Source organism: Perna viridis, chromosome 15 (genome assembly GCF_037379345.1).
Source record: "Perna viridis isolate PV_CMFRI_1.1 ecotype Kerala chromosome 15, ASM3737934v1, whole genome shotgun sequence".
Classification (NCBI taxonomy): domain Eukaryota; kingdom Metazoa; phylum Mollusca; class Bivalvia; order Mytilida; family Mytilidae; genus Perna; species Perna viridis.
The window spans coordinates 17,683,737-17,823,897 of record NC_142459.1 but is presented as its reverse complement, the minus strand read 5'-3'; the positions used below and the strand labels follow the sequence as shown (position 1 = coordinate 17,823,897).

Below are 140,161 nucleotides of genomic sequence, written 5' to 3'. Positions count from 1 at the left end.
TGCAAACATACATAAATGTATGTCATGTGTGTATCGATGTCCCGACTCACTTTAAAAACAGTTCTATGATTAAAACAGCAAAACACAATTCAAAATTTGGCATGTTGATAGGTACACAATTCCTGTTTTTGATATCAGTTTCCGCTAAATAGATGACGTATTATCTTTAAAAACTATTAATTTCAGGGATTTGATACATCGCATCTATCCCAAAGAACTTGAGATAAAGAATACTACAGACACTGTGAGGTCAGCCTCCTATCTTGACCTACACTTAGAAATCGATCGTATAGGAATACTACTGACCAAGCCTTAACGACAAACGTGATGACTTTTCATTCAAAATTGTCAACTTTCCTCTCATCTGTGGCAACATCCCGTCAGCACCTGCGTATGGGGTGTTCATATCCCAAATCATACGTTATGCCAGAGCTTGCCGAGACTACGCAGACTTTTTGTATCGCGCTAGAATTCTAACAAGTAGGCTTCTGGAGCAGGGTTATGTTGAAGTCATCACTACAAAAGTTTTCTGGTCGTCATCATTAACTCCTGGATCATTACGGTGTATCCATCTGCGCAATGAAAACTGATTTGTTCAACGTGTTATAGTTTTCCTGTTCTCCTTCGTCTACCACGGATTTGACTTTTTAATAAGCAACTCGTTGGATGTTTCTAGAAAAGCAGAGGACGCTTACCCTACTGGTGTACTTGTTCCACGCTCCCAGTTTTTGGTCGAGTCCGAGTTGCCCATTTGCTTCTGTTGCTTTGTATGTATTATTTCGGTTGCTTTATGATCTTTGTTGTGTGTGTCGATTTTCTATGTCTGGTCTTGGTTCCCATGATTACACTTTTAGCAAACACAAGGCGTAATGCATGTTGCACTCAACGTATCCACATTTGTGTTTGTAATATATTGTTTACAGATAGATAATTTAAATAAGGTATATTAGCAACGCCATAAACTGCATGACTCACTTTTAAACATTAACTAAACGATTGCTCAATTTTATATTTTTCTTGTCGCGGTAGGGTATTGACCTCTTTGTTGAAATTATATCGCCATATCGGTCGTTTCTGACATTCATGTTTATCATTGTTCACATTTCGTCGGATTTTTCACGTCAAATTTACAATTACACAATCAAACATGTATTACCATTATCTTTTGAAATTACAAAGGAAACATTTTATTATTCTAGAGTGATGGTCCTTGCTTTCCAAATCCTTGTAAAACACTGCCAAGAAAGACGAAATGTGCCGTAATCAATCTCCAAGAACACATGTGTATCAACATAGGTAAACTATAGATGGCTAAATTATTATTTTAATACATGTCATTTGTTCCAAGATGAACCAGTAATATGTCCAAAAAATGTAAAAATATTGTATTGTTATTTCCATGGTTTAATTAATAATATCACAGTGAAGCCTGCTTTTTAACTTGCTGATCCCATAGTTGTGATTGGAGTGTAGTTACATTTGCACATACATAAATCTCTTGATCTTATTATCAAGTGTGAGATTTAAAGCTTGCATTTCTGAGTTATATTCGAATCATTTACCATTTTACTGTGTTACGTTTATGATCGTCTAAGACTAGCGAACATTATCATTTTTATGATATAGAAAAATAAAAATAAAATAAAAAAACAAGCAAATAAAAATCGTGCCCTTTTTTTGAGATGTGGAATTGACAAGAGTGCTACACATCTTATCGTTTGTATATGCTTTGATGTACAATATAAAAATGGAAAGATCACGTCTAACAACTTAAAATATAGCTGTCTCTATCTAAAAGAAACGATGAGTAATGATTTTTTGGAGTAAATTGTTCTTTGTGCTGGTATGACCGCTGAAGTACATATTATGGCAATAGCATGCAATTTGTTTTTCTTCACCACCGGTATATTCACGTCGCAAAAGATAAGGAAGGTTTAATTAGGATGAATTAGTTAAGTGTTCGGTATTTTTGTTGTTACCCTTATTTATAACAAACTGTATATGCTATAATGTAATTTAGACGAAGGACCGTACTTATGCGACTTTGAAAGTAATCTGCCATGTTTTCTTGTTGAGGACAAAACTGACGATTTTGACTGGACAGTAAGGGTAAGTACGCATTTGGCCTCAACAATAGAGATTGATAGTTTTACCTGTCATTTGTTATCACAGTTTTGCTTTATAAGATCAATTTATGGGACAAAGATACAGGAAATTATAGTTTGCGACTTTTTCATGATTTACCTTCTGGACTTTGGGCTCGAAATGGTGGACATTTATATCAGAAACTGCCATACTGATTAAACACAAACAATGATAGTTATGCTCATGTCCATTGGCACAGATAACAATAAAAAACTTCCTTAAATATCATGTAGGAAGATCACATCGTCAATAATTGTCAGTTTTATTTTATAACGCCAAATATATTTCTACTTAACACAATACCTATTTTAAACGCCACCCTTATCATATTATTCAGGCTGGCCCAACTCCTTCCGCAAATACCGGTCCCCTGGCTGCATATACTGGGAAGAGGTACAAATATATTGAAGATTCATCCAGGAACAACCAAGTGGCTCGATTAGTTTCTTCTATAAACTTCACTTGTGAGTTTTATTTTACGTATATATTTGACAATGATATTTATACTCTCGTATCTCTTTTTAAAGTGCATCATTCATTTTCTATTTTATATAATGATGGTGTATCTACTCATTTTCAGCTCGCCTTGTGAGGTTTTGCTATCACTTGGCGTCTGTCTCCTTGTCGTCTGCTAACATTTGTGTCAAAATTAATCTTCTCTGAATATTTGGAAATAAAATGAAAGTTTGCATCATAGTGAAATATTGTGTTTCAAAATTTCCGTTAACTACATGGCCTCTGTTACTTTAAATACGCTTTTGTTGATATTTTGTTTATTGCAGCATCACTATTTGTATTGAAACCTTCCTTTTCTTTTATCATTGCAGTTCCTTATTATTGTCTGACATTTGCCTACCACATGCATGGTAATTCGATACAAAGCTTAGAAATTCTAACGGGAAATACCAGTCCACAATATAGTCTATTCAAGAAATCCCGTAGCCAAGGAAAGTATTGGAAAAGTGCTACTGTTAATATCAGTACCACAGGAGTGACTAAGGTACTTCATACTAATAAACTGTAAATTAAATGATTTTAAAGTTAATCGTTTAAAATTAAACATATCAACAGTTTCAAATTTGCTAGCTCTTCTAAAAAGTAATATAGCAGCATACTTAAAATATGAGTACTTGCTCTGATTCATATTGGAACCGAGTTTAAGACAGCAAAAACAAACAAGGGTGTGAATCATTTATTGAGCAAATATTGAGCAAATACAGAAGAAAAGTTTGATCTGAACCTCTAAAATCAGCAGAACGAAGGCAACTAATCATCTGTGAGCTGAGCTATGTTATGAGCATGTATGTTTTATGATTTTTTAAACAGATCTTCATATCAGCTACCAGCAGCAGATCCTTTACTGGAGATATTGCCATTGATTATGTCAGGCTTGTAGACAAACCATGTATTTAATGTAAGTTGATGTGAATTCAATATTGAATACTATAGTATTAGGTTTCAAAATTTGGCTTAGTTATTTAAGTCGAAGGTGAACTCCAATATTGCTTACCGACGACCAATTACTAACAAATTAGGAAAACCTTGCACAATTATACCTCTATTGACTAAGTAATCTAACATGTCATACTGTTGAAGGCCAATAAGGATTCAACCAGGACAATATGGTGTATTGAACGGATGAAAGCCATACTAAAAATTTCCACCAATTTAATGGAACTCGCCGTAATCAAAAGTCGACCATATTGAATATTGTATATGACAATAGTAGAACCAGTCATATTGCAAATATGTTTATGTATCATATATGTACAATAATCTCGATTGGCAGATAAATACAACAGCAGGGATGGATTTAAAGGTTAAAAAAGAAGCGGTGCACTGAAAAAAAAAACAACAAAAATTGCTCGTTTTTGTATAAAATTAGCCAATTTTTTCGATAAAAAGGGGTTCCAAACCCCGGACCTCTCTCAGGCTCGTCACTGCTATAGTATATTATTTCTATATTTTAAGTCACAACTATTTAGATATAATCTAGAGCGCTCGATTTATCATCCCAAATGTCATACAGGCTTGCGTGCGTTAAATATTCATATACGCTTTTAAAAAAATTAAAGTATTTTAACATCTTGAAATAATTTGTAATTAATTGGTTTATGTTATAGCATGAACGTTTTTATAAAACACGAGATATTTTGTCACTTTCACTAACCATGTGCAGAATCTTAAATGCCACTTAAAGTCAATTAACTTGTTATGTCACTTTTTTAACGTGCGATGGTAGGGCGATTGCACCAAATTATATTAGAGTTCAATCAATATTAATTGTATTGAAAATAAAGGTGTGTCTAAAGTTCACATTTCAATGATAAGACTGAAATTGAATCTCACTATTGATTATGTCCCTGTATGCACAAGCTGATATACGACCAAGTAAAGAATCAACTAGCTAGATCTCCCTAACACTGAATGAATATTAATTTATGTTTTCAAAGGTAAAAAAAATATATGTTTTGTCATTTGATTTGACGACGCTTTCTGTAACAGTTTTTTTTTTTCTGTTTAAAATTCGTTTCATTTACAATTTCTACTTTCTTTAAAGTATTACATGTACGAATTTGTTTGTCTAAATCCCTAGCTTTAAAGTGTGTCAACAAATATTCAAAATTCTTGTTTTCGAACCTCTTTCTGAATGCAAAGTCTCCACATACATGTTACTAAATAAAAATTAAGGTTAATTTTAGTACGCTAATCTCGTTTAAAATACATAAGTGTAAAATAAAGTTATCAGTATTTTTTTCGGAATATACATAAGCATGCGGATTATTGAGTCTAAATAATGCGAGTGAAGTAGTGTTTTCTGGCGCGGGAGCAGGGACATAAATACCAGACAAGGCTCCGTCCTATAAAGTTGGGACAAATAATTTTATTTGCATGACATCTTGACTTTTCACGAATTTGTTTTGTTTCTCTTCTCTTGGCATTTAATTCAATTAGCATCCACTAACTTGCAACCCTACATCCTCTTCTCGGATTGATATTTTTAATTGGTTTAAGTAATGGGTTGTTCACGGAGGTAACATACAAAAAACATGCATCGAAGAAGGGCTCCTTCGTTATGTTGATGTATTTTTGTTCATTGTTGGTCAGGAAATTCAAGCTCATCACTGCTGAAAATTCTACTTGTTTTTTGTTCATTGTTACTGTTTTAAAATGATTAACTTTTAGAAAACTCTATCGTGATTTGAAATTTCCGCTCATTACCGCTCCACTAAAAATCCATGTAGGTGCGTATTTTATATATTTCGCCCGAAATGTAACGCATGTTATTAGTGGAGCGGTAATGGGCGGTAATTTTCAATTTTCAACTCTCTCGTAGACTGTAGTAAAGCATGAAAGAGGCAGAAGTGAAGTCCAATTATAAATATTTTTATCTTAAACGGCAAAGTACAGAAAGAAAACATTGAGTGAACAAAATACGCTGCATAAAAACATTATAGGCGGTGTTTAAAATAAAGCTTCCAATTCCACAATATTTCTTAAAGACAGATTTTTATTTCAGAAAGAACTGTAGATTGGTGATTTAATGATAGATAGTATTTATGGATGGGAATTTAAAACTATTTTTCTTCATGAGGACTAAAACAATTTAAGCTCGAATTTGATATATGACTACGCAACCTTACCTCTTTGACTATAAATCGCATTTTCGATCAGTACAACGCCATTTCTGTTCACTCATTGTGAAAACCGAAAAGTGTTTCCAATAAGAAAACGTTTAAAAGTTTATCATAAAATGAAAAAAAGGTTTAAGAGGCATTAGAAATTGAAATTTCATATATTTATAAAAAAAAACATTCATGACCTTGGGCTAAATGCGGATCTGATTTCAGCCTAAAATGAAATTATTTCTGGACAAGTATAGAAGTTTAGAATATTGGACGATTCAATTAGCAAACGATATTAACATCCATTGTTTTCGACATATGTTGATGCAACATAACAGAAAATGAACAGAAAATAAGATAAAAGGGGTATATCGAAACAAAAATTATTCACTTCTGGGCAGAAGTAAAGTAATCATGGAAAAAAAGTCTCGGAAATGATTTAAATGTTCAATAAAGCAGCATTATATACATAAATAGAACACATTTGATAGGTCATTAGAGTGGAGCAATCGCGATATGACAAATATTACAAACATTATAATAATGCACAATTTGGCAGCCACCTGAAGTTATGCAAGCTGATTGCTGTTCAATTGGTTTCCCTCATCTGAATTCAACAAAACTACTCAAAGATAAGCAAATAGCCGTTACAAATTCTGCAAACATAAAGAAGCTTAAGTACTATCCTGTCTAAGAACCGGGCAAAAAGTGTATAAGGTGTGGCAACTGAAGGGAAAAAGCACAAAATTGTATAAACGAAATATTTATACCTGATAACCTTCTGAAGTAACCATCAAAGTGCATGTACAATTTGCCTTTTTAAGATATTAATAGGTCAAATTTAGTTGAAAAGCACTACGGAATAATTGCAGGAAATTTTTCCCTCATTTTGTCTTTATATAACCAGTCAAAAAGTTGCATCGTCACAGATGCTTCAAGATAATTTAAATAGATTTTTAGTTGTTTTCTAGATGTATTGAATATATTCGAGGCAAAAAAGACCAAATCGAGAATTATGATGAGCCACTCATCACATGATTCTTACACAAATTGTCAAATTTTCACCCGTTTAAAGCATGCACAAAAATTACGCATAGACGTGTATGGCTATATTTTTTTTCCATCCTATACTTGCGTAAGTGTACTTGTTTTGACATATCGTTTTATACTATCACTTGCATCACATGTATTCATTGTATGCCTGTCAATGTCTAACAATTCACTCCGTAAGTTTTGCAATCATTCTCTGAATTAATCTGACAATAAGTATAAGTATCATCATTTGTTAAAGGCAAAATGGTAAATGGGAATCTTGACATTTCAATGTCACGTATCGCAGACCATTTGAAATATCGACTGATTAGGAGGCAAAGGTTGGGAAGTTATTTCTGCGTAACAATCAGTATTTTTTGTGAACTGGATTTTCTTTTCAAAAGTGCATTGTACGTTAGTTTTCAATAGAAAAGTGTATAAGATCCGTAGTCCGTAAGATACTTCACAATACTCTTAAATGTAAACAAGTACTATCTTTAAAAAAAAAGATAGCCGACGTAGTGAAATGTGTTGTTTTTTTTTCTTTACTTATAATTTTCACCGGGAAATACCACATGGCACGCAAGCAATATTTCCATTTTCGAACCCCACTAAGTATTTTGCCAATCAGGAAACAGAATTTTGATCAGGTGACTTGCGATTTGAGTGAAGAATGTCTTTAAGGACAAAGGGTAAGAGCGAAACTATATCATCTGCATCGGAACAATGCATGTACTTCAAATATGGATCAGCATACTTGGAAACTTTATTTTATGTACCTGGCTATGCAATTAGATTGTAGTGAGCTTTTTTCTGGTCTGTTGGAGATGTTGTAAGCTCGTGTTCTCATATAGGTCATGGAACTGCCGGTAGAACCATACTCTGCCGGCAGCCCCTAATTGTGGCTGAAATCTCTATCAAAACACCACATTAACTTGCCGGTCGACCAAAATACCACTTGTAATAAACAAATACTTACTTATACTTTAAATTTCCCGGCACAAAACATTAAAAACAGGACTGAGCCATTGAGTATGCGTGAATCGTATAACATCATTTAAATGGAATGTACATGAATACATACGCATAAAAATAGTTCCGTAGAAAGAGGTTAACGGCGCGATCAAATATGAACGAAATGAAAACCTGAATAAATTTTGGAAGACCAATTGGTGTCAGGAAGATTCGATAATAATAATATAGCCTGTTGTACGAATAATTCTGCCAAAGCCGAGATATAATGTAAACGAAATTGTCCAAAATATCAGTCGCACATGTTTTCCCTGAAACTAACGTACATAAGGCATAAGAACTTTGGGTAGCCTGAACCCCTTAATGCTTAAAATGCTGTACGAACTGAGAAATAACTAACATTAAATGTCCGAATCCCAAAGTTTTGCAAAAAGATAAGATGACAAAGATAAATGAATAATAAAAAATAGAATAAAATCCTTTCCAAATTCAGCGGGGACAGAGTAGGCTTCACAAAAATGGAAGAGAATTCCGACGCTTTGGTATATTGGCCTTAAAACTAAAAGTAGTTTCTTTTAATATACCTAAGGGATATTACAATTTAAAATTATGATGATATTAAAAATGAATAGGACACAAACATACATTTGAAATAGGGTTGACGAATAACGATTACCGTAAAAAATAGTGAGAGGTAGGTGGGGTTGGCAATTTTGCCTTCAGAATAATGTTGTATTTTACATGTTTTACGCATTAGTAAAATGAATTTTGGAAATTGAATAGCATGGTTTTGAATGTTATAAGAGTTCACCTTTTTTTCTTTTTTTCACAAATGATTTTTTTTTTCTGATAGCACCAGTCGTCATCCCAATTAAAAATAACCGACTTCCACAACTGTACACAATTTTGTGGACCTCTGGATCCACCGTTACTTGGTTGGCCTGTATTCCAGTTACTGAAATTAGTCGTTGTATTGTCTGATACCCAAGAAAAGGTTCCTTCATTTTCGATGTCGTTAAGACAGATCCAGTAGTTTCTATGGTTATATATAACTAGTATACAAGGAAAAAATGCATTTCCATTATTTAAACAATTGATAAATCATTCATAAATTCATTTCAGATCCTGATTCCTACATAAACAAATGATAAATAAAGAACTTTTAAAATTCGTTATGGATTAAAACATCAAGATGGTGTAATATAAATGAAGAGTCCTGATGTTTATGCAGTGTCATTGGTAATTATGGAAAACGTCCATTTTTGGAATAAAAAATCTCATCTAAAAAGAAATATTGATTTATTCACAAAAAGATATTATTATTTTTGTAATTAGTTTAACTCTATATTCTTACCACTTTTTCTGATTGCATTAACAAGAATATTGTTTTCTCTACTGGAACCTATCTTCACAAGGTTCCCCGAAAAATGTTGACATCTTTTCTATAATAAACGTTACAGGAAGTAATATAAGTAAAACGTGAGTAGTATAATCTACAAAAAGAATAATATTGTATATTTACACTATGTGTTACTATTGTTGGATGTTATTCATACCCTTTTGTCTGACAGATGACAAACCTTTGGTACTGCTTACAGTTGATTAGAAGTAAAGCGTTATATTCACATAAAAAATACATGAAATATTTAGCGAATAAATGGATTAGTTTTTAACCAAACATATTTGTTTAGAATTTTTCTATGTTGTAAATATATATCAAATGTAAAATTGTTGTTTTTTTTTCACAATTAAAAATATGTACATCCGTTTCATTTCCTTCGTAAAAACGTTGCATTACATTTGTTAAGCTACAAGTATGTAATATTTGTGTAAATGGACAATATGTATGCTTTGTCTATCGAAAAAGATATTTTGACTTAGGGCTGTTCAACATTAACAAGGATGTCAAAGGGTTGTGATATCTTTTAAAATATAAAAAGGTATAATGATTTGGGTATAAAGAACTCATAGGTCAATATTCTGGTTTTTTTTTTAAATATTAGCATTTAAAATTTTAGTGGAAAATATTTCTCTGGATTCCCCACATATTTTTATTTTAGTCGGTTATCTTTAAGAATAACCAAAAAAAAATTATAAAACAAAATTCAATGAAATTTAAACGTGGGTTTAATTGAAATTATCAAAGAAAACTGGGGGTCACTGAACAAAAACAATTGTGCTATGAAATGTATAAAACAAGAGGAATGAGGAATTCTGACAAAAACTTCTACATGGCAGCAATCATCCTTCAGCCTAGCTCAACTCAATAGCCAAATATTTGTATCAGCAGAACAATTATAATTAGAATTATACAACTGAATATAGCCTAGCTGGCCGAGTGGTCTAGGCACTGAACTAAGTGCAGGCGGTGTTGCCATAGATGTCACAGCGGTACGAGTTCGAGTCCCACGGAGGGAACGACCAAATATTTACATCACAAATTTGACAGTTCTAACATCGTTGGGAATTTTTCACACCTCTCCCTTGGTTCCCTTGATTACTCTTCCATACTTTTATATATCTTCCCTGTATCAATTTGATCCGATGGATCAGTGTAGCGAATAGACTCGTCACATTCTGAGATATATATATATGTGTGTGTGTGTGTGTGTGTGTGTGTGTTCTAATATACTACGCTTATGTGTTTAAATTCTTCCCAATGAATACAAATAATTTACACTTTCTATTTTTTGTTTGGGGGAAAAATGCAGTACTGCTGAGGAAAAAAGTATCATTATTCTGCTGATAAAAATATGTGGCTATTTCAAACTACGTTTAAAAGAGCTTTGCTGTATTAGCTCACGAACCTTGGCATCAGTCCAATTCAACCTATCCGTTGCAATGAAGTAGCAATTGGAGAGGAAAGGCGTCCAACCAGTTTAACATCTGAATTCTTAAAATAAAAGTTGAACCATTAAAAGAGTAATCAAGGAAACCAAGGTTATAGCGGAAAGCAAGAGAAAGTAATCCATGAACAAACACGAAAAAAACAGACGAACACAACAAAGAAAAATAAAGTAACTAAAATAATACATACAAAGTAACAAAAGTGAATGAGCAACACACTAAAATTTGAACAATTGATCAAAAGAGAAGTAAACAACAATGTAATTCGTTATCATCCAATATTCAAAGCATTCAAATTTCAAACAAATGCATCAAGACAAGGATGATATTTTATTTGACAAACGGGAAAAAGAAATCTAGCATTTTTGTATATTTAGATGCTTATGATTCTACTAAATGTATAGTATTGATGTTGATAATCGCACTTTTAAAGAAAATGGTGATTGTACCTGCAAAACGAATTATTAATTAAAATTAATAAACTCATATAAAGGTTGAAAACAACAAATAATTTTAAAAATTAAAAATTGTGTTTGGTTTCGTTTTAACACGTGTAATGTATAACGACATGCATATTTTATCATACATGTATTTTAAAGATCATACAGGTAATCAATATACACAATTATCAATTTGAATATGATTTTCATTACATCTGCAAATCGAAGTGCACCATTGAGAATTCGATAGTAACCTCATTGTAGGAAATTTACGTATTATACACACGACCCGAAATTTGCATTGGAAAGGCAGTCGAGATTAAACAGTCAAGTAGAAATGTAAAAAGAAAATGATAATGTTATGCACACATAAAGATTGCTTCTGAAGATTACCTCAAACACATCATGCAATATTAAAATTAGGCCAAACGAATGGAGATAGAAACATAGAAACATAGAAACAGAGCATAATATACTTTGAAATTTAAAAGATGATATGCAATTAAATTAGAAACCTTCGTATTTTCAATCTCGTAGTTTTGTGTTATACCTGGAATTGATTTCTGTGTTTCTTCTATTGTTTTCTTCTGGTGTTCAAATTTGGCATTAAGAGTAATATTGTCCTGATCGTAGTTGTCTAGTTTCTTTTTCAAAGAAGTCATTTCTGGAAAAAAAACAACACACCAAATGTGATATCTTTGATGTACTTTCTCTCCGCAACACTAAATTCTTAACGACTGACAAAGCTGGTATCTTGCAAGTTTTTTTTTCCTGACAAACCAGAGTTCAACCCCGGTTTGTTTTGAAATCCTAACGTTTGTATTTTTTTTATTTTTTTCATGAATAGTTACGTTGTTAGTTTTGTTGCAAATTCATTTATTTCTTTAACACCAATTTTTCGACTCAAAACGTTTCATTCGTTTGCCCCATGGGAATAACAATTCATAGAGAAGCTTTTCTGTACATTTGGTTGACTTTAAATCACTTCCACAATGCATAACGTTCCAATTTCGGAGATCTTATATTGGAGGTTATTCAAATATTTGCAATTAGTACAAAATAAATATTCATATCAAAAGTGGCTTTCAGTCCTGTTATTTTTATAACAAGAAACACCCATTTTTGTGTCATGATTCCTGATGTCGCCATTGCACGTAGTTCGATGTCGCTTCTATGTTAAAGTGTAATCAAGGGAACCAAAGTTATGGCGATAATCAAAAGAATGTAATCTAGGGACAAAGACCAGACATGGAAAACAGATATACACAACAAAGAACATAAAGTAACTAAAATCATACATACGAAGTAACAAAAGCAAATGAGCAACTCGGACTCAACTAAAAACTGGGAGCATGGACCAGGTGCACCGGTAGGGTAAGCTTCCGCTGCTTTTCTAGAAACAGCCGCCGACTTGGTCATAAAAAGTCAAGTCCGAGGTAGACAAACAAAGGAAAGAAAACCATGACCCGTTGAATATATCAGTTTTAATGCTGCAAAAATATGGTTTAGATAATGCAAAAGTACAGGCATGGTACTTTTACATCGATTTACTTGATTAATATATCATTTCATTGAGCATATACCATTTTATGTTAAACTTATTACGGGAAGTAATTAATCAATAGAAGTATTGTGTTTGATTTCAAAATCGTCATATTACAAAAATATCTCATCTAAGACAATCGAAAGACTCTATCTCTATCGAAACTTTAAATAAAGTAATAATTTGAGCTGATGGTAATTAACGCCAAGAATGCACATACATTACCCGAAATTATCGTCGTCAAATTGTCGTGTTTTCTTTTATTTGCATTCAATTTCTTCATATTTTGGATCATATATATATAAAAAATTAAATTCGTTAATTTCAATAATACAGATGAAATTCAATGATATTTTAGTAAAAAATATAAATGATTCTTGAGTATACTTTGATATGTTGTTCCTAGTAATAGAAATATCATTTATTGCTATTTTGTCATGGGAGACGGTAATATAATCCCAATTTCGGTTTGCAATTAAAAACAAGTTCTCTGTGAACATTGAACGAACGTAATGGGGCAAGTATATTGTATGTCTAATAGACCTTTCTGAGGTAAGTTAATGAGAATGCTAAATTAGGGCATGAATTTTTTCCACTAAATTCATTCGATCGATTTTGAAATATGGAGGCAATATCCCTTTTTCATTAATACAGAAAATATCTACGAAGAATGTTAATTGGATATATAAATATTTTATGATGTTCTGCCAGCTGTTAATATTCAAAATTCAACCTTGATTATACATTGTTACATTGTTATAGATATAATTAGATACATATTGTGTACATCATTCTAAGTCATTTGTTTAAAAATATGTAGGTATTTTCATTATTATTTTTAATTATTTCAAATATGTCAAATAAGATACTAATCAATTTATTCAATTAGAAACTTTATATAGAGAAACAAGGCAGATAATGTAAAATTGTAGAAGGGTCTGAAAAATTCCAAACGATGTTAGAACTATCAGATTTGCTATTGTGTACTAAATTACAGCCCTGGATTAATCCTAATGGAGGAATGACCCAGCAAGCGAAAGCTATATTTTTCTATAGCCTAGCTGGCCGAGCGGTCTAGGCAGTGTTGCCATAAATGTTACAGCGGTACGACCAAAAATTTGCATCGCAAATATGACAGTTTTATATATAATGTACCTTGTTCTGCCATGATGTATAACGCCACTGTATCACATAATAGTACCAGGAAAATCGCATTCGTTACCGTCAAACATCGAATTTTCACTTTTGAAACGGGTATGGTTTGTGTTCCATTGTCATTCACTGACCTTGATAATCGGCATGTGTTTAATGCAGCATAATGATGAATTTGCAGGTCTGTTACAGTAATAATTTCTTCATAGACGTGGTCCACGTCGTGAACTTTCATCCTAATTTCTATATATTTTATAAAATAATATTTAAATATGTATCATTTGTCGAAAATTCAAATTGGATCCTTGAGTGTAATCTTCCAATGAAATGTTAGTGTTTACATAACTGTTGTTAATCTTACAACCAGAATGTTGGTGAAATGTTTAATTCAAATTCATTATAAATATCACCCAAGAGGGAAGTTTAAAATAAAACTTCTTTGGATCTCTAAAAGGACGGAAATTGTGATGTCAACGATAAATGTTCTGCTTTTTATAATATATATGTAATTTCCGATTTTAAGGAAACAAGTTCAACAAAAATTGCTTTGTTCAATTGCATTTTTGGTAAAGTTTAGCTGACAATAAACTTTTAAATTTTTAAGTTTTTAGTTTTAAATTCGAAAGAGTTTTAAATACAAAATACAAATGTATATACATATAAATACACTACGAACAATTTTTTATCATTGTTTACCTTCAATTTGACCCCGTCACGACCAGCGTTTGAGAAAATTTTCAAATTATTTTAGGGACAATGTTGGTATTCCCGATAAATTTGTAAAGGGTACAAAATACCAATAATCTGCTCGCTGGAAAAAAAAGTGCCTTTGTGGAATTGTTTTTTTTAATTCGTCATATATCAACAGTTAGATACTAAAACTGATGAGACGAAAAAACAAAAACAAAATCAATTAATGTTAAAAGTAATTTTAACAGTGAATGGGGAATAGATGTATACATAGCTGAAAAATCATAGGTTTTCATGATATTGTATCGTTATAATTATCTTGAATTTAGGGTTTCCAGAAGATCTTCCGAATTTGTCAGCATCCATCATGAATTAATAGAATCCAGTACATAGCTGGTTAACGATAATCATTGTCTCTCGTCAGCAGACCAACAGAGGAAAGCACAGATTTATGGAACCAATATTCTGGTGGACATTAAACAATTAAACATTAAACAGGGACAAAGATCAGACACACAACAAAGAATATGAAATAACCAAAATAATGTATTTAAAGGAACATAAGTGAGTGAGCAACTCGTAGAGGACGCTTACCCTACCGGTGCACCTGGTCCATGCTCTCATTTTTTTATGGAGTCCGAGTTGCTCATTAGCTATTGTTACTTTGTATGTATGATTTTAGTTACTTTATGTTCTTTGTTGTGTATGGCTGTTTTCTATGTCTGGTCTTTGTCCCTGGATTACATTCTGTTGATTACCCTATAACCTTGGTTCCCTTGATTACTCTTTAAGGAAAAATTACACAAAATCTGCAAAATTAATGAATGCGATCATTTTAAATTTTCCATAATGATCTACACCTATTGATTAAAATGCTTATGCTTATTTTTTTCAATATAACAATCATGTTGGTGACTGTGACACATATATTTCTATAAAAATTCTTAAAAAAATGTCATATTCAAGCATATGTGTGAGTGCCCACACTTTTAATTTGATTGAGGATATCAAATTATAGACTGAGTAATCAAGGGAACCAAGGTTATAGCGGTAATCAAAAGAATGTAATCCAGGGACAAAGACCAGACATGGAAAACAGACATACACAACAAAGAACATAAAGTAACTAAAATCATACATGCAAAGCAACAAAAGTAAATGAGCAACTCGGACTCCACTAAAAACTGTTAGCATGGACCAGGTGCACCGGTAGGGTAAGCGTCCTCTGCTTTTCTAGAAACAGCCGCCGAGTTGCTCATAAAAAGTTAAGTCCGGGGTAGACAAACGAGGAAAGGAAAACTATGACCCGTTGAATAAAAATTGTCATGGTGCTGATGGATACACCATAACGATCCACGAGTTCACGATGACGACCATAAAACTTCTGTAGTGATGACTTCAATCTTGTAGCAACATACCTCTGTCTGTTCCAGAAGCCTATTTGTTAGAGTTCTAGTGCGATACAAAAAAAAGTCTGCGTAGTTTCGGCAAGGTCTAGCACTCCATACGCAGGAGCCGAAGGGATGTTGCCACAGATGAAAGGAAAGTTGACAATTCTGAATGAAAAGTCATCACGTTTGTCGTAAAGTTTGGTCAATAGTTTTCCTTTACCATCGATTTCTAAGTGTATGTCAAGATAGGACGCCGACTTCACAATGTATGTAGTATCTTTTATCTCCCGTCCTTTTGGGTACATGCTATGTATGAAATCCCCGAAATTAGGATTGTTTAAAGATAATACGTCATATATATAGCGGAAACTGAGATTGAAGGATCTAGCCAAACGATATTATTTCTTTCTGATCAGATCAGCTATAAAGTCAGCCTCATAAGACTGAAGGAATAGGTCAGCAAGTAAAGGAGCACAATTTGTTCCCATTGGAATTCCGACCGTTTGTTGAAAAACACGTCCAACACACTGGACAAAATTGTTGTCAATTAAAATTTCCAGCATTTTCTAAACATCTTCCTCTGTATATTTGGAAGATGATTTGGAATTATTTCTTACAAAGTATGAGGAATCTCTACCAAGATCTATATATTTGTATCTAGGTGTACCATCTTGTTTGAAAAAAACAACGATGTATAATGTTTTTTAAATCATGATTTTAACTGTTTTAACTGAGTATGAGGAATAGAAGTATGCAGTGTTGAAAAATTATTGGTTTTAATGCTATTATATTCAGATAATAGTCTTGAACTGATTGTCTCCAAAAGATCTTTTGAATTTTTCAGGATCCACGTTGAATTAATACCACTACGGGAGTAACAAGTGTTGTGGTAAGACTGCAGACCCTCCTAAAGAGTTGTGAGTATAGAAGTTTTGAAAGAGGTTTGGTGGTACATTTTGCAGATCCAGCTATGAAAAGTTGTTTGTATGGATTCTTGTGAAGTTTAGGAATCCAGTACATAGACGGTAAATCACAATCATCGTCCTTGGTAGAGAAACCAAAAGAGGATAGCACACATTAATGGTTTTCCACAATCTCTTCTTTGAAAAGAGTGGTAGCAGTGAAGGTCTTATCACTGCTATTATTTCCTAAGTCTACCTCTGATAATAAACATTGGATATAAAACGTTTTGCAGAGAAAACAATGTTGTTTTGGACTTTGTCTGCTTTGTCTACTGACTAAAATGCTAATATTTCAATATAGTAATGTGAATAATTATTTTCAGTCAAAATTCTTTATAAAATGTCATATTCTTGCACAATGTATGTGTGCGCACACTTTTAATGTCCATGAGGGTCTAAAATTAATGACTAATATGCTAAATTTTTCGACTTAAGAGGGAAAAAGCCCTAAGGTCCAAAGCGTCTCAACTTCATGTTTTAGCGTGAAATTTTTTGAACTAACATGTAATGTTTTGGAGCCAGATATAAACAGTTTCAAATAACCATAAAAAAATGATGGATGATTCAAGATGTGTTGTTTAATTTGACATCTCGATAAAAAAACGCAAAGATGTATCCGTGGAGAAAATAGCTTCCGTAAGACATGGTAGTTTTAAATATATGTCAACATTTATATGTCTAAAACAATTTATTGTCAGTTTACTATTCTATATCACTGTAATCCGTGTCACTATTGTCAATGGAATCCGGTAAACACCAGCCTCATCGAGTTGTAGAGTCCAGTTGGTCACTTCTATGTAAGACAGATCGTTCGTTCTCAGTTTCTGCTATATAGGTACAGAGTATAGCTATTGTTCTTAAGTAAATTAAAAGGGACTTCGGGTATATACATGTATATGTGTAATGAAATGTCAACGTAACGCTGGTGCACATCTTTATTAAACTGTGTTTCTATATATTAGTCTTTATCATATTACACGCATGTTTTATTTCTAAATTTAAGGCGATCATTTAAAGATTTTGTAAATTTATTATTATCAAAATACTCATGTATTGAGTCAATTTATATCGATCGTTTGAATTTTTACGTATCAAATAATCTTCAATTGCAAAAATATTGGATAAAAGCAGAGAAAAAAGGAAAGTTCAGGAATCGAATCTAAACGTTTAATTAAACACAAGCCTACTTTGTAAATGGTTAATATTGAACTCTGTGACTTATTTTTCAATTCACAATTCTGATTATATGTACTAAGGACATTTAATGAATAAACAAGAATATTCGTGATGCATCGTAGCAGGACGCCAGTTTGCGAAACATTTAGGTTTGATGATGGTTTACATGGAACACCTATATGAATACACACAACACATTCAACATACTACTCAATTGAACTACAAACTACTAGGTGCCCTTTCCGTATTTATAAATGTTCAAGTCGAAATTCAACATAAAGACCTCCAGGTCGAAACTATTTGTCAAATCATTCAAACTTCTGCCACAATCATAGAAATAAAGCATGCCCTTAGATACATGTCTTTCTCAACTAGCTAAATGTCTCAGTTGATAAGCAATATGCAAACGTAAGGAAAGTATATCCAATCACGATCAACGGTCGACCTACTCTCAGACCGATGAAGTGTAGGACACGTGGGATCTGGGATTACGTCAACGGCAATATTACAGGAATCATATTCCGGTACATATACACACATGCACTACATACAAACCCCAGCGCGCTAATTAATTATGCATGTGAACGATACATGTGATGTACATCCGTAGCCAGTTGTTTCAAAAGCTGGGTTCCGCCACAAACTACTAACATCCTGATATACCCCCTAACCCGGTTAAGGGGCTAATGTGAGAGATCCGAAAAGTCGTTCAAAACTAACAGGTTCTTACATGAGTATTTATCAAAGATCTTAGATCTCTTCCGCGACTATGAACAATTCTAAAATGACGTCATGAACAGGATTTGAGATCATAACTGTGATTGATTTTTTTATTGCCAAATGAGCAGCACGCCACTTATTAGGCCTACCTTTGGGCGTGGCTTGTGTCTTTTTTAAATTACTATCCAATTTAATCATGTAAACAAAACACACGTTTCATTCTGATGTGTATCAGCTGCTTTCATTCCTTTCAGTTGTGTAAATGAACATCAAATTTATATGTAATATTCAATATAGATATTAAATATTATGTTTTAGAAAAACTATAATAAAAAATTGTTAATGAATGGAACAGTGTACCTGTCCATGTGTGAATACTGTGACATTATAATGCAAACGACCATTGCTATATATAACAACGTTCTACTTAATTCGCCCTTTCCTTTATTAAAAAAAATACAAAGCGAATTTTCACTAAAGACCAATTCAACTGACATAGCTAGCGTAAAGTGTATAATGATAAAATGGAATTTCCGTGATTTATTTCTTAATTCTGCCTTTTGACGTGTGAACCACATCAGAACAAGTGATAAAACAGAAACAATTCTCACACGTGTATAGGTTATATACCCTACATAGTAAGCATGGATTTATAGGAAGAACGGTACTATTTTTAATCCATAGGCGACAATAGTGAAACTATTGAAAAATTCACACCGTTAAAACAATGACGGGGCTATAAGCTGACCTTTTTTCCAGTAATATCTACATTTCTCTAACTACAATTGCTATCAAAGTCATAGCAAACCAGTCTCGATTCTTTGGTATTTTAAGCAGATGGTGTTTGAGGTCAAAGTTCCCCCCTTTTTTTTGCGAATGGCACATACATTTAAAAAATTTGTAGGATTTATATAAAATGGTTTTCAAAAAATAAAATGCATTTTTTTTATAGTACTGTTAGAGCCTGAAATTAATAAAATATTTTGGGTATCAGCACTATTTGTCCAATCGCAGTGTCGGGAAGTATTTACCTGAGTAAGGTCAACGGAAGGCCAACCTACAATAATGGGAAATAATTGATTATTTCATTGTAAGGGTTTAACGACCGAGCAGCAATATTTCAGCAATACTCAGTCGATGAACATGGAATGAATGATAAAATGAACATGAAATGATGATGATGAAATAAAAAAAGAATGGAACACAAGGATAATGGTGTAAGCAAATTTTGACCGCCACAAGAAAAAGGGAGGGATTGGTAGGGTCGGGCAATTTAGCCTCATGTGGCGGAGCGCAAAGGTTCCAACTCCTATCGAATACTACAGCAGGGTTTTTTATCGTACGAGGAACGTAGCATCTTCCCAACATGGTGCACTACTATGGTTTTGCGGTCAGGTTTTCCGTATTATAGTCTGATAACTCCAGCATGTAACACTCCAGGGGTATCCCATTCCACCACCTGGGGCACACATCCCAGTTACTCTGAGGGCAGAGCGCCTTTTACGGCAAGTTTAGCGCTATGAGAAATAGTACCGTTCTACCTATAAGTATGCAAGAATTAAAACCACATTTCATGTGTGTGGAAATGCAGGATAAATTCAAATAGGTTTCACATCTATTCTAATTGCAATTAGAAATAACATGCAGTTCAAAGTCTAATATAGATCAAGAACAAGAAGTGATTTTAAAATCAATCAATAAATAAAAGTAAGGTTTTAAGGGTGCGTCTAAACACTGCCAAGGAGTCCTAAAGACTAGATGGGGTGCTGCTAGATGTAATTTCTTTTCATATTATGGTAAATATTGATATTTAATGCATTAATTTTAAAATAATCACAAATAAATGAGTTATTGAACTTTGTTTACATGCGTTCCTGTTTTTCTTTGATAAGCCGAAAAACAATGAACCGTTGGACACGTGCCAAATTGCATAACTATTTACACGGGAATTTTGCTCTCTGTTGTGTATATATTATAAGAATTTTATCCCTCAACTTGAGGAGATGTTGTTTCATAAGGCATGTATAAAATGGAATTTTATGCAATGCTATTGTTGAAAAGTTATAACTTGTAAACTTTTTTAAAATTACTTTTGAAACAGAATGATATCTAAGTAAAACTATAACTCACAGGTGCAGAAGAGCATTTGCAAAATTTAGGGGTGGCATAGCCTCCCTCCTACATATTGAAACAGGTGTTTATTTATGAAAATAAAGAGGTCAATGAACGAGTATGTTTTTTTATGTAATGATCAGACTGGGAATGAGAAACATGTGTTATTACCTTGCCCTCTATAGAAAAACCGGCACGTGCCTGAACAAACCTTAATAACTCGTTTATGTGTGTTTATTTTCTATAAAATTTTAAATTTATGCATTGAATATGCAATCTCTAATACATGTAACAGCACCCCTTCAAGTCCTTAGTGGCATATTGTACATCCTTAGAGCACTAAAGAATCCTTAGCAGTGTTTAGACGTACCGAATTTTTTAACGATTATTACATACTTACTTATTGAGTATGGTAATTGTGTGCAAGAATTAAAACCATATTTGAAGCATGGCAATGTGCATTTCTAGATCCAAGATCTCTATTTTGGTGTTATACATGTATGACAACGTTAAATCTTAAATCTTTTCAAAATTAAACATGAAATAATTGTGTAGTATATTTTTATAACACAGGTGAGCGACGGGACATGAAATTTAAATCATGTGACACGCGTGTTAATTCGGGAATGTATTAGGCTGTTTTTTCGATAGTGACATTACCCGACATGATTTTGAGGGGTTCATACATTAGGAAACCCAGATTGGCAGCTCGTTTATATTTTGTTCGATATTGAAATATGATTCAATCCCGATAGATCAGCACTGATTTATGGATTTATGTAAAAGTCGAAATATTCCAGTCGAGCAAAGAACTTTTAAGACGTGCGACACACGATGAGTTGAGGACGAGATTTATTTCCTTATTCATTGTTCAATACTCAGACAAGAAACAAACTTTTTGATGATATTCGAGTGACTTTCCGCGATATATCTGACACTGAGAAATTGTGTGTGTTTCTATCCAACCATAACTTATATAAGCAGTGCAGACTTGTGGCAAACTTCATCACATACAGTTATTGCATAAGAACTGTAATCTCTTGGTAATTTAACTATTTTCTATTTTGTAATTTAAAGTTGAAAACGTAACACTCTTACAAAACATGTATTCAAGTTCGAATTTAAAGTCTCAATTTTAAAATGTATTTATAATTTTTGACCTGAAAGTGCTCCTGCACTTTTTGCTTCGTTAAAAGTTCGAAACCCTCCATCCGTTTTATGACTTACGCCTTTTAGTTTCGCTAATTCTAATTTTATATCAACAATGGAGACAGCTTTGTTTTCATTAAAGAAAAAAGTGTGATTGTACAAATGTATATATTATAACATGTACTTTAAATTGAATTTCTTTTCGTATATGAAAATCGTTTTAAATCCTACTTAATATGCAAATGCGATCTTGTAACGACCGCACAACCCTATTTCGGCTTTGTTTTTCACTTTCATATTAGCAAAGAAAAGATTTATTTTTGGACGAGTGTAACGAGGGAAAAATAAGACTTGATATTTAAATACAACCACAATAAGAAATTTAATTACAGTAATGGAAATATCACAATATACCATATAGACTTAAAATATGTATGTATATCAGGGACGGATACAGGATCTAAGGTTAGAGGGTGGGGTGGGGTTTGGGCTAAATAGAATGAAAGAAAATTTAGTGGCTAACATTTGTGAAAAATCTAAATTTTACGCACAAAAATGGGTTTTTTCAATTCTGGGTGGGGGGGGTATGTCCGGCACGCCCGTCTTTGGATCCGTGGCTGTGAAGAAACCAACAGATAAATGTATGTGTAGTAAATATTGAAAATATGAGCAATAGACGATTATCTTGGGATATTAAATAGTGATCTCGACATACTGCAATCAGCTAATTTTACAAAAAACATTCCTATCATTAAATTGATTACCTAAGGCAAATTGTCTGATTAAATTCCTATTGAATAAGATTGAGCTCAATGAGTATTATGTACAATAGGATTTTATTGAATGTATATCATTTCAATTAAAATATATATGAGAATTGTTTTATGTTGATTTAATTGAATTAATATTTATAAACTCAAGTGATATAAACAGTAATCGACCAAACCTATGTGCGCCACTGATATTTATGTATTAGTAAAGTTGAGGAATTAATGCATGTAGAATTATATTTAATGTAGTAGCCTAATTTAAGTAATGAGAATGCATATTTTTTATTTCGTTATCATTATTAGTGTAAACATAAATGTATAGAAGCTTTAGTTCTATGTACTTATCTGCTTAATATAGTTACTAAACTGTATTGTGTTCCTGAAAACTATACCATTTTAAGTTCAACAAACTCAGTTATATTGTTTTAAGACTATATTACTACTGAAAAAGACAAATTGAATGGTAACTATACACGAATTGTGTATTGGAATTATCAATTGTTCATTTCTACAAATATTTCATTTAATAAATTGAAACAAAATGTCAATTACCGAAAGAATATCTTTAAATCACCGATGTTTAATACTTTACAATGAAACCAAATAAATTTATACAAATAGAAGTTAATAAAGGGTAACAAATAGTTCCTTGTACTATTACATAGTAAAGTTCTTCGCGGGGCACAGCATGATACGACTGCAGTGGCCAAATCCTGAACAGTTGGGCCAAAATCCAGAATAGTTTTGGTAAGTGTAAACACAATATCTGTTTTTGACACACTTAACCTTCAGGACTTACAATTCATAATGGATATCAAAAAAGGTTTGGACACTATATTGCACATTTAATTTTCAATTCTATTTTCAAAATGAGACCAATGTGTTAAAGTGTCTTACCTTCGATCCTTTATAACTCAAAAAGCCATATGAGATTTCTAAAATCTGATTGAAAATCGCAAACAGGGAGATTTATGAGGACTCCAATATTACAAAATCAGACCAAACATGTACAGACTGGTCTTTTGTTTGGTGTGGTCCTTTTGACCCCTTATAACAAAAATCTTTATATTTGTTTTTTTTTAAAGTGAAAGGCTTTTAAATATAGCACAGAATACATTGATTAATACATTGAACTATCTATTGTAAATATATTTTCAACAGAACATTTTGTCCATAAGCTATTCTGAATTACAAAATCAAATACAATGCAACATCACAATTTTCTAAGAAGTCATTTTTTCCAGACACAGAAATTGATCGAAGGTTGACATTATGAAACTGCAATCTAATTCTAATTTATGAGGATAGAAAACAGTGTCTATATTTATTTGTAAACAAACTATAAAACTGTCCAAACTACATTGTGAAGTCTTCATTAGTTTCTTGTTATAAGTGTTTTCAAATCTGTGTAGAACACTTTTCAAAAACTATGAAATGAATGTATGGTTGTCCAAAATGAAGACCTGTATGCAGAATTGACTATTGCAATGAAAATACAGCATACATAGATAAAAAATGTATTTACTTGGTAATTGTCTTTACATCTTGTGTCACCTTTACTAATAGCAGAGCGGTTATATAATATGGATAAGTATTTAAATATAATATTTCACAAAGAGGACATTGCAAAAATAATTTTGAATTTAGAATCATTTCAAGTAAATTTTCAAAATAAATTATGAATTTTCATTTAGCAATATATCAAGGAACATTTCTTAAAGACATATAATGTGTACAACTATCGCATACATGTAGTAAATAAACATTCAGTTGACAAGTACCAGAATGTTAGAATCAAACATGATACATGATTATAGTTTTTGACGTCTGCTATTGATATGTTTTGAACTTATAGTAACAACGTGCTTCATGTTTTGTACATATTATAGAATGACAAATGTATTGTCACGACCCTTAATGATAATTGTATTGTATTATTAGATGTGGTATGTTGTTGATTGTTTTGCTTTTTATTTTTAAATGTGTAATTGATTCTATAGGTGAATGTCCTAAATTCTCACCTGTAATTATTAATAGTTAAATACTGCCATGTTTAAAGCATGCTGACTTAATACTTGACTGATTCCAGTACTATATAAGCTAGGGGTTTTCATTGTAAGTCGTTCAGTCTCTAGAAATACACAGAGAAGAGTGAACCCCTGCCAGAAGTACACGGTAATTATCACTTAATTAAATATGACAAGTGAAACTGTTCTAATTACTAATTAAGGGCTGAACCATTTACCACATACACCACAGAACAACATCTAACCATGGTTTCGTGGTAAACATTTCACCATAGTTCGTGGTAAACATTACACAATCAATTGTGGTTAACATTTCACCATAGTTCGTGGTTGACATTTTATTATAGTTTTGTGGTACACATTCCACTATCATTTGTGGTAACCATAAACCATTATCGTGGTAAACATTTAACCAACACCAGTGGTAAAATCATTTCATAACCACTATCTCCACCAAGACTTCTGATTCACATTAAAACTACTAAGATGTCGACTTTACCCACAAACATGGTAATACTGACCACGACCAAAGGTTAATTGAATCACTCTTTCATTATAGAATCACCATCAGTCAAGTCTATTCAACATTCCTTGGTTAGTTATTGCGTATCAGTTTGAATTAAATCTCATTGTAAATCGTATATTTCACCATCAAATAAACGTTCTGTTCTTAAAACTCTTCATTTTACCAAAGGATGCCATACTGAAAGCTCGTAAAGACACTTATCAGATCACAAATAATTGTAGTGTAAGCGAGCGCGTTACAGTGGTACCTCCGACAGGACACTTAAGCTTGAGTGTTCTTTAAAATAGTAAAATTAATATTTAGATAACCATGGCATCATTTGATGATGGAACTAAGCTCGAGTCCAGTAATGAACAAATTTTGAAAATTGTTTATGAAATGGTTGAAAGGCAATTGCAATCAAACCAGAGAATGTTGACTGATGTATGTAAAAATATTTCTGAAAAGATTTATGTTTTGTGTAATGCAATCAGTGCAACTAGTGACACTGTAGATACTCTACAATATTCACGAAAATGTTTTATTGAAACCCAAGAACAAATTAAAGATAGACAAAATGAAATAATTTGTGTACAGGAACGAATTCGTTGTAGACAAGAACAAATCATTGAAAAGCAGTATAAAATGAATGAACAGTTTTGAAAGTTAGCCAAAGACTTCTTTGCTTTTAAGCAAGATACTATAGATAAATTGGCAAACATAGAACAATCTGAAATCAGTGGTATGCAAAGCAAAGCTAGATATTCTAGAAAAGAAAAATGACAAACTTTCTAAGGTTTTAAACACTCTCTCCGACAGTGAATGATCAAAAGAACAAGATAAATCAAATTTGTCATTACCATCAAATGTTAAATGGGGAAGCATAAATTTCATTCCCGAAACTCCCGATTTCGCACTTACTGGACAAAATGAGTCGATTGAACTCCAAAATACCAAAGTTGATGTTGTTTACAAAAATGATCTTCCAATTCACAGTACACCGAAAGCAATGACAAATATACCAAAGACACCAAGTGTGGATCATATAATGAATGAAGAAACTAATCTTAACAATAACGATACAACACAACAAGGTTTATCGACTTCTCATATCAAAATGCGCCCTGTTCATTATGATCGGACTGACGACTGGGATGAATACATTTCCCAGTTTGAGATTATGTCAGACATTAATAAATGGGAACGTCATGACAAAGGTTTATACCTGGCCAGTAATAGGAAAGGCTAAGCCAGAAGTATTTTAAGTGAACTTAGTCAAGATGAAAGACGAGGCTTTATGAAACTAAAGTTAGCTTTAGGTCGCAATTTTGGTAGTGAATATAAAGCAGAGATGTATCGTGCTAAATTACAAAGTCAAATGTCGGAATCAATTTCTGAGTTGGCTTCTTCTATAATGAAATTAACTAGACAAGCTTATCCAAAGGCAGATATACAACTTCTTGAAACTTTGGCCATTGATTACTTTAAAGATGCATTAGATGACCCTGATATACGAATGTAATTGAGGCAATCTCAGCCTGATACTCTTACTCAGGCTGAAACACTTGCTATCAGACTTGATACATTTAAGACGGCTGAGAAAGTGAAACACAGGACAGTCTGTCGAAAATAGACTTTTGCCTGTCCTTGAAAACTTTAAGAGTAAAATCAATGACTTCGTAAACCTAATAAAATCCAAATTAAATGAAAAACCAGCAAACAACAAAAAGTGGGGAAACAAACAGAAGGTTGGAGATAAGTCTACACAAAACAATAAAGGAAATGGTAAATTTGCTGCAAAACCCAAGGAAGAGTTTAGCAAAGGTGGGGTTGCCAATGGTTAAAATTCTAAGAGTAAGGGAAACCAAAATTTGTCGTGTCCATGGGTCAGGGCTCGACTAACAATAAAGGACCCGATATATATTTATGACAAGAATGGCTATGTCAAAAAAACGAAGGACTTTTTATAAATACTAAAATTAGTGGAATACCTGTTACAATGCTTGTAGATACTGGAGCTAGTATTACAATTCTAAAAACAGAGTACCTTCGTTGTTTGCCTATAACTGTTTCTGAGAAAGTGGAAGTGGTTACATCATCTCTTGTTTCAGCAACGGGTGATAGAATCCCGTTTAATGGCAAGTGTATTGTTAGTTTTTATATTGATTACCGGCATATTGAACATGAAATTTGGTTTGCAGACATTCAAAATGAGGGGATTATTGGCTTTGTCTTTTTAGCTAAGCATAGATGCAATATTTCCCTTGAAACTTTTGAATTGATATTAGTCGGTAAACATACCATTCCATTACAAAGTTCAGGTAGTGGTTCTAATTGTTGTCGTGTGTTAATACACAACAATTCCACCGAATACTGAAACTGTTATAAATGGTAAACCATCAGTTTGCATACACCAGGATGAAACGGTGATTATTGAACCAATTTCAAACTTCATACAAGTTAAGAGTCTCTTGTTAGTCAAATCAATATCAAATGGAAACAGTACAACTTCTCCTTTGCAAATAATGAATTCCACTGATATCGATGTTAAGTTGGAAAAGGGTGATACAGTAGCTGTATGCAAAACTGTTGCTAATATAGAATCCAACATTCATAACATTTCCACATGCCATGTCAAGAATGACATAGGGTCTTCTAGTCTCCCTCCTCATCTCGCTAAACTATTTGAAACTTCCTGTCTTGAATTGAATCCAAATCAGCAACAAAAATGAAAAGAATTACTTTGTAATTACGCAAATATTTTCTCTAAATCTCCAACTGATATTGGAAGAACTAACCTTGTGAAGCACAAAATAGATACTGGTAATAATAAACCGGTCCGTCAACCGCCTAGATGAACCCCTTTCTCAAAACGAAAGGAGGTCCAACAAGAGATTGAGGATATGAAATCCAAGGGTGTCATCGAACCCAGTGAAAGTCCATGGTGTAATCCAATCGTTTTGGTTCGTAAGAAAGATGGGAATTTAAGATTCTGCATTGATTTTAGGAAAACAAACGATCTCACTGTAAAAGATTCCCATCCTTTGACACGTATCGATGACACCTTGGAAACTTTATCAAACTCATCTTGGTTCTCCACATTAGATATGAGAAAGAGATATTGGCAGGTCGAAGTTGATGAAAATGATAGACCTAAAACAGCATTTGCCACGAGGAATCTGGGTCTATTCCAATGTGTTGTCCTACCATTTGGATTATGCAAGGCCCCATCAACTTTTGAGCGCTTAATGGAAAAAGTTCTTTCTGGTTTGACATATCAATTATGTTTGGTATACTTGGATGACATTATAATTCTCGGAAATTCTTTTGATCACGAATCGGAAAATTTGCGTTTAGTATTTGATCGAATCAAAAATGCAAATTTGAAATTGAATCCTGACAAATGCAAACTTTTTAAAACTCGAGTTAAATTTCTAGGACACATCGTTTCCAAAGAAGGGATTACAACAGATCCTGAAAAAGTTCAGTCAGTTCAAGATTGGCCAATTCCCTCTAATTTTGAAGAAATTCGCACTTTCCTTGGCTTATGCTCCTACCGTCATACGTTTATTAGAATTTTTTCCCATTTAGCAAGACCATTAAATGAATGGACAAAAGAAAGAAATCGATCCTTTAACTATTTGAAAACAAAATTGACAGAAGCCCCAATTTTGGCATACCCTTCAGAAGATACAAAGGATCGATTCATACTGGATACTAATGCGAGTATGTCTGTTTTCCAAGTCTGGTCTTTGTCCCTGGATTACATTTTTTATAACCGCTATAACCTTGGTTGCCTTGATTACTATTCAAGAAGTATGACCATACCGTCTGGATAAAATGTAACGACCATGTATGTTTTGGAAACGGAAGGAATGTGCTATTCGGAGTAGTATGGCAATTTTGAAAGTACCGTTCGCTAGAAATGTGATGGGAATGTATATTTAGATATTAAAAATACTAATTTAAGTATATGTAATGAATCAGATTAGTATCAATGCTTTTGGTAGAAAAATGCTATTTCAAGAAGTATGGCTATATTAGGAGTAGAGTACAAATAAAATATTTTGAAACGTGTTATTTAGAGTGGTATAACCATATCAAAAATGCATTCCGCATATGCTGTGAGGAACAAGCGCGATTTATTTCTGGTTTTAAAGTGCTATTCCACTATAACCTTGGTTCCCTTGATTACTGTTTCAGTTCTATTTCCAGTAAGTTAGTTTGTAGCTTGCTTTTATATTTTGGTGATACAGGGTAACCAATTTTTATCCGTTATATTATATAGACTTTTTCCCTTTGGCGAACTATTTTGAACATTAGTTTCAAATTTTGTTAACGGATGATAAACATGTGGGAGTAAGTCGGGGAATGAATTTACTAAAACAAATTTCATAATATGAGTAAGCGAAAAATTTAACAAAGGGGACATTTGCTAAATCGCTGCTATTTATGTTGTTAAGTATATATATTTATTATGATAATACATCTCGACAGACAACGACTCTGATACTTGTCGACATTTTACAATCCAGAAAAGAAAAATGCCGTCTATTTATATCATTTTACATAGATTTGAAATGTAATAATATACGATAAAAGGTGTCTCATCATACATCTTCATACAAACCGCATCGGTGAAACTATGAACAGTTTTGAGCAGTGTGAAAACATCATTAAATAATTTATACATAATTAAAATTTAACCATAGTTACATTCATAATAAGTCATAACCCGGAAAAAATCCCAACCTTTTTGTTATATGTCACTATTTGATTTTATCGGAAAAAGCGCTCACCAAACGCACGATAGACGAACGAAGGAAAAAAATAATATTGACATATAATGAAGACAGAAAATAGCAAAAAGAAATAATAAAATTATATAAATTAATGATAGCAAAAACATAAAAATAAAAGTCAAGGAAATTATCAAAGTACAAAAATTCAGAATGCTTCTATCGTGCATTTAAACAAACGCTCGTATCATACGTTGATCGTGCGTTTCACCGAAAGCAAAACAATGTGTAAACGCACGATAAACGACACACGAACGCTAAAATTGGAAACGTGAACGTCTCAAGGAGTGTACCACACTGGCCATAGAAGAGATAGCGGAAAACAATAAATATGTGCTATCCGCTTTTGTTCTCTCATTGAAGACAATGTTTATTATCTACCGTCTATGTTCTGGATTTCTAAACTCCATAAGAATCCATACAAACAATGCTGCATAGCCGTATCTGTAAAATATACCATTAGACTTCTTTCAAAACTGTTATACTGTATATACCCAGACCTGTCAAAAAGGGTCTTCAATCCTTCCACGACACTTGCGTATTCTGTAGATGTATTAACTCGATATGGACCCTGAAAAAACTTGAAAAATATTCTAAAAGCCCTAAATTCAATTTAGGATCAGAATATACTATCAGTAAAACCTATAATTTACCAACCCTTTATTCATCTGCTCCCCATACTCAGTTAAAATCCCGACTCAAAAACATTATACATTATTGACACTCCGGAAAAGAAGGCACATCTTGATACAGGTTAGAAGAATTTAGCAGAGATTTCTCATACTTTGTAAAAAAAAAAAAAAACGATTTAAAACAATCTTCAAATTATCCCGACGAAGATGTTTTCAAAACGTTTCGAATTTTGAACGACAACATACTCGAACATAGTGGTGGACGCTTCGTTTTTAAATAAAAGGTCGGCATTTCAATTGAAACAAATTGTGCTCTACTCGCTGACCTTCTTCGTCACCATTTATAAGGGTAACTCATCTGATCTGATCCAAAGGAAGGAATATCTGTTAACCAGATCTTTTGATCTCAATGTCCGCTGTGTCTATGATGTTTCATTGTCAACAATCCTAGATGTGGGGATCTTATATATCGCGTCTACCCAAAAAGAATTAAGATGAAGGACACTACATACAATGGAAAGTCAGTCTCATATCTACACTAAGATATCGATGGAAAAGAAAATGTATCGACCAAACTATGTACAAAGTCGAAGAATTATCATTCAATATTGTTTACTTTCCTCTTATCTGTGCCAACATGTCCCTTCACCACATGCTTGTGGAATGTTAGTATCAAAACTCATACTTATGCTAAAATTTGTCGTTACTAAGCAGACTGTTTGTACCGCGATGTACATCGTACGATTGGGCTTCTAAAACTGGGTTATATTGCTACAAGATTGAAGTCAAGACTACAGAAGGTCTATGGTTGCCATCATGAAGTCGTGGATCATTACGGTGTTTTCATCTGCACCATGTTCAAAGATTTGTTCAATACGTCAAAGTTTAATTTCGTTCTTATTTCGTCTACCCCAGACGACGTTTTATTAGCAACTCGACGGGTGTTTCTAGATAACAGAGGATGCATAACCTACCGGTGCACCTTGTCCGTTTTCATTGGAGTCAGAGGTGCTCATTTACTTTTTAACTTCTTTTTACGTAAAATGTTGGTTATGTTATCTTCTTTGTTATGTGAGTATGTTTTTCTATCTGGTGTTTGTTCCTGGATTGCAGTCTTTCGATTTCTGTTAGAATCTTGGGTCCCTTTGGTATTATCGCAATGTATTGTCTGTACATAATGAAAATATTTATTTCTGGTCATTTATTCTTAAAGAGAATAAGTCATAGACCCAGATATTTATTCCAACCTTCCCTTTTCATGCTTTTGTGTATGGCATTTTCTGGTAAAGTTAGATAAATATATATACCTGAACACTTACAAACTTTTCTCCACACACTAAATTTCCACATGTGAAAACGACGCATTATTTTGCGCTCGTAATACAAAATATTCAAAATTGTCAGGTTAAACAACCAATATTGTCGTCTCTTTCAAACATTAATGGTGGAAGAAAATGAAATTGAAGGACAAAGAGTCTGCGGTGTTGACTGACGAATAAAATGCAAATTTCATAGACTACTTAATCAAGCGTATCAAACGGCGAGGATCAATAGCCCAAATCAGGTAGTATATCAATAAGATAAAATACGATGGGAGTTTTGTTCCTGACCAGAAAGTTACCGAAACAGTACCAAGTTACCACATTTTCTTCAAAACTATTAAAAAAAGAAGTACAAGTTCCAAGTCTACCTGATGAAGGGGTAATCAAGGGAACCAATGTTATAGCGGTAATCAAAAGAATATAATCCAGGAACAAAGACCAGACATGGAAAACAGACACATACAACAAAGAACATAAAGTAACTAAAATCATACATACAAAGCAAAAAAAGCAAATGAGCAACTCGGACTCCACTAAAAACTGGGAGCAGGGACCAGGTGCACCGATAGGGTAAGCGTCCTCTGCTTTTCTAGAAACACCCGCCGAGTTGCTAATAAAAAGTCAAGTCCGGGGTAGACAAACGAGGAAAGGAAAACTATGACCCGTTGAATACATCAGTTTTCATGGTGCTGGTGGATACATCATAACGATCCACGAGTTCATGATGACGACCATAAAACTTCTGTAGTGATGACTTCAGTCTTGTAGCAACATGACCCTGTTCCAGAAGCCTATTTGTTAGAGTTCTAGCGCGATACAAAAAGTCTGCGAAGTTTCGGAAAGCTCTGGCATAACGTATGAGTTGTGATATAAACACTCCATACGCAGGGACCGAAAGGATGTTGACACAGATGAAAGGAAAGTTAACAATTCTGAATGAAAAGGCATCACGTTTGTCGTAAAGTTTGGTCAATAGTTTTCCTTTACCATCGATTTCTAAGTGTATGTCAAGATATGAGGCTGATTGTACAGTGTCTGTAGTATGCTTTATCTCAAGTTCTTTTGGGTAGATGCAATGTTTCAAATCCCCGAAATTAGGATTGTTTAAAGATAATACGTCATCTATATAGCGGAAACTGAGATTGAAGGATCTAGCCAAACGATATTCTTTCTTTCTGATCAGATCAGCTATAAAGTCAGCCTCATAAGACTGAAGGAATAGGTCAGCAAGTAAAGGAGCACAATTTGTTCCCATTGGAATGCCGACCGTTTGTTGAAAAACGTGTCCGCCACACTGGACAAATATGTTGTCGATTAAAAATTCCAGCATTTTGTAAACATCTTCCCCTGTATATTTGGAAGATGATTTGGAATTATTTCTTACAATTATGAGGAATCTCTAACAAGAACTATATATTTTTATCTAGGTGTACCATCTTTTTTGGAAAAAAACAACGATGTATAATGTTTTTAAGTCGAGATTTCGCAGGATAGTTAAGGCATTTTCTGCCTACAGTATGAAATATGACAATAATGACATTGTCTTCCCCCTCAACTCATTAGTATTCACAATATGGCATCGATACACTGAACGGCGGGAACAGTATAAAATAGTAACACAATTTTACCGTTGAAGGAAAATTAATAAAAATTAGCCTATATTGTAAAATTTGAGCGCTGAAATTTATTCTCTTTGAAAAAACATGACGAAAATGTCATGTTTATTCATGATTTAGAATAATTCGTCTGCTGACATAACTCCGCCCAACCGCGAAGTTTGACCAATGAAAAGAAAATCATTGTCAACTCGAAGCTTTGCAGCGGCCATGTTTCGGAGAGCACCTGCTTATCAATTGCTCTAAAGTCTGCGTGAAATTTTGATTTATTGAGAGACTGTTTGTTATTGAAATGTCGCGATTTATTGCCAGATTTTTATTTGAATGAACTGCATCTAAGACATTGAGCGTACTTCATCAAATTCAACGACTATTCTGCATTTTCCTAGGCGTCACCGGATCGTAAGTATTACAGCACATGGTGATTACTTGACAGAAATTTTGTCTTTCATTGAGGTCCTCCACACACATAATTTTCTTCTAAAATTGATGAAAGGCTGGCAATTGACTGGTATGAAATATTTGATCAACTGTACTGGTCTGTAACGCCCTCCCCTCCCCCTTTACACAAATTGGATTTGATGGAAGTTAACCTAAACAACTTCGCCCTATTTTTGGTCGTAAGCTAATGATTTTTCCTGCAAGATGTCTTTTAATAAAGATCTCCACTATGAATCTGGCACTGTTCCTGTTTAGAACGTGTTCTATACTAATGCTCTATTAGTTCCGGTTGTTTAGATTGTGTTGCAGGACCGCCTACATGTACCTGTGTTGTAGAAGGTAGTTATATTAAAATAATAAGTTAATTGACTTGAATAAAGGATTAATTCTGCCAAATTGGGTTGCCACTGAGCAGTTTAGGGTTTGATCCTCAGTTTTGTGAGTCAAATAATGTTCCCGATCCAGTTACAGATTGTGCTGTCTCAAATTAAATCAAAAGTTTGTTGAGATGTATGTGATGCTGGCAACATCAGTAGTAGCATCAATTATGACAACACTACCAACAGCTTCACAGTAAATTCTTGGAAAATGTCTCAACAAATGCCTTGATGAATGTCATGATTATCTGTACTTCCGAATATAGTGATTATTATAATACATGTATCCTAATCCTAGTAACTTGATTTTTTTAAGTGTCATGTCTTCAACTCAAGATATTATCTTACTGACCACTGCATATTTCTTCTATGTGTTCTATTTTCAAGACAACAACAGTGCACTTACTTGATAAAATGATGTTTGAATTTGGTCAGAACCCTTGAAAAATCAATGAACTGTTATCTGATTCTGAATGAACAGTGTCACTTAAAAAAAATCAATAAACTCGGCTTCATTATTTCAATAATTATTTCCTGTTTACCAAACTAAGTGTCTCGGGTGGCTGGAACGTTGTATTTGAAAAAAATAGTGTTCAAAGCAGGCAAAATAGTCTGAATAATGGGGCGTGGAATACGACCTCGGTTCTGTTTTGCTGTTTTTCAGAGTATGGGAACGTTGTAACACCTTAAACACTAGTTGAAATTGACCAGTTCTGATTTCAATACAAATTTAGATATGTTAATGAGTAATTAAAATAGCTCTTGAGGGAAAATCTGCCCCACATTATACCAATGTTTCCTACATAACTACCATAGAACACCTGGTGATCTTTTGCAGTGTGGGAAACCATTTTTTTTCACAACTTGCCATACTGGCTAGTGGAATATTGATCTTGCTAGCCAAATAGAAATTCAACTAGCCAAATTCGTTTTGGTTTTTTGTCTTTACTATCATCTATTTTCTCTTTTATTTGACAATTTTCTGCCTTTCTTTTTCTTTTTTCAACTATCTTTTCATTTATTTCTAAATTTATCAAAATCTTTTCCATTTTCGAATATTCCCTCCCGTTGAAGTTTTTCAAGTACTTAAAGTACTCCATTTCTGAACTCATATTTTAAAAATAAAATTATATTTCAACAGATGCATCATTATGAAACAAGCAAATATTTATCATTTGCTTGTTGTTTAATTTTATTTTGACAATAAACATTTAATTTGCAAGGTAACATTTCATAAATTACCAAGATAATTTCGTTTGACTACTAATACGAGATCAGGATGACATCCTGTTTACTGGAGATTAAAATGGCAGATCGTAACAATGATTTACAAGTCAATAAAATTGTGGAAAATTTACTTGACATATTCAAGCTAAACTTCTTAATATGTATGGAACATATATTTAATGTATGATATTAAGGAATGTTTAACTAAATAAGCCGTTGTCTGGTTAACTTTCCTTGGAACTCGCCAATCAAATGACGGTTGCCAAATTGATGAGTGTAAGCTTATGAGAACTCGCCAAATTACACATCTACTTGTATTTGGAAAGCTGGCGAGCGATGGTTTCCCACACAGTTTTGGACAGTTATGGATTGCATAAATGATACTGCATTTTGTATGATACTATCTTTTTGATGTGAAGGTCTGGCTTTGGCAAAAAGATGTCACTGTTTTATTTTGGCCTTGGTTTGTTTATTAAATGATGAGTTCAGAAAATCGGGAACATTATTTAATTGTGTTCCTATTGTAGGCTAACTGGGAACACTACTCAGTAGTATATTCTATTGCTGTAAGTCTACATGTACATGTATATTCAATAGGATTTCAAATTCAAGTATAATTTGTTTAACTGCCCTCAGAGACTTATTTGAAATAATGTAAAGAAAAATGTTTCATTTTTTTCTACTAGTGAACATGCTCTAAAACCTATGTGTATGATCAGTGGTTATGCAAACCTTTTAATTTTTCCTAATTTCTTTACTGTTTTTTTTTTCTTTTAAGACAATGACATTTAAATGTCGATGCTTGCAAAAGGGGAAAGACTTTTGATTGTCAGCATTAATACCATTATATTTGAAAGCTCACACATTTTCCTGTTCTCCATGTAGCTTGGTTTTATTTAATGGTTGATGGACCTTAATGCTTATAAAAATATATTTGTAGCTAAATGTTTCGGTCAGGCAGGCAGTAAATGTCCAGGGGCACCGGTAGGGTTAGCATCCTCTGCTTTTCTAGAAACACCCGCTGAGTTGCTCATAAAAAGTCAGGTCCGGGGTAAGCTTGTTTATAATGTAGTTAGTGTATTTGAGTATACATTCTTAATTACAATTAATGTCTTTTGCAATGCATGCACATGATAATAATATAGATAGTTATAAAACCATGTATTTATCTCATGACTGTAAACAAGTCAATATTTGATTTATATTTCAGTCAAGAAGTTACCTGTTTTGTCAAGAGAGTAACTTGTACTTCTGTTTCTTGTCTTTTGTAGATTGGACTGAACATCCTGACTACTACTGGGAATATTAGTTGGTCCTGCCTTACAATTACATCAAGATTTAGCACATGTGAAGTGTAGGTATAAGTTGAATCACATCTGTAGCATAATTGTTGATTAATATTGTAATTTTTTGTTTAGTACTTTTGGTATGTGAAAAGTGAAGATTATGCAATGAGAGTGATCATTATGACCACGTTTTGAAAAATCCATATGATTCAGGCTCATAAAGCCTCTGTTTTCGTTGAGGCTGTTTTCCTATATTATTAAGTACTAGTCCATATGAAGTTCAGACACTGCCTTTGATAAGGTGATTCATGGTGTAAAACAATTCAAGTATTAGACGACAATTTTCTTCTTCTAAATACATGTATGCTATTACATGTATTTCATGTGACAACAGTCCTTTCTGTATCCAGATTTGTACTTTTGAGAAAACTACACTGTAACTTCAACCTGAAATCAACCGTATCAAGGACAATAACTCTTGCAAAGTGCTAATTTTATGTACATATAAATTTTATCTGAAAAGTGCAACCCCCAAATGAAAAACAAAGCCTGATTATGTGATCAATGATGGTTTCTGAACAAGACATAAAACTGAGTTTACTGGGTTTTTGACATGCATGAATCATGTCCTTTCTGCTTTTGGTAAAGACTACTACTTAAAATAAAAAAAAGTACTCAAATTGTCTTGCACACCTTGTTTGAACCTTAAAAATATTTTAATCTTATGGTCTGTGTATGGCAAGGTACAAGTTATATTATGAAAGCATGTATATGTAGTAGTCTTCTAAAAGGTAACTGTACCATGTGCTTCTTCAATACTGTCTATTTTAGATCCTGTTCCAGCTGTGTCAATTACACCATTGATCAATGGTTTAGAGGGTAAACATCCTGTCATGCAAAGAATGTTTATAAGGTATTAAGTTCAGTGTATACTGGTGAAATAAAAATTGTGCAAGCCCTAATTGCAGCATAGTATATTAGATTTTTTCTAAAAGTTACATATCTCAGTTCATTGTGCTTGTTTTAAGTACATCATTTACATGCATTTGATACATGGTGTTGTATTTTTAATACCTTTATGCTGATACAATTTTAGGTCTTAATGAAGTGCAGAATCTTAATTTGTGAGTACAGTACCTGAACTGATCAGTTTCCGGTCAGTCATCTATCCATCAAACCGATCCACCCAACTGGTGATCGCATCACTTGACCATAGAGCGGTCAATGTATTTTTAAAGTTTTTGTTGTTTTCTTTCGCAATTTGAAGCATATTTATATAATGTAATAGATTTAAACATCAATTGATACTTTCATTTTACATTTCTTTTATTTAAAACAGATCTTACGTCATTTTATATAATAAAACTGTGATCAGATTGGTCAACAGTCATCGATCCGTTAAATCGTTTCATGGATCGGTTCAAAGACTGTTCAGGTTGAACTAACATTTCTAGCCTCAATACTACCTTCTGGTTTTCCAGTACTAAATGTTGCATGTTCCATTTCCTCCTCCTTGCAATCAGTGCCTTGTGCTCCTGAAAGTAACATTGACATTTTTATACCCTGCCAAACGTAGTGGTGTGGTATTAAAAGATACCCTCAGAAAATGTTTGCATATGCATGTCCATTAAAGTTGAGTTTGAGACAAAGCCATGATGTAAACAAATGTGCATCATGGGCATATCAAAATATTTGGACAAAACCTTGTTAAATTTATTGCCCTTGAAAGACAAAATTTAACAGGGTAAGCAATTCAGGCTCCTTGGAGCCTCTTATTAACTGTTTTCCTAGACAGAACATATTATGTTATACTTTACAAGAGATTTAATGTTTATAATTTAATGACCATTTGACTTGGAATTTGTTTTATTTTGTAGTAATGTATACCTGCTACTGAGATAAACGAGTCCTCCTTGTTTGATACTAGTACTTGGTTGTCATTACTAAAGATCATGTTGTGAGTTCTTTCGCCTAAAGTAAAAGGTAAATTTTGTAAAATTTATTACAAGATAGTAAACTTCACATTTCTCGAAAACAAAAGACACTATACCTCTTTGTTAAATAAGATGATCAGATGGACAGAGTAATAACAAACATTGTAGGTTTCCGACAGTTAACGTCTACTTTTTGGTTTTAAAATAGTCTGATAAGAAATTCAATTTTCTACTTGCAACAGGAAATCAGAACATCATAAATACATTTTTTGTGATGTAGAGTGGAATTCTAGAACACTAGTAATTAAAGATTTTTAGATATTACTGTATACCGGGTACATGCAAGTACTTGGCATTCTGTGATAGTCATTAAGCCATTTTCTTACCTTACTTCAAATTAGTTTGTAGATAAGTTATTTTTTCATGCTCTTTTGTTTTGATTTGATGTAAAGGTAGAGAAAAACTGTTGTCATCTTTCACCTTTCTAAGACATGTTTGCCATACAAATTCCATTAATTTTTGTTCTTTTGGAAAAGATGTTCGAACAAACTTTGCCAGAGGAGGACCTTCTGGCCTCGAAGACAGTTCCTCAGTACAGCCATGGAAAATTATGTCCTTTCCATTGTAATGCCACCACACATTTTGTCCTGGAAGGAGGAAATCTGAGATTCTTCGAAAATGAGACTGGAACAGAAATCCTCTGCTGGCAACAAGGGTTTTGGGGAATGAAGTGTTTGGTTTCTTGGAAAGAAGCTGTGCATCTTGACTTATGGCTGAGTCCTGTTTATTGAAATGATTTTTAAAGTTTTTTGTTGAATTTTGTTGTTTGTTAAATCTGAGGACAGTATTATCAACAAAACCAGGTTTTCTGTTTTTTGTACCAAGAGCGATTTTCCTAAGTGAGCCGAAGGATCTTTCTTCTTGTTCTGCGAGGATGGATCTTAAGCTTATTATACGAAATATTTCTGGAAGATGCACTACAAGACTATGGAAATGGCTGCCGTAAAATTTCTTCTCAGTGAGTTTCTCTGGTATGCCTATAGCAGTTTTTGCCAACATTCCAAAAGAAAAGGTAAGGTTGTAAAGCCTTAGAACTGTCCTTGGTGACCTTTTGTCTGCTGGACTATAAGCGATGTTCTGAATTTCTACGAGAGAGTTGATCATGTTTTTTATGTCCTCTGATATTTTGCCATCAACATGGAGGTCATCAACTTTTTTGCCAAACGTACCAGATAAATTCTGGCATCTGACCCTTTGACTTGTGTTTTGTCACCTATAGTAGTGGTGTAGAATCTTTCAAGTTCTGTTTTTGTCGATTTGTCAGTAACGTGATTAGACAACTCAACAATCAGGTCTTGGATGACATTTGTAAAGTCATGCAATGGCTCACAACTCATAACTTCATAATAGTTTATATTGTGCTCTTCAGTTGTTTTTTTGTGGTTGATTTAAAAGTAAGGCAGGTGGACGACAAATGCCATGCAGAACTTCATCAAGTTTAGTTTGAAGGTCTTGCTTACTCTTTAGGTTGTATATATCAATGCCCCTCTTGTCCAACTCGCACTCGATCTCATCTTTTTTTAAGTTGTTAAAAGGATTTATACAGTTGTTGGATATGATTTTTTCCCACAGTACCCCTTTGACTACATGCTCCCTCCTTTCTTCTAAAGTCATGTAACTGATATCAAAGCAACGGATCAAGTCCATGTGCTGATTAGAGTTTACCCCACATAGACAACTATAGTGACCACCACTTTTTTGGCCAGCTTCGAATTGTCTGGCAGGACCATCACCACTAAACAAGCGACGTTTAAAATCATGTTGTGTCCCATCAATGTTGATGCCATTCAACAAATCATAAATGTCCTCACACCTTGGTGTGGTATACAAGGCCTGTTCAACATCCTTTGATGCTTTAAAGGTTTCAAAGTTTCATGATGAATATTACTTATTATTTTCCAAGGACTCACTACATAGTTCCTTATTTTTTAAAATTTTCTGTACTCTAATAAAAAAAAGTGACAGATTTTGTTCAAATTTTGTAGGATTTTTCATCACCATTTCTAGTTGATTCGATTAATTTAAAAGTTATGGGACTAATTACTACATGTACATTGTATGTTGAATTTGTACATACTACCCTATAGGAAAATATAATGGACCAAAATACTTGAAAACGGCTGGATGGATTTTGTTCAAATGTCCGACAGATTGAAAATGATTTTGCCAGGTCTGAAATAGATATAGTATTCTTTTTTGTTTCGAAATTAAATGGTTCAGATACATGTTTGTGACACATATATGTAGTATAATTTAAAGTTGATATAACATATGTACATGTTGTTAAAATAACAGTGTGTGGCATAGGTCCTTTCACCTGCTCTTACTTGATTTTGTATATACTTAGCTTAAGTACTAGTATATCTATTACATGTATGTAAAGGTTAGAGTGTATTAAGCGACTTTTTAATGAATAAAGAGTGGGCAGTGGCTGCCTCCCCCTTTATTCATTAAGAATTAACTTAATGTACTCTAACCGGCTTTGATTATAACCAATTAAGAAATTTATACAAATGTTGGGGACAGGTTTTGCAAATTTAATGTGAATCTCTTTCTAAACAAAGGGGGATGGATCCTTGGAATGTGAGGTATGTACTGTGTCATAATTTTGATGTTCAGGCAGAAAATTTCTTAATGCTACTTAAGGGTTCACTTATCAAACTGAGTGTATGGTTGAAAAACTAGGTTGTATAATCTAGTTAATGACTGTAAAAATAGTTTTCTTTCTAGCACATTGTAGATATGTGTTCTTTTTTGTTCATTGTATACTTAGCTTACTACTTTTTTATACATTAGTTTGATGTGTTTAGCTTACTTACTTGAACATTATACCTATAATTGGATGTACATTTTTATGTACATGTGCTTATTTAATGATTTTATACTTATCTTACTTGCTGGCATTTAATGACTTATACTTGACTTGCTTACTAGCACATTGTAGTTAGATATAGTCGACTTACTTACTAGCACATTATAGTAATACATACTTTACTCACTCATTAGCGCATTGTAGTTAGATATACTTGTACTTAGCTTACTTTAACTTGTACAATATATTTGGATGTACATGTTTAATGAATGTATACTTACTTACTAGCACATTGTGTTTTGATATACACTCCTTGAGATGTTTACGTTTCCCATTTTAGCGTTCGGCCATCATTTATCGTGGGTTTACACATAGTTTTGCATTCGTTTAAACACACGATAGAAGCATTCGTTCAAATGCATGCTGGGAGCGTACGTTTAAAAGGCAAAATAGAAGCATTTGTTTATTTTTGTCCTTTGACTATTTCCTTGATTTAACTGTTATTTATACATTTTCTGCTATTATTAATTTATATAATTTCATTAATTTATTTTTTTATTTTTTTCTGTCTACGTTATATGTCAATATTATTATTTTTCGTCATTTGATAGGAGCGTTTGTTTAAACGCACGATAGAAGCATTCATTTTGGTGAGCATTTATACTGGAAACGTAAATGTCTCGAGGAGTGTACCATATATAGTCATTTCTCATTTTATTACTTGTGACCCGTCCGTCCGTCCATCCGTCCGTCCGTCCGTCCGTCTGCGTTTTCTGCACTTTTTTGTAATGCTTTTACCAAACGAGTTTGTTTTTAGTATTTGGCCCCATTATAAAGCGTTTCAGATTAAGTTCAACTTACTGTTACTGTTGAATGATTTTTACGGAAGTTATGGCTCTTGGACTTACAAACTTTCAGTGAATTTACAGTTTTCCACACTCTTTTGTAATGCTTTTACCTTTTGATTTGATCTTTTGTATGTAGTCCTTCTATGAGAAGTTACAGATTAAGTTTGACTTTGGTTACAGTTGATTGATTTTATGGAAGTTATGACCCTTCGACTTAGAAAATCTCAGTGAATTTATAGTTTTCCACACTTTTTTTACTTATGGGGGACATTGGAACGCTGTTCTTTTATATGGGTGTGTATGATTGTACATGGAGCTTACTTTGTTTGAATACTTGGTCATCTTATCAGTAGTAAAAAAAAATATTTTCATTTTTTATTTATATGCTTATCTGACTGGCCAAAAATGTATAGGTTAGGTCGCTCAACTGCTGTTTGAACATCAACTGGTTGTCGTTGTGGATAACTTGTTTTATACTCCTCATTTGTTTAAAAAGTTATGGTTTCATATAATAAGCTTACCATGAAACTAACATATGAGTGATTTAATATTGCAGTGTGATCATGCCATAGTTTAAAGAATAATGTGTGATCGGTTTTTTGTCGTACAACACCTAATTTTTTTAATCTCCTGATTTCTCTTGTAAATATTTTTCTGAGTAAAATTTTTTCTGGCAGGTACTTGAACGGTTGTTGTTATAATGTTGCCATCTGGCCCAATTTTGTTTTGCTGGACAGCTTTTGGTGCAATTTTCAGTCCAATATCATAGGTGTTGTCTTGGATTTTCTTTTTTAGATTTTTTTTTAAACTTTGATTGATCTTCTTGATGGGACAGGTAGTTTATGCATTATTCTTTTTTTTTTTTTTTTTTGATTTTCTAATTCTTTGCTTATACTCTCTGCCAGTTACTCGTAGGTGTTGGTTAAACTTGGAGATGTCAATTCCTTGATCATATGCATATTTTTTTAAGACCTGACCTCCATTATTTACAGCTTTTCCATTACATGATACCTGATATTGTTTGGCTAATTGGGACCAGTTAATCTGTTTTGATGCAGTTGTTTTTACATACTCTAAAAACTCGTTTCTGTTAAACGTATAATTTTCAATTCTCCCAATATAATCTTTTGGTTTTTTTTTACCTGTTTCTATTTTTGTTTGTTGGGTCATGTTAACTTTTTCAGCTTGTTCCCTACCTATAAAGCAAGAATTAATTCTGTCCCTTTCATATTGGGCAAAGGATTGCCCACTTCCCAAAAGATGGTCTAAGTCATTGTCATTTTCTTGCATTGATTCTTCAATTTGGTGTTTAGTTTTATGAATAATTTTCTTGACTTTTTTTTTGGCCTCTCTTGCAGTTTCTTTTGGTTGAAGGAACAAGGATTCTGCTACAGCATTTTTGAAATTAGTATCATAGTTCCTTTCAACAACTGGTTGTAGAACCTTCATCATTGTTTCAACTGTCCTTTTTCTGAGATGGTTTTGTGTTAGGTGGTGTTAAATTTTCAATATTTTTCAATAGCATGGAACCAGATTGTTCAACAATGGAATCCTTTGAAAAGCATTTGTTTAGAGAGGAAGAGCTAGCATGAACTGTCATGCACTGGATGCAGTTGTCTATAGTGTGTTGTTTTTTTGGTCAGCTTCAGGAAGGTGCAGCCAATTGTTTAGACAGAAGTAATCTATGAATTTCTTTTTTTCTCCATTTTTGCTGTTGTTAATGAAATATTTGCTTTCAGTTACATACTTTTGAACCTTTTTAACATATTTTTGAAAGTATTATAAGATTCAATATTTAGATTCATGTAATTATTCATGAAGATAGTGTAATTTTCATGTCTCTGAGTTATTGATGTGTAGATGTTGTATTTTGCCTGTAAATTTTCCTCTTTTTTTCTTATGTTATTTTTGATTGAACTGATGCTGGGAAATTGTTGAATTTTTCAATAGCATTGCCATCTTTGGTCGATCTGGCAAGAATAACTTTAGCAAAGTTGCAAATATTCACAATTTCATACAATATATGGACAAATGAAAATGAAATTGATATATTCCTTAGCGTTGTACAATCTTGAAAACAAAATGGCAGACATGTCTTCTGGTGTTCTTGCAGCTGATGCCCCTTAAAACACGAAAAAGAAACAAGATACAAAAGGTGTACAAGTTTACACTTAACTTAATATATATGTTATTTATTTTATAAGTCAATAAAAAACAGGAAAAGTTAGATTTTGACCACAAAAATGCTTAAGATGTTGAGAAAAAAGTAGCATGAATATCCTATTTTTTTATTATATACAATGCATCATGAAGTCACACACATTGAATAAAAAAATCACGAACACATTGAAATGTTTTGTATGTATGTTCACAAAGTCCTTGGTTCAATCATTTATGCACAATGGTATGTCATGTCTGTGTCAAATGCACTTGCCTGAACTGGAGATAAATATTCTGCAGATCTACAAGTAAACAAGGCAGGTGAAACGCTTTTTAGTCCATTATTTTGTGTGGCAGCTTCTAAATTAAAGTAGGTCCAAAATGCATGATAAATACGACTGCGGATACGTCGGTTACAATATGTACAGTTGTATATGGGAAACAGGAAATTGCTAGTTCACTTAATAGGTTTACACTTGTAAATCATGAAACAGTTGAAAAACGGATTTTTTATTTGAAACAAAGCAAAACTAGCTATCTTGGAGTAAGGGATAATATTTACAGTTCGTTTTTTCGATTCATATTTCCCGCATTCCAAACGGAAAAAACATTCCGGATCCGATTTCAAAATAATTCAGTTAAAATCACCTGAGCACTTGGAAGTAACGGCAGTGTGCTTCAACTGCCCAAATAACGTGATGAATTACCAAAAATTACTAATTGTTCCAATGGAACGATATGAATTTATTTTGGGGAATGATTGAATTAGAAGGCAATTTGTATGAAAACAGATGCTCGCAAGAGATATTTTTTTAGAATCGTGGAAAATTGATAATGTTAATGCAAAAAGTTATTAATTAATCAATTACCGGCAAATTAATGGGGATATTTTAATTATGCATACTATTTCCTGAAGCGAGCACCGATAAACATGAAGTTTGGGCTTTCAATTAAACATGTGTAAAAGTTCGACAAAATCCGTTCAGTGGAAAAAACTTGTATTTTTAACTTTTATTCTTAATGAGTTACGCTAGTGCAAAAAGTCACGTGACCATACCTTAGTGTTTTCGTGGACAATTTTTTTTTTTGCAAATGTTACTTGATACACTCTGAAATAAAAACCACTACACACAAAATACCGTACGAAAATAATTATTCAGAGATATTGCATTTAAAACAAAACCCCGATTTTCTATCAAAAAAGTACCCCGATGTGCCTTAACTATCCTGCGTTTTACTGAGTACGGGGAATAGAAGTATACAGTGTTGAAAAATCATAGGTTTTAATGCTATTATATTCAGATAATAGTCTTGTACTGATTGTACAAGGATCTTTCGAATTTTTCAGGATCCACATTGCATTAATACCACTACGGGAGTAACAAGTGTTGTGGTAGGACTGCAGACCCTCTTTGACAGTTGTGAGTATAGAAATTAAAAGTTTTGAAAGAGGTTTGGTGGTACATTTTGCAGATCCAGCTATGAAACGTTGTTTGTATGGATCCTTGTGAAGTTTAGGAATCCAGTACATAGACGGTAAATCACAATCATCGTCCTTGGCAGAGAGACCAAAAGACGATAGCACAGATTTATGGTTTTCCACAATCTCTTCTTTGGAGAGTGGTAACAGTATAGGTCTTATCACTGCTATTATTTTCTACGTCTACCTCTGATAATAAACAGTGGATATAAAACATTTTGCAGACAAAAACAATGTTGTTTTGGGCTTTGTCTGCTGAGAATTTGTTTTCATTTTTTTACATATTTTTTTTCTAAAATACACGAAGAATAACTACTAGTATACCGATTTTCTTTTACGAACTCCAGCAGAATGCAAAAAATGGTTTTATCATATTTTAATATTGTTTTAATAAAAACAATATAATAAATTTGTTCTGCATTCAAGGTTTGAACGTGTGTCTATAATTTAAAATTTTGACTTACTGAATGTTCGCAATATAAGCTATTAATATTATTGGTAAATTGGTACCATTCAAACAGAAAATATTTGACTGGATAGATGCGCACACTTCCTGTTCTCTCTCTCTCTCTCTCTCTCTCTCTCTCTCTCTCTCTCTCTCTCTCTCTCTCTCTCTCTCTCTCTCTCTCTCTCTATAGCAGCAAGCAATACTCCCCTCTCTGTAAATATGTCCCAGTATGCAAACAAAACGCTCATTCACACTATAACAACATTGTGAAACTGATGGGCTTAGATCAACTCTTTCTTCGACTAATTTATAATATTTGTAAAACACTATATAACGTACATTAGACAGTAATGAGCACACTTATACATATTAAACGTAATGATTTGTCCCTAATGTTTTAAAAGTGTTTCACAACGTATCAATTGAATATTTAAAGTATTGCCGTGTGTATATTTTAATCCCGTTGTTTGTAACTAAACATCAAAGGGATCAATTATGCAACTTTTCGTACGTCATTTAAGAGTTTTATCGTTATTGAACGACAGTGGGCATCTCAGAATAAAATGATATACATGCATGACTAAAGAGACTATTTTGATTGTATAATTTTCCTTTCCTGTGTAAAAAGTTGTTAGCTTCCCCACAGTATTGCTTTTGACATTTCGCAAATGCAAATGTTTTCAATAGATAGTCGCTATTTTTTGCTGACTTCTAAACCAAGACAACATTATGAAATCATATGCTGCATGGAAATATATCAAGATCTTATTCAAATGTCAAATGTTTCTCACACAAATATAATAAACGATAGTTTTTTACCACAGAAATGAAATCTGATTTTAGCACCTTTGTGATTCCTTTTTATTATAGGGAACAATAAACCGTTATAGTACAGGGAGGTTGAGCCACATTGCTTATCGGAAATGCGAGTACCAAGTCAGTATAGTTGTAGTTGTTTTCATCTTTCTACAGAGTTAATGAAACTACTATGATCGTAAATTGTTTGTTAAAATCCTATCCTTCAGATGCTATCTTTCAAACACTCATGATTTATTGATTTCGGGGAAAAAAAACAAACAGATATTAAACTAAAGGAACGTTAAGACAACTTCATCCAAAAACAAACCAGCCAAAATGATGATACAATTATACGATTATAACTTAAAAATCGCAATTTGTCAATTGTCATTGAGCCTATTTAAGCGTATTGGGAAACCACTTCTCTCTGACATTTATAAGGCCTATTTTTGAATATAATTCACTTAAAATAGTTATTTTGATCATTCACCAGGATCACAATAGTGATAATATCCTTTTACATCTATTTACAACATGTACACGGAAGTACAAGTGGTCATGCTGTCAATTTTACATAAGATAGAAACAAGCATGTGAAAAGTATTTTCCACTTAGTAACCTGTATTAATGTATTTGACACAACATTGCATATTTACTTCCTCTCTTGAAAGTCTTTTTTTTCACATCACGTATTTCCTGTTGATAAGAACTTGAAGGTTCATATCATGTCCAATTATTCTTTCTAATTGTTTCTTTTTCATAAGAAACGCCGTGGGAAGGCCAGATAACAACTCGTAGTAAATTTCAGTAATATTTGGTAATATTCTAATTAGTAAAAAGTTAACCTAATGATGTTTGTCGAGGACTAGAATGATATTAAAGAAGATATAAAACAAAGGTACAACGTATCAAAAAGAAAAAGTCATGAGATAAATTATGTTCGTAATCCACGAACGCGAAAGATGCATTTGATACCACAAACAAAAAAAAAGAAAGAACCGAACAGCACACATTATTCAATGCGTGAATAAATTGTTAATCTGCGAGGGAGAACGAATTATGTACAATCTACCTTACTTTTGCTGGTGGTCAAAGAGTAATCATAGAAACCAAGATTCGAGCTGAAATAAAACACGAATGCAATCAAGGGATGAAGACAAGAAAAGGAAAACAGACCCACACCTCAAAGGAAATGAGATATTTAAATAAACAAATCTAACAAAGAAAGATATGTAAATAAGCACCTCGGAGTCCAAGAGAAAACTGGATGAGCCAGTTGCACCCGTAGGGTCAAGTTCGGTAAAAGGAAAAATGAATATTTGAAGGTCGTTGGTCATATTGTGAGCAATACAAATTAAAATATGCCGACATGACAAAGATGTTAAACTATCCCTTTGCAAAAAAGTCTAAAATACCACTCGTATTTTTTTTTAGTTTAAACATATTTTATTTGCATATAAACAAAAGGGATTGAACAAAAGTGAATCACACTTACGAGGTTCTCTCCTAAACACAATATAATATACAATAACAAAATGACATTGAGCATGCATCAACTGTGTATACTTATAATAATCAGTTCAATTTAAAGATAGAAAATAAAGAGAAAGAAATAGAAAAAAAAATTGACAGAAAAGTAGTGGTGATGATGATGGTGATGATGGTGGTAGGAGAGTGGGTACACAAAGTAATATCTTACAAGTTATTAGACAACAGAAAATCTCTCAGAATCTTTGATAAAGGCTAGAACGTGCTTCAATAAACTTATGTTTTGATCATATGTTAATTCCAAACTACCACGTGTAAGAAGTTCAACATCTATTGTTAAAGTATCAGGAATCCAGTTAATGTGGTTTAAAAGGCGTGCTCTTATTTCATCATATAACGGACAATGAAAAAAGAAGTGATTAACATCTTCCATTCTTCCGCATCTACAAAAAGGTGCATCCACTATCTTCAATCTGTGCAAGTCATGCTTTAAGGAAGATACAGAATGTCTTAGCTGGGTCAGAATAATATTTAGTTTCCGTGGACCAAAAGAAAAATGCTTTGGAACTTGCAAGATATTTGTATTACTTTTAAAAGCGGGCTTGAACTTAGAAATTGAATCTAGTTCTCTCGTGCAGATATCGAGTTTATTCCATTCTTTAATTGTAGAAGGAAAAAACGACTCGCTTGTCACAGATAGTCTACAAAAAGGCTGCATAATGTCATTTCCATTTCTAAGTGGGTAATTTGTAAGTGACTGGATTTTAGGTGGAATTAGATCGCATAGGTATGCAGGTGCATTTTTATGTTCGATATTATACATCATGTTTAACTTTCTCCTATTACGTCTCACTTCTAATTTTTCCCAACCAGTTTCTCCGTAGAGTTTTTCTGAGTTGGTGAAGATAGGTAAACCTGTCACTATTCTAGCAGCTTCCAATTGAAGTCTTTCTAATTTAGACGAAAGACAAACCCCACAATTATCCCAGACTTCAGGAGCATATTCTAGTATGGGTCTAATGTAAACTAAGTATAATTTCTCTAATGTATTACGGTTAAGTTGGTATTTTAGCTTTCGCAAGATATTCAAGTGTTTTTTAACACTAGTTACAACGTTTTCAATGTGATCGTTCCATTTAGCATTGCTACTAAATGTAACACCAAGATGTTTGTGACAATCTGTGATTGGAACGCTTGTACCGTTTAAGGAGAAATTAAAATCAGGCTTTTCGATGTTTGAAAATACCATAATCTCAGTTTTGTCCGGATTAAATGACATAAGCCATTTGTTTGACCATTTGTCCAGTTCCACCAAATCATGACTGATAACAGACAATATCTGCTCTCTATCAGAGTCAGAGTAACTGAAAGAAGTGTCATCTGCATACAGTCTGCACAGAGATGTCAAATTCCCTGCAATATCGTTTATGTATATTATAAAAAGGAGAGGACCGAGGACCGAGCCCTGAGGAACTCCAGCCGACAGAGAGCAGCTGTTAGAGGATGATGTGTTTAGAATCACCTTTTGACGTCTATCTAATACATAACTTTTAAACCAGTTAACAAGATTTCCTGATATACCATACGAATCTAGCTTACACATAAGACCTTTATGCCAGACTTTATCAAAAGCTTTGGAAAAATCGCAAAAAACAAAACAGTTAATTTCTTTTTTCTCAAGTGAATTTAGGATGTTACTATAAATTTCAAGTAGTTGGTGGACAGTCGAATGTTTTGGAAGAAAACCAGATTGATATTTGTAGATGAGATTGTTGCTGTGAAGATGGTTGTACACATATTTGAAAATTATTCTTTCCATTACTTTTCCAACACAACTTATTAATGATATGGGTCTATAATTGGATGGTAAAGATGTATCACCCTTCTTGAAGAGAGCAGTCACATTTGCCAATTTCCAACTAGTAGGAAATTTGCATTGCTGAATAGATTTATTAAAAATTTTCTGCAATGGGAGAGCGATTTTATCAGGACACAGCTGAAGCATTTTATGACTGATAACATCGGGTCCAGATGCTTTATTTGGTTTTAGAACCTTAATAATATCAATAATTTCAGACTCTTCTATATGTACGTCCGATAATTTATGATTTGTTCGGTTTTGAAATTCCGGGACTTGATGATTTTCTTCATCCAATTTAGTGATTGAACAGAAATATTTATTTAGTAATGCACACTTCTCGTCATCTGCATATGCTATATCATTTAAATCCTGATCGTTTATAATATTCTGAAGTGGGGGTATAGAGTTGGAACCTTTGTTTGACTTAATCAACATTTTCATTATTTTCCAGTACGCTTTGGGGTTGTTAACATTTTCTAAAATGTAATTGTCCAAATTACTTTCAAATTTTTCTTTTGCTGATTTTTTAAGATTATTAACTCTATTTCTCTGCCTCTTGTACTTAAGAATGTCATCGTCGGTTTTTGATTTTAATGCCCTTTTCCGTAAACGGTCACGTTTTCTTATTTCCCTTCTTAATTCGTTATTAAACCACGATTTGTCATTTCGTCTGATGGTAACTTCCCTAGTTGGAATGGACCTCCCCGCGACGGCCAGAAATGTTTCTGTAAATATATCAGTCATTTGATCTACATCTGTACCGTCGGGAAGGAGGGCATTCCAATCCAGAGCCTGTAAATCAGCTGAAAACTTTTCTTTATTCGTTTTATCATACAACCAAATATGTCTTTTAAAGGCTACGGATTCTTTATGTGGGCACAGTAGGTATACTACAGCTGCATCGTGGTCCGATATTGATCTCGGAACATCAAAAACATCAGAAAAGCTGTACGACAATGTATCACTAATAAGTATAGGGTCTAATAAAGATCTACGTTGGTCAGTTACTCTTGTTGCTTTCTTGATCACATTAGCGAGATTAAACAGATTCATTGTGTCGAGAAGTCTATTATTTTCTCTGACAAGTAAATCCGTATACGTTGTGTAGTCAAGTAAAACAATATAAAAATAACTACATGGATGAGGTAATTTTTTGTTTTGTTTTGTTTTTTTTTTATTTTTTTAATTTTATTTTAATTTTATTTCTTTTTATTTTATTTTAATTTTTATTTTATTTTTTTTTAGTTATTTTTTTTCTCGTTTTTTTTAATCAACTTATGTCTTTCCTTCTTTAAGCCATCCCGTAATTAAATGATCAATAAATTCATCTGTTTTTCACAAATAAATCCCTTTTTGTATTCACAACAGTCATCATCCCAATAAAATTGTTTTTCGTGCCATAGTTGTACACAGTCTTGCGTACTGTTTTCTCCACCATCATTCGGCTCGTCTTGAGTCCAATTTTGATACTGAATCGGTGTTTTGTCGGAAACCCAACTGAAAGAACCCTCCTGCTGTATGTCGTTTAGACCAATCCAATAATCTGTGTGACTATCTAGAATAAAATAATTATTTGGTAATGCATAAATCGTTTATTACATTAAAACTCGCATTAAATTGTTTAACCAATACATTCACCAGATTCATTTGTATACCTTTTGAACGGTTTATGTTGAGTAGGAGTAATTAAGGGTACCAAGATTCTATCGGGAATCCAAAAAATGGTAACAAGGGAAAAGGACTAGACATAGAAAATAGACACACACAACAAAGAACGTGAAATAACTAAAATATCACATACAAAGTAACAAAAGTACAAAATGTAAGTTAGCAAATCGGATTCCACACTAAAATTATGGATCGGACCAGGTGTACTGGGAGGTAAAACGTTCTCTGTCTTTATAGAAACATTCGCCGAAATTTTTCATAGGAGTCAGATAAGTTAATAAAAATGTAAATTTATTGAAAACACAAACCAAATGAACAATATCTGTTTACGTATTGACAAAAAATAATTGTAATTGATAAATTCTTCTGTGTCAATCATTCGACTTAAACTCTTATGGTTGTTGATAGGACTTATACATGTCTGTTTTCAGTGACGTAATGCGTTTTTACATATGTGTGCAGGTGGGGTGGTTAACACTTGGTATTTAAGAAAACTATTAAACATTATCATTACCTCTTCTGATGATTTCATCAACAAGAAAATCATTCATACTTCTTGATTCTATCTTCACAAGATCTCCAGACAATGTTTTACATTTGTTCTGTAAATAGTGTTTATTGCATAATGAAAGATACCTTAAGGAGGTAGACCTAGGATAAGGGACACAACTCTTAAAAATCATCGGAACGTTCGTATTCACCATTTTACATCTTATGTGGGTATCAAAGTAACTTTGACTGATTTCATTCTGTTTCGAATGGAAGCTTGATAGGCTTTGGTGAAATTGAACATGATACAAACATATTACTGATTTCAAGAATTATGTCCCTTACTCTAGGTCTACGTCTTTAAAGTAAATAAATAATGACATATACTAAATAGTGAATTATTTTTGGTACTGGAATTTTTTCTATGTTGAATATGGTATTGAATATTGTAATGATTGATCATGTAAATAAGAAGCACATAATGTTGAAGAGCTCTTTATACCAACTCTTAGAAAAGCTCATAAATACCCATGAATTGGTATATTTAATGAATATAAGTAAATTTGATTAGATCATAAATACATCGTTAAACTCTCTAGGACAGCTTCTGATATGCAATTGTATTTAATAAACCTCAATGTATTCACTTGTCAACTTGCATATGACATATGTGATATGTCCCTGTAATAAGAAGTTCTAGAATAAAACATGTAACTTTTTACCATATATTTATCACTTTTTTTCAGGTGAATATTTCGTTAGGATTAGTAATGGAGTAGTCAAGGGAACCAAGGTTTTAGCGGAAATTGAAAGAATGTTATTCAGACCAAAGACAAGACATGGACACTTACAACAAAGAACATGAAATAACCAGGATAATACATGCAAAGTAACACAAGTAAATGAGCTACTCCGACTCCACTAGAAACTGTGAGCATTGACAAGGTTCACATGCAGGGTAAGCGTCCTCTGCTTTTCTAAAACACCCACCAAGTTGCTAATAAGAAGTAAGAGATTACTATATCAAAGGCTAACTTAATCCTTTTTATCCCAATATTAATCGAGCTGGTCTACATTGCTTAATGTCGTCACAGATAATCAAGTCGTTTGTGTAAGGCACGCCAATCGCGGTCAATCGCGCATCGTGTTCGTTTTATGTCACCATGGTCAGTAAGAAATTTAAACTATATAATTCTGGTTATAATATAAAACAAACCTTTGCGGCTTCCCACTCTAAAGATTCTGCTGTAATATAATAACAGTTCACGAGGAATGAAGTCCACCCGATTTCACACCCTTTAAAGTAATTGGTATAAACATAAATGTTCAATGTAGTTATAGGACATATTTGACCTTATAAATTGATATACTGTTCATTTTAGCTGTCAATAGTTTATACTCAATTGATATATCAATTCAATATCATCAAATACTGTGGAATCGTAGCGAAATGAATGACACAAATAATACCAGCATCACTCATACTTCAAACAAAACAGACACTTATGTTTAATAGTTATATTTCTTTGGTGATGTATTTTTTTTCAGGTATTATTGCAAATAAATCGAAAGACACTTAAATAAAATCTAAGCACACTAACTTTCTGTCGTTGAGAAATGTCGTTATTGTGTTATGTGTGACATGTCAATTCATTGATTGCAAGAAAAATTTTAAAAAAGGTGACTGTCTTCTTAATGATTCATTAAATATGGACAAATTACGCGACGACTGAATTAAACAACTAACCATTTTTTTTTCTTAACCTGCCATCCTTTTCTATTTGATTTATTTATATAAAATTACAAGGTGTGAATCAGAATGAAATTTATACATTACCAATTTCTGAATTTCTTATTTGTTCAATTCGGGCTTCAAGATCATCTATTTTGTCTGGAATGGTTAAATCATCAGTCTCAATAATGTCATGTTAAAATTGCTTAACACTGACTGTTACATATATAAAAATCTAAACATCGCATTATGTTATAAAATTAGTTTTAATTGACATTGTCTGAGAAATGTATGTATTTGTTTTATATTTATATGTATAAATGGTTATTTTTTTACCAGGTTGTCAAATTCGTACAAACATAATTTACTCTTTAAATACTAACAGAAAATTCTTTTATTTAAATATCTTAAAAAAATAAATGATTGTCTATAAATTCGGCAAAAAAAGTTAATCGTTTTTTCTTAAAATAATTAAATAACTTACTAGATCGATGAGTAATGTCTAATTTTTTATTCATTCAACTTAGAAACAGACTAAGGTACAAAGAACATTAATAATTGTATACCTGAAATATTTCCTTGATTATATTCAAACATCTCAAATTTTGTCTTTACGTTGTCAACCTCTGAAAGGTTTTAAGATCAGAAGAGTTATTTTTTCCTGAGAATTGGCTTAACAACAATGTAATAGAACATTATATTGTGTTTTCCCACAACTGTCCCGGTGGGAATGGGAAGGTGGATACTTCATTACCAGGTATACCCCCACCCCCAACACACACATACATACTTAACGTGACCGTCAAGCAAGGAAGCAATAATCCAATTGTTGAACTGAATATATATAAGGGTCTGAAAAATTCCCAACGATGTTAGAACTGTCAAAATTCCTGTTGTTTGTTGTGTTTTGCATTTTTCTTACAATTGATTTTGTTTCCAATCTCAAATTTAGCACTGAATCATACAATTGTAAACATAAAGTCAGAATCAACCTTCATGTCGATTTATATGTGATATTAGTAATAAAATTTTAACATTTTTATAATGAATGTTACGTCGCTACATTATTAAAAACTTGGCGGGTATAATTAAGAAAGTGCTTACTCTATCCGTGCACTTAGTTCATTTTGTCTTTTGTTGGATGGGAGTTGCTCATTAGGTATTGTTGCTTTGTACGTGTTATTTTGGTTATATTATGTTCATTTTTATGCGTGGCTGTTTTCCTCGACTAGTCTTTGTTCCTGGATTAAATTTGAATTCTGCTATAATATTAGGTCCCTTGATTACTTTTTTTTATTAATATTACCTGCTTTTAATGTGACTACACAAACAGTTATCAGTACAACAGTAAGATAGATTCCACCAATCTGGTAATATTTTCTGAATGTCCACTTTTGTTGAGTGTTTTCCCGATTCGACACTGCATTATTTTCAAGTAGATCGCTTACATTCAAAGTGGAATAGACGTTTCCATCGGTGCCGTCGATGGGCTCATGGTAAAGATTGTCGGTTTTTACATCAGACATTTCGTATACTTTCCATATAAAAACATAAGATGCAATTAACCTATAAAACTATAAACACATATTGCTAATTCAAAATAAATGTATGTCGTCGATTTTAGAATGTCTCTCTGATTATAAAAAAAAGATATTACTGATTCGTTTTATTTGTTTTCTTCAAATTTGTCTGTTGGGTCTTCTGAAGGATTTACTGTTAAAGTAGTTTTATGTAAAAGAAATACTTGAATTACTAGACATTCGATTCTGACATTGTACTTGTTGTATTTTCTAATTACAAAGACATTTTAAAAACAAGATCACCACCGAAGACTGTGTAATCTGTCATATATAAATGTTCACAATCAACAATTGAATTAGATATTCTTCTTTGGCAATAACATCAACCAAATGTAAAACCTTACAAATAACAAAATTACTTACGTTACCGCTGTACTTATCCTTTGTTTGTCTTTGCAATCCAAGGGTATGTTAGTCACGATATGTGACTTCGAAGTTTCACAAATATGGGACCTAATCTACAATTCAAATACAATGAAACGTGTATTTACAGAGCGTTAAGTTCAGTATTCAAAGAAAAACATTTTTTTTTTGTGTAGCAATACTTCAAACATATATATTGATACTTCTTCAAACACGTTTATGTATTCGGTGATGGCTTTGGCTTCCTTTCTCGATCATTGTTGGGTGATGTTTTTTTTATATAATTATTCTTCTGACTTAGGTCTTCCTACATCATTTGATATAATGTTTATGATAGGTCACACTGCTTGATTCATGTGTACAGCATATTCGAATTTCCAATATATATAATTAGAATCTTTTCGAAAAAAAAAGTTTAAAGTATGCATAAACGAAACATTTGTTAAATAAACTTGCAAAAAATGCAAAAATATTACAATCAAAATGTTGTAAAAATGTAAAATACTTTTAGTATAGCAAATTTACAATAACAAACACTCGCTTAATTATCAAAAAGGACTATCGGAATTAGTTTTGAAAGGACATACATCTAAATTAGCTACAAATGGACAAAATGACTACCGATTGGAGGATATATAATTCAATTTACAGTTAAAGATACACAGGCAAAATTATTTCCCATGATTTTCACACATATTTCAGATGATTTTCACCCAAATTGAGCAAATAAACTAAGTGACAGAGTTCACGTGAAATTCACACGAAATGTTCACATAAAATTTGTGTTTTGTGAATTTCACATGACAATCATGTTAATTTCATGTGAATTTCACATGAATTTCACGTGAAGCTCGATTAACATGAATTTCACGTTAACAATATTTGCAATTGTAGACTAAAAGAAAACGGTATTGAATTGTTGACTTTTCACCATCACTATTGTAGTACTATTTTAGACCAACAAACATTGGCGTTAATTGTAGAAAGACAAATATTAATATTAGCACCATCGCAGCAACCTTTTTCATGGAAAATACAGTTATCACGTAGCCGTGTACGGTTGGCAAGGCAGCACAGATATCACAACAAATAACACATTAAAAAGATATACATACCTATGAAGACTTATTTATTTATAATATCAATTCATAAGTAACACGTTTTCTGATTGGACGAACAATTATGTCCATCTTCTCAAAGATCAAATTTTGTATATGGCGGTGACGTCATCAATCTTTTTTTTTTATAAAAATAAAAATATAAGGAAGGATTGTTACATTATCCGGTCTATTTGAAATAACCTCAGTGCACGTTGTACACACCTGCTACAATTATTTCTTTATAGACCGAAAAAAATATAGAAGTCATCCCCTTTATAAATAAATATAGATAGATTAGTTATATAATAGATATCATTTTTTTCGGTTATATTGAATTACACAGTTTAGCACATTATACAGATTTAAGTACTTCTCCTTCTAAGAATCGGAAATTATGTGTTAAATGTAACACATGAAGATATAAACGCAGATATTATAGTGTATTTACCAAGTATTAAAACATCATAACTTCCAGAAAAAACCATCAAACTGTCTGTAAAATTAGCCCTTTTTAATATATTAAAAGGTCCAATTTAGTCGAAGAGCACTATAAAAATGTTGGAAAATTTTTTGCACGTTTTCCCTCCATAAACGGTCAATAAATATCTTGGTCACAGATGCTTCATGGTAAATTTAGGTAACTTTGCAGTTATTTTCTAGATTTACTTAATATAATTGACGCAAAAAACTGAGTAACTTGAGAAAAAAAGAAAAAGATGCGCCACCCATTGCATGATTCATACACAGAGTGGTACTTAAAAGTTAAAGCAAAGATAATCCCATCTGAATATATATATTACCTTATATTGCAGAACACAATAGGCTAATCCATCAATATTTACACAATAACAGAATAAAACAAAAGTGGCTCTGTGTCATGTAGTATGTATTGACATTTATGTGGTTCCTTGTGAATCACAACAGTCATAACCTGAATGAATACTCGGAAAGCTACTTATGAAAGTTCACTTGTTCGTTATATTTAAATATGATTGTTAACATAACAAATATACGGAAGATCGACCTGCATTGTAAGTGATCGTTGTCAAACACGGCAAATTATCAATACTAATAAGTGTTTATACAGTGATATATGGTGCATCAACTGTTATTGGGTAAATCAAAGTAGTCACAAATTAGAACTGTTTCCATTTTGCAGAGGATTCGACAGCTTATTATATTATTAAAGGAAAAAAGTAATGGTCTTTTTTTCAATTCTCTACATAATACGCATTACTCAGAATGCATTTTTTCGTATTAATCTGTTGTTTTTGTTTTGACTTCGACGTCGCCATCATCTGGTTAATTTTGGTCCAAGTCAAATACACTACAAAGGTAAGGGTTGTTAAGAATTCAAGGAGATTAACATTTGTGATGTAGAAAAGCGGTGGATGTTGTTTCCAACCAAAACTAAAAAAATGACGATTCAAAATAAACATTATATTTTTATAAACACTGTTGATTGCGTGATAATTTGATTTCAGAAGTAAATAAATATGCTCTCTGTTTGGACAAAACAAGTTATACATCATCTCAAACACCATATTTTTTATTGCTAACTTGTTACCGTTTTTTTTTTTTTTTTTATTTATTTTTTTTTTATAAAAATCAATTAATGTTTTATTTTTTTTCATTTTATTTAGAATTACATTAATTATTAGCCCATTGTCCGCAATAGACCTTTTTCATATTCCCGATTGGACTTCGTTCTTTTTAATTTTTAACAAAGGGAAGTAACTCTCAAAACGAAGAAACTGACTGATTGTCCGTTTGGAACAATAGACAGTTGTAGACTTCAACTTTTGATATTTGAGTAATTGAAGCTATCATTACCGAAGTGAAAATAGTTTTCATATTCTAAGAATTTTTTTTCATGTAATGTTCTGTTCCAAATGAGACTGCCAACCAGGTTTTCGTGTGTTCATTGTTTGCGTTCGTCATTTGACAAAAATTGATAAGCAAATATGAAAACCTTCTATTGGAAATAACCAGCTACGCATGTTATTTAGTTTGGCCACCTAATTAAGTTTATTAATTCATGACGACAGAAAAATAATATAATAGCCATTCCTTAATTAAAAAAAAACAATGGAAATGGAAAAATTGTATCTTAATTTATCGTATAACAATAATGAAGATCGCCATAACGTCCGTTTCCTATTTTTTTTTTCAAAAGTCAAAAGGTTGCCACTGTAAAGGCAATATTTGTACGATACTAACGAAATAAGGATAGTTATAGTTCTTAGAATTAATTAATGGCACGATTAGCATTTTTCATGATATTTATTAATAGAATAATTTATTTTACATTGATTTTACAGTTGATTAAGGTATTTTAATTACTCATTTAGTTTAAGCAAGGGAACCAAGATTATAGCGGAATTCATATAAAGAATATAGTCCAGGGACAAAACCCAGACATGAAAAACACACAAGCACAACAACAAAACAAAAAACAAAAAAAAACAAAAACAAACCATAAATTAACTAAAATAATATATTCAAGAAACAATAGTAAACGACTGCACTAAAAACTGGGAGCATGGAGCAGGTGCACCTTTAGGGTAAACGTCTTCCACCTTTCTATAATAACACGCCGAGTTGCACAAAAAAGTCCGGGGTAGACGAAAGAAGAAAGGATAACTATACAAATCAGTTTTCATGGTGCAGATGTATACACCGTAACGATCAACGAGTTCATGATGACAACCATAAAATTTCTGTGTAATGACTTCAATTTTGTAGCAACTGTTCTAGAAGCCTAATTGTGAGAAGTCTAGCGCGATACAAAAAGTTTGCGTAGTTACGGCAATTTCTGGCATAACGTATGAGTTGTGTTATAAACACTCCATACGCAAGTGCTGAAGGGATGTTGCCACAGATGTATATATATATATTAAATATTTAAAAAAGGCAATCCCAAGTTAACTTGCAGGTCTACTTTGTAACTTTGTAATATTAAAATAAAAAAAAGTTGTAACACGAGTTCAACGTTGTCATGACAAATGTGACGGAATGAAGAATACATTGAGTACAACTTCACATATTTACAGGGAATTAACACATCTTTTGACCGAATATCTAAGTATCACTCATATAATACAATAAAAAGAAACAGATGTTTCTTGTACCAAGTCAGGACTTTTGCAGTAGTTTCCAAATTTCCAGTTGTTACCTTGATATTGCTATTCATTATACATGCTTCCCTGTGTGACTTTTTATTTGGACTGTTGTGTAAAATTTACAAATTAGGTAATGTAGTTATGAAGATTAAATAATATCAAGAACAGTGTAAAAGATGATATAAAGCAATTAGTAAACATGTTGTTTTTAGATTAGCCAATTATGCATTTTAGATATGTTGCTCAAACAACTGTACAATCCGTCTGACTTTGCTATTGTAATTTTAAAATCTTAGATTATGTCACTAAAATCAACTATGATCAAAAAGGGAAAGAAAAGGAATATAAGCAGGTACACTTTAAGGATCTTTTATAATTCTCACTTGTAGTTGAAAAAATCAGAAGCATTTTAACCAGTCTATATATGAGTTAAGATCTAAGGACGTAACACGGCTAACTATAATTCGTATAGCTTGGGTCATCGGCGATTTTTAATCAATTTAACAACGTAAGAAACTTCAAGGGGCATTTTATTATATTATTTAGGTGTAATAAATCGAATTAACCATGATTTAAAGAAAAGAATGCGTCACGTCTCCTTATCGCACAACTTTGTTTAGATATTTTTTTTTAAAAAATGGACATTACACACATGTATCAAGTACTATCATTTTTCCCCTTAAATGTGTCAATCGTCCTTGCATTTTCAAATGTGATTCAACCTTAAAATGACAACAAAATTTAAATATTAACTTGTATTCTGAATATAACAGTTTAGTAAGATACTGTTCGCATACATAAAAAATGCATGCTTACAACGGACAAATTGTCATTTGTACTAAATATACTACATGTAGGTGTAATAAATGAAAAAAAAATATTTGGGTCACGATTTCTTGACCGTACCTTTGTTTAGATTATTTTCAAAAAAGGGACTTAACGCACACGTGTTAAGGATTAACATTCTTCCCCTTAAATCTGATAATACAATCTGAAAAAAAAACAAACAAACAAGCAAACAAATCAGCAAAGTATATTTTTCCCATTTTTTCTCCTTTGTACACTATAACATTTTTAATGTAATTTGTACTATTCAAATTTATGTATCCAAATCTGAAAACCATACCCATAATTTTCATGTGGTTACAGGTGTTTAAGGAATCATGTCCGTTACACTGGTATATATACATATACTTTTTTGTGCGAAACTTTCCACGGAACAGGTAAAATAATCCCATTACATATGTAAATGTATGCGAAATATTGGTGCGTTACTGATTTTAAATGTTTGTATGCATAAATGGCATTAACAAATGACCATGTAGACAGCAACACTGTGCGTGATCCGTGGGATCGTGTTTCGTGTGCTTCGTGTGTGTGGGATTGGGAACGTTGCACATTTCAGGAGATGTAAACTCACGATAAACGTTGCAAGAAATAGTTACAAATTTAGAATCATATCAAGTAAGTTTTTAAAACAAATTACATGTATTTGATTTAGCAATATATCAAGGAAGCATTTGTTAAACATGGATAACTTGAATTACCATAGCAAGCATGTAATAAAATGAATTTGAAAAAAACATTATGTTGGAAAATACAAGAGTATGAGAACCAAGACATTGATACATGAATATAGCTTTGGTATCTGCTATTGATATGTTAATGACTTAAAGTATCAGAAACACATATAGTAAAATTATCATGACAAGAGAGATAAACGAGATCAGACTAAGGGCACTCAAAAGTCATAAAATATATACATATCTCCTAGGTGATGCACAGTCCCAGAAAAGCTTTTACTACAAAAAAAGAAAACCGAACTCACTGGTCTTTGACCTCAATATAGTTTGGATACCCAAAAAGTTTTCTTCCTTGATATGTATAGTCACTGTCCATGTTTTTGTAAGGATTATTCGTCAAATAGGTAACCATGTGGATATCTATTTATCCTGAATTGTGGCATTATCGCTCGGTCACTACAAACAAAGTAAAAAAAAATATATAAATACATTTGCACGTCTTTAATACGTACATAAGGAAAGCATACATTGCTTTTGGCAATTTAATCGTGTTAATTTCGGGAGTTGGATGAAAGCTCGTATTACAATGTATTTATAAAAAAAGACAAGTATATGTATTCATTGACATAAGAATTGTGTAGTGGGCTGTCCAAATTTATTAAGGATTCTTTTTTATATTTAGTTGAGGAGGTAGACCTAGGGTAAGGGACACAACTCTTACAAATCATAAGAAAGTTTGTATTTACCATTTTACATCAATATCACGAAGCATCAAAGTAACTTGTACTGATTTCATTCTTCTTGAAAGAAAAGCTAGAAAGGCTTTGGTGAAGTTGAAACAAACATTTTTAAAACATGCACATACACGAGGCAACATGCTATTTAGAAAATAGTTACTCCATCTAACAATATAACAGAAGCAGTAATTGTCTGTCTTTAAATTCATAAACGTCCAAGGGTAGTTCCGCCTTTCATTGACTTAATAAACGGAATTATCGTTTCACAAAAATGATAAAAATAGACTAATCCGAAATTCACGAACACTCTTGACGGAACAAGAGCAAAATCTACTTATATTATACTTCCTTTCCGTTTCTTCTAATACGTTTTTAGCTTGTGTAAGAAGTGTTATTTTATTTTTTGTTGAATACAATACAAGCACACAAATGATTTTTGAATGATGATCTAAGAAAAATGTATTTATAGAATAAGTAATTAGAAAGAGTGAATAACCAAAATATGGTCAAGGGTTAACTGTTAATGCGTTTTTGGTACGAATACTTATATTTTGGTCATTCAGGATCACCAATTTGTAGCCTGTATACTATATAGAATTTCTTCCTTATGGACATTTTTTCAACATCATATTCAATTTTATGAACGGAGGGCTACCATGTTGTGGTGTCTTGTGATGGGTGAATCACTGTTCAGTTACTGTTTCTGAATAAGAAATAAAACTACATTTGGTTGGTTTTTGACAGGCATGTATCACCTCCTGTCTTCATTAAGAGTGTCTGCTACTTCACTATGGTGATGTATTAAAACTTTAATTGAGTGATAAGTAAATCAAATATTTGAATTATGTTGTTCACCCTAACTTAATCATTGTATTTGTTTATCATTTTATCAAATTTTAAATGCAAGTGCATCCCAAAATTCATGTTCTAGCATTCCTGTTCCTATGATATATCCAGTATCTATGTAAATGTTTTAATTATGCAATTAAAGTTTTTAGTTCAGAACCAGTTATGAGTATAATTTGATGAAATGATTAGCAGTTTTAATGATTCATGAAAATTAATTTGTTCTTAAATGAGACACTTTTCTTAAATGTTTAACAAAATTCAATTGTATTCTATTATAAACTATTAAAAACTATTTTAAACAACCAATCAATGCTCATTTATTTAATTTTATTAAATATAATTTTAAAAAGGCGATCACAATTTTATCTTTCAGGATTTATCTATAATAAGAAAGTGATTATAAAAAATGTATCATGAGTACCTTATAATTTGATTCAATGTTGTCATGACAAACGTACAGGAATGACGAATCACTTCAGTAGAACTTCACATATTTACCGGAAGTTGACACATCTCCTGATCGAATTTCAGGTATAATCTATAGTTATAAAATTAGAAAAACAAATGTAATATGAGTACCCTATAATTAGATTCATTGTTGTTATGACAAATTTCCTGAAATGAAGAATCCTTCCGGATAACTTCACATATTTACCGGAAGTTAACACATCTCCTGATCGAATTTCTAAGTACCACTAGTATTATCAAATAAACAGGAAACATACGTTTATTGTACCAGGTCAGGACTTGCTTTTCAATTATTAATTTAAAGATTACATGATATCAAACAAAATGTAAGGGTTTAAATTAAACACTTAGTAACACTGGTGTATTTAGATTAGCCAATTTTAGATAAAGACAATTTTACTATTATAAAAATGAACAATCCAGCTGCTTATTCTATTGGTATAATATGTGCAATTTTGTAGATTATGTCACTAAAGACGGATAAGGGACATAACCATAACGGAAAAGAAAAGGGATATGAACTGGTACAATTAAATATTCTTTTTTTTTATTTTCACCTTCAGTTGTAGAAATCATGCAACAAAATTAAAGCAGAAGCCTGACGCATTTCTAACCGCTTGAGCTATGAGGTGAAAACTAACGACATAACACGGTCAGGTGACCACATGGTTAATTAAAATTCGTATGACTTGGGTCATCGGCGATTTTGAATATATTTATCTTCAATTGAACGATGGTTATACACCTCAAACATTTAATAAAACTTTGAATTTAATTTGATATCACAGTTCACTGTGACAACATTTTTGTATTGTGAATATAAGAAATTAATAAGATACTGTTCGCATACATAAGTTCACGCTTACAACGGAAAAATTGTATAGTGTTGCTCTATTCTTAACTCACCTATTACTACTTGTAACGTTTTAAGGTTGACGCCATTGCAATGAGCTACCAAGCTGTCAAAAAAAGAATTTATTTTTAAATATGAGCTTCAAAATTGCACAAAATGTGGAGGATGAAGTACTTCTGTGAAAGCTCAACTATTCGCCTTTTTGGTATATCTGTATAATTCTAACTGAGTATCTCATCTGGTACTATACACATATAAAACAAAATGTCTTACAAATTTTAATATTTTTAATCACAAAAACTCATAGCAAATCGATGCTTAATATAAACGAGGTGTGAACCCAGAAAACATAAACTATCGTTCCAATATACAAACGCAATCTTAGGGATTTAATTTTTGTATGGTAACGTAGTGCATAACGATGGATTTTAATTGCAAAACCTTTATATAAAATTGTAAAGTGTAATTAGCAACAAAACGAAACGATAAGGTTTACTAATAAACCAGGGTAATTTTGACATACATGTAAATAAAAACAATACGCACGTATTTTGCCAAAAACATATGCACAAAGTAATCTAACACATATGCACAAAGTAATCTAACACATATCCAGAGATCAAAATATTAATAATTGAAAATCATTAACTGATCGAAATGTTTGTTTCCATACATGTAGTCTGGATATTCGACTATTTAGTGTCGAAAGAATTAATATGAATGTAAATTCCGACCTATTTAAAGAATGGATGAATGACAAAGGATATCGATCGCCATTTTTGTAAATCACAATGGCAAATGAAAAAGAAATATATATTATATATTGAATGTTCAGCTGATTTTAATATGTTAGTAAATACCTTTGACCTGACCTTCATGATTCACTTGGGCAGGCTCCTATTCCTCGTTACAAAAAACAATCAATATTTGTGATTGCATCGGATATCGGTTGCACCGAAGTAGGTCTAACCACTTCACATTTGGGTTATTTGAATTATATGCACCGTGTATACTGTTACTAAATCCTTTATGAAACTGTTTCACGTTGCTACAAATAAATTACAAAGAGGTATTAGCACTAGATATAACTCATTTCGAAATAAGAAGGCACAGAAACTGTGGCTTTTTAGGCTAAATGCTGGTAAAATGAAATAATAGTTTCTTGTTCTATTAGATAAAGAATATCTTCACGGAGCGCAGCCTGATAAGACCGCAGTGGCCGAATCCTGAACAGTTTGGGTAAGTGTGAACATAATATCAGACACAACAAATGGTTTGTACACTATATTGCATATTTTTTTAATTCAATTAAACATTTTCAATATGAGACTAAAAATAAAAATGTTGGGGTGTGATACTTTGACCCCTTATAACTCAAAAGCCATATGAGATTTCTAAAATCTGATTGATAATCGCACACAGGGACTTGAATGAGAGCTCCGTTATAAATACAATCGTAATTGGACGAAAAATGAAATAATTCTTTTTTTTATGTGGTCCCTTTGAGTCCTTAAAATTCAAATCAAATAACAAAAATCCTCTATGTTAGTTGTTAAGTAATGAAAGGTTATTAAACAAGGTTTTTTTTATATATATAGCTATCTAAATGCAATTTCAACAGAATATTTTGTCCCTGGTCTATTCTGATTTACAAAATTAAAGAAAATACAAAATAACAATTTTCGAAGTCGTCATTGTGCCAGGCGTAGAAATGCACTAAAGGTTGACGTTACGAAAGAGAAGTGCAATCCTAGTCTAATATTTATTAATATGAAAAAGTGTTGAAATCCATTTGTGAACAAACAACTGCGTACCTAGATTCTGAAGTTTTCTCAAGTTTCCTTATATAAGTATATTGAATCTGTGTAACAATTATGAAATGGATGTATGGTTTGTCCAAAATGCAGACCTGTATACAGAATTGACTATTGCTACGTAACAATACTACATACATAGATAAAAATACATCGATGAATTCTTCTACACCTTGTGTCGCCTAATATTCTTTATAAAAGTTATGAAATATTTTTATTCTTCTAGTGGTTTCCATGTACCATGGTATTTTGTTCTTCTAACATTTAAATTTAATTTACAGTACGTGAAATATATGAGTGTTTAGAATAAACAAAGCCAATGTAGTTAAACACAATTAATAAATTAATTTGGTAATTGAGAGTTTAATAAACACCTCGATAGGGCTTAATTGGTGGGGTAGCAAGCGCAGCTTAATTCTCTGCACGGTGTCGGCTAGCGACTTCTACGCGTTTCGTAGATTGCAATCTTTTGATGACTTAAAAAAAAACTTGAAAAAAGACATTATCGCAATTATTTTGATATATCTTTTTTAAATACATATAAAATTCAGAATTAAGATGAACTATCACGCAACGGTGTTAAAGTGTTTTCCAGAAAATTTAAACAAAAGTCCTGTACAATTTTAAATATGTTTCAACCTCCCAATAAATCCTTTTTTAACATTTTTCACTCTCCAAATTACATATGTACATATTCTACCATATCAGTTCTTTATGAAAAATTTCAACATTCCTTAAATAGAAACGAATCACGTGACCAAAACATGCCTTCTTCATAAAATATTAGAAACATCAAAAGTCCAGGAGGAGGCCGACCACATCTCATTACGAAATTTAACAGACATTTTAAGTTACTATATACTATCTACAAAGTGCTATGACTAATTTACCTGAGATCTATAACAAATTTAAATTTTGGTCCAAGCAGTGTTTTCACAAATTTCATCAAGATTTTGCACTTCATTTGCTTTTCTCTATATGTTAAAAAGTTAAGGTAAATTAGTCACAGCAATTTTTAAAAACATTTACGCGATCGATCCAACCATAAATCTAGTGAATATATTCAGCTTTTCCTCCTGGACTTAAAATAGAGTGGTATCATTAAATTATCTCATATCGTAATGACTAACGTAAACCAAAACGTTCAAGAGAATGACAATAGTAATGTAATATCAAAATCGGACTACGGAAGAGAATGGAATGAACATTCCGCATTGTACTGATGACGACATGACGTTAACTGGCGAGAATAATATATGGACGTGGCACTACCAGGGGTGGATTCTGGCGGGGGCGTGGCGGGCGTGCACCCCTAAAGCATGGGTTGTCAGATGTAGATTTAAGCGGTGTTAGGTTGAAACTTTAATTTCTCGCTAATTTTACCACAAAAGATATCTACATTGCACCCACTTTGAAGAATATTTCACAAATTTAGCCTTAAACAATGTTTCGCCAAGCTCCGCTCGGCGAAATATTAAATGTGTCCCCCCAGATCTAAAATCCTGGATCCACCCCTGATTACTGGTTAACTAATAAATTTTAATTTCAAAACAATTTGTTCTCATCTTATTAAAATACAAAATTAAAACAATATAATTTTAATGAGCTAATTATGAAATAAAATAATCTACAATATTACGAAGTCGAGTCTACTTTTTCGCAGGGACTGTTCAAAGCATCATTCCACAGGAACTCGTGGACAGGATATAGTTCTTTACTTATTTTTGGGAAAAAATTCTGATTTTTTATTTATTGAACCCATAAAATACTTAGAACTCATGTCTGACCCGTTTTTTTAATTTTAGCATTTTCGATAATACACTAGCCAGTTTTTCTCCATTATAGCGGATTCACCGGGGGGCTAAGGAGGCTTTCGCCCACACCCCACTCTATTTTCGTTTTAATTTAATAATCATCACAATAAAATTAAGTTTCTTATAGCTGAGGCTTATATCGTACAACTAGGGGTAAAATCAATTAACACCCAGCATGTGTATATCTGGTCAAATATCTTTCAGTCGATTTATTTCGCGTCACGTCACCCCCTAGAATGTTTACGACTATGGAAGTGCGTGTTTCGATGTACCTTATAATAAGATAAATGTCCAATGTTTAGATAGAGGAATATTGATAGGAGAAGAAGCGGAACTATCAAGCAACTCATAAGTAATGTAATATCACCAGCATTTTCTTTAATGATACAATGAAAATATAACTTTTGAAGAAAAGAACAAAATGTAAATTGGAAAGTAAAGCTGATTTCACAACAAATATTTTAATTTTAGTTGCCTTGCGAGACCCGATTGGTGGTTTTGTCTTCTGAATCACGCAGTAGTAAATTCGGAGAGGACGGAGGGGACACTTGCTCCCCAATTTTGTTTCTACGAGTTGTTTTTGTAAATAAGATACAAATGAAAGTATTTTTTTTGTGTTTAGACTTGCCCATTCACAAGTTTGTTTGTTTGGTTTTTTTTTTTTTGTTTTTTTGTTTTGGTTTTTTTTTCGGGGGGGGGGGGAGGCTGACCAAATTCCAGATTTTTTTATGAAATTGTTTAGATTTTTACAACAGCAGAGCGAATATTACAGGGTTTGGATAAAATGACATTAATGCCGAGCGGAGCGAGTTAAACAATTGGGGGTGGGGTTTAAAGCTGGTAAAAAATTTGTAAAAAGTTCAGATAAAAAAGGATTTTTTTTTACTTTGAATTATAAATTCTTACAATCTACAAAAAATATTTCAATATTCGATTCGTTTGCTAAGAAGAAAACTTTGAAACAAGGGAATGGTGAAAGGCTCACTTTAAAAATAATAATTATTTTCCTAAGGATTCATTATTTTACTCGTTTGCGATAAACACCGCTGTGGAAGCACAAGGTGTTAGTTACTCGATTGATACTACGTTTGAAAACCATTCATGTACATATGTTACAGTACTTAGTTGATCTGTAATATTTGTAATATTCGAAATACATTGTAAGTAACAAAATCTCCTTTAAAATTGGCTCTTTCACTCAATTTCTTATTTTAAGCACATATATTTCTTTCTTGGTGTTCATCAACAGTAGCTTCGGGTATACTTCATTTGTCATTCAGGTACATGTATATTCACACATATGATACCCTTGGTACCATGTTATTATATGGGTCAAAACAGCTCTTTAGAGTATAAACTGGCCATTATTTTGTTGATTCATTCATGAAAATGATTGGTTGTATGAACTGGAACCCAACAAAATCTTTGGTGCAACCTAAAATGTAAAAGAAATAAAATGAATCACTTGCAATATTATGCATTTATCAAATGGATATCACATTTTTACATATGATGATTAGACTTGTAAGGTTTTGCAGGAAATGTTAAAAATACATACAGATCTATTTTATTCTATTTGTGTATGATAGTTGCCAAGATATAACATATACCCACAATTAAAAACAATTCCTTATGTATTTTTTCTCTGCCTATTTTATGACTTAGCCCTAGCATCTTTTTAAAACAAGTATCTGTGTAGTGGTGTACCGACAAATATAAAGCTAAGTGAAGCTAGCTATGTACTCCCTTTAAATAAACATGTATTCCTTGAATGATGATACCTCATTTGGTACTATGGTGAAGTGTATTTGTGTCTTGTGTATGTGTGTGTGTGTGTGAGGGGGGGGGGGCTATGTCAAAATTACAATCAAATTGCACTTTCAATTAGTATAACTATTTTATTTTTGTATGGAGCAAAAGCACCACAATGTTGTCTCTTCTTCAAATTGACAAATTGTCCTTCAACTTCAAATATCTATGTTGATTACCTCTTGTTTCCTATAAAACAAATACTTAAGAGAGTTCAAATTGTACATGTACACACATGCAATGTCTTAAACATATCAAATTTACACCAAATGCCAAGCCGCTACATACTTTTAGCTATTTAAAAAAAAACTTTCTGTATTCACTTATACAGATTTCGGGGAATGTCAAGTCATACAAATTTTGAATGCAAGGAAATATTGCCAAGAACCTGTTGGATATGGAATATTTTCTAAGATAACATACAAAAGGGGTGGGGGTAATCATGTTTTGTTCAGTAGAAAAGGGAGACATTTGAAACACAGGTTATCGATTTTCCTGCAAATGTTATCATAAATAAGTACAATATTCAATAAAAATGTTTTTATTTGTCAAAATATAAGAAATTCAAAGCGTAGTCTGCTATAGCAACTAAGTCGGTTCTTCACATGTATCCATCACATGCCAACGTGTCTGGGGTCGCTGTTGCGCTTGTTTCAATGTCGCCGCTATGTGAAAAAATATATTGTTTAGAAAATGTAGAAGTGCAGTGGCATGCACCATGTCGATTTACTTGATTTATACTTAATTTTAAAGAGCATATTTTATTTTACCTGAAAACTGCTGCGGGAAGTTATCTATCGGTAGCGTTTTGTTTTAATATTCGTTGAAATACAAGAAAACGCAAAAATATCTCATCACAAGCAAGTTACGAGCCATTTTTAACCTCCATGTAGATTTTTCACAGTTCCCGCAGCACTTTTTGAAAAATATACATATTCGTTGACCCACCATTAAAATTTGAATGTACTATTTTGTCACTTCCACTGCACTTTTGACATTTATGTGGCCCGACCAAGGCTTAATTAACCGATCACGTGACTCATTTGTATTGCATATTTTGGCTTTTTGTTGATCTTTTTGTGTTTTGGAGTTTTTAATTTATGAATTACTAAAAATATGAACGCCCTGTGCAGGTCCGGGTGTTAAAAGAATAGGCCTGCAGCAGCGCTAAGCTTGTCGTAAAAGGCGACTAAATAGTGCTCAGAAACCTAGCCGGGGGCTAGGCGCTCTGCCCACAGAGCAACTGGGATGTGTGCCCCAGGTGGTGGAATGGGGTACCCCTGGCGTGTTATATGCTGGGGTTGTCAGGCTATAATACGGAAAACCTGACCGCAAACCATAGTGGTGCACCGTGTTGGGAAAGATGCCACGTTCCTCGCACGTTAAAGAACCCTGCTGTGGTATTCGATAGGAGTAGGAACCTTTGCGCTCCGCCACAAAGGCTAAATTGCCCGACCTTACCCATCCCCCCTTTTTCTAGTGGCAATCAAAATTTGTCGACCCTGTTGTCCTTGTGACCCATCCTTTTTTTTATCATTTCATGTTCATTTTATCATCCATTTCATGTTCATTGTCTGAATATAGCTGAAATATTGCTGCTCGGACGTTAAACCCCAACAAACAAACATAAAAATATGAACATCGACGAAATTTCACGTATTAAGATGAGTTTAAAAGTAACTCGTTTTCTGAGATGAAAATATGACAATTTATGACATTTCTCCTTAAACCACCCGCGAACTGCACATAAATTCATTTCTCAAGCATTCTACATGCCATTTCATACCATGTATTGCACATAAATTCATTTATCAGGCATTCTACATGCCATTTCATACTTAGTATGAACATGAATTCATTCCTTATGCATTCTACATGCAATTTCATACCCTCTACTGCACAGAAATTCATTCCTCATGCATTCAACGTGGAATTTCTTTACTCTCTACTGTACAGAAATTCATTCCTCAAGCATTCTATATGCAATTTCATACTTAGTACTGCACATAAATTCATTCCTCATGCATTATACATGCAATTTCATGAATGAAGTCGCATGTAGAATGCTTGAGGAATCAATTACACAATTACATTTTATATGTACAACGTATCAAATAATTCAGATAAAAAGTTCAAAATTATATCAAATCAGGCAGTAGGATAATAAAATGAATAAATGCAATATAGGATTTTAATTATTTTTCTAAGGAGCTGAAGGTGAAATGCCTTTTTAACCTTTACCCTGTTTACAAAAACAATTGTCTGCACATAACAATTGCTAGATTGTCTGTAATTCTGAACACATTTGAACCAAAAATAAAAAAAATGACATCAAATTGTATATGTCATACAATCATTCATTAAGAAACGAATATCATTCCGACACTCCAGTATAATTTTGACAATAACACTGACATTTCTTTCTTCATTGCTTTATTGAAACTTAGAAGTCAGGTTTACTTTTTAAAATTAACATCTAAACACACGTAGGTAGTATGTAATTAATAAATGTATGCAACCTGGGATTTTTTCCCACATTATCAGCAGGTGATGAGAAATACTTATGTATTCCTTATTTTGTAAAATTAAGAAAATTATAAATACTGTAGGCACATAAGATTGGCTAATATTTCTATAAAAGGGGGGGGGGGTCGGTACATTTATGCCAACCCACCATTGGAGATAGAATGACCAATAAATGTCAATTATTGAATTTAAACATAATGTGACATTGAGTGAAGTAGCTATAGCCTGCATAGATACAAAAAAAAAACCCAAAAAAAAAACTATTGCTTTGTTAACACAGTGAATAACACAGATATGACAGTTAACAAAGAATGTAGCTACAGGTACATGCACAATTGGACAAAATACTTCTATGATTCAACCAGTATTTGAATTTTCCTGAACTATAGCCCAATAGCAGATGCATGATATCACTTTTGACCCAAGTAAACCGACGATTCGTCATGTGTATAAGCAAAAATAATACTGAGTCGATAACTACAGTGTGCAAACATTACCTGCAGCTATCATCAGATGTGAGATGACGTCGTATAACGTTGTTTTCTTCTTCCTTGTTTTTAAACAACGAGCAAATAGCTGACAGAAATTTTTCAAGCTTCTCACCAACGTCGTTTTTATATAAGGTAAAAAGCTCCGCCCACGACTAATGATATTCACATTCACAAAATAACATATTTTCAACTTTAAATAGAGTTTTCTTTCATCTAACCCGCAACATTAAAAAGAATACATTTATTTCTACCGAATGCAAACAAAACCAAAGTTATAAAGAATCGTAAAATATTGAAAAGACACCATTTTATGAACGAAGCGAAAGCAATGGCGTAGTTATTTCTATGGTCAACAGATGACGTCATGACAGAGTTGTCTCTCCCTTACAAACATACACAAAAGTACCTTAGCGTCCTTGCGCAATTACATTTATAAAAAAAATTCTAAACTTAGCAAATAATTAAAGATTATTGTCAAAGGGGGACAATTCATGTTCACAATTTTATGAATTTACAAGTCTAGACGCGATCTTAAAGCATCTTAACAAAGATTTTTCATACAATCTTAAATGATCCAACATAGTCTGAACTAGTCTGAACAGAAAACAGCTGGTCTTGTTTATTTGAACAAGTCTGAACACGTCTTACATGTGCCAAGCTGAAAACAATCTTGTAGTCTAAAACAGTCTTAACATTTCGCATTGAAATCGATCATATTCTCTTACATAGTCTTCACATTATTTTGTCAAGATTTTTCAGTATATTTAAGACACGATCTAAGATTGTGTTAAGATAGAAATGGCCGTTTAAGACTTAAATCTCAGTACTAGTGACACGATTCCTTTTCTATTCATAATAAAAAAAGAGTTTATTTAATTTTAAAGTAAGATTATACAGAGATACAATGAGATAAAAGAAGATTGGAAATGAATTTTAATCTTGAAACTTTGGTTGCTTGTTATTTATCTGCCATCTTCTAAATATCAAAGTTGGAAGTTTTCTCACAAATAAAATTTTGCATATCAGAACAATCGAAATCATCCCACTTAAAGTTGGTTATTCTCCATAATTGAACGCAGTCGTAGTTTTTTGTACTTCTCGGCCCCCCGGGGGCCCAGTTGGTAAAACCTGGATTTGTATTATCAGAAATCCACGTAAAGTCGCCGTCTTTCTGTATGTCATTTAGTCCAATCCAATAGTCTTTGTCATTTAAACCTAAAAACAAAAATGTGTATTATCCATTTGATGTGTCCAAAGGTAATTTTATTCAACAATGTATGACCAATGGATTTCGAATGGCTTTAGTAATGGACTTATATCCATAAACATAGTAGGATACCTTCAAACTGAATTTACTGATTAAAATATTTTTAAAAAAATGTTATTCTTCAATTTTGAATTACAAAAAAAATGATGAAAATATTTATAAATTTAATTTTTATATTTAAAATATGTTCTCACCGGATGTCTTTATAGTTGTAACAATGAGATCATTTTCTGCCTTGCATTCTATCTTCACTAGATTGCTATACATTTCCTTACACTTAGCCTGCAATATAGATTATTTCGTGTTTTCATACTTATGTGTGTGCTCTAAAGCCCGGATTAATCCACCCCCATATGTAAAAGAACTATGTAAGAAATTTTCTTATCTAAACACTTACAAATACAAACGTATCCTTTAAATATAAAAAAGCAGTAAAAAATGCTGCTTTTACGTATCTTACTCTGTAAACTGCGGGGGTATACGAGCCAAATCTGTGCCTGAAAATTATGTCAAGAATATGCACTCCTGTAACTGAAAAAATCTCAATAAGCATTATGTCTCTAGCCAGAAGAAGGCATTAACTTCAAAGGGGTAACACCATGGCATTCCAAAATCTAAATGATGTTTGTGACCCCACAAGAACAAAAACCAAGAACAGTCAATAAGAGTTTATCACTTGTAAATAAATGAAGAATACAATTCGAGTGCCCACATTTGATGTTTCAGTGTAACTGCAATCTACGGATAGTGACGAAATCGTTGGAAATTAATTGCCTTGCAACCCATACATATAAACACAATATTGCAAGTCATCACACACATTTTCACCAATTTTCCTTAAAATGCTCTTTAAACCAAACGAATGTGAATTATTTAGGGGGGACTTTGACAAACCTGAGCATCCTGCCAGTTCAGTCTTTCCTCTGAGAAGTAATATAACCTTTCTTGTAAAGAAACCCATCCAGAACCACATTCTAAAATACGTCGTAATTGAAATGAAAACAGCATTTTGTAAAACAAATAAAAATATTATGCTTATATGTTCGTATGTAAAAAAAATACATATCTACATTGTCATATTCACTTGTTTCAATTATAAATTCATTATTGAACTTAACAAGACATTTGTGAAAAATATTATTTTGAATGAGTTTGGCAACCTGATATTGTTTTGTAGTCTAAATGAGGGTAATAACAACTGAGGTCTTCCACGTGATTTAATATCAAGACCGCGTCAATTACTTGTATATAGATACTGTGAAATTACTATTGTATTGGGTAAACCAAACCACGAAATTCGGTTCTTAATGAAAATCAAAATCCAATTGATGTGTATACTAAAATATCTTAATATCACGAATTCAAGAATCCACGAAAATTGGAATCCATGAGTTAAATTACTTTCACACTTGAGTGAGTTTCAACAAATGTATATTTTACAGATTGAACGAGCCAACATTTAAACATTTGTTATAAATCTAAGTGGATTCTACAATAATTAAGCCGACGCATTTTGACGTATTTTCAATTATTATTAAATTATCGGTAAAACAAAAAGAATTAGTTACTCACTTTAATAACATCTCAATGAAATATATGTTTTTTAAAAACTTGTATAATATTTGACTTTGTTAAACATATTAAGTTGTTAACAAAATGCAAAACACGAAAATTGTAATACCTTGACTACTTTTTGGACTGGCATAGCCTGGAGTAAGTGTCATCAACAGCACTATATAAACTCCAAACATCTGGAAAGTTTTCATGATTATTCAACTCGTATTGAAAAAATTCAAGAACACATAAGACACAGACTAAGTGCCTCGGCGTATTTATATACTTATTTCCATGGTACGCCCCGGACAATGAGCTCATGACAAGTGAGTCTACCATTGTCTCTTTATCTCTCAGTAAACAGGTACACCCAACGACTAAGGATTCATTTAAGTGATAGGAAACATCTGTTTCTATATATATACATCCTGAGGACTACATATCAATCTTACCTTAATGTACACCAAAGTAAAACAAGTAAAGACTTGTTTTTTTTTGTTTTGTTTTTTTGTTTTATTTATTTATTTATTATTATTGTTTTGGCTATGCTTTGTTTAATTTGTCTTCATTTTTGCATTTTTTCCATATTAAATATGTATAATGGGGTACAAGCATGGTGCTGTTGTCTGAATTGGAAATTTATTCAATTTGATATAGAATGTTACTGATCTAAATACAAATCTGGTTAGGTTAATGACAGTTTCAAATAGCTTCCTCTGTAGAAATATACCATTCAAAAATGTCCTAAATACAACAAACTGTAAAAGAATTGATCTTCGCTATGTACTAAATTTCTCTATTTATGTGGTTAACGTAAAGGCACTAAAACAGAATCCGTGAAATTAACTTTTAACACATTATAAAGCTAATTAATATTTTGTTTTTAAGTCGAGAAAATTGATACCCGTGAATGTCTTCATAAAACAGATTAAGCAAAAATCAAAACGTTTAACCATGTTGTCTTTATTAAATCAATGTCAATTTGAATAGGTGTCAATGAGGACCGTCTTGTCTTAATTCAAACAGTAATTGGCAGCTTTGAACACTTGAAAGACAGTGTCCAAAGAATCACACAGGTGCTCCGTTGAAATAAAGTAGGATACATTGGTAGACAGTTCTAAGAGCGCCATGGAACAGTTCTAGAGTCAACTCTTCTGACATTTCTAGAAGTAACGGCTCTACTACTAGAACTATCAGATGCACCGGCTCTAGAACTGTTCTAAATATGTCATAGAACTGTTGTTCTGACGGTTCTAGGACAGTTTTATGAGAGGTAAAAACTAATCTCATATGTAACCCTATTTTAGAGCAGCATAATTTTCATTTTCTTTGTTATTCTACCATTTGTAAATCTAAAGAGATCTTTAAAACAGCTTTTAAAATAGAAGCATCCCTTTATGAGGCTGTATTTGTATTCAACTGCACATCGGCTAATGTCTTATCTATCCAGTACCACTTAATGCTGATGTCCTTTCGAAAATATGTTAATGTTAACGATCAAGATTAACATACCAGGTACAAACTTCACTGTTGAGTAATTCAGGTAACCAAGATTCTAGCGGAGCGGAAATCGAAAGAATGTAATAATATAGGGTTAAAGGCAAGACACGGACAAACAGACACATGCAACAGAGAAGATAAAATAACCAAATAAAACGTACATAAAAACAAAAGTAAATGAGTACCTCATACAACTGAAAACTGGAAGCATCGACCAGGTGCACCGGTAGGGTAAGTGGCTATGTAACTTGTTTGATACTAAATATAAAAGTCATATCGACGCGTTATTAATTTTATTTACATACAATGTACTAGGATAGTCGTTTGTTATTTAGATATATTAAGCTTGCTCTTTGAAACAGAACCTAAGTATAATTTAACAGGTAAACTGCGATCAACAATTTGTTTGTTTGTGTGTTTGTTTGTTGGGATTTAACGCCCGAGCAGCAATATTTCAGCTATATTCACGCGATGAACATGAAGTGAATGATCAAATGAACATGAAATAATGATGGAATGAAAAATGGGATCGGGCACAAAGATAATTGGGTCGAGAAGTTTTGATTGCCACTGGAAATAGGGAGAGGTGGGTAGGGTCGGGCAATTTAGCCTCCCGTGGCGGAGCCCTATTGTTCCTACTCCGGGAGAATAGCACAGTAGATTTTGTTATCGTGCGAGGAACGTGGCATCTTTCCCAACACGGTGCACCACTATGGTTTGCGGTCAGAATTTCCGTATTTTAGCCTGACAACCCCAGCATGTAACACACCAGGGGTAACCCATTCCACCACCTGGGGCACACAACCCAGTTGCTCTGTGGGCAGAGCGCCCTAGCCCCCGGCTAAGGTTCTGAACACTATATAGTCGCCTTTTACGACACGCTTAGCGCTGCTGCAGGCCTATTATTTTGACACCCGGACCTGCACGGGGCTAACAATTTGTATCTGCCATGTAGTTACCGTATCACACAATAATTCGACTTAAATTTTGACATTCCGCTCCAATTTATGCGGTATGCGTACTATAGAATGTCTTGTAAAATAATAATTTCTATGAAGCAGAGGACATCCTCATTTATATAAAGCGTTAAAGAGAAATGACATAGTTCAAACATCAATGTTAGGTAATTAGAGGAGATACTATTTTTTGAAATCAAATTAATTCTCCATGACAAGTTCTCCATTCTAAAATAATGCGAACATCCAGACGTACTTATACTAATTGAATATGTAAGGTTTTCATAAGATGTGTCAAATCTGAAGAAGCAAATGAATTGGGAAACTAGACAATCGATTTAATGCCACAGGTAATTTTCTGAACAATGGAAAATAAGTTGACAACACCTTGCAGGTTATCGGATTTACTAAGAACCATTTAATCACTTATTTGGGCCAGAGTATGAGTTATAATTGCCTTTATGAAATCCATCTTGAATATCACTTTTTTATTGGGTCATAAAATATATTATCAAAATAATAATGCTTCTAGAACATTGTTATTATATTCGTTGACAGGCCACATCTATAGGAGAAATTATAATGCAGAATAGACATTTTTCACACAGATGGCATAACTGTTACAGAACTCATGTAATCTGTACCTTATCCCTGGTAATTTCAGCGGGGTTTTAATTTTGGCGTATGTTAGTGGTTTGTTCTAAAACGTCAAAATAAATACTGATAAATAAGGAGTATTGGCTGAAGTACTAAGAGCACCACATACCATCAGCCAAAATTGTGTTTATAATTTCTGTTGCTTGAAAACCGCCCAATTTTATACTCTTTATAATAAGGTTGTTATATGGCATGTCTTTCTCACGCATACGGCGTGTCTATATATAACATTATGTCGATCTACATCGTCTTGTGTAAGTTATTTATAGTGTCGTTCTATGAATTAGGTAGTCCTTTCTACATCTTTTTTCGATTTTCCATTTGACATCACTTATTATTTTTGCAAAGTGACCAGTAGTATCTTGAAAGCGGTAATATACGTCTAAGTGCAAATAATTACACAAACTGGACAGAACATTCGTCATCCGCAGCGAATTCAACAGAGTCCGCTGAGTATGTCGATGTCTGTAAGGACGATGACTCATCGGTCTGTCCATGACAATATTGGTAGGATCTTTCCTCAACAAGATCTTGTCCGATTTTCAAAGAATGATTGAATTTATTGTTATCTTTAACATACGGTTGTTGCTTAATCATCTTTCTCTGACTACGTATCTTGAGACACAGATAAATTGATAGAGCTATGAACACGAATGTAATAACTATCAAAACAACAATAACACCCTCTTGTATACATATAACGTCTTCCTTATGCATTTCTGAAAAGAGTGAAAACAAAGTATAATACTGATGAGGTTAGCAACATAGTCACAAATTTCTAAAAACTGGTGAGGAGGCTGAAAAAATGTTGGAATTTGTCGACGCAATTCAACAAATAATTCATTAATCACATAATGGTAAATATTTGCATACTATTGGTATGTCTAAACACATACAAAATGTGGTTTTTCAAGCATATATACTTAAATATGTTGTATACATGTAAGTTATGCCTAAAAATGTGGGGTATTTAATTGGAATCAATTGTATTCAATTAAACTGTTTCTTTTGTCAACAAATTGTGATTCTAAAAATTACATCAAAGACCAAATCAATTATACGATTATTGTAATAAAAAACATGTACCTGAAGGTGTGTTATTGTCATCTGACACCAGGACAGTGCTATTCACATAAAATTTTCCATGAGATAGATTTGAAGTTGTTCCACCAATTGCTCTTGACCTATAACGATTACTGCATATTACCTAAAATTTAAAAAAATATATTACAAATAGCATAATACATGGCACCAATTTCAATTGCTTATACTTTTCTATTTTAAAAAATCATTATTTCTCATACTTTTATGATTTACAATCTTTTTGTATAGGATTCTTTAATGCCAGTCTAATGAATGTCATAAAAAATAGACATATGCTTGTCGAAAATAAAGTAATTTTCTTTTAACGTATTTTACTTCAAATTAACCATGAACTGACCTCTACAGCGTGAAATAGGATACAATATGATTTTGATATATATAAGTCCATGCATTCTTTATTTCCGGTGTGTCTCTTGAAGCTTTACTAAATTGTAGTTATAAACAAGGCGGGTCTACTTTTTATGCCTAAGTTTTGGATTAACTTAATATGACATTTTCCAAGCCAAAACCATAACATTTTAGCATTAGCCATTTAGGGTCTGGTCTGACATTTACTTTGACATACATTGATTCACTCAATTTATTTTTTTACATTGCACATCTCTCACAAAAAAACGCTAAAACTATGGAACTGCAAGTTGACGCTTTACCTTACTTGACATTTCCCGACTCCCTCGTACTATAAATAACTGAAAATAGCCTACCTTTGAACACATATTGAGACATATATCAAGGGTACAACTGAGAACAGTTCGAGTTGGTCGTCCAGTCTGATCTGTAGGTATGAACGCATTAAAAGTTGTTGTCTGGTGCCCAGCTGATATTTTAGAGAATGATGGGAATATATCAGGATCAACAGAACAGCTACGAAAACAAAACAATTTACAGTGAACAACGTCTGAGATATATATCCTAACATCTTAACAAATCAAACAAGGAACAGTATGCGTAGGAATTAAATTCATATATATTTCCAGATGTCCTAATGCTTTATTCCAAATGAACAGTGCATTTTATATACATTAAAGAAGCTGCCCATTTTAAATTCAGTCAGATCCTATAATATAAGTGGCGAAGGGTTAATGTTATCCCACTGTATTGTTTTGTTCAAATGTAAGGTATATTTCATATGTATGTCAAAAAGTATAAAATTCATTTTGAGTCGACAATGGATGGCTGAGAACGCGATGTTTGAAATTCCCTTACTAGGCAACCAAATTTTGCTCCAATTCAAGAGTTATCTCCCTTTGCAATGCATTTCAATGCTTTCTGTATATTGTTTTCTCTTTTATCATTGCAATTAATACAAATAGAAATACAAAATCAACCTTGAGAAAGGATGCATTTGTTATATGAAACGGATGTTTTTTTTTAAACAAAATTTGCCATGCACCATCCGTAGCCTAAACACCCGCTTTATTGATAATCAAATAGATATGACGAAAAAACGTAAAACACATACACTAAAATTCATTTCTTATTATTATTTTTATTGTGATGAGAAACATATAACCAAATATTTAATAAGTAAATAATCGATTTATTTATTTTTTTTTTTATCTTTCAAATCGAAAAAAATAATGCAAGAATTGGCGATGTAAAAAAGATGGAAACTAGCCTTACCCTTCTGACCAAATATGTAATTAGTGAATAATCGATTTTTTTTATTTTTCAAATCGACAAAATAATGCAAGAATTGGCGATGTAAGAAAGATGGGAACTAGCCTTACCCCTCTGACCAAATATGTAATTAGTAAATAATCGATTTATTTATTTTTTTTTTTATTTTTCAAATCGACAAAATAATGCAAGAATTGGCGATGTAAGAAAGATGGAAACTAGCCTTACCCCTCTGACCAAATATGTAATTAGTAAATAATCGATTTTTTTTTATTTTTCAAATCGACACAATAATGCAAGAATTGGCGATGTAAGAAAGATGTAAACTAGCCTTACCCCTCTGACCAAATATGTAATTAGTAAATAATCGATTTTTTTTATTTTTCAAATCGACACAATAATGCAAGAATTGGCGATGTTAGAAAGATGGAAAATAGCCTTACCCCTCTGTTATTACAGACAAAGCGAATATCGTACATGTTAAAACTCTTATATCAAAATCATCTGTAAGAAAAAAAAAACAAATAAGCGCCGAAGCGTAAAAAGCTACTGGAATACTCAGGTATGTTTAGTTGAAAATGAAACAAGGTTACGTAATAAATAGTTTTGAGTATTCGTAACTATAACAATTTATATTGACCGATTGGCTAGATATATGTGAAAGTATCGGTAGAAAAGGTTTACAATTAGTGGTTATGTTTACTTTACGAAAACAAAAACTCACTACACTGGACATTACATTTCGGGTATACAACCTGTCAATTTTGTGTTTGTTTTGCTTTGCTTTGTTTGTTTGTTTGTTTGTTTGTATTCTTGTTTGTTTGTTTTTGTTTTGTTTTGTTTTGTCTTGTATTGATTTGTTTTTGAAATATTATAAAATGAAAACAAATTTGACTCTCTAATGGTATGGTTTCTGGAAAAAATAATATCGGTACGTTCTCCTTGAAGTGAAATTCGACACACATCTGCTGTATCGTCAAATGATATTTTTCTTCAGTATATGTATTTTTTACACCAAATCCTAAGCAACTGTAACTAATGTATATAAAAGTATATAATGTACATCCTTCCTGATCAGTACAATAAAACATTTGTCAACTGTTCATTCGGGAAAAAAGTGAATTTATCACATTGAAAAAAAACTCATTACTACCTGAGGTAAAAATTAGTTCTTCAGAATAACAAGTACATCATTCCTCTCTTGATCACCTATTGAAAATTTATGATTACCTCTGAACTGTGGCAAAAGTTCAACATCAATAGTAATTGGGTCACCAAGTTGCACAGTTGTACCAATAACACTCCTTCTGTTAAGTGTTAACGTCATTTCAGCGGAAGGCTTTGTTCTTATCAAAATTGGCGCTTCTTCTCTTCCTGGTCTATATAATTGAACGGACGATGTCATAAAGGTTATTGTTAAATTAATTTTAAAGATGTTATAATTATAATTCAAGCCTTACATCTTTCCAAATTCGCGATAGATATACTCCTTTTTGTACATTACATATTTTTATCTTTAATTTTTTGTTCAAAATGTTTCAGGATATAAGAATTTGCTTTGTTTCAGTTTTTTTTTTTTTTTTTTTTTTTTGTTCTGTTGGCAGAAAATAATATAATTATTTGCCTTCATGTCTACCAAAATATGTGTAATTTACATCTCAACAATATGCTTTTTTTCCTTTACAGACAGGTTCAAATACAAATTTGTCTAATTTCATTTATAAATGTCTACGTTTATTTGTTTCAAAACTTCTTTTATGAATATCCTTATTCTATTTAGAATGTTTAAGTGAAACACATACTAAAGTAAAACCATAATTACCAAATATAAGCTTGGTAGTTATTCATTTATGAAAACATATAATTAAACATAAGGTGTAAGTCTCTATGGAAATCAGTCAGTGGGTACAACATGATATAAAAAAAAAACCTTTTTATACAGTATATTGTTTTACAATTTGTACCATCAAAACCACGCATAAAACAGATTCCCATAACAATTTGGTAATAAGAGTTATAATTCCTTTGTGCCTCGTGAGTAAACATGTCAAGGGTAGATAACTCTATGTCCTTAAACTCATATGGAAAGTTTTAAATAACGATCATTTCAAATGAAGGTGACTTCCGTGGATGAAATAATTGTTCAGATCCGTGAGTTTTGGTATTTAATTTAATTATGCTTTTTTTTTCTTTTTACCTAATTCTTAAAAGACTTTTGTTATGTAATACTAACGCTGTGTCAAAATTAGCCTCAACATTGATACTTGACAAGTCAGTTGTACAGGAAACTGGGAAAGTTTTATCTTCAATCGTGTGATATTCCGGTGTCTTTTGAATCACTACTCGAAAGGTTCTTTCCTATTATAAAGAAGGGAACATACAAAACATTCATGGCTGTATGAATTAATCATTGTATCAACCTATTGTTATTTTAGCAAACTATAAAAGTTTAAATTTTCGCAGTGAACATATAGTAACGAAAAAATTGTAACCGCGAAATTGACTTAAAACACTCGATAACGCTTATCATGTTTTGAAAACGAGGAGTTTGATAACCGCCAATAGGTTCACATTGCAAAATAAGCAGAAGTTAGCGACCGCAAAAATTAACACGTTTACAATATGGATTTTCTTAATAACAAACAGATGTCTGCATGTCATAAAAGAGCGACAAGTCATGTTTAAGATTTTCCTTTGCCATTGATTTCTAAGTGTAGATCAAGATATGAGGCTGATTTCACAGTGTCTGTAGAATCCCCATCTCAAGTTCTTTGGGGAAGACGCGATGTATCAAATCCCCGAAATTAGAATTATTTAAAGATAATACGTCATCTACATAGCGGAAACTGAGATTAAAGGATCTAGCTTTATGACATTCTTCAGATCAGCTATAAATGTAACTAAGGTTAACATATGAAGATGCACTTCTCATTATCAATATTTCCTGTTATGTTCCTATTTTTATACGTTTATTATTAGATCAAGTAATTTACCCAATTTACATTGCAGGTTGACAAGTTGAAGTTGTATACATTTGACCCGGAAAATGTAACGTGTCTGCATCCTGAACCAGTCCCTTGAATGTAAACTACGCCACCACTAACTGCATTTGTCAACGTAATTTCCAGTCTGGTTTTCGAACAGCTATTTATCGAAACTAAAATACAAATTTTTCGTTTTAAAATATAATTTTGATTTACTACATGTAAAGGAGACATATATTTCATGAGATCGAAATTAAGCCTTTAACCTCTGCCCTTAGGTTGGAATACTTTTTTTTTCTTCTAAATATAAATTTTATTCCTATTAAAATGCTTATGTCATTGTTTTTCTCATATATGTTTTATAAATGAAGTAAACTGTAACACGACCTCGTGTCTATGACAATGTCACGGTGTAGCAGAGTTAATCTTACTTGATGGGTGGAAGCCATCGATTTTTCTGATGCTGGTAATTGAAGCCATGACAACGATAGCGATCGAAGCAGAATTTCCTGAAGACATCATACTCTACAATCTAATAAATGTACGTAGTACATTGAAAAATTGAATTAAAATAAAAGAGCATAATGTTACATGTTAGTCGATGTATCTCCGTCAACTATTTATGTTCTATGTACGTAAAATTGTACCTTTTAAAAACAAACATACAGTTTGTGTCTTGATTAAGGCCGTACAAGATTTGAAAAGATTTTTGTACTCACCTTTAATATGATGGGTGTCGCTGGCAGAGTAGGACATGCTGACTCTTCTAAAGAAGCCGGTGTGTCCTCCGCGTTTTTTTTTTTTTTTTATTATTCATTTGTTTATATTTCTATTATATTTATTTATAGTTTAAGTGTTATATTTGAAAAAGTCATAACCTAAATATAAATCGGGATCATTGAAGTGACTGACTGTTTAGTTTTATACTCTCTCAAAAAAGGAATGCAACAGAGGAAAAAATTACATTTACTTCACAAATAACAATTATCATTTGTTACAGAAATCCAAAATCTAAAATTTGGCACAGTGTTGTCAAATGTCACACAATGTATCATTTTCATGTCAATATTTGTTTTGTCCTCCATTTGCCTACAATACAGCCGTAACTTGTCCTGGCAAAGACTCGACCATATGCTGTATTTGAGCCTACAGTATTATTAGCCACTCCTGCTGTAGTACCTGTTCAAGTTGCCGAATAGTTTGCGGTGGTTACGCGCCTGTCCAATTCATCCCACAGATGCTCAATGGGGTTGAGATTCAGTGATCACGATGACCATCGCATTACATTTAGTAAATAGTACAACACGCTGTGTGTGGTCTGACATTATCATGCTGAAAAAAAATGACTTGACGTCGATCGCTGGCAATAAGTGCAGTTGTAGAATTTCGTCTCGATACCGGACAACATTAAAGTTGACTGGAATGTGTACCAACTCTTCATCTGGCATATGAAATGCCTGCCAACATCATGACACTGTTTACGCCAACGGCGCCTGTAGACACGTGTTCTGTCGTCTTTTTTCAAGTTGAAAACGAAATTCGTCACTTAACCAGAAGCACCTCCTGTTTAGTAAGTTCCAGGCACGAACTGTGTTCCACCATCGAACCCTAGTCTGGCGGTGTTGGCGTCTCAGAGTGGCTCCAAGTACGACCTTCTGGTCTGCAACCCGTGGTTACGTAAGCGATTTCGTATGGTCTGTGCCGAGATTCTGCGTAAACCAGTAATGTATTTGGCTGTTGTTGTTGCAGCGACAGTACTATTCCCCGGGTGAATTAACCGGATATAGCGATCCAGGGCTACAGTTGTGACAATTGGGCGGCCTGTTCGGTGTCTGTCTTCAGTAGTGTCACATCATCAGGATTAAATCCAGCGACAGTGTTCAGGGAAATAAACGCCGAGTTTTTATTTCCAAAGTCCGCACTACTAAATAACGCATTATTCTCTCGTCTATGTCTTGCATTTTGTTTTTTAAATAAAGCCCTATCAGTGACGAGTTACAAATTTTGGCCTAAACAGCTCTCGGTTTATTAAATTTAAATGATTTATTTTGAATACCTTTTAAATGGGTTTGAAATTGATAGATTCAATATGGTTTTACTAAACATACCCATTAAAATACAGACAAATAACATTTTTATAAAATGTTTCTATGTTGCATTTCCTTTTTGAGATAGAATATACATTGTGCACATATACATGTTTTCGTTCTTTTTCAACCCCTCAGTTGATGCAGTGATTTGAATCCAGATAAATAAAGATCACATTAAAAACAATTGAAGAACATAAAATTGTTTTCGCCTGTTTCAAATACATAAGAAGGAAAATTTAACCAGAAAAATCCTACCTTTTGGTTTTCTGAATATATAAAAAGTAAACAAGTTTAAATATATTTTACACTTTCCTTTCATAAAAATAAACTTGATTTAACAAGCATTTTAAATGCTGACACTTATTGATAGGGGGTTTATCGGTTGGTTACACTCTTTGTTGAGTAAATGAAAAGGATTTAAATACACAATAAAACGTGACACTACATGGTTTTTGTTCATACAGTTGTTTCATTTATAATTATTCGTAATTCCACTCTTTAAAGTAATACAAATAACTATTTATTTATTTCTGTATTTATCAACATTTAAATATATATTATTGTCTTTATTGTTTTTAACTAAGTGCAAATACTGTTATCGACAAAATATTCGAAAAATAAATGTATACTGTCATATTACCAATTTCGAATGATGCATGTATATTTATATATGATAAAGAAGAAAAAAATATTTAAGAAAATGGTGCCAGTTTCGGATAAGGTTAGTGACCCTTATATATATTACTAATAACATGGGCTGTGCAAACGTATCAAATGACTACACTTTTTTTACAAATTATCTGTACATGTGATTCAAATAAAAGAATTAAATTAGCAAATGGACTTTTTTGCTATATTCGTGGTAGACGTCGTAGAACGAAAATACAATTTTGAAAATATTTTCCCCAACAATATAAATTTTTGGTTAATCCTTCTTTTGACTACGTATATTTTTATATTCCAGGGTCTCGAAAGTAAATAACAAGAAATTAGAATCATCAAATTTTATAACAAAACCCAAATAACTCTCATTTGTGAAAATCCACAACAAAAACAAAATTTTCATGTTTTAAAACGATACCAACGTATTCATTACAAAGTAATAAATACTTCTCTCTGTGAATCTATTGTATGCATAAGGCAAAGTGCTGAGAGACATCCTTAGTGCATTGTCGTCAATCCTCCTGAGAGACGTAGTATACGGTGTTGGTGTCATTTTTGTACGTCGAAATCGGCAAAATTTAACGTCTTTTTTGTATTGCGATGTACATCGTTCTATAATTGTTACATGTAAAAAGAAGTCTGCTTATTAAATTTTATACATAAAAGAACACACACGACATATTTTATTATTTAATTATCCGATTCGATATTAAAATATTTCGTACGTTTTGGTCAATTGAAATGAACAGATTACATCCTGATAAGCTAAAAAAAAAAGTAAAACGGCCTCACTAAAACAGTAAGCCAACAAACCTATAATCAAAAAAGTCAGTAGCACGCCCCCCCCCCCCCCCCCCCCCCGGAAATCATATTGTGAAAGCGTATGAAGTGAATCTTTCCTATTTGGTTTTATATCTCTAATGTAAACATATGTTGATATTTCCGAATACATGTATTCGTTTCGACATTTTATAATATCTATTGCTAAATTTAAAACATTACTAAATATTTCGAGAAAACAAAACCTTGTCAAATCTCCATCTTTGAGAAAATTTGAGAGCGAAATCTCCCGTTTTTTATTATACGACGAAAAAACAGGCGGTCGTATAATGTTATGGCGCAGTCGTCGTCCGCGTCGTTGTGGTCTGGGGACACTTCGTTTCCGTGTGATAACTTTAGTTGTGGTTGGCGAATTGTTGTTAAAAGTTGATATGATTTTACCAACAACTAAGAAGATTTCTATTTAAGTGGGACTTTGTTGCCCCTGACTCTTTCGAAAAGGGACCAAGAAGGGTAAAAATACTTATTTTATTCAAACCCATGTAGATTGTATTTTTTTTCTTTTTTTTCGATTTTAAACATTCTATTTTTAAAGTGTTCTTTATTTAATTCGGCTAAACAAATGTACAGCAGATTTTATGTCTTTAGTTGGCAACGCCTAAAAACATTTTCATAACTTTTTTTGGGGTCGATTTCGATTTTTTATTTCCTTGGATTCTTCATTGATTCCTCATTAATATTGCCTGCATTTTTCAATCAGATTTCGGATATCTCTTACGGTTTTCGAGTTGTAAGGGGTCAAAAAGGCCACACCAGAATAAATCATTTTTTTATTTTGTCTTTGGTCCGATTTGAAAAAAAAAATCAAAAGAATATTTTTGCAATGTTTGTACAACTTATTATATCTTATACCTAAAATAATTGTCAGGATGTAATAAGACGATAATGAAATACGTTGATTTTACAATATTTCATTAGCAAATGTGCAAGCGCTTGTCTACACATTTAAAAATACTTTGATACAGGCACGTGGATCCCGATTTCACCAGGACACCATTGCATGATCAGACAGGAGTGCGCGCAGGGGGGTGGGGTCGGGTCGGGGGCTTTCTTTTTCCTGTTTTCTTTTCAACATTTCATTCATTATTTTATCAGATCCGCTAAAATCGTATTTTTTATTCATAACGTCAACAGTCGTAATAATTTAATCTAGTATCGTAACTTTAGAATATCGTAAGCCAAAGGAAAAAATGAAATGATAAAACCATAGAGGAGGATGAATATATTTTTAAGTATATAAAGAAATCGACTCAACACCATTTCCCAAATTGAACAATTCGTTCGAATTTCTCATGTTGTACGCGTGAATAAATGAAATGTATAAATTTTAGATGTTGTGACATTTTGGTTAGACACAGGCAAAATGCTGCGCTTAGATACATTTCAACAAAGTACCATTATTTTGAGAATATACTATCTGCAGCATATATAGTTATTAGTTCACTCAAAGCTAACGAGAAAAACTTTTGATAGAGACAGGGTAGCACGCAACGTGTAGAAAACGTCGGGAAAAAGACAACGTGATATCACAACATACGTGCATATTTATCTACTATTAGACAATAAAACTCATTATTTTTTAGAATAAACATGATATTCTGAATATTTATACAGTCTTTAAGCGTGAATATACTTTGGTAAAAATACAATTCGTTGTAATATTTTACAAACGTAAGCAAGAAAGTAGCCAATGGCCAACGTCGAAAAAATTAAGATTTGTGACATAATTGAAATACGGACAAAAATGCTTTTTAACAAAAAAAAAAAAAAAAAAAACTGATTGAACATTTTATATGTATTTTTTCTTTAGGGTTATGTAATAAATTGTCAATATAGTTAATAAAATTCCCGATTAAAAAAGCTAACATTTTGTCTCCTAATTGCTTTCTTTCCATTTTTACAATGTCCACATAAAAGCAGGGACATTTGTGATATTGTAATACGCTTTGATCTTATCATTGCGTCATAAAAAAATATGACATAGTCTGCAGCACAAACTGCTCTTTCCAAAAAAGTCTGTTTTATCAAAATACGCCAAGAAACAACTTAGATATATTGGTAAAATGGGAAGCAAGCATTGTTTAATGTTGCCCGTCCACATATGAAAATGGACGTTCTTGTGATCAAATAATGCTTTCCCACCACAAATAACGGCAGCTTTCAATGATTTATGATTGTAATCCTAAACAATAACCATTTTCGAACATGTTAATATCTATTATGATATCTATATTTTATAACTCCACATTCTTATAGGAATATTTCGGTTTTCGTTACCAGGCCCGGTTCAATCAAATGTGACACCAACAACGTAGACAACGTCAGAACACTGATCAACCTCTCAACAGAAGCTGTTACAACAGGCATTGTCAATAGGACTGTAAATATATATAACAAAAGTCTTCGTAGGGCATAACTAATGAATAATCTGTGTCACTGAGCCGTGGTTGAAAATTCACAGTCGGCATCGAATTTCTCTCTCTCTCTCTCTCTCTCTCTCTCTCTCTCTCTCTCTCTCTCGTTTTCCCAACATGTCATATGTTATTTCCTATCCGATGTGTACGCACGGACGTTGTGACTAAAATGCACCTACGCCGCTGGTTCAGGTATTCAACATGCGAAAAAGTACGTAAAAGGCTTAACTTTTCATCTCTGATTGATTTCTTCATTATATTTTCATTTCAGTCCGTAATAATATCATTTTCGGTCATTAACTTTATCACTGTTTACCTTAAGCAAAGGATGCGACCAAAACGTTATTGCCGTGCTTCTGCAAACGATTAGCATACTAAAAGGGTATACATACACCAAATCCGTGACCCACGAATATAGTTCCTAATAAAACTGATAAGTTTTGCGCTGATCTGTGGATGATTTTTTTTCTGTCCAATATGTCAATACGGTTTGGAAAAGAGCTGCGTTTTCCTATAGTGACATGGCCATATACTTAACAAGATGAACAATTATATGACTACAACGCCATGCATACTGTGCAGGTTTATATTACTAAAATTGAGAAGGCATTTCAAGTCCTCGGTAGTATAGTGGTCAGTATCCCCGCCTGTCACGCGGGAGACCGGGGTTCGATTCCCCGCCGGGGAGGATTTGTTTTTTCTTGTTTTTTGTACTATTCCAATCTTATCCCAAAGCCCTGCCGTTGTAACGGCTGAATAAATGGTTTCTTTTAAGTTATCGATATGTTTTAAAGTTTACATAATGACCATGTTGTCGACAGTGCAATATATAACAAAAAGCGTATGGGATATGAAGTTCCGATGAAAGAATGTTGAAAAAGGCCTGCTTTCTTTGATTTTGCTTAGCTTTGTAGAATGATAGTAAAACAAAATCATTGAATATTTTTAGAGACAAAAGTGGAAAGAAATGTGTTCGTTTAATCTGAACAAAAATGAAACTGGAGAACCCGGGCATCGATCCCGGTACCTCTCGCATGCTAAGCGAGCGCTCTACCATGTGAGCTAGTTCCCCTCTACCAGACATAGGTGGAAATTAACACTTATGTACGTCCTACGGCTATTCAACATGCCCATTAATTATTCTTTAAGGTTTACGGTGTAAGCATTTTAATTACTATAAACTGAAGAACCTGACCGGTTTCTGATGGAATATTGATTTCTAGACATCTGTACACAAGATATAAAAGGATTACATGTTGCATTGCTATGTATGACCATTCAAAGAAATAGTCGATATGTACAGATTTATAACTGCGACGGTTATGGGGAAAAATCAACAAAAAATATCCCGCGAGGCGGATTCGAACCACCGACCTAAGGATGCCTTATTGAAACATTCCACTACAGTCCTCCGCTCTACCAACTGAGCTATCACGGGATCTGTCAATTTGATGCATTGATTGACATGTTATTCTACATGACAACACATTATTCTACACATGGTCGAATATAGTTCCTAATAAAACTGATAAGTTTTGCGCTGATCTGTGGATGATTTTTTTTCTGTCCAATATGTCAATACGGTTTGGAAAAGAGCTGCGTTTTCCTATAGTGACATGGCCATATACTTAACAAGATGAACAATTATATGACTACAACGCCATGCATACTGTGCAGGTTTATATTACTAAAATTGAGAAGGCATTTCAAGTCCTCGGTAGTATAGTGGTCAGTATCCCCGCCTGTCACGCGGGAGACCGGGGTTCGATTCCCCGCCGGGGAGGATTTGTTTTTTCTTGTTTTTTGTACTATTCCAATCTTATCCCAAAGCCCTGCCGTTGTAACGGCTGAATAAATGGTTTCTTTTAAGTTATCGATATGTTTTAAAGTTTACATAATGACCATGTTGTCGACAGTGCAATATATAACAAAAAGCGTATGGGATATGAAGTTCCGATGAAAGAATGTTGAAAAAGGCCTGCTTTCTTTGATTTTGCTTAGCTTTGTAGAATGATAGTAAAACAAAATCATTGAATATTTTTAGAGACAAAAGTGGAAAGAAATGTGTTCGTTTAATCTGAACAAAAATGAAACTGGAGAACCCGGGCATCGATCCCGGTACCTCTCGCATGCTAAGCGAGCGCTCTACCATGTGAGCTAGTTCCCCTCTACCAGACATAGGTGGAAATTAACACTTATGTACGTCCTACGGCTATTCAACATGCCCATTAATTATTCTTTAAGGTTTACGGTGTAAGCATTTTAATTACTATAAACTGAAGAACCTGACCGGTTTCTGATGGAATATTGATTTCTAGACATCTGTACACAAGATATAAAAGGATTACATGTTGCATTGCTATGTATGACCATTCAAAGAAATAGTCGATATGTACAGATTTATAACTGCGACGGTTATGGGGAAAAATCAACAAAAAATATCCCGCGAGGCGGATTCGAACCACCGACCTAAGGATGCCTTATTGAAACATTCCACTACAGTCCTCCGCTCTACCAACTGAGCTATCACGGGATCTGTCAATTTGATGCATTGATTGACATGTTATTCTACATGACAACACATTATTCTACACATGGTCGAATATAGTTCCTAATAAAACTGATAAGTTTTGCGCTGATCTGTGGATGATTTTTTTCTGTCCAATATGTCAATACGGTTTGGAAAAGAGCTGCGTTTTCCTATAGTGACATGGCCATATACTTAACAAGATGAACAATTATATGACTACAACGCCATGCATACTGTGCAGGTTTATATTACTAAAATTGAGAAGGCATTTCAAGTCCTCGGTAGTATAGTGGTCAGTATCCCCGCCTGTCACGCGGGAGACCGGGGTTCGATTCCCCGCCGGGGAGGATTTGTTTTTTCTTGTTTTTTGTACTATTCCAATCTTATCCCAAAGCCCTGCCGTTGTAACGGCTGAATAAATGGTTTCTTTTAAGTTATCGATATGTTTTAAAGTTTACATAATGACCATGTTGTCGACAGTGCAATATATAACAAAAAGCGTATGGGATATGAAGTTCCGATGAAAGAATGTTGAAAAAGGCCTGCTTTCTTTGATTTTGCTTAGCTTTGTAGAATGATAGTAAAACAAAATCATTGAATATTTTTAGAGACAAAAGTGGAAAGAAATGTGTTCGTTTAATCTGAACAAAAATGAAACTGGAGAACCCGGGCATCGATCCCGGTACCTCTCGCATGCTAAGCGAGCGCTCTACCATGTGAGCTAGTTCCCCTCTACCAGACATAGGTGGAAATTAACACTTATGTACGTCCTACGGCTATTCAACATGCCCATTAATTATTCTTTAAGGTTTACGGTGTAAGCATTTTAATTACTATAAACTGAAGAACCTGACCGGTTTCTGATGGAATATTGATTTCTAGACATCTGTACACAAGATATAAAAGGATTACATGTTGCATTGCTATGTATGACCATTCAAAGAAATAGTCGATATGTACAGATTTATAACTGCGACGGTTATGGGGAAAAATCAACAAAAAATATCCCGCGAGGCGGATTCGAACCACCGACCTAAGGATGCCTTATTGAAACATTCCACTACAGTCCTCCGCTCTACCAACTGAGCTATCACGGGATCTGTCAATTTGATGCATTGATTGACATGTTATTCTACATGACAACACATTATTCTACACATGGTCGAATATAGTTCCTAATAAAACTGATAAGTTTTGCGCTGATCTGTGGATGATTTTTTTTCTGTCCAATATGTCAATACGGTTTGGAAAAGAGCTGCGTTTTCCTATAGTGACATGGCCATATACTTAACAAGATGAACAATTATATGACTACAACGCCATGCATACTGTGCAGGTTTATATTACTAAAATTGAGAAGGCATTTCAAGTCCTCGGTAGTATAGTGGTCAGTATCCCCGCCTGTCACGCGGGAGACCGGGGTTCGATTCCCCGCCGGGGAGGATTTGTTTTTTCTTGTTTTTTGTACTATTCCAATCTTATCCCAAAGCCCTGCCGTTGTAACGGCTGAATAAATGGTTTCTTTTAAGTTATCGATATGTTTTAAAGTTTACATAATGACCATGTTGTCGACAGTGCAATATATAACAAAAAGCGTATGGGATATGAAGTTCCGATGAAAGAATGTTGAAAAAGGCCTGCTTTCTTTGATTTTGCTTAGCTTTGTAGAATGATAGTAAAACAAAATCATTGAATATTTTTAGAGACAAAAGTGGAAAGAAATGTGTTCGTTTAATCTGAACAAAAATGAAACTGGAGAACCCGGGCATCGATCCCGGTACCTCTCGCATGCTAAGCGAGCGCTCTACCATGTGAGCTAGTTCCCCTCTACCAGACATAGGTGGAAATTAACACTTATGTACGTCCTACGGCTATTCAACATGCCCATTAATTATTCTTTAAGGTTTACGGTGTAAGCATTTTAATTACTATAAACTGAAGAACCTGACCGGTTTCTGATGGAATATTGATTTCTAGACATCTGTACACAAGATATAAAAGGATTACATGTTGCATTGCTATGTATGACCATTCAAAGAAATAGTCGATATGTACAGATTTATAACTGCGACGGTTATGGGGAAAAATCAACAAAAAATATCCCGCGAGGCGGATTCGAACCACCGACCTAAGGATGCCTTATTGAAACATTCCACTACAGTCCTCCGCTCTACCAACTGAGCTATCACGGGATCTGTCAATTTGATGCATTGATTGACATGTTATTCTACATGACAACACATTATTCTACACATGGTCGAATATAGTTCCTAATAAAACTGATAAGTTTTGCGCTGATCTGTGGATGATTTTTTTTCTGTCCAATATGTCAATACGGTTTGGAAAAGAGCTGCGTTTTCCTATAGTGACATGGCCATATACTTAACAAGATGAACAATTATATGACTACAACGCCATGCATACTGTGCAGGTTTATATTACTAAAATTGAGAAGGCATTTCAAGTCCTCGGTAGTATAGTGGTCAGTATCCCCGCCTGTCACGCGGGAGACCGGGGTTCGATTCCCCGCCGGGGAGGATTTGTTTTTTCTTGTTTTTTGTACTATTCCAATCTTATCCCAAAGCCCTGCCGTTGTAACGGCTGAATAAATGGTTTCTTTTAAGTTATCGATATGTTTTAAAGTTTACATAATGACCATGTTGTCGACAGTGCAATATATAACAAAAAGCGTATGGGATATGAAGTTCCGATGAAAGAATGTTGAAAAAGGCCTGCTTTCTTTGATTTTGCTTAGCTTTGTAGAATGATAGTAAAACAAAATCATTGAATATTTTTAGAGACAAAAGTGGAAAGAAATGTGTTCGTTTAATCTGAACAAAAATGAAACTGGAGAACCCGGGCATCGATCCCGGTACCTCTCGCATGCTAAGCGAGCGCTCTACCATGTGAGCTAGTTCCCCTCTACCAGACATAGGTGGAAATTAACACTTATGTACGTCCTACGGCTATTCAACATGCCCATTAATTATTCTTTAAGGTTTACGGTGTAAGCATTTTAATTACTATAAACTGAAGAACCTGACCGGTTTCTGATGGAATATTGATTTCTAGACATCTGTACACAAGATATAAAAGGATTACATGTTGCATTGCTATGTATGACCATTCAAAGAAATAGTCGATATGTACAGATTTATAACTGCGACGGTTATGGGGAAAAATCAACAAAAAATATCCCGCGAGGCGGATTCGAACCACCGACCTAAGGATGCCTTATTGAAACATTCCACTACAGTCCTCCGCTCTACCAACTGAGCTATCACGGGATCTGTCAATTTGATGCATTGATTGACATGTTATTCTACATGACAACACATTATTCTACACATGGTCGAATATAGTTCCTAATAAAACTGATAAGTTTTGCGCTGATCTGTGGATGATTTTTTTTCTGTCCAATATGTCAATACGGTTTGGAAAAGAGCTGCGTTTTCCTATAGTGACATGGCCATATACTTAACAAGATGAACAATTATATGACTACAACGCCATGCATACTGTGCAGGTTTATATTACTAAAATTGAGAAGGCATTTCAAGTCCTCGGTAGTATAGTGGTCAGTATCCCCGCCTGTCACGCGGGAGACCGGGGTTCGATTCCCCGCCGGGGAGGATTTGTTTTTTCTTGTTTTTTGTACTATTCCAATCTTATCCCAAAGCCCTGCCGTTGTAACGGCTGAATAAATGGTTTCTTTTAAGTTATCGATATGTTTTAAAGTTTACATAATGACCATGTTGTCGACAGTGCAATATATAACAAAAAGCGTATGGGATATGAAGTTCCGATGAAAGAATGTTGAAAAAGGCCTGCTTTCTTTGATTTTGCTTAGCTTTGTAGAATGATAGTAAAACAAAATCATTGAATATTTTTAGAGACAAAAGTGGAAAGAAATGTGTTCGTTTAATCTGAACAAAAATGAAACTGGAGAACCCGGGCATCGATCCCGGTACCTCTCGCATGCTAAGCGAGCGCTCTACCATGTGAGCTAGTTCCCCTCTACCAGACATAGGTGGAAATTAACACTTATGTACGTCCTACGGCTATTCAACATGCCCATTAATTATTCTTTAAGGTTTACGGTGTAAGCATTTTAATTACTATAAACTGAAGAACCTGACCGGTTTCTGATGGAATATTGATTTCTAGACATCTGTACACAAGATATAAAAGGATTACATGTTGCATTGCTATGTATGACCATTCAAAGAAATAGTCGATATGTACAGATTTATAACTGCGACGGTTATGGGGAAAAATCAACAAAAAATATCCCGCGAGGCGGATTCGAACCACCGACCTAAGGATGCCTTATTGAAACATTCCACTACAGTCCTCCGCTCTACCAACTGAGCTATCACGGGATCTGTCAATTTGATGCATTGATTGACATGTTATTCTACATGACAACACATTATTCTACACATGGTCGAATATAGTTCCTAATAAAACTGATAAGTTTTGCGCTGATCTGTGGATGATTTTTTTTCTGTCCAATATGTCAATACGGTTTGGAAAAGAGCTGCGTTTTCCTATAGTGACATGGCCATATACTTAACAAGATGAACAATTATATGACTACAACGCCATGCATACTGTGCAGGTTTATATTACTAAAATTGAGAAGGCATTTCAAGTCCTCGGTAGTATAGTGGTCAGTATCCCCGCCTGTCACGCGGGAGACCGGGGTTCGATTCCCCGCCGGGGAGGATTTGTTTTTTCTTGTTTTTTGTACTATTCCAATCTTATCCCAAAGCCCTGCCGTTGTAACGGCTGAATAAATGGTTTCTTTTAAGTTATCGATATGTTTTAAAGTTTACATAATGACCATGTTGTCGACAGTGCAATATATAACAAAAAGCGTATGGGATATGAAGTTCCGATGAAAGAATGTTGAAAAAGGCCTGCTTTCTTTGATTTTGCTTAGCTTTGTAGAATGATAGTAAAACAAAATCATTGAATATTTTTAGAGACAAAAGTGGAAAGAAATGTGTTCGTTTAATCTGAACAAAAATGAAACTGGAGAACCCGGGCATCGATCCCGGTACCTCTCGCATGCTAAGCGAGCGCTCTACCATGTGAGCTAGTTCCCCTCTACCAGACATAGGTGGAAATTAACACTTATGTACGTCCTACGGCTATTCAACATGCCCATTAATTATTCTTTAAGGTTTACGGTGTAAGCATTTTAATTACTATAAACTGAAGAACCTGACCGGTTTCTGATGGAATATTGATTTCTAGACATCTGTACACAAGATATAAAAGGATTACATGTTGCATTGCTATGTATGACCATTCAAAGAAATAGTCGATATGTACAGATTTATAACTGCGACGGTTATGGGGAAAAATCAACAAAAAATATCCCGCGAGGCGGATTCGAACCACCGACCTAAGGATGCCTTATTGAAACATTCCACTACAGTCCTCCGCTCTACCAACTGAGCTATCACGGGATCTGTCAATTTGATGCATTGATTGACATGTTATTCTACATGACAACACATTATTCTACACATGGTCGAATATAGTTCCTAATAAAACTGATAAGTTTTGCGCTGATCTGTGGATGATTTTTTTTCTGTCCAATATGTCAATACGGTTTGGAAAAGAGCTGCGTTTTCCTATAGTGACATGGCCATATACTTAACAAGATGAACAATTATATGACTACAACGCCATGCATACTGTGCAGGTTTATATTACTAAAATTGAGAAGGCATTTCAAGTCCTCGGTAGTATAGTGGTCAGTATCCCCGCCTGTCACGCGGGAGACCGGGGTTCGATTCCCCGCCGGGGAGGATTTGTTTTTTCTTGTTTTTTGTACTATTCCAATCTTATCCCAAAGCCCTGCCGTTGTAACGGCTGAATAAATGGTTTCTTTTAAGTTATCGATATGTTTTAAAGTTTACATAATGACCATGTTGTCGACAGTGCAATATATAACAAAAAGCGTATGGGATATGAAGTTCCGATGAAAGAATGTTGAAAAAGGCCTGCTTTCTTTGATTTTGCTTAGCTTTGTAGAATGATAGTAAAACAAAATCATTGAATATTTTTAGAGACAAAAGTGGAAAGAAATGTGTTCGTTTAATCTGAACAAAAATGAAACTGGAGAACCCGGGCATCGATCCCGGTACCTCTCGCATGCTAAGCGAGCGCTCTACCATGTGAGCTAGTTCCCCTCTACCAGACATAGGTGGAAATTAACACTTATGTACGTCCTACGGCTATTCAACATGCCCATTAATTATTCTTTAAGGTTTACGGTGTAAGCATTTTAATTACTATAAACTGAAGAACCTGACCGGTTTCTGATGGAATATTGATTTCTAGACATCTGTACACAAGATATAAAAGGATTACATGTTGCATTGCTATGTATGACCATTCAAAGAAATAGTCGATATGTACAGATTTATAACTGCGACGGTTATGGGGAAAAATCAACAAAAAATATCCCGCGAGGCGGATTCGAACCACCGACCTAAGGATGCCTTATTGAAACATTCCACTACAGTCCTCCGCTCTTTTTTTTATCTTGATAAAATTTTATTCACAGTAAAACATCATATAAAAGAATTATTGAGCTAGTCTCCCAATAATTCACATATCACAGATCACAAATTGTCCTTAAATTACATTGACAGTATATATATGAATAAGTATATTTAAAAGTCTATCACAACATTATCATCAGAGATGCGCAGAATAGGATTGTCATTCAAGTAATATTTTTGAAACAAAGAAAAGTTCTTTTTCTGTATATAATACATGTAAGCATAATTAACATGCTTTTGAAGAACAGATTTAAAATAAGAAATAATGTGCAAAACTTTCTCATCTTTCATGACTAAATTTCTTCTCTTTACAACACAAAACCTTCTAACAGATAAAGCAGTATTAACAAAATAAAAGTTTACTTTTTTATCTTTCTTGAGTAGACCGAAATAACATAGAAAATTAAAGTCTAACATATTGATAAAGCTAGCTGAACTATTACACAATATATTATGTAAAAAGTCTTTAAAAAAATCATTGAATCGAGTCAAACATCTACACGAAATTATAAGATGTTCTAAGTCCTCATGCATATCATCACAAACTGGACACAATGAATCATCAGTAATGCGACATCTCAATAACCTCTCCTTAGTAAATAAAACTCTATGAAATATTTTAAATGATAACTCAATCCAATCACTTGGTAAAAATGGAAAGTTCAAAATTGTTTGGACTTTTTGAGTATCAAAATCAGAACACATCTCACACCAATATTTGACAGCATTTGGTTCTTTTGATAATGATTTCAACAACATAGAATAAAAAAACTTTGTTGTACTAGGAAAAGAGTACTTTCTATTATTAACATTACATTCTATATTCAAACTGAGATTTCTACGAACATTTTCATTATTTTCTACTAACATTTTACATTCATCAGGAATACATTGTTTTATACATTGTACTACCTTAATAATCTTAGCAGCAGATACCTGTGGAAACTTTTCAGAAACAATATCTTGAACAAACTCATCTCTCATGAATCCCTTTTTACATTCAAATGCTAAATCTTTCACTTTAATAATGCCTGCTTCTATAAAAGTCTTGATATACAGCATATTACCATTATTAGTAATCAAAGGATTATTGAACAGAGGCAGGTCAAATACATTATTCAAATTGATATCAATTTCAATATAATCACGTATCTTTCCCCAAGCAAACAGCATACATTTATAAAAATCAGGTAAACTCCCCAACTGTCTCTGCTTAAATTGACAGAACAAAATCTCAATACCAAGTTTCATATCTTGTACTTTGGAAAAGAAATAAGTACAAAGATGCTTCCAAACAGCACAATACTCTACATCTAACAAACGACTTAAAAATTTAAGTCTAAAAGCATACATCTTATGTAAAATTTCTGGAAAGTTCAAACCTCCATCTAGTATTCTATTAATAACAACATCATAAGCAACCAAAGATGGTTTATCATTCCACAAAAACCCGATGCACAATTTCTTTATATCTAAATAGTATTTTTCTGGTATATTAACTACCATCAGAGTATACCAAAGTTTGCTCATTAAAAGAGTATTTATCACAGTTACTCTACCATGTATTGACAATTGTCTCATTTTCCAAAGATTCAGTATTTTTGAAATAGACTGCACTTTGCATTCCCAATTCAGACTATCACATAACTTTTTATCCTTGCCAATCCATATGCCTAAAAGCTGTAAAACCCCATCACACTCTTTAATTTTCCAAGCATCTAAATCATTTTTTGATATTTTTCCAGTACCCAATGCCAAAATTTCAGATTTATCTTTATTTAATTTTGCCCCAGATGCTTGTTCATACAATTGTAAAACATTAAATGATTCAGTTACTGAATTTTTGTCAGACAATATCAATGTAGTGTCATCAGCATGTGAAAATATTTTTTCTTCAATATTCACAACAGGAATGTTAATACCTTGAATCCTATCATTCCTTTTGATCATTATACTTAAAGGTTCAGCAACTAAAACATACAATAAAGCAGATATTGGGCAACCTTGTTTAACAGAGTTTGCCAATGGAAAATATTTGGATAGGAAACTATTGCACTTGACAGTACTAAAAATATCTGTATAAAAAATTTTTATCCAAGATATAAATCTCTCCCCAAAACCAAATTTTTGTAAAACCGAAAAAAGATATTCATGCCCAACCCTGTCAAAAGCCTTTTCCTGATCTAACTTTAACAAATAACATTCTAGATTATCCATTTCAACCAAGTCAATTATGTCTCTTACAGTAACAGTAGTATCAGAGATGTCTTTACCTATTATACAACAACTCTGAGTTGGTGAAATAATCTTTGGAAGTACAAATTTAAACCTATTTGCCATGACTCTTGCTAATATTTTATAATCTACATTCAATAAACTGATAGGTCTAAAATTTTTCAAGTCAGTTTTGTCACCTCTATTTTTATAAATTAGGTTAATCATTCCATACCTCATAGACCTAGATAAAACTTTATTCTCTTCAACTGTATCATAAATATATTTCAAAACATCTTTCAACTCATTAAAAAAATATAAATAAAACTCCACCGTGAGTCCATCAGGACCAGGTGTTTTTCCTTGTTTCATACCTTTTATAGAGGTTTTTATTTCTTCAATATTAATTTCCTCATCACATTTTTCAACATCACAAACGTCAACATTGACATTAATACAATCTAACATTTTATCAATTGCTTCATAATCAGTTTGTACACAAGAAAATAGCCTTTTATAAAAACTATAAATAACATCTAAAATTTCAGCAGTTTCACTGACAACATTACCATCACAATTTTTTAAACCATTTATCATATTTCTATTCTGTCTATGTTTCTCTAAATTCAAAAAATAGGTTGTATTTTTATCACTTTCTAATGAATATTGACATTTGGATCTTATAACAGCACCATTACATCTATGTTTTTCTAAACCTTCAAGTTCCTCTTTCAACTCTAAATATTTGACATGATCTATATCATTACCACAAGCAGCCTTTATTGACAATTCTTGTAACTTATTCTGTATTCTATAATAATCTCTATATAACTCTCTCTGTTTTTCTTTACCATAGAGTTGACTTGTTTTCTTGATTTTATATTTCAAATTATCCCACCAAATTAATGGATGTGAAAAATAAAAATCTGAACCAATTTCATCAAGTAAGATATTTCTAATTTTTTCAACAAAAAAATCATCACTCAATAAGGACTTGTTAAAAATCCAAACACCAGGTCCTTTTTCAACTTCAGAAAAATCTAATTTCATACTAACAATAGAATGATCACTGAAAGATGTATCATTGTAAAAAACATTCTTTATAAATGGTTTTAAATTACAAGAAACTAAAAAATAATCAATTCTACTTTGAGTTAAAAAACTTTGTACAACTTGTTTTCTTGAAAACATTTTAACACCTACATTTCTATCTCTCCATACATCAGATAAACCATTTTCATTTATCAATTCAGTCAGACATTTTAAAGATCTGTCAGCATAAAAAACAGTTTTCCCACTTTTGTCTAAAGGGGAAAGAGTGGTATTATAATCACCTGCTATTATAATAAATTCATCTCCATATATTTTACTTTTACAATCATTGAAAAAATTACACTTTTCACTAACATTATTTGGAGCATACAATTTAATTATGTCCAAACTTTTGTCAAGAATTTTACCTTGTATATGAACTAATCTTCCACATACACTCTCACAAACTTTAAAAACATTTTTCAACCTTTTACTTACAAGAATGGCAACCCCTTTCCTATTACAAATGCTATTACTGGCAAAAATCTCACCATCCCATACAGTTTTATCAATTTGAATATCCTCATACAATTTATCAGTCCAAAATGTTTCCTGTAAACAAACAATGTCATATTTTCTTTCAATACATAATGCAAAAATACAATCCCTTTTATTTTTGTCACACAAACCATTACAATTAAGGCTAATGAAGTTAAAAGTAGCCATCACAAAACAAAAGTTCATAACTAATGACACATTCCACTCCATTGTTACTTCATTAACTTATTTTTAACATTTGACAATCTAGCTGCCTTTAAATTAGGCTTAATCTGAAATTTATTTCGCCTTTTGATACCCAAGTAGGATTTTTTCTTACCCACAACAGTAAACTCATCACCACTCGCCAACTGACAATCACTTGTCAATGAATGAGTGTCCATTTCAAAATCATCCAAAGTATCACAAGTACTATGGCTGACTTCTCCCTGGCTTTTGATTTTATCCTGAGAGGAGACAGTATTTTCTATATTAGATATATGATCAATATCTTTAACATTATTCTCAGATACACCAGAGACATCATTAAATTCAACCAAATTAACATGGCTAACATCTACATTATTAGTAAGATTGTCATGATCGATTTCTGATTCTACTTTTTCTTTATCTTCACCACTTACAATATCTTCAACACCATGAATCATGTCACAAACATCATCTAACACCTCAGAAACGTCATCACCATCCACTTCATGATTCGCTCCATCGTGACTAGCACCGTCACATTCATCAATACACTGGCTAGCAACACCATTCGGAACATCATCTGTGATATGGCTAGCAACACCATTATCACCATTCGCTATCGGCTCAACAACCGCCTCCACAGTTGTATGGGTAGCATCGCCATTAGTGTCAACATGACTGACATCATCACGACAACGGGAATGAACACTACTGACAACATTTTCACGTCTTCTGGTGTTCTGTGCCCATTCGTCATCTTCAGAAACATCACTTGAATCATCATTTTCTGTATGAAACATTCTGTCACTTGAATGTTGAATGTCATGATCCTTAAAAATGCCCGAGTAGGAATCAGTTTGGAATTCTGTACATGAATTACCCACGCCTGTCTTCCTCAAGGTTTCACACTTACAGTTCTCCTTCTTGTAAAAGCAGAAAGAACACTTATTTTTCAAGCATTTCCTACTAATATGACCTTGCTCGCCACACTCAAAACACTTGAAATCAGGACAATCTTTATATATGTGGTCCGGGCTAAAACACCCATGACACACTCTAACTTGATGATTGTGGATCACACGACAGTATGCAGTTTCTTTTTCATTCACTGAGAACTTCATCGAGTAGGGGATGGATTTCATATTAGGTGGAAGTTTTGCCTTAAATACTCTTGTTCCATCATAAATATAGTTTTTCGACTTCATCTTATGTTTTTTAATTGGTGACACCACTTCAACTCCAATTTTTGAAAATCTTTCAATGATTTCAGCATCAGTTACATACATACTCAAGTTGAGTATTGAAACATATCTGAAGCTGGATTCTAATTCAGTCACTTTAAATGTTTTACCACTGACTGATAAATCACCAAGAATTGGTTCCATCATCTGCCTCTCTCTAAATACAACTTCATATCCACTGCCGGTCTTTGGCACACATGCTATAACACTTCCTCTACCACATTTCAATTCAATTTCATCAATTACTGAATCAGGTTCAACTTTCCCAGAACCTTCAAGTACACATGAAATTAAAACAGTTTTCTCCTTTGAAAATTCATTTTCAACATTAAAAGACTTTCTATTGGACCTTTCTGGTCCACTTCTTTCAAAGTTCGCCATTAGTTCTTAGATGGATCTCAAGAAACGAATCGAGCGCACCTTTCCTCCCCCTTTTTCCTGCTACGAAAAAGCAGGAAAAGGGGATATAAAACGAATATTTATATGGAAACTATTATCACTTTAAAGGAAATATCATCTAACAATGTTCAGGAAATATTTACACACAAAAATACGGCGAAGAACTCACCAAACAAAGAAAAATTCTCGGACGACACAATGTTTACATCCTACAGATGATGCATCCAAAAACCGACCCTCCACAGTCCTCCGCTCTACCAACTGAGCTATCACGGGATCTGTCAATTTGATGCATTGATTGACATGTTATTCTACATGACAACACATTATTCTACACATGGTCGAATATAGTTCCTAATAAAACTGATAAGTTTTGCGCTGATCTGTGGATGATTTTTTTTCTGTCCAATATGTCAATACGGTTTGGAAAAGAGCTGCGTTTTCCTATAGTGACATGGCCATATACTTAACAAGATGAACAATTATATGACTACAACGCCATGCATACTGTGCAGGTTTATATTACTAAAATTGAGAAGGCATTTCAAGTCCTCGGTAGTATAGTGGTCAGTATCCCCGCCTGTCACGCGGGAGACCGGGGTTCGATTCCCCGCCGGGGAGGATTTGTTTTTTCTTGTTTTTTGTACTATTCCAATCTTATCCCAAAGCCCTGCCGTTGTAACGGCTGAATAAATGGTTTCTTTTAAGTTATCGATATGTTTTAAAGTTTACATAATGACCATGTTGTCGACAGTGCAATATATAACAAAAAGCGTATGGGATATGAAGTTCCGATGAAAGAATGTTGAAAAAGGCCTGCTTTCTTTGATTTTGCTTAGCTTTGTAGAATGATAGTAAAACAAAATCATTGAATATTTTTAGAGACAAAAGTGGAAAGAAATGTGTTCGTTTAATCTGAACAAAAATGAAACTGGAGAACCCGGGCATCGATCCCGGTACCTCTCGCATGCTAAGCGAGCGCTCTACCATGTGAGCTAGTTCCCCTCTACCAGACATAGGTGGAAATTAACACTTATGTACGTCCTACGGCTATTCAACATGCCCATTAATTATTCTTTAAGGTTTACGGTGTAAGCATTTTAATTACTATAAACTGAAGAACCTGACCGGTTTCTGATGGAATATTGATTTCTAGACATCTGTACACAAGATATAAAAGGATTACATGTTGCATTGCTATGTATGACCATTCAAAGAAATAGTCGATATGTACAGATTTATAACTGCGACGGTTATGGGGAAAAATCAACAAAAAATATCCCGCGAGGCGGATTCGAACCACCGACCTAAGGATGCCTTATTGAAACATTCCACTACAGTCCTCCGCTCTACCAACTGAGCTATCACGGGATCTGTCAATTTGATGCATTGATTGACATGTTATTCTACATGACAACACATTATTCTACACATGGTCGAATATAGTTCCTAATAAAACTGATAAGTTTTGCGCTGATCTGTGGATGATTTTTTTTCTGTCCAATATGTCAATACGGTTTGGAAAAGAGCTGCGTTTTCCTATAGTGACATGGCCATATACTTAACAAGATGAACAATTATATGACTACAACGCCATGCATACTGTGCAGGTTTATATTACTAAAATTGAGAAGGCATTTCAAGTCCTCGGTAGTATAGTGGTCAGTATCCCCGCCTGTCACGCGGGAGACCGGGGTTCGATTCCCCGCCGGGGAGGATTTGTTTTTTCTTGTTTTTTGTACTATTCCAATCTTATCCCAAAGCCCTGCCGTTGTAACGGCTGAATAAATGGTTTCTTTTAAGTTATCGATATGTTTTAAAGTTTACATAATGACCATGTTGTCGACAGTGCAATATATAACAAAAAGCGTATGGGATATGAAGTTCCGATGAAAGAATGTTGAAAAAGGCCTGCTTTCTTTGATTTTGCTTAGCTTTGTAGAATGATAGTAAAACAAAATCATTGAATATTTTTAGAGACAAAAGTGGAAAGAAATGTGTTCGTTTAATCTGAACAAAAATGAAACTGGAGAACCCGGGCATCGATCCCGGTACCTCTCGCATGCTAAGCGAGCGCTCTACCATGTGAGCTAGTTCCCCTCTACCAGACATAGGTGGAAATTAACACTTATGTACGTCCTACGGCTATTCAACATGCCCATTAATTATTCTTTAAGGTTTACGGTGTAAGCATTTTAATTACTATAAACTGAAGAACCTGACCGGTTTCTGATGGAATATTGATTTCTAGACATCTGTACACAAGATATAAAAGGATTACATGTTGCATTGCTATGTATGACCATTCAAAGAAATAGTCGATATGTACAGATTTATAACTGCGACGGTTATGGGGAAAAATCAACAAAAAATATCCCGCGAGGCGGATTCGAACCACCGACCTAAGGATGCCTTATTGAAACATTCCACTACAGTCCTCCGCTCTACCAACTGAGCTATCACAGGATCTGTCAATTTGATGCATTGATTGACATGTTATTCTACATGACAACACATTATTCTACACATGGTCGAATATAGTTCCTAATAAAACTGATAAGTTTTGCGCTGATCTGTGGATGATTTTTTTTCTGTCCAATATGTCAATACGGTTTGGAAAAGAGCTGCGTTTTCCTATAGTGACATGGCCATATACTTAACAAGATGAACAATTATATGACTACAACGCCATGCATACTGTGCAGGTTTATATTACTAAAATTGAGAAGGCATTTCAAGTCCTCGGTAGTATAGTGGTCAGTATCCCCGCCTGTCACGCGGGAGACCGGGGTTCGATTCCCCGCCGGGGAGGATTTGTTTTTTCTTGTTTTTTGTACTATTCCAATCTTATCCCAAAGCCCTGCCGTTGTAACGGCTGAATAAATGGTTTCTTTTAAGTTATCGATATGTTTTAAAGTTTACATAATGACCATGTTGTCGACAGTGCAATATATAACAAAAAGCGTATGGGATATGAAGTTCCGATGAAAGAATGTTGAAAAAGGCCTGCTTTCTTTGATTTTGCTTAGCTTTGTAGAATGATAGTAAAACAAAATCATTGAATATTTTTAGAGACAAAAGTGGAAAGAAATGTGTTCGTTTAATCTGAACAAAAATGAAACTGGAGAACCCGGGCATCGATCCCGGTACCTCTCGCATGCTAAGCGAGCGCTCTACCATGTGAGCTAGTTCCCCTCTACCAGACATAGGTGGAAATTAACACTTATGTACGTCCTACGGCTATTCAACATGCCCATTAATTATTCTTTAAGGTTTACGGTGTAAGCATTTTAATTACTATAAACTGAAGAACCTGACCGGTTTCTGATGGAATATTGATTTCTAGACATCTGTACACAAGATATAAAAGGATTACATGTTGCATTGCTATGTATGACCATTCAAAGAAATAGTCGATATGTACAGATTTATAACTGCGACGGTTATGGGGAAAAATCAACAAAAAATATCCCGCGAGGCGGATTCGAACCACCGACCTAAGGATGCCTTATTGAAACATTCCACTACAGTCCTCCGCTCCACCAACTGAGCTATCACGGGATCTGTCAATTTGATGCATTGATTGACATGTTATTCTACATGACAACACATTATTCTACACATGGTCGAATATAGTTCCTAATAAAACTGATAAGTTTTGCGCTGATCTGTGGATGATTTTTTTTCTGTCCAATATGTCAATACGGTTTGGAAAAGAGCTGCGTTTTCCTATAGTGACATGGCCATATACTTAACAAGATGAACAATTATATGACTACAACGCCATGCATACTGTGCAGGTTTATATTACTAAAATTGAGAAGGCATTTCAAGTCCTCGGTAGTATAGTGGTCAGTATCCCCGCCTGTCACGCGGGAGACCGGGGTTCGATTCCCCGCCGGGGAGGATTTGTTTTTTCTTGTTTTTTGTACTATTCCAATCTTATCCCAAAGCCCTGCCGTTGTAACGGCTGAATAAATGGTTTCTTTTAAGTTATCGATATGTTTTAAAGTTTACATAATGACCATGTTGTCGACAGTGCAATATATAACAAAAAGCGTATGGGATATGAAGTTCCGATGAAAGAATGTTGAAAAAGGCCTGCTTTCTTTGATTTTGCTTAGCTTTGTAGAATGATAGTAAAACAAAATCATTGAATATTTTTAGAGACAAAAGTGGAAAGAAATGTGTTCGTTTAATCTGAACAAAAATGAAACTGGAGAACCCGGGCATCGATCCCGGTACCTCTCGCATGCTAAGCGAGCGCTCTTTTTTTTTTTTCATTGTAAAAATATTTTATTCATTAATATTTACAAGGTTGTGTTTAACCGGACAATACCCGGTTTTACAAGTTCAACGAATATATGTATATGTATATATTTAAGCATGACGATATATATGAACGTGAACATAAGTTCATGTCTTTTTGATACACTTAATTTTGTATTTAACCAAAGTTAGCCAATACATGTTAGAAGAAATGAAGAAATAAAAATAGATAACAATGCTTTCTGCATACAAACACAGTTGTACATGTATCAAGTTGTATTTATATAAACAATGTCTACAACTAATCACAATAATTAGGCAAGAACATTTTCCTTTCACTCATATGTTAAAAATCAAAAATGAAACACAAGTGAATCCATTTCTAGTCGTAAGAGTGGATTTCTATTAAGAAAATATTTATAAAACTGGTTCATTTTGTTTTTCACTCTATATAAAGCAAAAGCATATTCAATGTATCTCTGAATTGTATATTTGAAAAAACGGACTGTTTCGATATTTTTGTTTTCAAACACTTTCAGATTACGTGATTTATAAATGACAAGTCTAGCTACACAAATCATGTAGTTCAAAAAGTATGTATTTATAAGCTTTGAAGTATTCAAATAACCTAGTAGGATAAGTTGTTCGTAGTCTATAGAGTTCACAATATCTGCAGAACAATTCCTAAACATGTCAAATAATAAATCCTTTAAATAGTTGTGAAGTGGTTTCTGAAATGAACAAGTGACCCACAGATGAGACAAGTCTTCTGTTGATTGATTACAGCACTTACATATCTCATTATCTACAGTACCTATTTTATTTAATTTTTCAAGGGTAAATATAGAGCGATGTATCATGCGATAGTACAAACATCGGCAATCAGGCGTTAACGTTTCTTGATTGACAAGCGAGTATAAGCGTGTAAATTCTAGTTCAGGATAAAACTCCGCCCACTTCTTCTCGGCCGTAGGCTGTTCCCACGATAAAGATAAAATGACTGAATAGAAATTCTTAGTTGTACATGTATTGAAGAAAATTTCTTTGTCATTTTCGTCGATAATTTTGAGTATCGGGGTTTTGTCACCTTGGGGATTATTTACAGTTTTTACGTGTTTGTGCCATTCTAAAGGAATCGAAACGAGAATCTTTTGTAAGGATAACGCTATGTGTTCGGCATTCTCATCTGGATTATGCGATTGGATTATTTCGATTATTGCATTCGGATTTAGAAAACCTGGTACCACTTCATAGGATATGTGCTTTACTAGAAACAAGCCTGCATCTATGAAATTTTGAAAGAGGAGCATTTTATTGTTATACTTAATCTCTGGATTACAAAAAATTGGGATATTATAAATCTGGTGAGGTTCTATTTTGAAGCTGATTTTATGTTTGATTCTGTAGAATGATTCCATCATTTCTTGATAAAATACCGGAAGTTGCTTAAGCTGGCTGTTATTTAAAACCAAATGGACAATATTTTCGGCAACATCAAGATTATTGATATTTGTAATGAAATAGCTAAATGCACTCTTCCAAAGAGCAGTGCAATTAGGGTCTAAATATTTTTTAAGAAATTTTAATCTAAATGCTTGCATTTTTAAGTAAATATCTGGTATGTTTAAGCCACCATTAGCCTTTGCACCTACAATTGACTGGTATTTAATTAAAGGTGGTTTCCCTTTCCATAAAAAATTTAAAACTGCTGACCGGAGTTCAACTTTAATAATTTCAGGCAGGGGACAAACTGTTAGCGTATAATATAAACGCGACATGATCAAAGTAGAGACGACAGTTGCGCGACCGTGGAGGGTTAGCTGACGCTTGTTCCAAAGGGAGAGAATGGACTTAATTGTTTGAATTTTGTCTCTCCAATTAAGATATTCACAAGAAACTTTATCTTTACCAACGTAAATACCTAAAACTTTTGTAACATTTTCACTTCGTTTAAGTTTTAGATTATACAATTCTTGATCCGATAATTTTCCGGCTCCGAGACACATAATTTCTGATTTATCTTTATTAATTTTAGCACCTGAAGCCTGACAGTATAAGTCAAGGACCTCAAACACTTCACCTATAGACTCTTTGTCGGAAGTAAATATATTAGTATCATCGGCATGTTGAAAAACTTTACCCTCTTTCTCTGAATTGTGAATTTTAACACCTACAATATTTTTGTTTTTAATTATAGCCTGTCCGAGAGGTTCAGCGGCCAAGACGTACAGGAGAGCAGAAACGGGACAACCCTGCTTAATTGAGTTTCTAATTTTTACGTATTTAGTTTGGAATCCGTTGCATTTAATACTGCCGCTTACGTCATTATAAAAAATTTTTATCCAACGAATAAAATTTGGCCCGAATCCGAATTTTTCCAAAGCAAGATAGAGATATTCGTGATCGACTCGATCGAATGCTTTTTCTTGATCAACCTTAATCAAATACGCTTCTAAGTTGTCGTTCTCAATGACTTCTATAATGTCTCGTATGCTGGACGTTGTATCCGCGATATCGCGACCGGTTACACAACATGTCTGCGTTTCGGAGATGATACTAGGCAGAACGATTTTTAGGCGATTCGACATAACTCTTGCCAGAATTTTGTAATCGACGCAAAGTAATGAAATTGGACGAAAGTTTTTAAGATTATTTTTATCTCCTTTATTTTTGTAAACAAGATTTATCACACCATGGCGCATAGATCTAGAAAGAATTTGTTCATTTTCTATAACTTTGAAAATCTTCATAAAAATTTCACCGAATAAATCGAAAAATTTGCAAAAGAACTCAACTGTTAAACCGCAGGGACCAGGTGACTTATTTTTAGCCATCCCGAAAAGGGCCGAACGAATCTCGTCTAGAGTTACCTCAGATTCCAATATTCGCATGTTTTCTTCTGTAATTTTTTCGGAAATATAGTCAAGTATCTCCGCTGCCTTATCCTTATTAATTTCAGTACAAGAGTACAAGTTTTTATAAAATCTGTGGATTTCGTTCAAAATGTCGTCGGTGTTTGTGAGTAAGTTACCGTCGGGAGTTTTGAGTTCTTTTATACAGTTATTGTTTTGCCTAAACTTTTCTAATTCAAGAAAATACTTAGAGTTCCGATCGCTTTCGATCGCCCAATGGGCTTTGGACCTGAGAATGGCACCTTTACATATATCATGTTCATACTCTTTAAGTTTCATTTTGGTTTCTTCAAACTTAGTAACATTAAAATTTATATTACTTGCGGCTTGGATGGACATTTTTTCATATTCACGCTGTAGTTTAAAATATTCTGACTTTTCAGCCTTTCTTTTATTCGTAGCAAAAAGCTTTGAAATTTGCTTAATTTTGAATTTTAAATTATCATACCACACCAGCGGTTCACTATTATATAAGTGACATTTCTTTTCATTTTCGATTAAAGTACGAATTTTTTCAGTGAACATAACGTCTTCTAATAACATGTTGTTGAAAATCCAGAGGCCGGGGCCACGCTCTACATCTACAAAGTCGACACGCATCACGACGGCGGAGTGGTCGCTAAACGTATTGTGTTTGTAATAAACATTTTTGACAAATTGTGACAAAACTCTAGAAATAAAAATGAAATCTATACGGCTTTGGCATAATTTATCACTAATAACTCTGCGCCACGAGTAACAACGGACTGAATGGTTTCTAGCTCTCCAAATATCATAAATATCACGGGTCTCGCATAATTGTACTAAACATTTAAAAGCATTATCTTCTATATGAACTGACCTTTCTGGGCGGTCGAGTTTAGATAATGAATTGTTAAAATCTCCGAGTAAAATGGTATTTTCTGACATGGGGATATTTTTTGATATTTTCTCAAAAAAGGCAACCTTTTCTTTCACGACATTTGGAGCATAACAAGTTATTATATCCAATTCTCTATCGTCAACTTTTAACTTAATATGTAGATACCTGCCGTCAAAACTTTTTACATAAGAAACATTATCTTTTAATCTATTTGAAATTAAAAATCCAACACCTTGCCTATGGGTTTCGGTACATTCGGCATATATTTTGCCATTCCATAATTTACTTAAATTATTTTGAACGGACTCGTCCCAAAAAGTTTCTTGAATAGCAATAATATCAAACTTATTCTCTTCACAATATGTACTAAACAGTTCAAATTTATGCAAATCTCTAAGACCATTGACATTAATTGATACAATATTAACCATCGTAATAAGGAGGAAGGCTACTAAAGGGTTTAGGACGATGAAGGTGGAGTCTTAACAGGAAAGTTTGTGTCTAGGATTTTGTTTCAACTTCTTAATGTCCTCAGCAGTAAGTGAAGGACCTGTTACCATCTTTCTTCTTCGAATATGGCCTGACCCCATTTTACAAATTTTCTTAAGGTTTTCACAATCTTCATCAGACTTATCTTTCTCAAGTTCTAGGACAGACTCGGAGTCATTTTGGTCTTTATCATCAGACTTACATGCGAAATCTGTAGTAAAAAGAGGAATACTAGAATCCGAGGCTGTCCCTTGATGCCCGAGAAACCCAGACCCCCCAAATTTATTACAAGTATCAATATTACCAACACTGTCAGTGTCCATATTTGAAACTGGTTCTTTCATAATGTTCTTTAGATTCACACAATTGTCTGTTTCAATATCTGAAATGTCCTCAATGTCAAGTGTATCATCGTCGTCCTGCACATCACCGCTACCAGTGTCGACTGTATCATCATTAGCTGTCATCAATGTTGCCTCCTCTGTATTATCATCCGAGGTCGTATCTCCGCCTTTCGTCTGCCATAGCTCTGCCTCATCAATCTCGGCTTCTGGCCGTGAATGTTCCCCCCAAGGGGTACAGTTACACTTGTGGGGGTATTTGTTGCAGGTTTTACACGGTGGCGTGTTACACATCTTTGCTAGGTGACCAGTTCTATAACACTTAAAGCATCGGTTTTCTGGACAGTTGGCGTAGACGTGACCACTTTCATAACACTTCGTGCATACCTTTTTCTGGTTGTCATGTACAACTCGGATATATTCGAAAGAGTTTATGCCAGTTGAGAACTTCATTGAATATGGTAAGCTCTGTATTTCACCAGGGAATTTGACTACTGCGAAACGTGTACCATCCGCCACCGAGGTGCCAGGGTACATCCTGCGTTTCAGAGAAGTAACAAGTTCTAAGCCTGCATCTGTTAGCTTTTTAGTAATTTCTTCATCAGTTACATAATATGAAACATTCAAAAAACTTACCAGCTTCTCTTTTGAGAAAATGGCATTTGGTTTAAACGTATTGTTCTTGATTTTAAATCCAGTGTCACAGATAAGTTCCAAAGCATCGTAATCCAACAAAGTAATTTCATATCCGTTTCCACTTTTCGGTACACACGCAGCAACTGTTCCTTCTCCGACTGCTTCTTCAACACTTTTAATAACAGCACCGGCTGATACAGATTTATTGTCTCCAACATCAACAAACACAGTAAGTTCTTTCAGGGTTTTTCGACCTCCCCTCCCACCCGACATGGTGGAGGGAGGAAACACAGTTCAGGTTGATAAAAAGCACAAATACTTATTTAATATCACAGTTAAGGTTAATAATCCAATAAAAGAATATCCACATGTGCGGATGACTCGTAAAAACGAGAAAAACTTTTCGATTTTTCACCCAGCTCAGAAAACGTGGCCGTCGTCTCAAACCGGAAACCGGAAGTCCTAAGCGAGCGCTCTACCATGTGAGCTAGTTCCCCTCTACCAGACATAGGTGGAAATTAACACTTATGTACGTCCTACGGCTATTCAACATGCCCATTAATTATTCTTTAAGGTTTACGGTGTAAGCATTTTAATTACTATAAACTGAAGAACCTGACCGGTTTCTGATGGAATATTGATTTCTAGACATCTGTACACAAGATATAAAAGGATTACATGTTGCATTGCTATGTATGACCATTCAAAGAAATAGTCGATATGTACAGATTTATAACTGCGACGGTTATGGGGAAAAATCAACAAAAAATATCCCGCGAGGCGGATTCGAACCACCGACCTAAGGATGCCTTATTGAAACATTCCACTACAGTCCTCCGCTCTACCAACTGAGCTATCACGGGATCTGTCAATTTGATGCATTGATTGACATGTTATTCTACATGACAACACATTATTCTACACATGGTCGAATATAGTTCCTAATAAAACTGATAAGTTTTGCGCTGATCTGTGGATGATTTTTTTTCTGTCCAATATGTCAATACGGTTTGGAAAAGAGCTGCGTTTTCCTATAGTGACATGGCCATATACTTAACAAGATGAACAATTATATGACTACAACGCCATGCATACTGTGCAGGTTTATATTACTAAAATTGAGAAGGCATTTCAAGTCCTCGGTAGTATAGTGGTCAGTATCCCCGCCTGTCACGCGGGAGACCGGGGTTCGATTCCCCGCCGGGGAGGATTTGTTTTTTCTTGTTTTTTGTACTATTCCAATCTTATCCCAAAGCCCTGCCGTTGTAACGGCTGAATAAATGGTTTCTTTTAAGTTATCGATATGTTTTAAAGTTTACATAATGACCATGTTGTCGACAGTGCAATATATAACAAAAAGCGTATGGGATATGAAGTTCCGATGAAAGAATGTTGAAAAAGGCCTGCTTTCTTTGATTTTGCTTAGCTTTGTAGAATGATAGTAAAACAAAATCATTGAATATTTTTAGAGACAAAAGTGGAAAGAAATGTGTTCGTTTAATCTGAACAAAAATGAAACTGGAGAACCCGGGCATCGATCCCGGTACCTCTCGCATGCTAAGCGAGCGCTCTACCATGTGAGCTAGTTCCCCTCTACCAGACATAGGTGGAAATTAACACTTATGTACGTCCTACGGCTATTCAACATGCCCATTAATTATTCTTTAAGGTTTACGGTGTAAGCATTTTAATTACTATAAACTGAAGAACCTGACCGGTTTCTGATGGAATATTGATTTCTAGACATCTGTACACAAGATATAAAAGGATTACATGTTGCATTGCTATGTATGACCATTCAAAGAAATAGTCGATATGTACAGATTTATAACTGCGACGGTTATGGGGAAAAATCAACAAAAAATATCCCGCGAGGCGGATTCGAACCACCGACCTAAGGATGCCTTATTGAAACATTCCACTACAGTCCTCCGCTCTACCAACTGAGCTATCACGGGATCTGTCAATTTGATGCATTGATTGACATGTTATTCTACATGACAACACATTATTCTACACATGGTCGAATATAGTTCCTAATAAAACTGATAAGTTTTGCGCTGATCTGTGGATGATTTTTTTTCTGTCCAATATGTCAATACGGTTTGGAAAAGAGCTGCGTTTTCCTATAGTGACATGGCCATATACTTAACAAGATGAACAATTATATGACTACAACGCCATGCATACTGTGCAGGTTTATATTACTAAAATTGAGAAGGCATTTCAAGTCCTCGGTAGTATAGTGGTCAGTATCCCCGCCTGTCACGCGGGAGACCGGGGTTCGATTCCCCGCCGGGGAGGATTTGTTTTTTCTTGTTTTTTGTACTATTCCAATCTTATCCCAAAGCCCTGCCGTTGTAACGGCTGAATAAATGGTTTCTTTTAAGTTATCGATATGTTTTAAAGTTTACATAATGACCATGTTGTCGACAGTGCAATATATAACAAAAAGCGTATGGGATATGAAGTTCCGATGAAAGAATGTTGAAAAAGGCCTGCTTTCTTTGATTTTGCTTAGCTTTGTAGAATGATAGTAAAACAAAATCATTGAATATTTTTAGAGACAAAAGTGGAAAGAAATGTGTTCGTTTAATCTGAACAAAAATGAAACTGGAGAACCCGGGCATCGATCCCGGTACCTCTCGCATGCTAAGCGAGCGCTCTACCATGTGAGCTAGTTCCCCTCTACCAGACATAGGTGGAAATTAACACTTATGTACGTCCTACGGCTATTCAACATGCCCATTAATTATTCTTTAAGGTTTACGGTGTAAGCATTTTAATTACTATAAACTGAAGAACCTGACCGGTTTCTGATGGAATATTGATTTCTAGACATCTGTACACAAGATATAAAAGGATTACATGTTGCATTGCTATGTATGACCATTCAAAGAAATAGTCGATATGTACAGATTTATAACTGCGACGGTTATGGGGAAAAATCAACAAAAAATATCCCGCGAGGCGGATTCGAACCACCGACCTAAGGATGCCTTATTGAAACATTCCACTACAGTCCTCCGCTCTACCAACTGAGCTATCACGGGATCTGTCAATTTGATGTATTGATTGACATGTTATTCTACATGACAACACATTATTCTACACATGGTCGAATATAGTTCCTAATAAAACTGATAAGTTTTGCGCTGATCTGTGGATGATTTTTTTTCTGTCCAATATGTCAATACGGTTTGGAAAAGAGCTGCGTTTTCCTATAGTGACATGGCCATATACTTAACAAGATGAACAATTATATGACTACAACGCCATGCATACTGTGCAGGTTTATATTACTAAAATTGAGAAGGCATTTCAAGTCCTCGGTAGTATAGTGGTCAGTATCCCCGCCTGTCACGCGGGAGACCGGGGTTCGATTCCCCGCCGGGGAGGATTTGTTTTTTCTTGTTTTTTGTACTATTCCAATCTTATCCCAAAGCCCTGCCGTTGTAACGGCTGAATAAATGGTTTCTTTTAAGTTATCGATATGTTTTAAAGTTTACATAATGACCATGTTGTCGACAGTGCAATATATAACAAAAAGCGTATGGGATATGAAGTTCCGATGAAAGAATGTTGAAAAAGGCCTGCTTTCTTTGATTTTGCTTAGCTTTGTAGAATGATAGTAAAACAAAATCATTGAATATTTTTAGAGACAAAAGTGGAAAGAAATGTGTTCGTTTAATCTGAACAAAAATGAAACTGGAGAACCCGGGCATCGATCCCGGTACCTCTCGCATGCTAAGCGAGCGCTCTACCATGTGAGCTAGTTCCCCTCTACCAGACATAGGTGGAAATTAACACTTATGTACGTCCTACGGCTATTCAACATGCCCATTAATTATTCTTTAAGGTTTACGGTGTAAGCATTTTAATTACTATAAACTGAAGAACCTGACCGGTTTCTGATGGAATATTGATTTCTAGACATCTGTACACAAGATATAAAAGGATTACATGTTGCATTGCTATGTATGACCATTCAAAGAAATAGTCGATATGTACAGATTTATAACTGCGACGGTTATGGGGAAAAATCAACAAAAAATGTCCCGCGAGGCGGATTCGAACCACCGACCTAAGGATGCCTTATTGAAACATTCCACTACAGTCCTCCGCTCTACCAACTGAGCTATCACGGGATCTGTCAATTTGATGCATTGATTGACATGTTATTCTACATGACAACACATTATTCTACACATGGTCGAATATAGTTCCTAATAAAACTGATAAGTTTTGCGCTGATCTGTGGATGATTTTTTTTCTGTCCAATATGTCAATACGGTTTGGAAAAGAGCTGCGTTTTCCTATAGTGACATGGCCATATACTTAACAAGATGAACAATTATATGACTACAACGCCATGCATACTGTGCAGGTTTATATTACTAAAATTGAGAAGGCATTTCAAGTCCTCGGTAGTATAGTGGTCAGTATCCCCGCCTGTCACGCGGGAGACCGGGGTTCGATTCCCCGCCGGGGAGGATTTGTTTTTTCTTGTTTTTTGTACTATTCCAATCTTATCCCAAAGCCCTGCCGTTGTAACGGCTGAATAAATGGTTTCTTTTAAGTTATCGATATGTTTTAAAGTTTACATAATGACCATGTTGTCGACAGTGCAATATATAACAAAAAGCGTATGGGATATGAAGTTCCGATGAAAGAATGTTGAAAAAGGCCTGCTTTCTTTGATTTTGCTTAGCTTTGTAGAATGATAGTAAAACAAAATCATTGAATATTTTTAGAGACAAAAGTGGAAAGAAATGTGTTCGTTTAATCTGAACAAAAATGAAACTGGAGAACCCGGGCATCGATCCCGGTACCTCTCGCATGCTAAGCGAGCGCTCTACCATGTGAGCTAGTTCCCCTCTACCAGACATAGGTGGAAATTAACACTTATGTACGTCCTACGGCTATTCAACATGCCCATTAATTATTCTTTAAGGTTTACGGTGTAAGCATTTTAATTACTATAAACTGAAGAACCTGACCGGTTTCTGATGGAATATTGATTTCTAGACATCTGTACACAAGATATAAAAGGATTACATGTTGCATTGCTATGTATGACCATTCAAAGAAATAGTCGATATGTACAGATTTATAACTGCGACGGTTATGGGGAAAAATCAACAAAAAATATCCCGCGAGGCGGATTCGAACCACCGACCTAAGGATGCCTTATTGAAACATTCCACTACAGTCCTCCGCTCTACCAACTGAGCTATCACGGGATCTGTCAATTTGATGCATTGATTGACATGTTATTCTACATGACAACACATTATTCTACACATGGTCGAATATAGTTCCTAATAAAACTGATAAGTTTTGCGCTGATCTGTGGATGATTTTTTTCTGTCCAATATGTCAATACGGTTTGGAAAAGAGCTGCGTTTTCCTATAGTGACATGGCCATATACTTAACAAGATGAACAATTATATGACTACAACGCCATGCATACTGTGCAGGTTTATATTACTAAAATTGAGAAGGCATTTCAAGTCCTCGGTAGTATAGTGGTCAGTATCCCCGCCTGTCACGCGGGAGACCGGGGTTCGATTCCCCGCCGGGGAGGATTTGTTTTTTCTTGTTTTTTGTACTATTCCAATCTTATCCCAAAGCCCTGCCGTTGTAACGGCTGAATAAATGGTTTCTTTTAAGTTATCGATATGTTTTAAAGTTTACATAATGACCATGTTGTCGACAGTGCAATATATAACAAAAAGCGTATGGGATATGAAGTTCCGATGAAAGAATGTTGAAAAAGGCCTGCTTTCTTTGATTTTGCTTAGCTTTGTAGAATGATAGTAAAACAAAATCATTGAATATTTTTAGAGACAAAAGTGGAAAGAAATGTGTTCGTTTAATCTGAACAAAAATGAAACTGGAGAACCCGGGCATCGATCCCGGTACCTCTCGCATGCTAAGCGAGCGCTCTACCATGTGAGCTAGTTCCCCTCTACCAGACATAGGTGGATTACATGTTGCATTGCTATGTATGACCATTCAAAGAAATAGTCGATATGTACAGATTTATAACTGCGACGGTTATGGGGAAAAATCAACAAAAAATGTCCCGCGAGGCGGATTCGAACCACCGACCTAAGGATGCCTTATTGAAACATGTTGAAAAAGGCCTGCTTTCTTTGATTTTGCTTAGCTTTGTAGAATGATAGTAAAACAAAATCATTGAATATTTTTAGAGACAAAAGTGGAAAGAAATGTGTTCGTTTAATCTGAACAAAAATGAAACTGGAGAACCCGGGCATCGATCCCGGTACCTCTCGCATGCTAAGCGAGCGCTCTACCATGTGAGCTAGTTCCCCTCTACCAGACATAGGTGGAAATTAACACTTATGTACGTCCTACGGCTATTCAACATGCCCATTAATTATTCTTTAAGGTTTACGGTGTAAGCATTTTAATTACTATAAACTGAAGAACCTGACCGGTTTCTGATGGAATATTGATTTCTAGACATCTGTACACAAGATATAAAAGGATTACATGTTGCATTGCTATGTATGACCATTCAAAGAAATAGTCGATATGTACAGATTTATAACTGCGACGGTTATGGGGAAAAATCAACAAAAAATGTCCCGCGAGGCGGATTCGAACCACCGACCTAAGGATGCCTTATTGAAACATTCCACTACAGTCCTCCGCTCTACCAACTGAGCTATCACGGGATCTGTCAATTTGATGCATTGATTGACATGTTATTCTACATGACAACACATTATTCTACACATGGTCGAATATAGTTCCTAATAAAACTGATAAGTTTTGCGCTGATCTGTGGATGATTTTTTTTCTGTCCAATATGTCAATACGGTTTGGAAAAGAGCTGCGTTTTCCTATAGTGACATGGCCATATACTTAACAAGATGAACAATTATATGACTACAACGCCATGCATACTGTGCAGGTTTATATTACTAAAATTGAGAAGGCATTTCAAGTCCTCGGTAGTATAGTGGTCAGTATCCCCGCCTGTCACGCGGGAGACCGGGGTTCGATTCCCCGCCGGGGAGGATTTGTTTTTTCTTGTTTTTTGTACTATTCCAATCTTATCCCAAAGCCCTGCCGTTGTAACGGCTGAATAAATGGTTTCTTTTAAGTTATCGATATGTTTTAAAGTTTACATAATGACCATGTTGTCGACAGTGCAATATATAACAAAAAGCGTATGGGATATGAAGTTCCGATGAAAGAATGTTGAAAAAGGCCTGCTTTCTTTGATTTTGCTTAGCTTTGTAGAATGATAGTAAAACAAAATCATTGAATATTTTTAGAGACAAAAGTGGAAAGAAATGTGTTCGTTTAATCTGAACAAAAATGAAACTGGAGAACCCGGGCATCGATCCCGGTACCTCTCGCATGCTAAGCGAGCGCTCTACCATGTGAGCTAGTTCCCCTCTACCAGACATAGGTGGAAATTAACACTTATGTACGTCCTACGGCTATTCAACATGCCCATTAATTATTCTTTAAGGTTTACGGTGTAAGCATTTTAATTACTATAAACTGAAGAACCTGACCGGTTTCTGATGGAATATTGATTTCTAGACATCTGTACACAAGATATAAAAGGATTACATGTTGCATTGCTATGTATGACCATTCAAAGAAATAGTCGATATGTACAGATTTATAACTGCGACGGTTATGGGGAAAAATCAACAAAAAATATCCCGCGAGGCGGATTCGAACCACCGACCTAAGGATGCCTTATTGAAACATTCCACTACAGTCCTCCGCTCTACCAACTGAGCTATCACGGGATCTGTCAATTTGATGTATTGATTGACATGTTATTCTACATGACAACACATTATTCTACACATGGTCGAATATAGTTCCTAATAAAACTGATAAGTTTTGCGCTGATCTGTGGATGATTTTTTTTCTGTCCAATATGTCAATACGGTTTGGAAAAGAGCTGCGTTTTCCTATAGTGACATGGCCATATACTTAACAAGATGAACAATTATATGACTACAACGCCATGCATACTGTGCAGGTTTATATTACTAAAATTGAGAAGGCATTTCAAGTCCTCGGTAGTATAGTGGTCAGTATCCCCGCCTGTCACGCGGGAGACCGGGGTTCGATTCCCCGCCGGGGAGGATTTGTTTTTTCTTGTTTTTTGTACTATTCCAATCTTATCCCAAAGCCCTGCCGTTGTAACGGCTGAATAAATGGTTTCTTTTAAGTTATCGATATGTTTTAAAGTTTACATAATGACCATGTTGTCGACAGTGCAATATATAACAAAAAGCGTATGGGATATGAAGTTCCGATGAAAGAATGTTGAAAAAGGCCTGCTTTCTTTGATTTTGCTTAGCTTTGTAGAATGATAGTAAAACAAAATCATTGAATATTTTTAGAGACAAAAGTGGAAAGAAATGTGTTCGTTTAATCTGAACAAAAATGAAACTGGAGAACCCGGGCATCGATCCCGGTACCTCTCGCATGCTAAGCGAGCGCTCTACCATGTGAGCTAGTTCCCCTCTACCAGACATAGGTGGAAATTAACACTTATGTACGTCCTACGGCTATTCAACATGCCCATTAATTATTCTTTAAGGTTTACGGTGTAAGCATTTTAATTACTATAAACTGAAGAACCTGACCGGTTTCTGATGGAATATTGATTTCTAGACATCTGTACACAAGATATAAAAGGATTACATGTTGCATTGCTATGTATGACCATTCAAAGAAATAGTCGATATGTACAGATTTATAACTGCGACGGTTATGGGGAAAAATCAACAAAAAATATCCTGCGAGGCGGATTCGAACCACCGACCTAAGGATGCCTTATTGAAACATTCCACTACAGTCCTCCGCTCTACCAACTGAGCTATCACGGGATCTGTCAATTTGATGCATTGATTGACATGTTATTCTACATGACAACACATTATTCTACACATGGTCGAATATAGTTCCTAATAAAACTGATAAGTTTTGCGCTGATCTGTGGATGATTTTTTTTCTGTCCAATATGTCAATACGGTTTGGAAAAGAGCTGCGTTTTCCTATAGTGACATGGCCATATACTTAACAAGATGAACAATTATATGACTACAACGCCATGCATACTGTGCAGGTTTATATTACTAAAATTGAGAAGGCATTTCAAGTCCTCGGTAGTATAGTGGTCAGTATCCCCGCCTGTCACGCGGGAGACCGGGGTTCGATTCCCCGCCGGGGAGGATTTGTTTTTTCTTGTTTTTTGTACTATTCCAATCTTATCCCAAAGCCCTGCCGTTGTAACGGCTGAATAAATGGTTTCTTTTAAGTTATCGATATGTTTTAAAGTTTACATAATGACCATGTTGTCGACAGTGCAATATATAACAAAAAGCGTATGGGATATGAAGTTCCGATGAAAGAATGTTGAAAAAGGCCTGCTTTCTTTGATTTTGCTTAGCTTTGTAGAATGATAGTAAAACAAAATCATTGAATATTTTTAGAGACAAAAGTGGAAAGAAATGTGTTCGTTTAATCTGAACAAAAATGAAACTGGAGAACCCGGGCATCGATCCCGGTACCTCTCGCATGCTAAGCGAGCGCTCTACCATGTGAGCTAGTTCCCCTCTACCAGACATAGGTGGAAATTAACACTTATGTACGTCCTACGGCTATTCAACATGCCCATTAATTATTCTTTAAGGTTTACGGTGTAAGCATTTTAATTACTATAAACTGAAGAACCTGACCGGTTTCTGATGGAATATTGATTTCTAGACATCTGTACACAAGATATAAAAGGATTACATGTTGCATTGCTATGTATGACCATTCAAAGAAATAGTCGATATGTACAGATTTATAACTGCGACGGTTATGGGGAAAAATCAACAAAAAATATCCCGCGAGGCGGATTCGAACCACCGACCTAAGGATGCCTTATTGAAACATTCCACTACAGTCCTCCGCTCTACCAACTGAGCTATCACGGGATCTGTCAATTTGATGCATTGATTGACATGTTATTCTACATGACAACACATTATTCTACACATGGTCGAATATAGTTCCTAATAAAACTGATAAGTTTTGCGCTGATCTGTGGATGATTTTTTTTCTGTCCAATATGTCAATACGGTTTGGAAAAGAGCTGCGTTTTCCTATAGTGACATGGCCATATACTTAACAAGATGAACAATTATATGACTACAACGCCATGCATACTGTGCAGGTTTATATTACTAAAATTGAGAAGGCATTTCAAGTCCTCGGTAGTATAGTGGTCAGTATCCCCGCCTGTCACGCGGGAGACCGGGGTTCGATTCCCCGCCGGGGAGGATTTGTGTTTTCTTGTTTTTTGTACTATTCCAATCTTATCCCAAAGCCCTGCCGTTGTAACGGCTGAATAAATGGTTTCTTTTAAGTTATCGATATGTTTTAAAGTTTACATAATGACCATGTTGTCGACAGTGCAATATATAACAAAAAGCGTATGGGATATGAAGTTCCGATGAAAGAATGTTGAAAAAGGCCTGCTTTCTTTGATTTTGCTTAGCTTTGTAGAATGATAGTAAAACAAAATCATTGAATATTTTTAGAGACAAAAGTGGAAAGAAATGTGTTCGTTTAATCTGAACAAAAATGAAACTGGAGAACCCGGGCATCGATCCCGGTACCTCTCGCATGCTAAGCGAGCGCTCTACCATGTGAGCTAGTTCCCCTCTACCAGACATAGGTGGAAATTAACACTTATGTACGTCCTACGGCTATTCAACATGCCCATTAATTATTCTTTAAGGTTTACGGTGTAAGCATTTTAATTACTATAAACTGAAGAACCTGACCGGTTTCTGATGGAATATTGATTTCTAGACATCTGTACACAAGATATAAAAGGATTACATGTTGCATTGCTATGTATGACCATTCAAAGAAATAGTCGATATGTACAGATTTATAACTGCGACGGTTATGGGGAAAAATCAACAAAAAATATCCCGCGAGGCGGATTCGAACCACCGACCTAAGGATGCCTTATTGAAACATTCCACTACAGTCCTCCGCTCTACCAACTGAGCTATCACGGGATCTGTCGATTTGATGCATTGATTGACATGTTATTCTACATGACAACACATTATTCTACACATGGTCGAATATAGTTCCTAATAAAACTGATAAGTTTTGCGCTGATCTGTGGATGATTTTTTTTCTGTCCAATATGTCAATACGGTTTGGAAAAGAGCTGCGTTTTCCTATAGTGACATGGCCATATACTTAACAAGATGAACAATTATATGACTACAACGCCATGCATACTGTGCAGGTTTATATTACTAAAATTGAGAAGGCATTTCAAGTCCTCGGTAGTATAGTGGTCAGTATCCCCGCCTGTTATGGAGACTGGTTTTTGGATGTACCATATGTGAAATGTAAACATTGTGTCGTCCGGAGATTTTTCATTGTTTGGTGAGTTCATCGCCTTATCTGTGTTCATAAACATTTTCTGAAGATTGCTAATTAATTATTGATTGAATGTGACCACAGTTTGCTTAGAAACAATTGTTTGTTTGCCCCTTTTCCTGCAATTTCGGTGCAGGAAAAAGGGGGAGGAAGGGTGTGTTTGATTACTATTTGGAGATCTTACTAAAAACCAATGGCTAACTTTGACGGAAGTGTACCAGACAGGTCCAATGGAAAGTCGGCTAATTATGATAGCAAATTTTCTAAGGAGAAAACTGTGTTAATTGCTTGTGCTCTGGAGGGTTTTGGAAAACTAGAGCCTGATTTGTTGATAGATGACATTGAATCGAAATGTGGTATAGGAAGTGTAATTGCATGTGTGCCAAAAACTGGTTACGGCTATGAAATTGTGTTTCGAGAAAGGCAGATGATGGAACCAGTACTCGGTGATCTGACTGTGGATGGAAAAAGATGCAAAGTGAGTGAATTGCAATCTAGCTTTAGATTAGTTTCGATACTTAATTTGAGTATGTATGTGACTGATGAGGAAATTGTGGATAGATTTAATAAAATTGGTGTTGAAATTGTTTCTGTTATTAAGAAGCATAAGATGAAATCAAAGAACAATATTTATGATGGAACAAGAATTTTCAAAGCCAAACTTCCCCCGAATATGAAGTCAATCCCATATTCAATGAAGTTTTCAGTCAATGAGAAAGAGACTGCATATTACCGCGTGATTCATAATCACCAGGTAAAAGTCTGTAATGGTTGCTTTAGTCCTGACCACATGTATAAGGACTGTCCTGAATTCAAATGTTTTGAATGTGGAGAGCAAGGTCATGTCAGGAAGAAATGCTTTAAGAATAAGTGCTCTAAGTGTTTGCATAAGAAGGTTAGCTGTAAGTGTAGTACTCTAAAGAAAACACACGTAGACAATTCTTTTGCTGAATTCCAAGGAACATTTACACGAGATGACGATGTATGGCCATGTAGCAGAATAATGGATGATGACCATACCAATGGTGAGAGTAATATAACTGTTAATGCTCATCTTGATGATGTAAATGATGTCAGTGATAGCGGAAAGAATGATGTTGCGAATCATTACACTGTTGAGCGTGGTGGTCAGTCTTCGGCTTGTAGTGATAATGGCGTTGCTAGTCATATCACTGAAGATGATGAGAATATTGATTTAGATGTTATTTCAAGTGTCGTTGCTAGCCATTGCAGTGATGAGGGTGATGGTAATGGTGATGTGAATGGTGCCGTTTTGGTCAATGATGATGAAGCTGAGATGGTAGATGGTGATGATGAAGTGTCTGGGGAAGTTGGACAAGATGATAGTATGGTTTATGGTGACCAAGAAAGAAACAAGACAGATAAAGAAGAAAGTAATGTTGATATTGAACTTAATGTTAACAATGTTGATTATGTTAAATCTAAAAGTAAATGTGTTATGCCAAAAGAAAATGTTTCAGAAAATGATTGTAAAATAGGTTCTATTTTGAATATAGAAGCTTCTGTCTCCCCTCTAGAACAAATTAACAGTCAGGGGGAAGTCAGTCAGAGTTCATGTGACACTTTAGACGACTTTGAAATGGATACTTTCCTGATGACTGATAGTAGTCAAGGGGCAAGTGAAAATGATTTTACTCTTGTAGCTAAGAAAAAAAATGCCTTGGGTGTCAAGAGGCGTAGTAAGATTAATATAAAGCCTAATCTGAAAGCAGCAAGGTTATCGAATATACATAAAAAATTGAAATAAGGAACAATGGAGTGTTATATGTTTGCTATTTTACATTTTTGTTTTGCGATGGCTTCTTTTAATTTTATAAGCCTTAATTGTAATGGTCTTTGTGACAAAAATAAAAGAGAGTGTATTTTTGCACTGTGTAATGAAAAGAAATATGATGTTGTATGTTTACAAGAAACATTCTGGAATGATGATTTATATAAAATTATACAGAATGACAATAGTGTATGGGGTGGTGATATTTTTGCTAGTAATAGTAATTGTAATAGAAAAGGTGTGGCTATTCTTTTAAGTAAAAGATTGAGAAATGTTTTTAAAGTTTGTGATAGTATATGTGGAAGATTATTGCATATTCAAGGTAAAGTTGAAGGTAAAAATGTTGATATAATCAATGTGTATGCTCCTAATAGTATCAGTGATAAATGTACTTTTTTTAATGATTGTAAAGACAAAATATATGGAGATGAATATATTATAGTTGTAGGAGATTTCAATACTGCGTTCTGTCCTTTAGATAGAAGTGGAAAAACTACGTTTTATGCAGATAAATCTGTAAAATGTTTAACTAATTTGATGAATGATAAATGTTTATTTGATGTATGGAGAAATAGAAATATGAATGTCAAAATGTTTTCTAGAAAACAGGTAGTTCAAGGTTTTTTAACACAAAGTAGGATTGATAATATTTTGGTATCTAGTAATTTAAAATCATGTATAAGAAATATTTTTTATAGCGACACATGCTTTAGTGATCATAGCATTGTAAATATGAAACTTGATTTCTCTGAAGTTGAAAAAGGACCTGGTGTTTGGCTTTTTAATGAAACCTTATTAAATGATGATGTTTATGTTGAAAAGATTAGACAAATTTTATTTGATGAAATTGGTTCTGATTTTTATTTGTCAAATCCACTTATTTGGTGGGATAATTTGAAATATAGAGTAAAGAAAGTCAGCCAAATATATGGAAAAGAGAAACAAAAAGAATTAAATAGAGAGTATTTTAGGTTACAAAATAAGCTGCAAGAAATGTCTGTGAAGTCAGCTTGTGGTATATCAATTGATCATGTCAAATATTTAGAATTGAAAGATGAATTAGAAAGTTTAGAAAAACACAAATGTAATGGTGCTATTATTAGATCAAAATGTCAGTATTCAATTGAAAGTGATAAGAATACAGCTTATTTCTTAAGTTTAGAGAAACATAGACAAAACAGAAATATGATATGTAGTTTAAAAAATTGTGATGGTGTTGTTGTCAATGATTCTGCTGAAATGTTAGATGTTGTACACAATTTTTATGAGAAACTCTTTTCTTGTGTTCAAACTGATCATGAGGCAATAGAGGAAATGTTAGACTGTGTTAACGTTAGTGTTGAAAATTGTGATATTGAAAACTGTGATTGTGAAATTACTAGTGATGAAATTGAAACCTATATAAAAGGCATGAAAAAGGGTAAAACACCTGGCCCTGATGGGCTTACTGTAGAATTTTATTTATACTTTTTTAGTGAGTTGAAACCGGTATTGAAATATATTTATGACTGTATTGGAGAAAATAAAATTTTGTCAAGATCTATGAGATATGGAATGATTAACCTGATTTATAAGAATAGAGGTGACAAGTCTGACCTGAAAAACTTCAGACCTATAACTTTGTTAAATGTTGATTATAAAATTTTAGCCAGAGTAATGGCCAACAGATTTAAATTTGTATTACCAAAGATTATATCACCAAATCAGAGTTGTTGTATTATTGGTAAAGATATTTCTGATACTACAGTAAGTATCAGAGATATTATAGAATTAGTAGAAATGGATGATTTGGAATGTTATTTGCTGAAACTTGATCAGGAAAAGGCATTTGACAGAGTTGGACATGACTACTTATTTTCTGTATTGCAGAAATTTGGATTTGGGGAGAAATTCATTTCATGGATAAAGATATTTTATACTGACATTTTCAGCACTGTCAAATTCAATGGTTTTTTGTCCAAGTATTTTCAATTAAAGAACTCTGTAAAACAAGGGTGTCCTATATCAGCTTTGTTATATGTGTTAGTTGCTGAACCCTTGAGTATTATGATTAAAAGGAATGATAGAATTCATGGTATACAAATTCCCAATGCATCTGGTGAGGAGAAAATATTTTCACATGCAGATGATACAACATTGATATTGTCTGACAAAAATTCAGTAAATGAGGCCTTTGGAGTTTTAAATTTGTATGAACAAGCATCTGGGGCAAAATTGAATAAAGATAAATCTGAAATTTTGGCATTGGGTACCGGAAAGATATCGAAACAAGAAATAGATGCTTGGAATATTAAAGAGTGTGATGGGGTTCTTCAGCTTTTAGGTATATGGATTGGCAAAGACAAAACTGTTTGTGATAATTTAAATTGGGATTGCAAAGCGCAATCTATTTCAAAATTATTGAATTTTTGGAAAATGAGACATTTATCAATACAGGGTAGAGTAACGGTTATAAATACCTTGTTGATGAGTAAATTATGGTATACTCTAATGGTGGTCAATATACCTGAGAAATACTATTTAGACATTAAAAAGATGTGTGTAGATTTTTTGTGGAATAATAAGCCATCATTGGTTGCATATGATGTTATAATAAATAGAGTTTTGAATGGTGGTTTAAATTTTCCAGATATATTTCACAAAATGTATGCTTTTAGACTTAAATTTTTAAGTCGATTGTTAGATAATGATTATAATGCAGCGTGGAAACATACTTGCACTTATTTTTTATCAAAAGTTCTAGATATGAATCTTGGTATGGAAATTCTATTTTGTGATCTTAATAATAGACAATTAGGTATTTTACCTGATTTTTATAAGTGTATGTTATATGCTTGGGGAAAGATTCGTACTCATATGGAAATTGATATAAATGTGAATAATGTATTTGATATTCCATTGTTTTATAATCCAATGATAGTAAATGATGGGAAAATGTTGTATATTAAACCCTTTGTAGATGCAGGAATAGTTAAAATTAAAGACTTGGCATTTGAATGTAAAAAAGGTTTTTTGAAGAACAAATATGTACAGGATATAGTCTCTCAAAGGTTTCCTGAGTTAGTTGCTGATAGAATTGTTGATGTAGTTCAGAGTATTAAGCAGTGTATTCCAGAACAGGTAAAACGTTTAGTTAGAGAAAATGCATATAACTATAATAAACCTGTTCTGAATGTAGTATATAATGATAATGGTAAAAAATATACATTACCTAGAACGGCAAAAATTTGTTATGGTATGCTCTTAGAAACTAGCACAATAATGCCAAATGCTGTCAGCTACTGGTATGAAGTATTTAGTGATTTTAATGTCCAAAGGGTTCAAAATATTTTGAATTTTCCATTTTTACCTAGTGACTGTATTGAAACATCGTTTAAAATTTTCCATAGAGTTTTATTTACGAAGGAGAGATTATTCAGATGTCATATTACTATTGATTCTTTATGTCCAGTATGTTATGATGTACATGAAGATTTGGAACATCTTATAATTTCATGTAGATGTTTAACTAAATTCAACAACTTTTTGAAGGATTTCCTACATAATATTTTGTGCAATAGCTCTACAAGATATGTCAATATGCTTGATTTTAATTTTCTATGTTATTTTGGATTAACTGAGAAAGATAAAAACAGTAACTATTATTTTGTTAATACTGTCTTAGCATTTAGAAAATTTTGTGTTGTGAAAAGGAGAAATGTAGCTGTGAAAGATGAGAAAGTACTAGATATTCAAAATTATTTTAAGTCCGTACTTCAGCGACATGTAAATTATGCTTATATGTATTATAAAAAGAAGAACTTTTCATTGTTTGAAAAATACTACTTGAAAAGAAATCCTGTTTTACGTATCTGTGACGAAAATGTTGTCATTGACTTTTAGTATGCAAGCCATTATATAATATGGAAGATTGACTTAACATACATGATATTATTAATTGTTATCTGTGATATGTGAATTAGTGGGAGATTAGCCCAATAATTCTTTTACATGTAAATATATTTCTGTGAATAAACTTTTATAAAGAAAAAAAAAATCCCCGCCTGTCACGCGGGAGACCGGGGTTCGATTCCCCGCCGGGGAGGATTTGTTTTTTCTTGTTTTTTGTACTATTCCAATCTTATCCCAAAGCCCTGCCGTTGTAACGGCTGAATAAATGGTTTCTTTTAAGTTATCGATATGTTTTAAAGTTTACATAATGACCATGTTGTCGACAGTGCAATATATAACAAAAAGCGTATGGGATATGAAGTTCCGATGAAGGAATATTGAAAAAGGCCTGCTTTCTTTGATTTTGCTTAGCTTTGTAGAATGATAGTAAAACAAAATCATTGAATATTTTTAGAGACAAAAGTGGAAAGAAATGTGTTCGTTTAATCTGAACAAAAAAGAAACTGGAGAACCCGGGCATCGATCCCGGTACCTCTCGCATGCTAAGCGAGCGCTCTACCATGTGAGCTAGTTCCCCTCTACCAGACATAGGTGGAAATTAACACTTATGTACGTCCTACGGCTATTCAACATGCCCATTAATTATTCTTTAAGGTTTACGGTGTAAGCATTTTAATTACTATAAACTGAAGAACCTGACCGGTTTCTGATGGAATATTGATTTCTAGACATCTGTACACAAGATATAAAAGGATTACATGTTGCATTGCTATGTATGACCATTCAAAGAAATAGTCGATATGTACAGATTTATAACTGCGACGGTTATGGGGAAAAATCAACAAAAAATATCCCGCGAGGCGGATTCGAACCACCGACCTAAGGATGCCTTATTGAAACATTCCACTACAGTCCTCCGCTCTACCAACTGAGCTATCACGGGATCTGTCAATTTGATGCATTGATTGACATGTTATTCTACATGACAACACATTATTCTACACATGGTCGAATATAGTTCCTAATAAAACTGATAAGTTTTGCGCTGATCTGTGGATGATTTTTTTTCTGTCCAATATGTCAATACGGTTTGGAAAAGAGCTGCGTTTTCCTATAGTGACATGGCCATATACTTAACAAGATGAACAATTATATGACTACAACGCCATGCATACTGTGCAGGTTTATATTACTAAAATTGAGAAGGCATTTCAAGTCCTCGGTAGTATAGTGGTCAGTATCCCCGCCTGTCACGCGGGAGACCGGGGTTCGATTCCCCGCCGGGGAGGATTTGTTTTTTCTTGTTTTTTGTACTATTCCAATCTTATCCCAAAGCCCTGCCGTTGTAACGGCTGAATAAATGGTTTCTTTTAAGTTATCGATATGTTTTAAAGTTTACATAATGACCATGTTGTCGACAGTGCAATATATAACAAAAAGCGTATGGGATATGAAGTTCCGATGAAAGAATATTGAAAAAGGCCTGCTTTCTTTGATTTTGCTTAGCTTTGTAGAATAATAGTAAAACAAAATCATTGAATATTTTTAGAGACAAAAGTGGAAAGAAATGTGTTCGTTTAATCTGAACAAAAAAGAAACTGGAGAACCCGGGCATCGATCCCGGTACCTCTCGCATGCTAAGCGAGCGCTCTTTTTTTTTTTTTTTTTTTTTTTATCTTGATAAAATTTTATTAACAGAAAAACATTTACAAATCAAAGAGATATTGTTATTAATTCTCATAGACATACTATTATCATATTGATTAGTTATATCATATATGTCAATTACATACGCATAGAAAACAAAGTCACCACAATTGTCCATTTTCGCAATACCTACAAAATTTTTATATTCATACATTTAATATATTTTTATTCACAATCATGTACGCACAAGCGATATCACAGTTGTACTCTTTCACTGTATTCATGCACATTTTTATTTTCTTTTTTTTTAATTTTAGGTAAAATGTAAAAGCAAGTGAAAAGGTAATTGAAATACAATACACAATTTCATATCCAAATATTAAAGATTCCGGCTGGCTATCCATTCCAGACTGCTTTAAAACATTGGCATGCAAAAAATGTAAAAACAAATATTTCAAAACATTTTCCATACATTCAAACTTTATCATACATTTTAAAAATCAAATCAGACCTAGTTTAACCATGTCTCTATTTTCCTGCGGGCAACAATTTCCATTTTCTCAATTGCACTTGCTATATCACTATTCATATATTTAGTTTTCCTAACATCATCAAAATCGTTTTCAATATTGTGCAAAGCGTACGTGTACCGCTTTGTTCCTGGACCGAAATAATGAATGTCCTCTTCCTTTCCCAATGAGTAGGACATGATTAAATTAATCATTGGGATCAACGTTAATAGTGTTGCGCTACACATACTCAACGAAGTTTTGATAACAATTTTATCTAGAACTGGTGTCTGTCGAGATTTTGAGTTCTCTTCAGTGTTCGAAATATTTTCTGTATTCACAACGTCATGAGATTTAGTTAACATATTCTGTGTATTCGAATGTTCACTTATACATATTTTCCCTGCGGCATTTAAATTTCCGTTAACATGTTTCACACTCTCGGTTCGCAATTGGTTATTCTCTTCACTTGACTGCTTTCCTTTGTTAGTATTTACCGACAATGAGGCGCTGCACGGAACACTGTCGATCACGTCCATTAACGCATCGGTGGGTTCAGATGGAATATCACTTTCTGTATCACTTTCAATAAACGATTCATCTTCGCTTTCAGATGTTTTATTTTCTGAATTTTTCTTTTCTACAAATTGCTTCAGTCGTTTCCGGTCACGTTTTCTAGATGCATTAGATTTCCGTTTCGTTAATTTATCACCATTTGTCCACAATAAAGATATTTTCATTCTTCCATTTTGCTCAGTAGATGTCCAGCTAAAATCAGTATATTGTTCATTTACAATTTTCAACAAAGAAGTTAATGTTTTCGGTAAACAATCCATTTTCACATAAATTAATCTCTCAACATTGAATTCATAAATCAATTTTCCACAAGACCCTCAAATCAAAAACGGCAGAAGCTATCACGATAATGTCAATTGTATATAAATACGTATTTTGTCAACTGAAACTTACTACTTACTAAGCGAGCGCTCTACCATGTGAGCTAGTTCCCCTCTACCAGACAAAGGTGGAAATTAACACTTATGTACGTCCTACGGCTATTCAACATGCCCATTAATTATTCTTTAAGGTTTACGGTGTAAGCATTTTAATTACTATAAACTGAAGAACCTGACCGGTTTCTGATGGAATATTGATTTCTAGACATCTGTACACAAGATATAAAAGGATTACATGTTGCATTGCTATGTATGACCATTCAAAGAAATAGTCGATATGTACAGATTTATAACTGCGACGGTTATGGGGAAAAATCAACAAAAAATATCCCGCGAGGCGGATTCGAACCACCGACCTAAGGATGCCTTATTGAAACATTCCACTACAGTCCTCCGCTCTTTTTTTTTTTTTTTTTTTATCTTTATTAAAATAAGTCATCATCATGTTCACAAATAAAAACATTATTATATCACAATAATCTGAAATATCACAGTTAATCTTTCACTTATTATATGTTAAACATTAATACATTCTCAGTCTTTTCCAAAAGCGGATTGTACATTAAAAATCGTTTTTCAAAAACTCTACTTAATATCTTATTCTGACTCATGTACATATGGAAGTAATAAATATGATGCTTAAAGGTAAATTGAAAAAACTGGATCAAATTGACATTTGTTTGACCATTCATCACAAGATTTCTTCTTCTATAGATACAAAATCTCACTGTTGACATGAGGAAATTAACAAACACATCATTTACTCCTTTCATGGACCAGCGTAAACCTAAGAAAAGAAGTTGGTCACTCTCAACTAGGCTTATTCGATCGGAATCACAATTTTCAAAACATTTTGTCAATAGTAATGAAATATAATCAAGAAATTCATCTAACTCATCACATTCTAAAAATAAATGTAAAATGTTTTCTGGTTTTTGTCCACATACATCACAAATATCACTATCAGATAACCCAATTTTCTGTAGTTTAACTTTGGTATACAAAGTACCATGTAAAAGCTTAAAATCTAATTCTATCATATTAGCAGGTTTCCAGTACATATTCAAATATTTCCAGATTGGAACTAAATCAACATCTTCAATATTAAAAATTGTTTTCCACATGAGAGTACCAATAGGTTTTTCAGTACATTGACCAATCACACAGTTATACAATGTCTTTGATGTACAACTGGTTAATGCACATAATACATTTCCATACTCAATTAGTATGTCAATAGTCCTCCGAACATTTCTTCTATGAAGTTCTGTATTAACAGTTCGTTTCCATTCCTCTGGAATAGCACATATTAATTTATAATATTATCAACAATTCTGTCAATATCATAGTTTTCACATACATTTTGAATAATTTCTACAATGGCATTAGCTGGCAAAAACCCAGGTTTTACTTCATAACAAATGTCTTTCACAGATACAATACCAGCTAAAATAAAATCCTTGTAAACAATTATTTTGTTATCACTAAGTATTCTAGGATTACTAAAAAGAGGCTGGTCATAAATGTTCTCAATACTTAAATCAAAATGTATCTTATCTTTTAAAAAATACATAGCTTGAAACATTTCTTGATACACAACAGGAATATGACGCAACTCACAATTAGGTACTTTCATATACAATATATTCATCTCTATTCCCATATCATATATCTTGGAAGCATAATATCTAAAAGTATGTTTCTACAACACATTATAATGTTCATCTATTAACCTACCTAAAAACTTTAATCTAAAAGCAAACATTTTACAATTCATATCAGATAATTGTAAACCACCATTATCTTTCGAGTCAATAATACTCTTATATTTTACAAGATTTGTCTTTTGACTCCAGATAAAACTGACACATAATCTCGTCACCTCTTTGTTAACCCAATCAGGTAAAGGTATCACAAACAAAGCATACCAAAATTTTGACATCATTAATGAATTTATAACAGTAACTCTACCTTGTATTGTTAAATGTCTTTTTGACCACATGTACAATAAACGCTTCAATTTGTCAATTTTTGATTTCCAATTCATTTCTTCACAAAGCTTCTTATCATTACCAATAAAAACACCTAAAAGCTGAATTATATTTTCACAAATTTTTAAACCATACTCAGTTTTTTCTACATCAGATAGCAAACCACTACCAATACATAAAATTTCTGATTTCTGTCTATTAATTTTTGCACCACTTACTCTACCATACAATTCAAATTCATCAAAAGTTGCACATATAGATTTTTTATTACAAACAGACAAAGTAGTATCATCAGCATGTTGATATATTAATCCAGATTTGTCACTATTTGGAATACTTATACCTTGAATATCATTATTCTGTACAATTCTACTATGTAAAGGTTCAGCAGCAAGTACATACAACAGAGCACTAATTGGACATCCTTGTCGTATTCCATTTTTCACATAAAAATATTTTGATAGAAATCCATTACATTTTACAGAACTACTTATTCCTTTATAAAATATTTCTATCCACTTTACAAACCTATCACCAAAACCAAATTTCTTTAAAACTTGTAATAAATAAAAATGACTAACTCTATCAAAGGCTTTTTCCTGATCAATTTTAACAATGTAACCTTCAAGTTCATCTTGTTCCACAAGTTCAATGATATCTCTCACATTTGCTATATTATTACTAATATCTCGTCCTAAAATACAACATGTTTGATCTTCAGAAATAATTTTAGGTAAAATATGCTTAAATCTATTGGCCATCACTCTTGCTAATATCTTATAATCTACCTGCAGTAGAGATATAGGCCTATAATTTTTAATACATTTTTTGTCACCTTTGTTTTTGTAAAAAACACTTAGAACACCACATTTCATGGATCTACACAATTCACCTTCTTGTTCAATGGTTTTGAATAACTGTAATAAAATATCTTTCAACTCATCATAAAATGGACAATAAAACTCTACAGTCAGTCCATCTGATCCTGGACTTTTATTTTTTGACATTTCTAAAATAGCCTTATGAATTTCTTCAGGAAATATATCAGCATCACAAGACAAACAATCATCATCTTCAACTTTTTTATCTACACATGCTAAAAATTCATCAATTCTATCTATATCAATATTAACAGAAGAGTATAAATTGCTATAAAAATCATATTGCAATTGTAAAATACTATCAGTATCCGACACAATTTTATTGTCAGGAGTTAACAACTCCTTAATTGAACAATTTTCTTGTTTATACTTCTCTAAATTTAAAAAGTATTTAGTATTCTTGTCAGATTCAACTGCCCATATAGCTTTAGATCTGAGAATAGCACCTTTACATTTTTCACTCTCCTACTCTGATAGTTCTAATTTAATACTCTCAAGTTTTGTTACATCAATAACTTCACCATTGGCAGCCCTATTACATATATTATCTATAAGATTTTGTAATCTATAATACTCTCTTTTCTTTTCTCTAGCTAATTTAGATGAAAATATCTGAGAAAATTTCTTTATCTTATATTTCAAATTATCCCACCATATTACAATATCTCTAGTATACAATTCATTTTCTTTTTCATTCACAATCATTTCTCTAATTTTTCTAACATATTCATCATTAAGTAACAGAGTATTGTTCAAAATCCATAGTCCAGGACCTCTTTCAACATTATTACAATTTAAATTCATAATTACAAAACTATGATCACTCAGTGATGTAACATTGTAGTAAACATTTTGTACAAAAGAAGACAACGCTCTACTGATTAAAAAATAATCTATTCTAGATTGTTGTAGTTCCCCATTTGATACTCTTTTCCAAGAAAACAATCTTGAATACATATTTCGAGCCCTCCATACGTCATATAAATGACTACTTTCTATAATTTGGCACAATTTTCTACATGGTTCATCAACAAGATGCTTTGTTTTACTGCCTCTATCAAGATTAGAAAGAGTAGTATTAAAATCACCACCAACAATAACATTTTCTAAAGAATCAATGTAAGTTTGCACATACTGAAAAAACTTAACACGTTCTGCGTTAATGTTTGGTGCATATACAGAAATTAAATTAAACACAATATTATTTTCAGTATATTTTACATGTATAAATCTACCTTCAATATCTTTATGAACAAATGTTACTCTATTTTTGTCATAATTACTAACAAGTATGGCTACACCCTGTCTACTGTTATGTCCATTACTATAATATATATCGCCATTA

General features: G+C 33.5%; 4 protein-coding genes, 2 long non-coding RNA genes and 65 other non-coding genes across 80 annotated transcripts in view; 25 read left to right on the top strand and 46 right to left on the bottom strand.

The window, feature by feature from the left end:
* The window catches only part of LOC148597298 (MAM domain-containing glycosylphosphatidylinositol anchor protein 2-like), a 5,941-nt gene extending 2,383 nt beyond the window's left edge, over positions 1–3,558 (top strand). Inside the window, exons 2-6 of the mRNA XM_088563016.1 lie at positions 1,200–1,296; positions 2,021–2,109; positions 2,483–2,609; positions 2,973–3,145; positions 3,472–3,558. Coding sequence (XP_088419142.1) covers positions 1,200–1,296; positions 2,021–2,109; positions 2,483–2,609; positions 2,973–3,145; positions 3,472–3,558 — 573 coding nt within the window. The remainder of the gene's footprint in view (positions 1–1,199; positions 1,297–2,020; positions 2,110–2,482; positions 2,610–2,972; positions 3,146–3,471) is intronic.
* A 34,232-nt stretch (positions 3,559–37,790) lies between these two features.
* LOC148597297 (uncharacterized) lies at positions 37,791–41,251 on the top strand. Its single transcript, XR_015919199.1, has 3 exons — positions 37,791–37,872; positions 38,837–38,942; positions 39,430–41,251. It is a non-coding gene; the product is annotated as an uncharacterized LOC148597297 (long non-coding RNA).
* A 10,765-nt stretch (positions 41,252–52,016) lies between these two features.
* On the bottom strand, positions 52,017–68,181 carry LOC148597296 (perlucin-like protein). Of its 8 annotated transcripts, none has more exons than XM_088562902.1 (13): positions 68,037–68,180; positions 66,193–66,380; positions 65,386–65,438; positions 64,433–64,549; positions 62,731–63,865; positions 61,809–61,893; positions 56,681–56,775; positions 56,044–56,271; positions 55,304–55,363; positions 54,843–54,896; positions 54,222–54,301; positions 53,031–53,118; positions 52,017–52,403 (listed from the first exon to the last, which is right to left on the bottom strand). In XM_088562902.1, the coding sequence occupies exons 8-13, from the start codon at positions 56,261–56,263 to the stop codon at positions 52,156–52,158; spliced, it is 750 nt and encodes a 249-aa protein (XP_088419028.1). In that variant the 5' UTR covers positions 56,264–56,271; positions 56,681–56,775; positions 61,809–61,893; positions 62,731–63,865; positions 64,433–64,549; positions 65,386–65,438; positions 66,193–66,380; positions 68,037–68,180; the 3' UTR covers positions 52,017–52,155. The 8 variants fall into 8 exon arrangements, with proteins under 8 accessions (XP_088419028.1, XP_088419027.1, XP_088419032.1 ...); XM_088562901.1 differs by lacking the exon at positions 61,809–61,893 and having other exon boundaries at positions 62,731–62,881; positions 63,172–63,865; XM_088562906.1 differs by lacking the exon at positions 61,809–61,893 and having other exon boundaries at positions 56,044–56,311; positions 68,037–68,181.
* On the top strand, positions 64,840–88,333 carry LOC148597293 (uncharacterized). Of its 2 annotated transcripts, XR_015918916.1 has the most exons (4): positions 64,840–65,003; positions 66,507–66,571; positions 85,454–85,969; positions 86,529–88,333. It is a non-coding gene; the product is annotated as an uncharacterized LOC148597293 (long non-coding RNA). The 2 variants fall into 2 exon arrangements; XR_015918915.1 differs by lacking the exon at positions 86,529–88,333 and having other exon boundaries at positions 66,507–66,605; positions 85,454–85,590.
* Positions 74,704–76,958, bottom strand: LOC148597295 (perlucin-like protein). The gene is made up of 4 exons (XM_088562908.1): positions 76,735–76,958; positions 75,948–76,027; positions 75,248–75,335; positions 74,704–75,001 (listed from the first exon to the last, which is right to left on the bottom strand). Exons 1-4 carry the CDS (start codon positions 76,817–76,819, stop codon positions 74,763–74,765), a joined length of 492 nt encoding a protein of 163 aa, XP_088419034.1. The 5' UTR covers positions 76,820–76,958; the 3' UTR covers positions 74,704–74,762.
* On the bottom strand, positions 79,543–85,952 carry LOC148597294 (uncharacterized). Of its 2 annotated transcripts, none has more exons than XM_088562898.1 (8): positions 85,860–85,952; positions 85,447–85,601; positions 84,678–84,802; positions 83,675–83,823; positions 82,888–82,948; positions 81,529–81,688; positions 80,807–80,927; positions 79,543–80,439 (listed from the first exon to the last, which is right to left on the bottom strand). In XM_088562898.1, exons 1-8 carry the CDS (start codon positions 85,948–85,950, stop codon positions 80,117–80,119), a joined length of 1,185 nt encoding a protein of 394 aa, XP_088419024.1. In that variant the 5' UTR covers positions 85,951–85,952; the 3' UTR covers positions 79,543–80,116. The 2 variants fall into 2 exon arrangements, with proteins under 2 accessions (XP_088419024.1, XP_088419023.1); XM_088562897.1 differs by having other exon boundaries at positions 79,547–80,439; positions 85,438–85,601.
* Positions 88,334–92,051: 3,718 nt separating the features above from the next.
* Trnad-guc (transfer RNA aspartic acid (anticodon GUC)) lies at positions 92,052–92,123 on the top strand. Its single transcript has one exon. It is a non-coding gene; the product is annotated as a tRNA-Asp (tRNA).
* Positions 92,124–92,434: 311 nt separating this feature from the next.
* On the bottom strand, positions 92,435–92,507 carry Trnaa-agc (transfer RNA alanine (anticodon AGC)). Its single transcript has one exon. It is a non-coding gene; the product is annotated as a tRNA-Ala (tRNA).
* Positions 92,508–92,781: 274 nt separating this feature from the next.
* Positions 92,782–92,873, bottom strand: Trnay-gua (transfer RNA tyrosine (anticodon GUA)). Its single transcript is given in 2 exon segments — positions 92,782–92,817; positions 92,837–92,873. It is a non-coding gene; the product is annotated as a tRNA-Tyr (tRNA).
* Positions 92,874–93,146: 273 nt separating this feature from the next.
* Trnad-guc (transfer RNA aspartic acid (anticodon GUC)) lies at positions 93,147–93,218 on the top strand. Its single transcript has one exon. It is a non-coding gene; the product is annotated as a tRNA-Asp (tRNA).
* Positions 93,219–93,529: 311 nt separating this feature from the next.
* Positions 93,530–93,602, bottom strand: Trnaa-agc (transfer RNA alanine (anticodon AGC)). The gene has a single exon. It is a non-coding gene; the product is annotated as a tRNA-Ala (tRNA).
* A 274-nt stretch (positions 93,603–93,876) lies between these two features.
* Positions 93,877–93,968, bottom strand: Trnay-gua (transfer RNA tyrosine (anticodon GUA)). The gene is given in 2 exon segments: positions 93,877–93,912; positions 93,932–93,968. It is a non-coding gene; the product is annotated as a tRNA-Tyr (tRNA).
* Positions 93,969–94,240: 272 nt separating this feature from the next.
* Positions 94,241–94,312, top strand: Trnad-guc (transfer RNA aspartic acid (anticodon GUC)). The gene has a single exon. It is a non-coding gene; the product is annotated as a tRNA-Asp (tRNA).
* A 311-nt stretch (positions 94,313–94,623) lies between these two features.
* On the bottom strand, positions 94,624–94,696 carry Trnaa-agc (transfer RNA alanine (anticodon AGC)). Its single transcript has one exon. It is a non-coding gene; the product is annotated as a tRNA-Ala (tRNA).
* Positions 94,697–94,970: 274 nt separating this feature from the next.
* On the bottom strand, positions 94,971–95,062 carry Trnay-gua (transfer RNA tyrosine (anticodon GUA)). Its single transcript is given in 2 exon segments — positions 94,971–95,006; positions 95,026–95,062. It is a non-coding gene; the product is annotated as a tRNA-Tyr (tRNA).
* A 273-nt stretch (positions 95,063–95,335) lies between these two features.
* On the top strand, positions 95,336–95,407 carry Trnad-guc (transfer RNA aspartic acid (anticodon GUC)). Its single transcript has one exon. It is a non-coding gene; the product is annotated as a tRNA-Asp (tRNA).
* A 311-nt stretch (positions 95,408–95,718) lies between these two features.
* Positions 95,719–95,791, bottom strand: Trnaa-agc (transfer RNA alanine (anticodon AGC)). Its single transcript has one exon. It is a non-coding gene; the product is annotated as a tRNA-Ala (tRNA).
* A 274-nt stretch (positions 95,792–96,065) lies between these two features.
* Positions 96,066–96,157, bottom strand: Trnay-gua (transfer RNA tyrosine (anticodon GUA)). Its single transcript is given in 2 exon segments — positions 96,066–96,101; positions 96,121–96,157. It is a non-coding gene; the product is annotated as a tRNA-Tyr (tRNA).
* A 273-nt stretch (positions 96,158–96,430) lies between these two features.
* Positions 96,431–96,502, top strand: Trnad-guc (transfer RNA aspartic acid (anticodon GUC)). Its single transcript has one exon. It is a non-coding gene; the product is annotated as a tRNA-Asp (tRNA).
* Positions 96,503–96,813: 311 nt separating this feature from the next.
* On the bottom strand, positions 96,814–96,886 carry Trnaa-agc (transfer RNA alanine (anticodon AGC)). The gene has a single exon. It is a non-coding gene; the product is annotated as a tRNA-Ala (tRNA).
* A 274-nt stretch (positions 96,887–97,160) lies between these two features.
* On the bottom strand, positions 97,161–97,252 carry Trnay-gua (transfer RNA tyrosine (anticodon GUA)). Its single transcript is given in 2 exon segments — positions 97,161–97,196; positions 97,216–97,252. It is a non-coding gene; the product is annotated as a tRNA-Tyr (tRNA).
* A 273-nt stretch (positions 97,253–97,525) lies between these two features.
* Positions 97,526–97,597, top strand: Trnad-guc (transfer RNA aspartic acid (anticodon GUC)). Its single transcript has one exon. It is a non-coding gene; the product is annotated as a tRNA-Asp (tRNA).
* Positions 97,598–97,908: 311 nt separating this feature from the next.
* Positions 97,909–97,981, bottom strand: Trnaa-agc (transfer RNA alanine (anticodon AGC)). The gene has a single exon. It is a non-coding gene; the product is annotated as a tRNA-Ala (tRNA).
* Positions 97,982–98,255: 274 nt separating this feature from the next.
* On the bottom strand, positions 98,256–98,347 carry Trnay-gua (transfer RNA tyrosine (anticodon GUA)). Its single transcript is given in 2 exon segments — positions 98,256–98,291; positions 98,311–98,347. It is a non-coding gene; the product is annotated as a tRNA-Tyr (tRNA).
* A 273-nt stretch (positions 98,348–98,620) lies between these two features.
* On the top strand, positions 98,621–98,692 carry Trnad-guc (transfer RNA aspartic acid (anticodon GUC)). The gene has a single exon. It is a non-coding gene; the product is annotated as a tRNA-Asp (tRNA).
* Positions 98,693–99,003: 311 nt separating this feature from the next.
* On the bottom strand, positions 99,004–99,076 carry Trnaa-agc (transfer RNA alanine (anticodon AGC)). Its single transcript has one exon. It is a non-coding gene; the product is annotated as a tRNA-Ala (tRNA).
* Positions 99,077–99,350: 274 nt separating this feature from the next.
* Trnay-gua (transfer RNA tyrosine (anticodon GUA)) lies at positions 99,351–99,442 on the bottom strand. Its single transcript is given in 2 exon segments — positions 99,351–99,386; positions 99,406–99,442. It is a non-coding gene; the product is annotated as a tRNA-Tyr (tRNA).
* A 273-nt stretch (positions 99,443–99,715) lies between these two features.
* On the top strand, positions 99,716–99,787 carry Trnad-guc (transfer RNA aspartic acid (anticodon GUC)). The gene has a single exon. It is a non-coding gene; the product is annotated as a tRNA-Asp (tRNA).
* Positions 99,788–100,098: 311 nt separating this feature from the next.
* Trnaa-agc (transfer RNA alanine (anticodon AGC)) lies at positions 100,099–100,171 on the bottom strand. The gene has a single exon. It is a non-coding gene; the product is annotated as a tRNA-Ala (tRNA).
* A 6,557-nt stretch (positions 100,172–106,728) lies between these two features.
* On the top strand, positions 106,729–106,800 carry Trnad-guc (transfer RNA aspartic acid (anticodon GUC)). The gene has a single exon. It is a non-coding gene; the product is annotated as a tRNA-Asp (tRNA).
* Positions 106,801–107,111: 311 nt separating this feature from the next.
* On the bottom strand, positions 107,112–107,184 carry Trnaa-agc (transfer RNA alanine (anticodon AGC)). Its single transcript has one exon. It is a non-coding gene; the product is annotated as a tRNA-Ala (tRNA).
* Positions 107,185–107,458: 274 nt separating this feature from the next.
* Positions 107,459–107,550, bottom strand: Trnay-gua (transfer RNA tyrosine (anticodon GUA)). The gene is given in 2 exon segments: positions 107,459–107,494; positions 107,514–107,550. It is a non-coding gene; the product is annotated as a tRNA-Tyr (tRNA).
* A 273-nt stretch (positions 107,551–107,823) lies between these two features.
* On the top strand, positions 107,824–107,895 carry Trnad-guc (transfer RNA aspartic acid (anticodon GUC)). Its single transcript has one exon. It is a non-coding gene; the product is annotated as a tRNA-Asp (tRNA).
* A 311-nt stretch (positions 107,896–108,206) lies between these two features.
* Trnaa-agc (transfer RNA alanine (anticodon AGC)) lies at positions 108,207–108,279 on the bottom strand. Its single transcript has one exon. It is a non-coding gene; the product is annotated as a tRNA-Ala (tRNA).
* A 274-nt stretch (positions 108,280–108,553) lies between these two features.
* Positions 108,554–108,645, bottom strand: Trnay-gua (transfer RNA tyrosine (anticodon GUA)). The gene is given in 2 exon segments: positions 108,554–108,589; positions 108,609–108,645. It is a non-coding gene; the product is annotated as a tRNA-Tyr (tRNA).
* A 273-nt stretch (positions 108,646–108,918) lies between these two features.
* Trnad-guc (transfer RNA aspartic acid (anticodon GUC)) lies at positions 108,919–108,990 on the top strand. The gene has a single exon. It is a non-coding gene; the product is annotated as a tRNA-Asp (tRNA).
* A 311-nt stretch (positions 108,991–109,301) lies between these two features.
* Positions 109,302–109,374, bottom strand: Trnaa-agc (transfer RNA alanine (anticodon AGC)). Its single transcript has one exon. It is a non-coding gene; the product is annotated as a tRNA-Ala (tRNA).
* Positions 109,375–109,648: 274 nt separating this feature from the next.
* On the bottom strand, positions 109,649–109,740 carry Trnay-gua (transfer RNA tyrosine (anticodon GUA)). Its single transcript is given in 2 exon segments — positions 109,649–109,684; positions 109,704–109,740. It is a non-coding gene; the product is annotated as a tRNA-Tyr (tRNA).
* Positions 109,741–110,013: 273 nt separating this feature from the next.
* Positions 110,014–110,085, top strand: Trnad-guc (transfer RNA aspartic acid (anticodon GUC)). The gene has a single exon. It is a non-coding gene; the product is annotated as a tRNA-Asp (tRNA).
* A 6,374-nt stretch (positions 110,086–116,459) lies between these two features.
* Trnay-gua (transfer RNA tyrosine (anticodon GUA)) lies at positions 116,460–116,551 on the bottom strand. The gene is given in 2 exon segments: positions 116,460–116,495; positions 116,515–116,551. It is a non-coding gene; the product is annotated as a tRNA-Tyr (tRNA).
* A 273-nt stretch (positions 116,552–116,824) lies between these two features.
* Positions 116,825–116,896, top strand: Trnad-guc (transfer RNA aspartic acid (anticodon GUC)). The gene has a single exon. It is a non-coding gene; the product is annotated as a tRNA-Asp (tRNA).
* Positions 116,897–117,207: 311 nt separating this feature from the next.
* On the bottom strand, positions 117,208–117,280 carry Trnaa-agc (transfer RNA alanine (anticodon AGC)). The gene has a single exon. It is a non-coding gene; the product is annotated as a tRNA-Ala (tRNA).
* A 274-nt stretch (positions 117,281–117,554) lies between these two features.
* Trnay-gua (transfer RNA tyrosine (anticodon GUA)) lies at positions 117,555–117,646 on the bottom strand. Its single transcript is given in 2 exon segments — positions 117,555–117,590; positions 117,610–117,646. It is a non-coding gene; the product is annotated as a tRNA-Tyr (tRNA).
* Positions 117,647–117,919: 273 nt separating this feature from the next.
* Positions 117,920–117,991, top strand: Trnad-guc (transfer RNA aspartic acid (anticodon GUC)). Its single transcript has one exon. It is a non-coding gene; the product is annotated as a tRNA-Asp (tRNA).
* A 311-nt stretch (positions 117,992–118,302) lies between these two features.
* On the bottom strand, positions 118,303–118,375 carry Trnaa-agc (transfer RNA alanine (anticodon AGC)). The gene has a single exon. It is a non-coding gene; the product is annotated as a tRNA-Ala (tRNA).
* A 274-nt stretch (positions 118,376–118,649) lies between these two features.
* Positions 118,650–118,741, bottom strand: Trnay-gua (transfer RNA tyrosine (anticodon GUA)). Its single transcript is given in 2 exon segments — positions 118,650–118,685; positions 118,705–118,741. It is a non-coding gene; the product is annotated as a tRNA-Tyr (tRNA).
* A 273-nt stretch (positions 118,742–119,014) lies between these two features.
* Positions 119,015–119,086, top strand: Trnad-guc (transfer RNA aspartic acid (anticodon GUC)). Its single transcript has one exon. It is a non-coding gene; the product is annotated as a tRNA-Asp (tRNA).
* Positions 119,087–119,397: 311 nt separating this feature from the next.
* Trnaa-agc (transfer RNA alanine (anticodon AGC)) lies at positions 119,398–119,470 on the bottom strand. The gene has a single exon. It is a non-coding gene; the product is annotated as a tRNA-Ala (tRNA).
* Positions 119,471–119,744: 274 nt separating this feature from the next.
* On the bottom strand, positions 119,745–119,836 carry Trnay-gua (transfer RNA tyrosine (anticodon GUA)). The gene is given in 2 exon segments: positions 119,745–119,780; positions 119,800–119,836. It is a non-coding gene; the product is annotated as a tRNA-Tyr (tRNA).
* Positions 119,837–120,109: 273 nt separating this feature from the next.
* On the top strand, positions 120,110–120,181 carry Trnad-guc (transfer RNA aspartic acid (anticodon GUC)). The gene has a single exon. It is a non-coding gene; the product is annotated as a tRNA-Asp (tRNA).
* A 311-nt stretch (positions 120,182–120,492) lies between these two features.
* Positions 120,493–120,565, bottom strand: Trnaa-agc (transfer RNA alanine (anticodon AGC)). Its single transcript has one exon. It is a non-coding gene; the product is annotated as a tRNA-Ala (tRNA).
* A 274-nt stretch (positions 120,566–120,839) lies between these two features.
* Positions 120,840–120,931, bottom strand: Trnay-gua (transfer RNA tyrosine (anticodon GUA)). Its single transcript is given in 2 exon segments — positions 120,840–120,875; positions 120,895–120,931. It is a non-coding gene; the product is annotated as a tRNA-Tyr (tRNA).
* Positions 120,932–121,203: 272 nt separating this feature from the next.
* Trnad-guc (transfer RNA aspartic acid (anticodon GUC)) lies at positions 121,204–121,275 on the top strand. The gene has a single exon. It is a non-coding gene; the product is annotated as a tRNA-Asp (tRNA).
* A 311-nt stretch (positions 121,276–121,586) lies between these two features.
* Positions 121,587–121,659, bottom strand: Trnaa-agc (transfer RNA alanine (anticodon AGC)). The gene has a single exon. It is a non-coding gene; the product is annotated as a tRNA-Ala (tRNA).
* Positions 121,660–121,954: 295 nt separating this feature from the next.
* Trnaa-agc (transfer RNA alanine (anticodon AGC)) lies at positions 121,955–122,027 on the bottom strand. Its single transcript has one exon. It is a non-coding gene; the product is annotated as a tRNA-Ala (tRNA).
* A 274-nt stretch (positions 122,028–122,301) lies between these two features.
* On the bottom strand, positions 122,302–122,393 carry Trnay-gua (transfer RNA tyrosine (anticodon GUA)). Its single transcript is given in 2 exon segments — positions 122,302–122,337; positions 122,357–122,393. It is a non-coding gene; the product is annotated as a tRNA-Tyr (tRNA).
* Positions 122,394–122,666: 273 nt separating this feature from the next.
* On the top strand, positions 122,667–122,738 carry Trnad-guc (transfer RNA aspartic acid (anticodon GUC)). Its single transcript has one exon. It is a non-coding gene; the product is annotated as a tRNA-Asp (tRNA).
* Positions 122,739–123,049: 311 nt separating this feature from the next.
* On the bottom strand, positions 123,050–123,122 carry Trnaa-agc (transfer RNA alanine (anticodon AGC)). The gene has a single exon. It is a non-coding gene; the product is annotated as a tRNA-Ala (tRNA).
* Positions 123,123–123,396: 274 nt separating this feature from the next.
* Trnay-gua (transfer RNA tyrosine (anticodon GUA)) lies at positions 123,397–123,488 on the bottom strand. Its single transcript is given in 2 exon segments — positions 123,397–123,432; positions 123,452–123,488. It is a non-coding gene; the product is annotated as a tRNA-Tyr (tRNA).
* A 273-nt stretch (positions 123,489–123,761) lies between these two features.
* On the top strand, positions 123,762–123,833 carry Trnad-guc (transfer RNA aspartic acid (anticodon GUC)). The gene has a single exon. It is a non-coding gene; the product is annotated as a tRNA-Asp (tRNA).
* Positions 123,834–124,144: 311 nt separating this feature from the next.
* Trnaa-agc (transfer RNA alanine (anticodon AGC)) lies at positions 124,145–124,217 on the bottom strand. The gene has a single exon. It is a non-coding gene; the product is annotated as a tRNA-Ala (tRNA).
* A 274-nt stretch (positions 124,218–124,491) lies between these two features.
* On the bottom strand, positions 124,492–124,583 carry Trnay-gua (transfer RNA tyrosine (anticodon GUA)). The gene is given in 2 exon segments: positions 124,492–124,527; positions 124,547–124,583. It is a non-coding gene; the product is annotated as a tRNA-Tyr (tRNA).
* A 273-nt stretch (positions 124,584–124,856) lies between these two features.
* Trnad-guc (transfer RNA aspartic acid (anticodon GUC)) lies at positions 124,857–124,928 on the top strand. Its single transcript has one exon. It is a non-coding gene; the product is annotated as a tRNA-Asp (tRNA).
* Positions 124,929–125,239: 311 nt separating this feature from the next.
* Trnaa-agc (transfer RNA alanine (anticodon AGC)) lies at positions 125,240–125,312 on the bottom strand. Its single transcript has one exon. It is a non-coding gene; the product is annotated as a tRNA-Ala (tRNA).
* A 274-nt stretch (positions 125,313–125,586) lies between these two features.
* Positions 125,587–125,678, bottom strand: Trnay-gua (transfer RNA tyrosine (anticodon GUA)). Its single transcript is given in 2 exon segments — positions 125,587–125,622; positions 125,642–125,678. It is a non-coding gene; the product is annotated as a tRNA-Tyr (tRNA).
* A 273-nt stretch (positions 125,679–125,951) lies between these two features.
* Positions 125,952–126,023, top strand: Trnad-guc (transfer RNA aspartic acid (anticodon GUC)). Its single transcript has one exon. It is a non-coding gene; the product is annotated as a tRNA-Asp (tRNA).
* Positions 126,024–126,334: 311 nt separating this feature from the next.
* Trnaa-agc (transfer RNA alanine (anticodon AGC)) lies at positions 126,335–126,407 on the bottom strand. The gene has a single exon. It is a non-coding gene; the product is annotated as a tRNA-Ala (tRNA).
* Positions 126,408–126,681: 274 nt separating this feature from the next.
* Trnay-gua (transfer RNA tyrosine (anticodon GUA)) lies at positions 126,682–126,773 on the bottom strand. The gene is given in 2 exon segments: positions 126,682–126,717; positions 126,737–126,773. It is a non-coding gene; the product is annotated as a tRNA-Tyr (tRNA).
* A 6,563-nt stretch (positions 126,774–133,336) lies between these two features.
* Positions 133,337–133,409, bottom strand: Trnaa-agc (transfer RNA alanine (anticodon AGC)). The gene has a single exon. It is a non-coding gene; the product is annotated as a tRNA-Ala (tRNA).
* Positions 133,410–133,683: 274 nt separating this feature from the next.
* Positions 133,684–133,775, bottom strand: Trnay-gua (transfer RNA tyrosine (anticodon GUA)). The gene is given in 2 exon segments: positions 133,684–133,719; positions 133,739–133,775. It is a non-coding gene; the product is annotated as a tRNA-Tyr (tRNA).
* Positions 133,776–134,048: 273 nt separating this feature from the next.
* Trnad-guc (transfer RNA aspartic acid (anticodon GUC)) lies at positions 134,049–134,120 on the top strand. Its single transcript has one exon. It is a non-coding gene; the product is annotated as a tRNA-Asp (tRNA).
* The last annotated feature ends 6,041 nt before the right edge of the window (positions 134,121–140,161 follow it).

What these genes read in the sequence shown, in the direction of transcription:
- LOC148597296 (XM_088562906.1), bottom strand. Translation starts at nt 56,263, where the DNA reads ATGTCTGATGTAAAAACCGACAATCTTTACCATGAGCCCATCGACGGC. An exon ending in TGTAGTCACATTAAAAGCAG is followed by an intron (nt 55,364 to 56,043) that starts GTAATATTAATA and finishes AAAACCTTTCAG; the next exon opens with AGGTTGACAACGTAAAGACA. An exon ending in TAATCAAGGAAATATTTCAG is followed by an intron (nt 54,897 to 55,303) that starts GTATACAATTAT and finishes TAACCATTCCAG; the next exon opens with ACAAAATAGATGATCTTGAA.
- LOC148597295 (XM_088562908.1), bottom strand. Translation starts at nt 76,819, where the DNA reads ATGAAAACTTTCCAGATGTTTGGAGTTTATATAGTGCTGTTGATGACA. An exon ending in CAGTCCAAAAAGTAGTCAAG is followed by an intron (nt 76,028 to 76,734) that starts GTATTACAATTT and finishes GACGTATTTTAG; the next exon opens with AATGTGGTTCTGGATGGGTT. An exon ending in TGAACTGGCAGGATGCTCAG is followed by an intron (nt 75,336 to 75,947) that starts GTTTGTCAAAGT and finishes TCTATATTGCAG; the next exon opens with GCTAAGTGTAAGGAAATGTA.
- LOC148597294 (XM_088562897.1), bottom strand. Translation starts at nt 85,950, where the DNA reads ATGATGTCTTCAGGAAATTCTGCTTCGATCGCTATCGTTGTCATGGCT. An exon ending in GAGGCTAATTTTGACACAGC is followed by an intron (nt 83,824 to 84,677) that starts GTTAGTATTACA and finishes TCAATTATATAG; the next exon opens with ACCAGGAAGAGAAGAAGCGC. An exon ending in TTGTCTGTAATAACAGAGGG is followed by an intron (nt 81,689 to 82,887) that starts GTAAGGCTATTT and finishes TTGTTTTCGTAG; the next exon opens with CTGTTCTGTTGATCCTGATA.